The sequence below is a fragment of the Dipodomys spectabilis genome, unplaced genomic scaffold (genome assembly GCF_019054845.1).
Source record: "Dipodomys spectabilis isolate Male_0828 unplaced genomic scaffold, ASM1905484v1 ptg000095l, whole genome shotgun sequence".
NCBI lineage: Eukaryota > Metazoa > Chordata > Mammalia > Rodentia > Heteromyidae > Dipodomys > Dipodomys spectabilis.
This window is the reverse complement of record NW_024870772.1, coordinates 47139200-47282819: the sequence shown is the minus strand read 5'-3', so window position 1 is coordinate 47282819 and position 143620 is coordinate 47139200. Positions and strand designations below refer to the sequence as shown.

Below are 143620 nucleotides of genomic sequence, written 5' to 3'. Positions count from 1 at the left end.
GAGAAGCTGAGACAGCCTCAGAACAAAATCCCTGGAAGGGTCACGCAGGTCTCCTTCAGGAGCATGCGTGTAGAGACCCCAGCACGGCATGAGCAGGCCAGGGATGTGTAATGGAGGTCACAGGTCGGAGATTGTGTTTACCTGGAAACTGGTTTGGTATTAGAAATTTCCCATCAACAGACTAGTGGAGAAATATCAGTAGACAGACAATGTCATAGTTTTGTTTTGTTGGTGGTGCTGGGAATTGAGCTTAGGGTCCAGTGCTTGCATGCTCCACCACTCGAGTCATGCCCCCAGTTCTTTTGCTTTTATTATTTATTTGTCCAAGAATAAGACTTGAACTATTTTTTTTTTTTTGTCAGTCGTGGGGCTTGAACTCTGGGCCTGGGCGCTGTTCCTCAGCTCTTCGTCTCAAGGCTAGTGCTCTACCACTAGAGCCACAGTGCCACTTCTGGTTTTCTGGTGGTTCATTGGAGTCTCATGGACTTTCCTGCTTGGGCTGGCTTTGAATAGGGATCCTCAGATCTCAGCCTCCTGCACAGCTAGATGACAGGTGTGAGCCACCGGCGCCCAGCTAAGACTTGAACTCTTGGTCTGATGTTTTCTCTCATTTGGCTGAGGTTCTACCACCAGAGGCAGCCCTCTAACCCCCACTTTTGCTTTTAGTTTGCTTTCAGTTAAGAGTCTTGCTCTAATGTTGCCTATGATCTTCTAACCACCGCCTCCTGAATAATAGGTACGCATCAGACAATGTTTCTTATCAAATCATGTAAAAAAAGTTTACAAAGTTGGAAGCACAGGGAGCTTTCTAACATAATAATGAGAATTTATAGATTTGGCATAGCAAAGATCAAATGCCTTTTTGTTAAGAGTGATCCAATATTACAAAATACGTCATTTAGAAGTTTTATACAGTATTATTATATCTCATAGATAATATACTAGTCTGTTTCTTGAACACTTGCCTATGCTCATTTGTAAATCTGTGCAAGCAAGATTATTCATATACACTCAGCCATCAGTGCTGCCCGAAGTTGGGCATTTAGTCTTTTAATTTTTCTGTCATAGAAAAAAGTGCTACAGTGAATATCTTTGTGCATTCATTTTGATCTGCGTCTCTATTTCTTTTGGATATTTTTCCAGAAAAGATGAATTATTAGATCAAAACATAGGAGCTCCTTTCAAGCTGGGGTTCTCTCAAGCCAGTATCTGAGTCTTTGGAGGGTTGATTGAACCTCATTGTCCCAGCGGCTCAGAGTGATTTCAGCTCGCCATTGCTTTAAAGAAAAGAAAACACACCAGGAACTTGGGGTTTAGTAAAGTCTCCTGTGAGCCTTAAAGCTGAACAAAGTACCCTTTTATTTATTTCCCTTTGTGTCAGTTGCTGGGAGGGGCCGGGCTTTGGCGGTGCTTGAAGCTGGGGTGGAGTGGGAGGGTGGAGGGGGAGGGTGGTCCCTAGGTGGGGGTTGGGGGAGACCACAGGCTGGGTGGCCTGGGGCCCAGCATCCAGCCGGGGGCCCTGGACTGACCCAAGGCTGGGCTGCTGGGCCTGGCCAGGGGAGCTGACCCCTTCACACCCCCCCCCTCCCCCCGTAATTCTCTTGTCTTCAAATCAGTGGGGAAACCCGAGAGGCCCAACTTCTGTGAGATCTTAGCTTCCGTGTGGGGATTTCTCCATGCAGGATTCCCAAGGGTGGCTGGGAAGGAGGTGTGGGAGAGGTTCAGGCCTTTCTCTAGCCTGCCTGTTTCTCCCGGCTGATGGGTTTATGGGCCATGCCGTCAGAGGTGATTAACTTTGCCTTTCATCTCTAGTGAGGTTCCAGAGAAGAAATCAGCATTTCTCTTTGTCACTTGCGCCTGGAGAGTTCTGTTAATTATGTAGTTTTCCAGGGTTATTTGAGTTTATAATTACAGATGGACACACTGGGTCACCCACCACCCCTGCTCACGGCATGTGGGGCTATGGGGCGCTGGGGTCGGAGGGGCTTTGGGGGACCCGTGCTCCTCACCACGCCAGCTTCATGTGTGGATGAGGCACAGCTCTGAGACCATTGAGAATTAAGAGTCTACCGCCTCCTTCTTTGGGTTGACAGTGATTAGATGGGGCAAAGGAAGGAGCTGGGCACTGGTGGCTCACGCCTGTCATCCTAGCTACTCAAGAGGCTGAGATCTGAGGATCCAGGTTCAAAGCCAGCCCGGGTAGGAAAGTCCAGGAGACTCTTATCTCCAGTAAACCACCAGAAACCCAGAAGTGGTGCTGTGGCTCAAGTGGTAGAGCGCTAGCCTTGAGTAAAAATGCTCATGGGCAGCAATCAGGTCCCGAGTTCAAGCCCCAGGGTTAGCATTTTTTTTTTGAAAGGACAAAGTATCATAGCAACAAAACCACAAAATGAAGTTGTTAAGGGAAGTGAGCATACATAGAGTCAGGGATTTCTATTATAAATAATATCACTTATCTATTTATAGTTATACATATATTTGTGTGTGTGTGTGTGTCTGTCTGTCTGTCTGTGTGTCTGCCTGTCTGCCTGACTGCCCTGGCTCTCCCTGTGCTTGGAAGAAGGAATTCTTGGGGCTGGGAAGGTGGTTCAGTGGTAGAGTGCTTGCCTTGCATGCATGAAGTCCTGGGTTCGATTCCTCAGCACCACATAAGCAAAAAGAAAAAAGCTGGAAGTGGCGCTGTGGCTCAAGTGGTAGAGCACTAGCCTTGAGCTGAAGAGCTGAGGGACAGCGCCTAGGCCCAGAGTTCAGGCCCCACGACCGGACCCAAAAAAAAAAGAAAAAAGGAATTCTTTTTAAAATATAGAGGGCTCTTCACAGGAATGAGACCCACCAGAGAGGGGCATGCACTGGAGGAAGACGGGACTTCGTGAAAGAAAGAAGGCAGAATCTCTGTAGTCTGAGGCTACAAGTCTGTGTAAGCACAGGCACCGCTGGAGGCTGAGTAGAGAGGACCCAGGAATGAGGCTCATGGAAGTACTTGACTTGTATGTGTGCAGGTAGAACAGTGGCAGCAGTTGTAGTTATTTTCAGAAAGGTGAGTGAGGTTGATGGCGTGTGGTGTGCATATCTGGAAATGTCTCAATGCATCGCCTTTTGTGCAAATAATACATGCTAATAGAAACATCAGGAAGTTAATGGACATACATAGCTGTTTCTCCTCAGAGCTGGGCACTGAAGGTCATGGCTGGTGATGGCGGGGAGTACCTGAACTGGGGTCCATGTGTGGAGGTGGGGTGGTTGTATGGAACGTTGGAGTGTTTACGTGTGTAGGCATGTGTGTACATACATGTTGACATGCATGCATGGTTTGTGTGTACTTATGTGTGCACACATGTATATGTGTGTATTGTGTCAGTAGATGTATGTGGGTATGCATGTGAATATATGTGTCTACTCAGGTGCACATACATGAGCATGCACACATGGGTGTCCGTGTATACACAGGTACACATACAGGTCTCTGTGTGGATGCATGTGAACACATGTGAAGCCAGGGCTTCTGTGTGTATATATCACTGTGTGGATGTGTCTGTGTGTGTGCACATCTGGGTGTACACTTGTATGTTGCCACCCCCGCCAGGACTCTCCCGGTGCATTGGCAGTGTGGGCATGTGTGGTTGATGCACACACGTGATGTGTGCTTGCGTACATGTGTGTCACCACCTGTCGCCTCCTGGTGTGTTTTGGCAATGTGGGTCTGCGTGGGGTGCATATGCATGTGTGTGTACATGCATGTATGCATATCCACTCTACGTGTGTGGGGTGCTGTCCACACAGGCCCCTCCCAGTGTGTCTTGGCGGTGTGGGTCTGCATGTGTGCACGTACATTGTGTCCATGTGTATGGGGGCACGGCCCACACAGACCACATGCTGCACAGTCTTCACTTCTGCCTTTTCTCCCTTGGCAGGTGACCCAGCGGCCCGGCTCAGCCGTGCTGGCCGTTGTGTCACAATGGCGTCCTGGAGGCCAGAGGAGCGGAGCGGCGTGCGGTACTGCAGGCACTTCCTGGTGGACAACGGCGCGTTCCACGGTGAGCTCCGAGGGTGGATGGGCTGTGTCTTTCTTTCCTTCTGTTCATTCTGGCCTGGCGGAGGCGGCATGGTATACTGGCTGGCTTGGGAGCCTGGGCTCATGTGTGACTCATTACCCAACCAGACCCTTTGTCCCATGCCAGCCACTCAACAGTCGTGGCCCCCTGTGCCTTCCTCTTTCTGACTCTTGAATACGCCATGCTGGTGCTGGGCTGGGCTTCTAGTGAGGCAGTCTGGATCTCGTGGTGGCCTGTCTGTGCTGGTCCCCGCCAGATCATAAAGGGACGGGGCGAGGAGGGACAGGAATGAAAAGGTCGTTCCTGTGTGGACATGAATGCAAAGGACATCCCTTCGTGCGTATCACTGTCCTCTGTGCCCTCTCTGGGTATCGGGCTGCATGAGGTCCATGGCAGGGCAAAGCAGTGCTCGCTCATTAGTGCTGCAGGGAGGGACCCCCGCTAATCAAGATGGGTCGCCGTGGCCCCCGGGCTTCTGTACCCCTGCCGCCCGCCCCTGCATCTCGGAGGGTGCCACGGGGTGAGCTGTGTCAGTCTGCTGCCAGGACATCCTAGAGTGGAGCTGATGTCAAGAGTCCAGGTTTATAGGGTGGTAGAGTTCATGTATGAGCTCTTGAGTGTCACTTCATGTATGTTATTATTCTGCATGGTGGATTTTTCTTGTGTTACCTTACAACACTTGGTGAGATCAGATGTGAGTGTGTGTGTGTTTGTGTGTGTGTGTTGGTCCTGGGACTTGAACTCAGGGCCTGGGCACTGTCCCTGAGTTTCCTTTGCTCAAGGCTGGTGCTCTACCACTTGAGCCACAGGTCCTCTTCTTCTTGGGGCGTTTGGCAGGAAGACCTCACGGGGCAGAGAGACGCTATTTGTGATCCAGAATCAGTGACTGCTCCTATTGCCATAGTTGATTATGTGCCAGGCCAGAGCGAACACTTCCTGCTCCATGTTCCCGCTGGGCCCTGTGGCTGGTGCCTTTGTGGTGGGTGGGTGGTGGCACACGTGGCTCCCTTGTGGAGTGCAGACTGCGGTGGTGTGCCCGACCGTGCTTTCTCTCAGCCTTTGCCACGAGGCCCGTACCCTGTTCTCCTGTCTCACTCAATGCATGTTCTGTGTTAGAACTGCATCGTTTTCAAGAGATGGAGTCTCTCTGTATTACCCAGACTACCTTGAACTCCTGGACTCAAGTGATTTTCCTGCCTCCGCTTCCTGAAAAGCTTGGACTGTTAGGCATAGGTCACCAGTTAACTTTACTCAATTTTTTTTTTAAAAAAGAACAAATATGGTAATTAAAGAAACAGGAGCCAGGCACCAGTGGCTCACACACCTGTCTGTAATCTTAGCTAATCAGGAGCCTGAGAGCTGAGAATGGTGGTTTGAAGTCAGCTGGGACAAGGAAGTCCATGAGACTATCTCCAATTAACCACCAGAACACTGGACATAGTGCTGAGGCATAAATGGTAGATTGCTAGCCTCAAGTGAAAAAGCCAAATGAGAGTGCATGGCCCTGAGTTCAAGCTCCAGGACCAGCACAAAACAGTAACCACAACAACGAACTCCACAGGGGTTAGAAGAACTATTTTTCCCAAACTTTAATGTGTTAATTTAAAAAAAGTTCAGATTATTATTATTACTATTTTGAACTCTGCTAGGGTGCTGTTCCTGAGGTTCTTTTGCTCAAGACCACTTGAGCCAAGCTCCACTTGGCTTTTTTTTTTGGGGGGCGGGGAGGTCCGGTCGTGGGTCCTGAACTCTGGGCCTGGGCGCTGTCCCTCAGCTCTTCGGTTCAAGTCTAGCGCTGTACCACTTGAGCCACAGCGCCACTTCCGGCTTTTTTTCTTTTTGCTTATATGGTGCTGAGGAATTGAACCCAGGGCTTCATGCATGCAAGGCAAGTGCTCTACCACTGAGCCACCTTCCCAGCCCTTTTTTCTTTTTTTTGAGATAAGAGTCTCATGGATTGTTCTGCCTGGGCTGGCTTCAAACTAATCCACAGATCTCAGTCTCTGGAGTAGCTAGGATTACAGGCATAAGCCATTGGCACCTGGCTTCAGATAAGTTATTAAGAATATTTATTAATAATAATTATTAGTATTTTAAATTTATCCAGAGTTCTTCAAGGCTATAACTGAAATCAGCCTTAAAATGTTTTCATAGTTCAATGCGGTTGGCAGATTCTTCATGTGAAGGCTGGATGATTCCATTCATTGAGTCTTCGCAGTGGTTTCTCACCCCTTTTTGTGCCTAGCATTTGAGGTTTGGGGAGGTTTAACAGTGGGATTCGAATTCAGACCCTGCCCTGCCTGACTCCAGAGACCATCTGTTTCCGGTCTCCTGGGCCTGCCGGGCTGTGCTCTGCTGACAGTACATGGATGTAAACAGTCTGTGTAATCCTCTTGGAAACTTGGCTCCCTCCTGGGAGAAATAAGCACGCTTCTTTCTAGCTCCACTTTCAGATGCCTTTGAAGTATTTCTAGTCCCAGGTCCTGTATTTTGTGAGTTACTTCTTACTGACCACAAGGGGGCACTAGCACACCTACAAATAAGAACTGGTTACTGTGTGCCTTCAGGGATTATTTCTGGAAGGATTTACACATTTTAAATCCCCAAGATTAAAAGGATCAAAGCTGTTTGGAATTTCAAGTGTGTCTGTTGACAATGCAGTAGCAGCGGTAAGTATTTCTGCTGGAGTAACATGTCATGGTGGATGTGCATGTCGGAGACCAGGTGACCGAAGACCAGAGGATGCTCTGCTACCACTACAGGAGGCAAATGCTTGCTGATGTGAGCACTGGGCTGCTATTGGCAGCCCTGCCTGGATTCCTGGCTACTTGGGAGGCTCAGGGACAGCGCCAAGACCCGGAGTTCAAGCCAACACACACACACATGTGCATACATGCATGCATACACACGCACACACACACACACAGAGGAGCTTACTGAACTTGGGGACTTGTCAGAAGTATAAGAAGTGTAGCACCCCCCCCCCCCCCCGCTTGCTGTATGGTAATCTTTGATGAGGACGTGGCCCTAGTGAGAGGAGAGGGGGCACACGGCCTGCCGTGTCCCTCTTGGGGGGGTTTTGTAGCGCCCATGTGAGCATTCTGACCCCTTTCTTGTTGTGCACAACAAAGTCACCGTGAATAAGAGAAAGAAACTGTCTTCCATGTTCTCCACAGGGCCATGGGCTTTGTGTCCACAGATGTGGACACACGCTTGCATGCTCCAGCTAAGGTGCTCTGTGGCTGGGTGTGGCGAAGGCCTGGAGGGGGTCCATGGGCGTCAGAACGAACATGCCGCACTTACTTTCTGCCTCGCTGTTCGTGGCCTGTCCCCCCCTGGTTTTCTGTTGCTCCTGGTGCCGTATTCTCACTACAAACAATTTAGGATGTTATCCACAGCCCAAAGCGGAAGGGACATTACCTCAGGCAACTGTAGCTGTGTTCCATCAGTCGTTCACTCATTCATTCATTCATAAATGGGGTGCCTGGTCTGCAAATGCCTGGAAGTGTCTTTGGTCCACACAGGACGGGTGGGTCTGGCTCAGAGCTGGGGGACCCCCAGCGGCCATGGGCGTTTCTCCCTCCCTGAGTACTATGGAGGCAGAGGGCCACAGCTCCGCTTCCCTCCACCAAGCGTGCGGTCTCAAGATACGTTTGTGCAGATAGTATTTTGTGCAGTACGAATCTTGCCTTAGCGGCTTAGACGCCTCATGAATTCTTCTCATCTGAAAATCACCTACTTTTGAAGAATCCCTCTCTTGGTTGTAGCAAATCACAGCGTCATTGTTGTTCCATACACTGTCTGGCTTCATAAACTGGTGCTCAGTGCGCTTGCAGTTAATATGCAGTTTCTCATGCACACGTCACTTGGAGCTTCTGAGTAGAATAGAGCTTTCTGGCTACTTTCGGTTGTGGGTCCATCCCACTGTGGGCTTCCAACCTGAAACTCATTGAATTCCCCCTCCCAGTCCCTCAGATTCTCCCCCCCTGCTCCCCCTCCCCCCCCTCCCCCCCCTCCCGGCCAGAGATAGGCCTTAATCATGCTGAGACACCCCTGCCATCCCCCACCCCCTCCTCCTTACCACATAAAGGTATTTGGTTTTCAAAGCCTCTGTGTGTGTGTGTGTGTGTGTGTGTGTGTGTGTACTGGGACCTGATCTTGGGGCCTTGCATACTTTTGCTTGGCTTTTTCACTCAAGTCTGGTGCTCTACTAGCTTTTCCTCGTTAATTCAGACAAGAGTCTCAGATTTACCTGCCCAGGCTGGCTTTCAACCTGTGAGTCTCAGATCTCAGCCTCCTGATTGGCTAGGATTTCCGGCGTGAGGTGTGTGCACGGCTATGGCTTCAGTTTGAATGGTGTGGGCAGGCCAAGGTGTCCGCCAACCCCACCTGACTTCCCTTTCCATTCTCAGGTTCATCTTCCTAAACCTATGGTTCTTGGGGTCCAGGCACAGGAGAGGCCCCAGTTCTCACGTTACCTGGGCTGATCAATTTTCTTATTCATCAATTATCAAGAAGGAATAATGTGCTTAATGAAGTCAACTGCTCCTCACGCTCGCAGCGGTTACTTGCTGAGAATCACTTCCCTCAGACCCGAGTTACACTCCAAGCCTTTGTTCTTCGAGCCACATCTCCGTGATTGGGATTAATTTCCATCTCATTTTCCCCGTTCTCTTTCCCTCTGCACCTGAGGTATGCATGGTGATGGGCAGGAGGCAGGATATGGCCGCCACTGGACTCGGCTCTTCCCAAGCACTGTAATTATTTAATTGAGTTATTATGCAAAAGATCTAGATTTTACCTTGGGCCACAGTAATAATGATGAGTGATTGCATTTGTAATCCTGAAAGCCTCTTAGCTTCCATCTAGCAAAACAGAGACGAAATCCTGCAGCCTGCTCTTTTGTAAATGTATAACTGAAAAACCTTCCCCAATGGCCTGGGGCCTGGTGTGTGTGTGTGTGTGTGTGTGTGTGTGTGAGTCCAGGGCCTGGGTGCTGTCCTTGAGCTTTTTGACTCAAGGCTAGTACTCTACTCCTTGAGCCACACCTCCACTTCCAGCCTTTTGGTGGTTCATTGGAGGTAAGAGTCTCATGGACTTTCCTGCTTGGGCTGGCTTTGAACTTCGATCCTCAGATCTCAGCCTTGTGAGTGGCTAGGATTATAGGCATGAGCACTGGTGCCAGCACTGTGGCGTGTTTTATATGAGGGCTTGTCACACGGATGGTATGCTTGGAGTTATTACCAGATGGAGACTGGTGATTTCAAGGGAATATTCTGACTGTTCACGCCACGCCCCCCCCAGCCCACAGGGACGTCCTCACCTCTGCCCACAGCAGGCAGCCCCGCTGGATGTGTTTCTGGCCAGCCTCTTGGTGTGCCCCCTCACCCTACCGCTGCCCTCTGGGCCCTCCACTCCATCCTCTGTGGCACCCGGTGCCTCGAATCTCACCCATGGTTTCTTCCTGGTACCCAGCTCCCCTGGCCCTGGAAGTTGGTGGTTGTGTCCCATGGTGACCTCGTTTCCTCCTCTGATCCACAGAGGAGGAACAGCTTTTTGGGTTCTTTTGGGGGAGAAGCTTCCCCACTTCCCAGCCCTGGCCAGTCCCAGTCGTGACCTCTGAGGGGCTGACCGGCCCCCTGTCAGTGCCGAGATGCGCATGAGTTGTAGGATGCCCGGTCCAACCGGGAGAGTGGAGACTGTGCCCTCATCCAGTGCCAGCCAAGTAGTAGACTCTCAGCAAACCGTTGCCAAATGGATTTCCTGATTTTATGGAATTGGAGAGATAGGGGCTGTCTAGAGCTTCGTTGTTTTGGTACATGGTTGAATATGGTTTTGAACTCTTGTGCCGTGGAGCGCCTGGTCCTTTGGCACAGGCCCCTTCCCCTGGACTTGAGCTTTTGTCAGATTGAACCCAGAGAAGACCCACAAGACGTTCCTTCCTGAAGAAGAGGAAGGCTGCAAAGGAACCCTGGAACAATGATCACAACTGTGCTGGCCTGGAGCCGGGCGCCTACCGGGGCTCACACCTATAATCCTTGCTCCTCAGGAGGCTGAGATCTGGAGGGTCATAAATTGAGGCCAGCCCAGGCAGAAAAGTTAAGGAGACAATAGCAAATACAAGGTTAGAGGCACGGTTCAAGTGGCAGAATACAAGCCATGAACAAGAAAGCCCAATGGTCATTAGGCCTGAGTTCAAACCTCAGACCTGCCATAATAAAAGGGTAAACAGGTTTCTGTAAATGAGTCCCTGAGCTATGAAAACTCATTTAGTAGCATTTTCTAGATTTTTAATGTTTAACTAGGAATGTATTGCATTCCACTCTGATGGGGAGTTTTCTCTCATTAGAATAGCACCATTGGTACAAAGCTTCTCAGTTGTGGTATTTTCTTTTTTGTTGGTTGTGGGGCTTGAACTCTGGGCCTCAGCTCTTCAGCTCAAGGCTAGTCCTGAGCCACAGTACCACTTCCAGTTTTCTGGTGGTTTATTGGAGATAAGAGTCTCACGGACTTTGGACTTTGAACCATGATCCTCAGATCTCAGCCTCCTGAGTAGCTAGGATTACAGGCATGAGCCTCCGGCACTAGGCAGTTGTGGTGTTTTTTGTTTGTGTGGTTTCATTCTGTGCTGTGCGAGTGTAACGATCTTTGACTGCAGAAGTGAGCACTGTTGTGGAGCACTTCCTACCTCAGACAGCACAGGCTGGGAGCACTTCTTACTACAGATAACACAGGCCAGGCTCAGGCCCGGGCTCCCTAAGAGCCCTGGAGGCCCCAGACCTGCAGGATTAGCCGCATGGCACCAGGTGTGTTCAAGGCTAAGATGCATGAAGAGCAGTCTCAGCAGTCTCAGACCGATGCACTCATCTGAGGACCTCTGGCTGCATGAAGGCCGGGTCTCGCTGGAGGCTGTGAGTGGCTGGGAGAAGAGTCTGTGTAGGGGCTCTCCCCCCTCCACCCCCGCTGGGCTGCTCTCTTGGCTGTGGTCTTATTTTGTGCTGTTGGGATGTGCAAGAGGTTGACAGGCCCAGGGAAAAGCAGGTGTGGTGGCCAGGTTTGTTGTCCGTGTCCCACTTGGCTCCTTGCTAGGTTGAAACTGGACCCCCGTCTGCACATGGCCCCGTTCTTGGAAACAGTGCCAAGCCAGTCACAGCACTGCCCTTTCGAAGCCAGGCAGAGGCTTATCTGCAGATGTGGAGAACTGGAATGAGGGTGAGCTCTGAGCTCAAGGGTCTGAGCCAGAGCTGCCGCATGCTGGGCTCAGCGCAGGGCTCGTGGCCCCTCCCAGAGGCTCTGCTCTGATTGGTCTGAGATGTGAGCAGTGTGTTCCCGCTCTGGCAGGCCCAGACCTATGGCTTCAGTGGATCCCGCATTGCTTCCCCAGGACTTGGCAATGGTGGTCTGTGATGACTGCCTGTTTTGTACTGAGTTGTGGAGGGCGCCCTGGGGGGTGGCTGATGTTGAGTCCAGGGTGTCACGCACCACGACACCTATGGGTGGTACATTGTCCTTTGAGAGTCCCCAGCAAGGTTGTTTCACAGCCGAAAAGCAGCACAGTTGGCTGCAGTGCACATTGCTCAGTGATGATGTCCAGATCTTGGAGGGGAGCACAGGCGGGCTGGTGGTTATGAGACTACCATGAGACAGGGTGGCTGCCAAAAAGGTGGGGTGTCTGTGGAGAGACCCCAGGAGCTGGTGGCACGCAGACACCCTGTCCATGGGACCCAGGTTGGGCTGGAACTTGGGTGTGAAGAGCAGCAGCGCTAACGAGCAGCACTCAATGAGTCAGTGCTGGGAACACCCGTGGTTCTCCGCAGTGTGGATTTAGACGCAGGGCGCCCTGCGAGTGGAAGCAGCCGGACCCTGGCAGGCGGTGACGGCTGGCGGCCGGGGCTTAGCAGGGACTCGGGACTGAGCAGAGCCACAGCGGCCCAGTCAGTCCTGCAATCTGGCCTCCTCCTGCCTTTCTAAGCATTAGCACATGCAGAGTAGATTTTCCGTGGGAGAAATCTTGCCAGCCTCCGCATTCTCTGATGAACAGAGATGGCATGCTCCTTACATTACTGGGATCACGTGATAGAAAAAGAACTTCACAGGAAAGCGTTTAGAGGCCCTGGGATGGGCTGGGTGGGGCTGGGCCCTGGGCGGGAGGATGGTGGGACCGAGCTCTGTGTGGTGGCCTCTGCTGTGTCCTCCTCTCTGCTAAGTGATGGTCACCTTGAGCCATGTGCTGAACTTTCCCAGCAGAGGAGCCTCGTCCACAGCTACAGCCAGTACTGGCTTCATTCTCTTTCTAGTAACGTGTGAACCGCAGGCAGACGGCTGCGTGCCAGACACACTCACGGGGGCTTCATTTCTCAGCTTGCAGCCTGTTTCCTGGACCCTTGGGATGACATTCTCACGCCTCCCTCGGTGGTCTCCAGCCATCGCTTTGATCCTGTCCCCTCGAGCGCGTGAGTTCGTGCACACACTTCACACTTGAGGGGTAGCAGGCGCCTTGCTTCCGATAGGAGTGAAGTAGACATTTCCTGACTAGGGAACAGCTTCTGCATACATCCTCGTACAATGTGATTTCAAATTAGATTCACTTATACAAAGAGATAACACGTTATTAGCTTTCTATTTCATCACCTTTAATATTCTGGAAAAAGCAGTTCTTTCTTCTTTTCTCCAAGGTCTTTAACAAAATTAGCCTTCATAACCATTTAGGGCTCATTGGCTGTGAACGACGAAGACTAATGAAGCAGAAAATTAAAATACGTTTGATTTCTTTTCTTCCTTTTTTTTTTTTGGTCGGTTATGGGGCTTGAACTTAGGGCCTGGACGCTGTCCCTGAGCTTTTTTGTTCAAGGCTGGTGCTCTACCACATGAGCTACAGCTCTACTTCAGCCTTTCTGGTGGTTCTTCAGAGACTAGAGAGTCATGGACTTTCCTGCCGGTGAGGCTGTTCCCACAGCGTCTTCGCACCTGCTGCACCTGCCACAGTTATTCTGAGCCTGCTTCCCAAGGGGCCTAACTGTGTGTGTCCTCTGCCTCTACCTCACCACACATGTGTGCATGCGCTTTGCCGCATGCCTCCTGCACAGGCACGCATGCTGCCCTGTGAAGCTGCCTGCAGCCCCCTGGGCATTCCTGGGGTTCTGAGCTGTGGGTCAGGGTGTTATGATGGCTGTCTTATCCACCAGCAGTGCGGCGTGGGCATTGGGCCCAAGGCAGGCCCGGGTCTCCTTAGCCGGATGCTGGGCCTACTGGCACCTGTCCACTCTGGGCTCCTTAGCCAGGTACTGGCCATGCTGGAGCTAGGTTCACTCCCAGCCAGGGTGCTGAGTCATTCTAGAACTTGATTCACTCCTCAGCCAGGATGCTGGGTCATGCTAGAACTTGGTTCACTCCCCAGCCAGAGTGCTGGGCATGCTAGGACTCGGTTCACTCCCCAGCCAGGGTGCTGGGCATGCTGGAGCTCGGTTCACTCCCCAGCCAGGGTGCTGGGCATGCCGGAGCTCGGTTCACTCCCAATGAGGGTGCTGGCCATGCTGGAGCTTGGTTCACTCCCCAGCCAGAGTGCTGGGCATGCTGGAGCTCAGTTCACTCTCAGCCAGGGTGCTGGGCCTGCAGACGCCTTAAGCCCGGCTGCCCAGCCCTGGCCCAGGATGGGGAAGGCCAGCCCGCTTGGGGTTCAGCAAGTAGCTCATTCCAGCCTCAGCTCTCCGGCTGGTGCTTGTTTCAATATGCACGGCTGTGCATGGCCACGGGGGACCGAGCCCCTCATGGAGCTCACCCCGTTCATATCATCACAGCGCCAGCACCCACCAGAGCCACAAGGCTGCATGTACGGTTATCTCTTTATGCCTGGGTGTGAGTTTGTGAATGCTGACTGCCCCTCGAAGCCTGTGTTCCCAGCCCCCACCAAAAGCAGCGATGCTGTCCAGGCTGCTGCCGGTAGGCCCGGTGCTTTCTGGTTTGCTGAAGCTGAAGCCGAGCATTGAACCCATCTTGGATTTTCTCTTGAATTCTGTGGACGTTGTCATCATCGGCAGAGAGGCCCCGGCAGGCCTGTGCTAACCTGTAAAATTTGAAGGGACATGATCAATAATACTTTTAGACATTCAAAAACAAATGAAACAACTTCATTTTAAAGCCAAGAGTCTTGATGGAGAGCTGGATAAATCAGCAATGAGGACGGCTCATCTTGTTCTGTGCAGCACGGCAAGGTTAAATATGGGTAAAACTCGGTCAGTCTTGGGATGCAGATGCTCGGGCATAGGTAGCAATTACTGTCACAGATGTATGTCAGGTTTCCAATGTGGAGGAATTCCAGGCTGGTTTGTTTGACAAGGATGTGTGGTGTCCAGGGCATGTTCTGTGTCTCAGGAAGATGCAGAGCCATCGCCCCAGCAGTGATAAACGGGCTCCGGGAGCCAGCCGTCAGCCGTGCTCAGCCTTTGAGGAGTGGCGTTGGATGGAGGCCAGTGCCTGTCCAGGTCTTTGGCTCACAGTTGTGGCTGCTCAGCCTGTTTCCTTTGGGGAAAGACAGTACATCATGGTGGCAGTAGATGGTGGAAGGACCGGGGTTCTGTCCTGAGCTTTTTCACTCAAGGCTGGCCACAGCTGCAGTTCTAGCTCTGTGTGTATGTGTGTGTGTGTGTGTGTGTTTATGCACATACATAATCTTGGAGCTTGAACTCCAAGGGCCTGGGTTCTTTTACACAAAGCTGGCACTCTATCTCTTGAGTCACAGCTCTACTTGAAGCTTTTTGGTATTAATTGGAGATAAGAGTCTCACGGGCTGGCTTTGAACTGTGATCCTCAGATCTCAGCCTCCTGAGTAATTAAGGTGACAGACAGGAGCCACTGGTGCCCAGCCTGGTTCCTGACTTTTTTTTTTTGACTGTTTTTGGGCCTGAACCCTGGGCCTGGGCACTGTCCCTCAGCTCTTCAGCTCAAGGTGAGTGCTCTACCACTTGAGCCACAGGGCCACTTCCAGCTTTTTCTGCTTATGTGGTGCTGAGGAATTGAACCCAGGGCTTCACGCATGCAAGGCAAGCACTCTACCACTGAGCCACCTTCCCAGCCCAGGTTTCTGGCTCTTCACTGGTAGTTTGCTTGGCTGTGGATGTGTGTGTATATCAACTCACCCTTACAAAAGGCTATTCTGATAGTGTACACCCAGACACCATTGAAATTGAGATTTCCCAGGAGTTCTGGAGAGAACACAGCCAGGAAATTGGCTTGCCCCTGGGGCAAAGAGCTTGACACCTGGGCTGAGGGCAAACCAGATGAGAGAGGATGTAGCTGGTGTGAGCAGTGTGTGTGTGTGTGTGTGTGTGTGTGTGTGTGTGTGTGTGTGTGTGTGCTTGAACCCCAGGGGTCTCAGGTGGGGAGGTCATTGAATCTGGGGAGGAGAAAATGGCAACAGACGTCGATCATTAGAAAGAGCATTCTGGGAGTGAAGGAGTTAACGCCCTGCCAGAGAGGCCCCGCTCCCGTGTGTCCAGCAGTCAGTTGCTCTGAGATGTCTGCCTGTGTTTCTTCGTCTACCTAGCTCCTCTGAAGACAGCTCAACTCCAGATACCGCCCTGCTATTCTTGAGGGAAAGCTGTTCCTTCATTCACTAAAAACTGACTCTTCCCAGACTCATTCATGCCATTTACCTTGTCTTTGGGGATGTGATTTTTTTTTTAAGACTAGAGAAATAGCTCTCACTGTATAACTGTTTTGAAACTGACCTCATTCTCTTGGAGCTGGAAACATTCCAGGCATTTCTGTGCTCACTGCTTTGAATGCCCGTGCGTGTCCCCAGACCCGCATAGAAGTAGGAGCAGAGGAGCTCACGTCTTCATGGATGTGTCCACCTCAGATGGACTGTGTGTGTGTGTGTGTCTCTTTGTGTGTGATGCTGCGTGCGTGTGCGTGTGTGTGTGCATGTTCCTCGTCTGCATTCAGCCTGCGTCACTCGGATGGAACCAGTGTCTGTCAATGACCAGGGAGGGCGGGTTCAGGACAGATGCTTCCCAGACAGGAGCTGTGTGGGGTCCCCTGGGGCTCGGGGCTCCGCTGTCTCCTCCCCCAGCGGTGCAGCTACACCCCTTCCCCGCCTGCCCCCACCTCCCGTGGCCACACAGCCCGGCAGAGGCTGCAGGTGCCGACTGTGCTTCCCACTTTGGGATAAAGTTCTCGAATCCGATCTTGTGGATTTAGCTCCAGCACAGCCGGCTTTGGAAGCTTGCGTTGTGAGGGCCTCGTGAGTGGCAGAGGCCCCCCCCCACCCCTGCCCCGCCTTTCCTCCTTGCTTTTCGGAAATGTGTGTCAGAAAAAGGCTTTGCCTGTAGAGAGATATTTCACCGTGGTGGCGAACGATGTGCAGCAGTGTTGAATCTGATGGCAGACCTTGAAGTGTACAAAAACTTAAGTCCAGAAAAAGGTAAGACCTGCACTGCCGACCTCAGGTGAGTAGATTGTGTAAACATTTCGTGGTTTCCTTTTTTTTTTAATGTTTTTTTTTTCAAGATGTATTTAAATTCTTGGTGGTATCTGGAATATGAAATAGATTTCATCCATTTCAATATGAAATGTAAAGGTGAAATATTTCTGAGTAGATGGAAGAATTTTTTCCTTGTGAATGCATGTATTTATACTGGTAGGATTTGCATGATGCTTCATTATAATTAAGTGATTGGTGAGAAATCATGTGTGTGCCTGGCTTAGAAGTCAAGGACACACACGCACCTATAATTTATTGGTCTGACCCTTGAAAACAGTAGGCTTATTATAAATGTTGTCAGATCCTATTCACTTTAAGGATGAAGAAAGTTATGTTTCAACTTTGTTCAATCTTCTGGGAAGCATGGCTTACTGTTTGTGTCAGTTAAAGATAGTCACAGGTAGGGAAAGCAATCCATTTTATCTATACTGTGGACGAGCATCGATACCATGGAGGCAGAATCCATGTGTCATGTTGTCAGATGCTGTTTGTCTGTCAGCCCCAGGAGCCAAAATACAAGGCCAGAAGGTCAGAACTATAAAACATATGGAATCATTCTTAGACTGTGAGAAATACCTGGTCAGGCAGTGTAAATGAGACGGTGAGACACGGATTCCGAACTTCCTTCACACCCAGCTCTGCCTGTGGTTTGTGGTTAATGGTGCGCATCGACTCAGGTGCAACTTTGTCATGCCGGGCTCTGAGAGCTTGGCTTGAGAAGGCTGCATGGCCTCCATGCCCGGCTGCGCTTACAGCTGCATGCTGGCTTTGTGTTCCAACACATCAACTCCACTACGGTTGAGATCTCCTGCATGCACCTGCGTTGACTGAGCCGGGGGAGAAGCTCTGATGCAGACAAGGGGAGGGAGGACTGCTTACCGGACTGGCAGCTCAACCCGTGTAGTCTCCGCTCTTCCTGTGTTTGGGAACTGGTTTGGGGAACATAGGAGAAACCTGACCTGCCTCCCATGCTTGCAGGATTGCTTGCTCAGTCTAACATGGAAGTAATGCATGACTTCTCTCCTGTTTACCACACAACATGATCCTCAGGATGGCAGTTCAAAGACAGCTACCATTCCTAAACCTTAGGGAGACTAGAATTCACTTCTCTTGATATGGAAGTGTTTGAAGTATAGACAATGCACGATGTCTTGTTTCAAGGCAGAGGTTTTGATGTACAGATAGTGTTACTAGAATCTTCAAGAACTGAGCACGTATTTGATACCTTACATAATTGGTTTTCTCTGATGTGCTTTAATTATTCATTTTACTGAGTAAAAAAATTCCATCTTAGTTTGTAAATGATCAAATATTGCTTGGTCAGTAGCAACACTGTTTTCCACGCAGTATTTCCTCCGGATTCCAGATCACTTTGGAGAAGAACAGTGTGTGAGGAATGTGTAAAATTAATAAATTCTGAATTTTTATGAGGTCCAATTTGATTATGAGATGTCAATGTCAGTGGAAGTGGCTTCAGTAGACCAGATTGCTAGGTTGGGAGACGCTGGGGGAGGTGAAGCGAGCAGAGGAAATGGGATATCATGGCTCCTGGAGTCATGAGACTACCACGGGTGAAGTGTATTTTGCTCCTGTATTTGTGTGTATTATCGCCTCAGGAATTGATCACTAATGCTGTTGTTATTATTTGCCCTAGAATATGATGTAATACACTGAGCTAGAACTGGAGACTCATTTCAGTGATTATTGAGAGAAGTTAGGGACTTGACATTTAAAATCAGAGCAAGCCCAAAGCATACGAAGGTAGTGTGCTATAATCTCAACTGTGTCTGTGAACCTCAACTTCTGTTTTAGCAGCAAGACATGGTGCTACCTCCCTTTGCTCACAGGGTTGGGATGAGAATAATCCGTTTAGAAGATGGAGAGGGAGCATAGAAATGTAAGATGATACAGAAGTAAGGGTGGTGTATGTTTCATCTAATTTAGCTGAAAGGAGATTGTATTTGCTCTGGGTAGCAATAAAGAACACTTTGCCCCAAAACTTTGATACCATCTGTGAATCCCCTATGGCTTGTTGCACCTAAGGAAGGGCAGAGGTCACTGTGGGAGCGAGTCTTGGGTTTCTAGAGCTGGAAGAAACTAGAGAGCAATGGAAGGATTTCTACCCAAGAAGAAACCAGAATAAGCAGACAGGGAGAGGCTGCATACCTGAGCTGAAACAGAGATGCCCCTGCCCTCCCCTCACTCCCCCCCCCCAGCTCCCAGGTCCCAGGGATCTGCCCCCCCCGCCCCCCCAAACTGAGCTGGAACAGAACCATCCCTGTCCCGCCTCAGCTCCCAGTTCCTGGGGGCCTGCCTCTCCACCCCCAACTGCATGTTATTTTGCTTTCAGACAACACAACATATTCCAGCATTTGTGATTTTGCTTGTTTGATGCCACTGTAATCCCAGGTGCATGGCTGCTGGAGAGGGGGAGATGGGATATTTACGGAATTCTTTATTGCTAGTCATCGGTTGGAATCATCGATGGAGATCCAGTGTGAACTTACAAGGTTCTGGGTGAGGACATGAAGAAGAGCAAAAGCCTTTCCCTCTCTTAAGTCACTCCTGATGTAGGAAACACATGTGTGTATATTCCTGTAGTGCTGTAATAGAGGGAGTACCCACGTTTTGGGGTTCCTTGAGCGTGGAGAGGCCCATGAAGGGTTTCTAGAGGGGACATTCGAAGCAAGCTTTATGGGGTGAGGAGGGTCATACTCCCAGGTGAAGGAGCCAGGACTGGACTTGGGGCCAGTGTTGCAGTGAAGACCTGTCCACCCAGGCCGAGGGAGTTGGGCATTATTTAAAAATAAAAATAAAAAAGCCAGCAGAAGTTGTCGAGCTAGAGAGAGATGAACAGTCTCCAGTTTTAGAGAGACTTGTCTGGCTGCAGTGTGTGAACTGGGGGTAGAGCAGGGCTGGGGCAGAGGTCTGGGAGGGTGCTGGGTACTGCGTGAACAAGGGGTCTGGGAAGGGTGCTGGGTACTGAGTGAGGGAACAAGGGATGGGAGGGTGCTGGGCATGGTGCCGGTGGTGTCTGGGCTGAGGCCTCGGGCCTGCAGCGCTGCTCCAGAAGGCTGGAGCGGGCCCCCTTTCCCCTCCCCCCCCCGTCACCTCCTTGGGTTTGGGGTGCGCCCCTCCAGGGAAGGGAGCTTGTCTATGTTTGTGTCTTGTGGTCCTCCTGGCCTTCTGTGCTTTCAGGTCACTGTGTTTGTCCACAAGAACATGGGAGGGGGGAGGACCATGGTTCTCTGTTCACTGGAGGGGGAGGATTATGTTCCTCTGTTCACTGGAGGGAGGAGGATTGTGGTTCTCTGTTCACTGGAGGGAGGACCATGGTTCTCTGTTCACTGTAGGGGGCAAGACTGTGGTTCTCTGTCCACTGGAGGGGGGGAGGACTGTGGTTCTGTGCTCACTGGAGGGGGAGGACCATGGTTCTCTGTTCACTGGAGTGGGGAAGACCATGGTTCTGTGCTCACTGGAGGGAGAGGACCGTGGTTCTCTGATCACTGGAGGGGGAGGACCATGGTTCACTGGAGTGGGGAAGACCATGGTTCTGTGCTCACTGGAGGGAGAGGACCGTGGTTCTCTGATCACTGGAGGGGGAGGACCATGGTTCACTGGAGTGGGGAAGACCATGGTTCTTTGCTCACTGGAGGGAGAGGACCATGGTTCTCTGATCACTGGAGGGGGAGGACTATGATTCTCTGTTCACTGGAGGGAGAGAACTGTGGTTCTCTGTTCACTGGATGGGGAAGACTGTGGTTCTCTGTTCACTGGAGGGGGAGGACCGTGGTTCTCTGTTCACTGGAGGGGGAAGACTATGGTTCTCTGTTCACTGGAGGGGAGGACTGTGGTTCTTTGTTCACTGGAGGGAGGACTATGATTCTCTGTTCACTGGAGGGGGAAGACCGTGGTTCTCCGTTCACTGGAGGGGGAGGACCGTGGTTCTCCGTTCACTGGAAGGGGAGGACCGTGGTACTCGGTTCACTGGAGGGGAGGACCGTGGTTCTCTGCTCACTGGAGATGATAGCACCCCAAGGCTGTGTGTTCAATATGACTCTGTGGAGCCCTCAGTCCATTTGTGATCTTCCTGTGAGCGAATCCTCCTTATTCTTGAGAAACATTGGCTCAGCCAGGCACTGGTGGCTCCTGCCTGTGGTCAGGAGGCTGAGATCTGATGGTTGTGGTTCAAAACCAGCCCAGGCAGAAAAGTCTTGTGAGAGACTCTGATCTCCAATTAACCACCCAGAAACCGGAAGTGGCACTGTGACTCATAGTGGTACAGTGCTAGCCTTGAGCAAAAGAGCTGAGGAACAGCACCCAGACACAGAGTTCAAGCTCCAGGACCAGAAAAAACAAAACAAAACAAAACTGGCTCTTTGCTGGGTTCCGGAGCCTCACACCTGTAAATCTAGCTACTCAGGAGGCTGAGATCAAAGCCAGCCTGGGCAGACAAATTCAAGAGACTCTCCAAATAACCAGCAAGAAAACAAAAATGGATGTGTTCCTCGCATGGTAGAGCACCTATCTTACAAGTACAAGTTCCTGAGTCAAACTGTAAATCAAACAAACCATTTGAAAAGTCGAGGGGGAAGTGGCGCCGTGGCTCAAGTGGTAGAGTGCTTGCCTTGAGCTGAAGAGCTGAGGGCCAGAGCCCAGGCCCAGAGTTCGAGCCCCAAGACTGACCAAAAAAAAAAAAAAAAAGAATTGTTCTGCTGAAAAGTCGAGGGATTCATAATGCAAAGCAGGACTGTCTCTGAACTGTCTCCCTTCCCAGATAAATTTCAAACATTTGCACCTCCTCCGGGTTTACTTCGAGTGTCTGAGGATGCCCTGGCCTCCTTGACCTTGCAGCTCCTCTCCCCTGTGGTGGATGATGAACCAGCTTACTTTGCTCACCGCTGTCCCTTAACACTGGTTGACACCTTTTATTCTAGCGCTGGGGCTTGAACCCCTGGCCCTGGCGCCTGGTAAGCCTTGCTCTTGTCAGTGAGCCACCTCGCCACCTCAAGCTTTCATTTCCTGCTCCTCCAACTAGAACTGTCCCCGACAGTTCTTTACTAGTGTAAAGTGTTTCTTTTACTATTGTTCCTTTAAGAGTCCTTCCTTTTATCCCTCCTAACTTTTCCCACGGCCACTGTTTTTCTACTCTTTTTCTGAATTCCTCCTCCAGCATTTTGACCGTAGCCTGGTGTGAAAATTTGTATTTCTGCGACTACGTAGTTTACATGGCTGTCACGCTCATCAGGGCAAAGCTAAGTTGTTTTAATTAAGGGTACTGCAGACCTTGGAAATTCTGAGCTCTTTTTTCCTTTTCTCTTCTTTTTGAGGCAGGGTCTCATTGAGTAGCCTGAGCTGTCTTTGACTTGCCATCCTGTCTCAGCCTCCTAGGTGCTGGGATTGTAAGTGGCACCTACCATGCCTAGCAAGAGTCTGGAGATTTCCGTGGCATGGTGATAGATAAGCAAATTCATCAGAGAAAGCAGGGTACCTGGCACTCCAGCGGGCACAAGGACTGTCGTCCCAATGTGAGGCTGGTGTGGTTGTGGGTGAAGCACTTGCCCCCCATCCAGGCCCCACTACCAACTAATTAACCCTGTGGCTGATTTTGGAGCCTAGATTGCACTTGTGTCTGGTGCCGTTGTGACTTTCCTGGTGGTGGTAATTATGCAGGCAGGATTCTGGGAGGAAAGTTCTGTGCTTTCCCAACGAGGAATTTCTGTTCCCTCTGTGCATGCCTTTCCCCAGCTAAGTGGGCTTGATTGGCTTTGAATGCACATGTGGGAGCCAGTGAGTCCACACATGGCCGACCACACAGTGTTTGGGGGAGGAGAGCCATGGGTTGAGCAGGGCGGGCTCAGGAACACTGAGGGTGGCTTTGGGGCAGACAGGCAATATAAAAGCATTCCATCAGGAAGAGTCCAGAAGCACGAGGAGCAAGAGATTCAGCCGTCCAGTGTGAAAGATCCTGCGGTCCACTGGAGGAAGTGCTCCGGGCCTTCCCAGGTGGTGAACTCCGGTCAGCCAGAATTTGACAAATGATCCCTTCCTCCTCTAATTACAAGTCAACAAAACAGAAGCTAGTTCCCGGGAGCTAGAGTTCCTCTGGCTGTCTCTTTGAAGAGAAGTAAATGATTGCTTCTATCGATCTGTTTAAAGCGTAAGGCAGGGCTAGACACGGGTGGAGCAGCAGGCTTTCGTCTAATCCAGTGGCCTGTTGCTTCTTGCTTTTCTTGAAGATCAATGTATCATCCATTCTCTTGGGAGGAAAAGAGCTAAGACATGACAGAAAGTTCACACAGGACCCGGAGCCCCCTCCTCAAGCCCCTCTCCACCCCAAATGGTGGATAAAACCAGCAGAGAGAAGAGCCAAGACAAAAGCTAGCTCCCCAGGATGATTTCTTTCTCTTTCTCTTAAAATACCTTTTTTGGGGTGCATTTTTTTCTATGTCTAAGTTCATCTAACATTCTTTCTTTCTTTCTTTTTTTTTTCCAGCTCTGGGGCTTGAACTCAGGGCCTGGACGCTGTCCCTGAGCTTCTTTTGTTCAAGGCTAGCACTCTACCACTTGAGCCACAGTGCTACTTCCAGCTTTTTCTGTTTATGTGGAACTGAGGAATTGAACTCAGAGCTTCATGCATGCTAGGCAAGCACTCTACCCCCAAGCCACATTCCCAGCCCACATCATTTCTTTCTTTTATTTCTTTTTGACCACCTACGTTTATACCTGTGCCTTAAAAAAACAAAACAAAACAAAACAAGCCATATTGCTTGACATTCAGCATTGAGATTTCCCTTTAAATTTCTGCCCTCAGACACAGCCATGGCTGGTACTTCTGGCAGGGCATTGCAATTCTTGTAGGATGTATGTGCACACACGCGTGTGCATGTGTACGTGTGTGAATGCACAGGTATGCACACTCAGACACACAGAGAGGAATCCCATCATTACTGGAGATCTCACGGAGACGGAACATCACTGTGCTCCAAGCTTGAGGTGATAAACCAGAACATGGTGTAGGACCTCATGTGGGCTCAGCTGCTACCTGCCCCTCACAGTGAACATTTCCTCCAGCTTGAGACTCATGTCAATGATTTTTTTTTTTCATGCCAATGATTTGTATACCTTTGCCATCTTATTTTATTGACTTTTTTTTTTTTTTTTTGCAGTCCTGGAGCTTGAACTCTGGGCCTGGGCACTGTCCGTGAGCTTCTTTTGGTCAAGGCTAGCACTCTACCACTTGAGCCACAGTGCCACTCCAGCTTTTTCTGAGTAGTTTGTTGGAGATAGAATCTCATGGATTTTCTTGAACCACAGTCTTCAGATCTCAGCCTCCTAAGTAGCTAGAATTGTAGGTGTGAGCCCTGGTGCCTGGCAAATACCAGTTCTTCTCTTTCTCTCTCTCTGTTTTGGCAGGGAGGGGGGTCATGGAGGTTGAACTCAAGGCCTGGGCACTGTCCCTGAGCTTTTTCGCTCAAGGCTAGTGCTCTACCACTTTGAATCATAGCACCATTTTTGACTAATTTCTTTTTTCAGGTTCTTATTAACAGTTTGAGAAATAAACAAATGACCAAACACCCTCAACTGGTAAAATGGGAACAGGCAGGTCTGGGAGCAGAGTAAGCAGGAAATCTCAGGTTTAGGTGCTTAAGAAGATGGACTTGTCAAGGTTCCAGTTGAGACTAAAGTGTGAAGGCGAGACACAGTATGGCGCCAGCTGTCCTCCCTCAGCTCACTTCCCTGCCTCTCCACTTGCTTTCCTGTCTCAAGCTGATGCCTGTTTTCCCTGAGAAAGCAGCAAATGAAGGCTGAGTGCACGCAGGGGGATGGGGAAACTCTGTGAGTGAGGTTTGGGGCCCCTTCCTTTTCCTCTCCTTGGCACCTCTGGCTCTTCATGCTCCTGCATGTATAGTACTCCATTCTTTCCTTGGCAGATGCCAACTTATTTCCCCCTTATTCTCTTGCTCTGCATGATTATTATTATTTTTTTGTAGGAATAAAACTGAGGATGGGTTTGTTTTCTAAAAACACATGCGAGTCCATGGGGCTAAGACTCGTGGCTGTTAGCACAGGGTTCTGTTCTGTGAGACCCTAGATCCTCCTTGGTGCTGGCTGCAGAATGTTTCCAGGGTTTCGTTTCGTTTCATGTAAACCTAGAGAAGCATCATTAATAACACAGACAAAGCTAAGCAAGCAGCAGCAGGTGTGACAGAAACCCTGCGTTTCACAGACAGCAAGAATTTGGTGAGAATTCTGGAGTTGTTGCTTCTGAGAATTGTGTTAGCTCCCACTGGCAACCCTGGAATCACAGGGGCGGCCGGCATCATTCCTCCTCCTTCCTTTTCCTCCCTCCAGCTCCTCCCTCCCTCCCTCCTTCCCACCTCCTTCCCTTTCTTTGCAGCGCTGTAGTTGAACCCAAAGTTTCATGCATGCCAGGCCAATGCTGCACCTCCCTCTGTCACGGGCCTCTTCCTTGAAGAGAGGGGTTCCATTGGGTGATGGAATTTAGAGTGGTGAGAAGACTGTTGCTTTGTGTCCCTAAGAGAGCAGAGGAACACTTGAGGTCACTGGAGGTTCGAATCCAGGTTTTCCTCGTGCTTTGGAGGGGGGAGGAGAATCTGGGGCCTGGAATAGACTAGCCAGAGAGATACAAGTCCCAGTAGCAGCTTGGCTTTGAGCATGTGTGTGGTCAATTTCTCTGACACACATATTCCTCAGATTTTGTGTTATTTAGCACCTTAGGTCTTTTTCACAATTATACAAGTCTTCTGTTTACAATTTCTCCTGCGTGCATGCACACACACACACACACACACACACACACACACACACACACACACATCCATTCTGTGCCTCTTCCTTCCTTTCCTGGGGTTTGACGTCTGCACCAGTTTTCCACTTGTGTGTTTCCTCTAAATACCCTGGTGTATTTACCCCTCACCTAGTTACCCAGTAACCCAAGTCCAGACTAAGCTGAGCATGAGAGAAAGGATGGAGAACTCTAGGGAAGCAGGAAGTTGGGTCCTTAGCTGACAGTAATGAGCCTAACACTCATTAATTAGGGCGCATATGCAGAAGGAGAGTAGCGATTCTGTTCTGCAGGCCCAGCCTCGCTCCAGAGAATTACCTTCATGTGGTTTGTGCCATCTCCACATGTGCTTATTCCTTCAAATCCCATGTGCCCCTGCTTCCAGCCACTCAGCCAAATGGTGTCAATTTAGCACATTGGAACCTCGCTGGAGATAATACATTTCTTTGGGATCATCTGAAGACCTGATGTGTATATTAAACATACAAGAGCAGAGACTAAGAGATTCTCGTGCTTTCAAAAACTAAATAAGTGAGGGCTAAGGATGTAGATCAGTGTTAAACATTTGGGTAACATACTAACTTTCATCCCCACCACTTCATGGGTGAATGAAACAATGAACGAATGGAGATACAGGTTGTATTACCTTACCAGATTGTTAAAGCACAAAAGCAGGAAGGGAGGGAGGGAGTGGGGAGGAGGGACGTGGGTGTCAGCCAAGGTGTGGGCAAGCGATGTGTTTATACCTCACTGATGGAGTTTGAATCACTGTCACCTCTCTGTGGGGTAGACTGACAGAAGATCAATCTTCAGGTCAGTGGCCTTATCCTGGAAAATATATCTTTCCAGAAAGATATATCTATATAAGAAAGTTATGGGAAGGACTTATTATGATAGAAAGGAAAGGAAAATGACCTACGGGTATTCTGGTCCACAGCTGATTTGAAAGCATTCCCAGCCTGGGCCGGGGCTGGGTGACTCACCGCCACCGGTCCCAGGTGCCTGGAGGCTGTGGATCACAGCCCAGGCAGCTCAGACAGAAAGCTCTGGGAGACTCCATCTTAGACTTGTGGAGTGCCCACCTGTCAGCCCAGCCACAGTGGGAGGCTAACATCGGTGGACCACAGTCCAGGCATGTGCCTAGGGAAAGAAGTAAGACTTTTATCTTAAAAACACAGAAAGCCCAGATCAGCAGGAAAGCCTGGTCAGGTCTGTGTTGACTGCCATGAGAAGGAGCTGTTTGTCTCACTCAATGGACAGCGTTCCCCAGTGCTTCACAGGAGCATGAAGTCCGCGCCGAGGTTCACACCTCACCCTCTTCACACCGGTCATCGTTGGCTGTGGGATTATTTGAACATCTTTTCTCCATACTTCTTATTTGCAAGTCCTCTCTGCTGAGCACACACATAGTCCCCTGCCAGGGCCCACATGGCTGCCTCCTCTTCCACCGCTCATTCACAGTGATTTCTAGATCCTTTCTGGAAGATGCCATGTGGTGCCCGACAGGTCCTCGGTCTCACCTGTGATATCTTGGCCATGCGAACCCACCCTGTATCTCTGCTGAGTTCAGTGAGCAGCACTGATGAACCCGATGCAGGCGGTGTGAGCTACGTTGGCTGCCCTGTACCTCTGCTCCCGCCCGGTCCTACACAGGCCCAGCCGGTGGGGGCTTCTCCTCCATGCAGGGCTTTTAGAGCTGACACTGTGCAGTGGGCAGCTCAGGATGCTGTAGATGTGGACGTCCTGCCTGCCTAGCGCATGAATGGTCTGGCACTTTCCAGAAAATGCGTGCTGACTTCCCCCACTAGATCCCAAGGGTCCCGGGTTCCATTCATTAGTACAGCATCTGAGACACAGCAGGTGCTCTGTTATCCTAATCGAGGGACATAGCATCTCTTTTTAGAGCCTGAGACCTAGACCTTAGGAAGGATTTAGAAGGGGATTTCAGTAGGAAAGCAGGGAGAGGAGCTGAGGAGGTGGGAGAAGGAGAGGAGAGGAGGAGGTTGTAGTGGTTACATAATGTGAAAATCGGGGCAAAAGCCACCTCTCTGCCTGTGCCAAGGTACTCAAAGGCACTTGTCTGGACGGATTAAGGACTAGGCTCAGAAGAGCTGCCTTTGGCGCTATATTTAGTTCTCCTTTGTGTTATTTGTGTTGAGCAGTTGGGCTTCCAAAGGATGCAGAAAACTCAGTCTGTTGTTGGAAAACCTTTCTAGCATTAACCCTGAGGATGCATTATGTTCCGGTGAAGAAATGTAGAAGGGCGCAGTGCCACGGCCTGGCCTGCCACTCACAATCCACGCAGCACTCTCTGTGGGGCAGAAGTTGCTGTGTACGGATGAAACACCTGGTGCTTATAGATGGACAAAGATGGAGATCTTTTTTAGGAAGGAGAGAGGGAGGGAGGAAAAAAAGGAGGAAAGGAGGGAGGGGAAAATGAAGGAGGAAGGAAAGGAGGGAGGGAGGAAAAGAGAAGGGAAGGGAGGGAGGGAGAGAAAGAGGCAAAGATGAATGGGCAACTCAGAATTGTCCCTGGACAAGTTCACTGGGGGCAGGGCTTTTCTCTGTGACTTCTGCACCTGTGGTGTAGTCTGAAACGTAAGATAATAAAACACAACAAATCAAAAAAAGATTGGACAAATGGGATTGCATGAAATTGCAGAGCTTCTGCATGGCAAAGGACATAGCTAGCAAGATCAATAGAAAGCCCATGGATTGGGAGAAGTTCTTCACTAGCCATACAATGGATAAGGGTCTCATATCTAAAATATACCTGGAACTCAAAAAATTAAATCCCCCAACAACAAATCCTCAAAGAAACAACTGCCCAATAAATAAGTGGGCTAAAGACTTAAAGAGAAACTTCTCTGAAGAGGAAAGAAGGATGGCCAATAGACACATGAAGAAATGCTCAACCTCCCTAGCCATAAAAGAAATACAAATCAAAACAACATTGAGATACCACCTCATTCCAGTTAGAATTGCTATAATCAAGAACTCTAATAACAACAGATGCTGGAGGGGATATGCACAGAAGGGAACCTTACTGCATTGTTGGTGGGAGTGTAAACTTGTTCAACCACTTTGGAAAGCAGTATGAAGGTTTCTCAGAAGACTCCACATAGAGCTCCCCTATGACCCAGCAATCCCACTTTCGGGCATTTACCCGAATGATCACAAACAAGACCATACTAAAGCTACCAGCACAACTGTGTTTATTGCAGCATTATTTACCATAGCTAAGATATGGAACCAACCCAGATGCCTCCCAGTAGATGAATGGATCAAGAAAATATATACACAGTGGAATTCTATGCCTCCATCAGAAAGAATGACATTGCCCCATTTATTAGGAAATGGAAAGACTTGGAAAAAATTCTATTAAGTGAAGTAAGCCAGGCCCAAAGAAACATAGGTCCCCTGGTTTCCCTTATTTGCAATAACTAGTGTTATGTCTGAGACAAGCAGAAACGGTCAGATAAGGTGATGTTAGGTGAAATGAACCCCAAGATAAGTATTCAAATGTTTATTTTTTCTTGCGATTGTTTCTAGCATATTTATAAGATGATTTCTTTGTTGCTTTGTATGTCCCTCCCCCATGGTATAACCCCTGCTTTCACTGTATTTGATGTCGGTATAATTTGTGGAGGGGAAGGGAAAAAACAAATCATTTAAATAGGGATACAGGTGGACCTATCACAACGAGTTCCCTCCTTTCTCTCCCTCCTTCCCTTCCCTCCCTCCCTTTCTTCCCTTCTTTCCCTCCTTCCCTCTTTCCCTTTCTTCCCTCCCTCCTTTCCTTCCCTTCTTTCCCTCCGTCCCTGCCTTTCCTCTCTCCCTCCTTTTCTCCTTCCCTCTTTCCCTCCCTCCTTCCTTCCCTTCCCTTTCCTCCCTTCCTTCCCTTTCCCCTCTCTCCTTCCTTCCCTCCCTTATTTCTTTACCTTTCTTCCTTCCCTCCTTCCCTTTCTTCTCTACCTCTGTCTGCCTGTCTGTCTGTCTCCCACTCCTGCCCCAGTTATTGAACTGAGGGCCTTGGTTGAGCTTGAGGTGGAGTTGTGTGAGTGCTAAGGGCAATGTCCTGGGCTGCCCTGCAGGGTTGGAGGGCTGTCCCATGTGGTATGGGCTGTGCAGGGTTGGAGGGCTGTCCTGTGTGGTATGGGTTGTGTGTGTTTGGAGGGCTGCCCAGTCTGCTGTGGGCCATGCTGGCAGCCTGGGTGGGGACAATGACCCATGTTCTTCAAGATGGCATATGTCATTACAAAGCCTTGGGAGGAAGGATGCTCGGCATAGCACCTTGGACCTCTGTCTTTCATCTGTCATTCCATCAGTTTTTTCTGAACTTGTCATTAAGGAAGGCGCTGTAGGGAATCTTCATCCTACGGGAGACAGGACAAGGAAAACCATCAGTTTCTTTTCTAACAAGGGATTTTTTAAGGGGCCTATTGATTTTCATGTGACAATGTACAACCCAAGTGTACCAAAGATAAAGTAAAACTCAAAAGATGGATGCAGGTATGTGATGGGAGAACTACTTTCTGCTCTTGCAGTGGGTGACATCATTTAGCTGAAGTTGATCTGCAGCTGTGATGAGCTCCGTTTAGTACTTGAATATTCCGCGAAGTCCGCCTTTCCCATGCAGAAATGGCGCTGTCTGCCTTGGTCAACTCGTATGCTTGTCGGTACAGTGTGTGTACGAGGACTCCTGGCCCAGCCTTGTGGGGCTCCGGCCTCCCTGCCTCCCCGCGGCCTCGGGTCGTCAGCCTTTTCCCTGGGAGTCAGCTAAGCGCTGCATTAGTGCAAGTGGATTTCACTTCTGGGGACAGTTCTACCAAGAAGGATGTCTGGATGGCCTGCAGACCTGGGTGACGTGACCCTGACCATGGGACCCCAGCGATATGACCGAGGCCCAGGCACCTGTCTCTTGCCGAGGGGGGCCTCGTTACGGTCCCCATGCAAATGGGGTGTGATGGCACAGCTGTAGTCTCAGCTCTGTTTCAAAAGATTTTAAAAACTCCACCTGTTCTAGAAGATGTCTGGCACAGCCATTCAGGTAGGCAGTGAGTCTGAAGCGAGAGGGAAAACCAGCCCAGTGGGCACCCGACCTGTGTGGCCAGGCCGAAGCTTCGTGCTCCCCGCCCCCTCCAGCGATGAGAACAGAAGAGGGGCGCGGAGAGGTCTCACCACGGACGGTGGTGAGAAGCCATAAAGGAATATTCTGGAATGTTGAGGTTAGGCAGGCTCCTTGCTTTTCCTTCACAAGCCAGGAATTGGAGTGTGCCTGCCGGTGCTCACGTTCTGGTGTGCAGAGGGTTGAGAGAGACTAGGAAATCTCGGTTCGATGGGGGCTGTGTGTGTGTGTGTGTGTGTGTGTGTGTGTGTGTGTGTGTGTGTGTGTGTGTGTGTTTTAGTACTGAAGCTTGAACTCAGGGCCTTGTGGTCTCACTTGGCTTTTTCTGCTCAAGCCTGACACTCTACCATGTGAGCCCCAGCTCCACTTCCAGCTTTTTGCCGGTTCATTGGAGATAAGCAGACTTTTCTGCCTGTGCTACCTTCCAACTCCCTCCTCAGCCACCTTGTGTGTAGCTGGTAGTTGGATTACAGGCGCCCTGCTGATGGGGTATGGAAGTGTGGGGGAGGGATTATTGTCCTACACCTGTCCCAGCAGTGCTGGTGTGACAGCCAGGGAGACAGATTTGACGCCGGCCTTGAATGTGATGCTGCTTCTCCATCTTCGCATTTTCATTGAAGTCTGGGAATTAAGTTAGTTTTACAGTCTGCTGGGTAATGGTACTTTCTAAGTCCAATTAACTTCTTAATTACTTCTGAAGGGGGAGCTATAATATTGAACTGTGATTGTTTTTTTTGGCAGGCAGCCAAGAAGGAAGAGGGCCAATTAACATGAGACCATATCTTTCCCAGTGGGAAAGTGCTCTTTTAGTAGGCTTATCTGACCATTGGGGTAGGGCAGGCGCAAAGAGGAACAGAAGGGTGGACAATTACCGTCATCATACTCAACGCACATATGTAAAAATGGAACTAGGTAAATGGGGGGTTTGGGAGAGATGAGGGAGGGATGGCAGGGGTGACATTGTCAAGATGCACTCAAGCTGAAATCCCTTTGTACAACCACTCAAAGGTAACAGAATGGTAAGAAAAAGATGAATAGAGGTTGACTTCAGAAACAAACTTCTTTAAAAGCAGATTTTACTCTTTGAAGTTTTTGTTATGGATATTTTGTACTTTTCTCGCAAAGTTTAAGGACAAATAGCTTGAATTTGTCAGTTAGGTTCAGATCTTCCAGCTTAATAGATACTTGTGATATAACCATTTCTATGATGAAGTTAGACCAGAAGCTGAGAGTGTGGATTTCATGGGTGTTTTTAGCGTGGTTCTTTTCTGGCTTTGGAGAAAGGCTGTGTCTCCAGAATGTGGTGGTTTGCGGCCTGCTGTCCCCTGAACTCTGGTGGCTGTGGCCTCTCCTCAGCTCACAAAGGCCATTCGGCTCTTTCTGCTTTAGGGTCTGGAAAATCTCTCCTGGCAGAGAGCCAAGGCCACCACACCACAGGGAGATTCCATTAGATTCTCATCTTTCGAGGACCATGATTCTTTGTGGCCTGATATCCAAAGTCTTGAAGTGATTGTTTCATTTCTTTCGTTCATCATTATTAGTCTTTTCATTTCAGGAGGGTTAGAAGCAGGCATCTCTGTCCTGAGCTGTTGTTGCACACTTAATTTTCTTTGTAGTTAAGGATCAAGTCCTTTTAGCTCCATAAACTTTCCGTAAAAAGTTTTTCCTGCTGTTGTTTTTGTAGATAAATAAGGTTTTTTTTTTCTCCCATTGTATCATCTCATTGGTTACTGTGTGATTATATGAAGATTATTAGATTTTTGTGTGTTAATTTTATAACTTATATTATACTAAATTGTTTTTAATTAAAATATATATTTTTTGCCAGTCCTGAAGCTTGAACTCTGGGTTTGGATGCTGTCCTTGAGCTCCTATTTGTTCAAGGCTAGCACTCTACCACTTAAGCCACAGCGCCACTTCTGTGATTAGTTGGAGATAAGGGTCTCACAGACCTTTCTGCCCCTGCTGGCTTTCAACCGCAATCCTCAGATCTCAGCCTCTTGAGTAGCTAGGATGATGGGTGTGAGCCATCAGTGCCCAGCTCTAAATTCTCTTATTTAAATATTTTATCCTTGATTATCTTGGGTTTTCCTGGTATACTATTATATCAGCTCTATAGTTGTAATTTGATTTCTTTTCCAGTTTTTATACCTTTAGTTTTTCTTGTCTGAATACATTGGCTAATTCCCCTCTAATGCAATGTTAGAAAGAATGGCACCCTCCCTTTGTTCAACCTTAGTTAATGTCTATAATCTTCCCACTTAGATGCCGGCTTCATGTCTGAGGGACACACACATGCATGCATACATGCATGCATGCATACATGTGCATGCACATACATACACCACCACCACATACCACACATACAGTTTATTTCTTTTTTTCTTTGCATTTTCCCTGAGGATTGGGCTAAGGGCCTGTGCATGCTAGACATGCTCTCCACCTCTGAGCCACAACTCTAGTCAATTTTATTTTATTGATGTTTTTGGTAATACAGGGTTTGATCTCAGTGCCTCACTGCTTACTAGACTGGCACAGCATTCCACCATTTGGGCCATGCCCTGCACTGCTTTATTGTTAGCTCTTTTTTTTTTTTTGCCTCCCCGAGGCTTGTACTCTGGGCCTGCGTTCTGTCCCTGAGCCTCTTTGTGCTCAAGACTAGCTCTCTACCACTTGAGCCATAGCACCACTTCTGGCCTTTTTTTTTGTCGGTTGTGGGGCTTGAACTCTGGGCCTGAGCGCTGTCCCTCAGCTCTTCAGCTCAAGGCGTGTGCCCTATCCCTTGAGCTACAGTGCCACTTCCAGTTTTCTGGTGGTTTATTGGAGATAAGAGTTTCATGGACTTTCCTGCCCAGGCTGGCTTTTCACCTCAGATCTCAGCCTCCTGAGTAGCTAGGATTAGAGGCATGAGCCACCGGTGCCCGGCTAACTTCTGGCTTTTTCTGAGTAGTTTATTAGAGATGAGAATCTCATGGCATTTTCTGCCCAGGCTGGCTTTGAACCATGATCCTCAGATCCCAGCTTCCTGTGTAGCTAGGATTACAAGTGTGACCCAGCAGTGTCTGGAGCTGTTAGCTATTTTTGAGATAGGGTCTCAAGAACTTTTCTGCCTTGGCTGGCCTTGAACCATGATCCTTCTGCCTTTAGTCTCCCCAGTAACTAGGATTACATATGTGAGCCTGGCCCTAGTTGATTTAAAAAACCAACAACAAAACAAAATACAGGTGTCATGGTGTGAGGCAGAAGCTCCTCAGCTTGAGCTATCTACCAGCTGAAGTTCATTATAAACTTTAAAGGTTGTGACTGGTATTCAAGTCTGTGCATGTTGGATCAAGATGTGTAGCCTAGGGGCACCTGCTCTGTGAAGTTCCATGGGAGTCCTCCCACCATCCCATGGGGGTTCTCCCACCATCCCTCGAGAGTCCTCCCATTGTTCCACATTTTTCTGGAGCATCTGTGGCGTGGTCTTATTTGGGGAGATACTTCCTCTATCCTGTAAGAATTGAACTCTCTCAGACAACCTGTATTAGCCTCAAATAGGGAAAAATGTGTTTTTAAGGAAAACCATTGATGGAATCTAGATTCTCTTTTTTGTTGTTGTTCAGTTGGTGAAAGGTTTGTTTGGTGTTTTAAACCTATCTCCCACTCCTGTGGTTTCTTCCCTTTTACAGTTTGTACTTCTCATTTTTTTTTTCTTCATTACGTTTGCCCATTTTTTTTCACTTATTTTGTTGATCTCCCCCAACCCCCAAAGATTTCTGCACTTTAAAATTCGTTAGTGTTCTACTCTTTTTTCTTTCCAGTAATGGGGCTTGAGCTCAGGGCTGCTTGACACCTTCACTTCTAGCATTTTGTGGTTAATTGGGCTGTCTGTCCCAGTGGGCTTCAGACTACAATCCTCAGATCTCAGCCTCCTCAGTAGCGGGATTATGGTCATGAGCCATGGGCACCAGGCTTTACTCCTGTTTTGATTTTGCCTTTGGATCGGATCCTTTTGGTCGCTTTCTCGGTTTATTGGCTATCTTGGGTGAGACCCTTTCTTTCTGTGGGAGATTTTATTTTCTACCACTCTGCAGTGCCTAGCCATGTTCTGGGCTTGGCCCTGCTGTGCTGTTCTTTTTCTTATATTTTAATATTTTTTATTAGTGTTGTTTTTGGCAGTAGTGGAGTTTGAACTCAGGACCTTGCAACTTGCCAGGTAGGCATTCTACCCCATGAGCCACACATCCAGCCTCTGTGGCTGCTTAGTTTAGCTGCTCCTCTGTGTGTGCATTGGAGATTCACAGCTCTGCTCTCCTGGGGCTGAGGATGGTTTCGCTTTCTCTCCTCCAGTGGATAATGGAGTGACCTTGTCTCTGGTGTTAGTCTCGAGGATTTTGGAAGTGTGAAGCTGAAGCAGTATATGGTGGTGGCCACTTTATTCTGCAAGGCCCTTAAGATACTTAAAACGCCATTCACGGGTCTGCAGTGATTGAATTTGCTTTGGAAGAAGTTTCTAGATTTGTTGAATTTCTGGTCCTCTCCGTGGTGGCCCTGACTGGATTGGACCAAATGATTCCGGGGCCTTTGTGGCCTCCAGGTGGAATGTTTCTCACCCTGTCAAATAAACAAGTGACCGGGAGAATAGTGCCCAAAGGTGAACGGGTAGCTTCTACGCTAAGGACCGAGGACACCCTCCCAGTATAACTGGTGACCTTTGAGTGGAAGTGGGATCAGGTGAGGGGAGTGCGGGAAGGAGGACCGTTCAGGAGGAAGGGAGGGTGAGCGAGCAGAGTCTCTGCGAGGGCCAGGGTGCATGGGCCATGGTGTGCGGGCCACGGTGTGTGTATGTGGAGTGACAGCGGGGTGAAGCCCGTGACTGGAAGAGCGATCAGAGTCGGGTCAGGGAACTCACCAGGGATCAGACCACGGGGTTTAGACTTTTCTCAGGGCCCTGGAAGCCACTGTAAGATTCTTTTCCCCCAGGATTTTCTGCTAGTGTCTACTAGTTTGCTGGGGTACCATGTGTGCACAAGTGAAGTTGTGCCCGGTGTCATTTTAAGTGGTGAGCACAGATGTCTCTTCAGAGACCTGCAGGCTGCACTTTGGGCGCTGGGCTGACCGGGTGCTGACCTTGTCCAGGGACTCATTTTCTGATGTTGTGTCAGGAAGTGTGGGCAGCCGGAGTTGGTGTGCTAGAAGTGCTCACACTTAGAGTGTGTCTTGAAGGCCTGCGTGGTGTGATTTGGGATGGGCAGCCTGTCATTCCTCATGGTGTTTGCAGTCATGGGGGCAGGCACCGCCTGGGATGTGGGGTGTGTGTGGATAGATGGATGGATTGTGTCTGTAAAGATGCAGAGTCCTGTGGCATTGTCTAAGCTGGGAAGCAGTGCTGTTTTGTAGGCACATGCCCACTTTTGGTGTAGCGAGCTGCATCCTGGCCCAAGGAATCCTCATGTTTCAGTCTTCTAAGGAGCTGGGACTACAGGTATGCACTACTGCACCTTAGAGATGGAATTTTTGATTTCCTCCCCTTTTTTCTCTTTTCAGTATTGGGGTTCGTATTTAGAGTCTCACACTTGCCAGGCAGGTGCTCTGCTGTTGAGCCACACCTCCAGGGTGTGGGACTTTTGGAAGCATTTCATGACTTCTGAATAATTCAGTAGAGGGAAAACAAATGGAGGACATGGGAGGGGTGAGGAGAGTGTATGGACCGTGTTGCGGCCAGCAGGTGAGGACCCTCCCCTTCGTTCCAGTGGTGCAGTCAGAAGTGAAGTTAGGAGCCTCAAATGGGAGAGCGTTAGAAATCTGAGGAGAAATCACCAGGATGGGGGCTGGTGTGTGTGTGTGTGTGTCTGTGTGTGTGTGTGTGACAGATGTCTAAAAAGTGAGAAAGGAATACAAAATGAGCCTCCTCCTCCTCCTCTGTGTACAGACACACAGGTGGAGGGGCCTCGAGGAGCACGTAGACAATTGTAGCAGCAGCAGCAGCAGCAGCAGCTAGGGATTTAGGACCTGCGGTGGGGCCACATAGCTGGGGGACAGAGGAAGAGAGGAGAGCAGAGTCAGCACTGGGGTCATCAATCTAGCCGAAACCTGGCAACGCCCTCCTTACCAGTGTCTGTCTGGCATTTCTCATGGGGTCGCTGGCGTGGAGTGGGGGTGCAGCGTGAAGCCCCCTTCAGCTGTGGGGACAGAATTCTCCAAGGTGGAGAGGGAGTCCCCATGTGGCACAGAAGGGGTGGTGGCTGCAGACACAGGCTCAACAGTGATGCTGTGATGAGCAGGCGGGGTGCTGGTGGCCGGGGGGGGGGGGGGGGCGGGGGAGGGGGAGGCCTTGATTTTGGGGCTGAGGGGAAGGCAGCCGAGGTGAGGAAGCCAAGGAAGGGAGACAGCCCACCAGAAGTTTTTCCAGGCCGAGTACACATGCCATACACGATACACGACATCTGTACTAAATGTTCAAAAGTGAAGGGTCTCCAGAATGTTCTGCAATGCTCAGAGTGGGCTTGGGGCTGTGAGCGCGTTCACCAGGCCCCAGACCAGGTGCAGACAGACACTGTGGGGAATGCAGAGCCATGCAAGCCGTGGGCTCTGCTGCTGCTGGCTCTCCAGAACTCTCCAGATAATCAGCCCAGTCTGGCTGCCCAACTAGACCCCTTTCCTTGATGCATTAGAGAAATGATGCATTGCCAGTGTGGCTCGTTAGCAGCTCTCCTGCTCCTGTGAGGTTTAATGCGGTGCATTTTAGTCTCTGCACTGCTGCGTGTGAGCAAGGCAGGGTGTGGGTGATTACAGCATCCGGCCCCGGGGGTCACTGCTCCCCAAAGCGGGGCTGAGGTGGAAAGGCAGAGCAATGCCCAGATCTTTCCTGGATTTTGATCTGTCTTCCTGTACATGTAGGCTGATTGGATCATTACGTTCACCAAGAAAGCTGAGTTACGAAGCTTGCCCTGAAGCTTGCCCTGTGCGGCTTACCTCGAGAGAGCAGAGGCTCAGGCCTCGGCTGTGCTTGCGGGACTCCTGGAGGGAGGGGAGGAGGAGAGGCAGAGCTCAGGGCTTGGCAGCAAGAAGCAGGTCGCTGTCCCCATGCTGTCTTTCTTGTAGTTTATCTCAGAAAAGAATCCTCCGTGGCCTCACTGGTGACTTCAGAGAAATAATTGGGATGGCTAATCTGCCTATCAATAAAATTGGGAGAGGGAGGGGGCTGGGGTACCTCTCTGGGGCTGAACAGACCCCCAGGAGTGGCAGGGAAAGGTGGTGCTCACACCATGGTGGAGAGTGTTTGCTGAGTACCTTCAAGGGCTCTTTATTTTTCATGGTAAAGTATGTATACTGGTTTTAACATTGTACTATTCATCTGCGCTTATCACTGGGAAAACTTACTGGATATATCAAACAGAGTGGAAGCCCTGTGATAAATCATACTCCTCCAGACTCTGGCTGTCTCTCCTCCCACAGTTGATCACTTGCTTTCTTTCTTCCCAGTTTACCATTGGTACCAGTAAGTACACCATAATTTAGAAATAAAAATCTGCTTATTCCAAATGACCTTCGGCGAATTGGTTTTGTTTCCTTAATTAACTTTTGGCCTTACTGAGATTGGAGCTCAGGGTCTTATGCTCATTGGCTTGGGCTCTCCTGCCTGGGCCACATCTCTAGTCTTGTTTTCTTGATTTAATGAGCACACATATACATATTAATACTTTTCGTATATGTGTGAGTATCCTCATGTCATATCCAAACCTCTGTCGCTATGTTGTGTTGCATTGTCTGACATAATTTCATGAATGTCCCATAATCTGAGAAGTGAGATCTTGACTGATGGATAGTTCAGTTTTTTGCTCTATAAATAATGCCATACCAGACTTCTGTTCACATGTACCTTTAAACCCTTGCTCAAACAAGGGCTTGACAAGGGCTTGTCTGCTTGCATTCTAGCCATGCCTTCCCACTCCAGCCAGCCATGGAGCAGCATTGTTTAAATCTGCCTTTCGTTCAAAGTGAGTGTGGTGAGCGTCTTTTTAGGTTTATTGGTCATTTCCTTGATTGTGTATTGTCTGTGTTCTGTAACCTTTTTATGCTGGTATTTCCTCCTTTTCTTCTTCCTCTTCCTCTCCCCCCCTTCCTCTTCCTCCTCCTCCTCCTTCTCCTCCTCTTTTTCTTCCTCCCTCCTCCTTTGCCTATGACAGCACTTGCAGTGGACCTGTCCACCCTGTCTTTCCGAGGGATTACTCCCCTCTGCCGTTCCCTGGCTTGGCCTCAGAGCTCAGTCAGTCCTAAGACCTACTCCACAGAGACGTCCCTCCAGAGCTGTCCCTCCACAGAGACGTCCTTCCACAGAGCCGCCCCTCCACAGAAACATTCCTCCAGAACTGTCCCTTTAGAGCCATCCCTCCACAGAGATATCCCTCCAGAACTGTCCCTCCAGAGCCGTCCCTCCACAGAGATGTCCCTCATCGAGGTGCCTTCCCTGACCACCCTGGCTCTGTGGATCCTCTGTTGTTGTTCTGTCTCTGTTCCTCTGTACCTTTTCTGTCAGCTAGGACACATGCTTGACATGCTAGCTATCTCCTATGGCTCCCCTGACTGTGGAGACGGGCATTGCACCTGCCTTGCTCCCACCGAGTCACCTGGACATACGGATGCACACAGTAGGCACTGTGGCATCTGATGACAGTTCTGAGATGGTGGGAAGTTTAGTGGGCCAGGCCATCCTCTGCCGGAAGCTCGGCTTGGCTCAGGGCAGTGAAGCCCTGGCCAGGAGATGAAGGCTCTGTTGTGATTGTCTTTTGATGTGTCTGAAAGGTTCCGGGTTCACAAGGAAGGGGTTCAGAACGAGGTTTTGGCTGGGCCATCTGCAGGATGGTCAGCATGCCCTTCGTTCTGGAGCAGTGGAAGTGTGAGCAGGAGGCCTTAGATCAATGCTTATTTCTTATGATAGATGAGTTAATTTGCTTTCCTCATCAGCTCTCAGGTTAAGTATACATGCTTTTGTTGTTGTTGGTGGTGGTCATGGGGCTTGAACTGGGCCTGGGGATACTGGAAGGAGTGTGTGTGTGTGTGTGTGTGTGTGTGTGTGTGTAGTGGTACAGGCTAGCCAACACTGGAAGAAGTGTGTGGGGAACTAGGTACAGGCTAGCCCACATTGGAGAAGTATGTGGGGAACTAGGTACAGGCTAGCCCACACTGGAGGGGGTGTGGGGGGAGCTGGGTATAGGCTAGCCCACGCTGGAGTATGTGTGTGGAGCTGGGTGCAGGCTAGCCCACACTGGAGGGGGCAGTGTGTGGAGCTGGGTACAAGCTAGCTCACACTGGAGGGGGTGTGGGGGGAGCTGGGTGAAGGCTAGCCCACACTGGAGGGAGCGTGTGGAGCAGGGTACAGGCTAGCCCACGCTGGAGGGGGTGTGGGGGGAGCTGGGTACAGGCTAGCCCACACTGGAGGGGGGGGTGTGGAGCTGGGTGCAGGCTAGCCCACACTGGAGGGGGTGTGGGGGGAGCTGGGTGAAGGCTAGCCCACACTGGAGGGGGCGTGTGGAGTAGGGTGCGGGCTAGCCCATGCTGGAGAGGGGGGTGGGGGGAGCTGGACTCTCTCAGTTAAAGATGATTTCTGTGCCAGGTGCTGTTGTTCACACTGGGCAAATGCAGCACTGGGCAGAGTGGACACAACCCAGACTTTGAGAAGCTTCTGCTCTGCACCCTGCATGGGCAGCTGCAGGGGGTGTGGCAGCCATCCAGTATGAATTCTGTGGGAGCGCAGCCCCAGGTCTAGGGTGTGGGGGACCCTGCCCTGGGAACAGAACCTCACTTTGTCCTGCGGATCACTGGTCACATTTGCTGTCACGTGGTTTCTCTGGGTCAGGAGTTTGGGAATATTCTGACCCGGTGATCCTAGCTTAGGCCTGGTACTAATGATTTAATTACACAGTCTTGGAGGTTTTAGCCTACCCGTCTAAGAGCCCATTAATGCCAGGGTGACAGAAGATTTCTTGTGTAAATGTGTAGAGATATCCCATAACATATGCCCTATGAGGAGGAGGAGGAGCTGGTCTGTTTAAGTTATGCCGCTAAGCAGAGCTACGAGTCAGCAACAGCCCTTTCCAGGACTGAAGACTGTTGAATCCTCACAGAGTCCTTCCAGCTGCCACCGTGTTACTCTGACGTCATGAGTGCTGAGTTGTGTTGAGGAGCTCACGGGTAACCAGGCCTTGCTGGACGTTGGACTTGGGAGTTTGGGTGGTTCTGCTGCCCAAACCTGCTGTGAGGTCTCGCTGGCATCTGCCCGGTTCTCCCCTGCGGCCTGCCATTCTCTGCTCTGGTGAGCGTGGAAGTGGCCACTCCATGGCTGCTTTCTGTGTCCTCCATGCAAGCCGTCTGCAGACACAGACGTGCGGCTAGGATGCGACTGTGGCTTGGGTGGAGCTTCCCGGAACTCCCTGGGGCCCCGACGTGCCCACGTGTGATACTGGCCACCACATGGCACGATGCTCCCGGACAGAGCGGCCAAGTCTGTTTCCTGTACCTGACCCAGGCACTTCGTAAGGGGGTGTATTTAGTTTGTAGTTTTGGAGACAGAAGGCACGAGGCTCGGGGCTTATCATGAGGGTGGCGTGTCTGCAGGAGTCAGGGAGCGGAGGCAGGAAGGGCTACGTGGCTCTGTGACTGCCAGCCCCCCCCCCCCCCGGTGGAGCTCGCGGTGTCCCACTGACCCCCTTCACTGCCCCCGGTGAAGTGGTGATCTCCTGGGACTCCCTACTTTTGTTATCACTCTTACCAGTTGTATAAAGGGTTACGAGTCTCTAAGCGAGGTCATGAGAATACTGTGTCTCAGCGCTGTCACCCCTGGACGGTCACCACACTGGGCCAAGCTGGAATCCGATGCTTGACTCTTTGGACAACACACTGACCCCATATACAAGCTGCAGCAGGAGACCTAGATACTCACCACTATCCCCCCCACCCTCGGTTCCCTGCGTCCCTTCCTTCCCCGTGTCCCCCCCCTCTCCTCCCCCACACCCCCGGGTCCTGGACCCTGACAGATCCTGATAGACTCAGGCTGCGTCTGCTATCCACGTGGTTTATTCATGCAAAGCCAGACACAGCCAGTGCCTTTCTATCCTGATGGTCTATCTTGTGGATTTTCCTACTTTTGTTCATTCATCTGATACATGTTTATTAATTCTCTAGTTATTGAAGAATGCTATAAAGTAGAGATGTGTGGGTTAGAGTCATGTGTACTGTGGAGTGTAATTTTCTTTTTGTGAATCCTAACGTTAACAATTTAAGATACATCTCCTGGCTTGGCCAGGGTTGAAATCCTTCATTCATGAACATTTTCTCCCAGATCTTGGTCCAGTATGATGATGGGCTGTCAAGTTCTTTCATCCTTTGCCTGTGTAAACATCTGATTTTACTCAGTTTTTTAATGCTGTTTTGTTGGACTGGGGCTTGAACCCAGAGCCTTGCATTTGATCTCTTTTGTTCAAGGCTCTACTGCTTGAACCAAATCTTAGCTTCCTGCTTTTGGTGGCTCATTGGTGATCAGAGTTTCCAGGACTTCCTCCGATCTCAGCCTCCTGAGTAGTTGGGGTTATAGGTGTGAGCCACTGGTGCTTGGCTTGATTTACTCAGTTTTATTCATTTTAATTAGAACCAAGTAGGTGAATAGACATGTTGAAAAAAGTAGAAACATTCCAGCAGCAATGTTGCATGACATTATGAGTTTGACATTAATTAAATAGGAAGAGTCAGATGCCGCATAATCTGGAAAGCTAGAGGCTTTAAGATTATGAACCTGGTCACTTGCCCAAATACTTTCTGGAGCTGGAGGTTGCTCAGTGTTAGGGCTTCACAAATGAACATTTGTAGGCAAAGAAAACCCCCTGAATATGTCACAGCTGACTGCGTCAGGGAGAAGCAGGGTGATCTTGGCTGGCAGAGTCAGCTGTCAGCATGCCCAAAGCCTATGGAGCAGAGTCCGAAAGAGAGCTCTATCTCCACTTTCTGTCAGTAGGACTTGGCTGTTTGTGGGGGCTGGTCCCGGAGGAGGGGTTCTCAGCCTGGGTGAAGAAGGTACAGAGCATTGTGATTTTCAAGTTTGGCGATGGGAGCTGAGGAGGGAGGGTGTGTCTGAGGCTTTCCTGGGCTTGATGTGGTTGACAGGTAGGCCTCCTGCAGAGACACCCATGGCAGAGGGTGAGCCTGTGAACCCTGTCTCTTAACATGGATATTTAAATAATAATCACTGAGGCCTGCGCATGATAAGCAGTATTTAACAAATGTTGAAGCTCGGAATCCCTTCCCTCCTTCCCTCCCTCCCTCCCTCCCTCATTCCCTCTCTTCCTCCTCCAGCTCTCCCTCCCCATCAAGTCTGGAACTGGGAGGGGTGGGTGGGTGGGGGTGAACTTCCACTCCCCGGAGGGCTCACTCAGCACACTGGACAGTTTGCTTTAGATGCTTTTTGCATTCAGGCCGATTTCATAATATTCAGGTCACACTCTGAACATCTTAGCTTGGGTCAGGTTGTCACAGAGAACCAAGTGTCATTTACAGCGTGGGGGGGAGGGTGCGGAGGCAGGGGGTGGGTTGCGGTCTCTGGGGCCTCTGTGTCTGCTGGGCCCGGCCTGTGTTCTTCAGTCTTCTTTATTGGGATTAGTGATTGGGCTGCAATAAATAAAATGAATGCTGTGAAGATTGATGACAAAAAAGAAAAAAAACCAAAACTTAAGCAGTACCAGGTCCAAAAATTTTTAATTATACTTAACAGATAGAAAATTAGCCTCAAGGCAGGCACCGGTGGCTCACGCCTATAATCCTAGCTACTCAGGAGGCTGAGATCTGAGGATCATGGTTCAAAGCCAGCCCCAGCAGAAAAGCCATGAGACTCTTATCTCCAATAAACCACTAGAAAACCGGAAGTGGCACTATGGCTCAAGCATTAGAGTGCTTGCCTTCAGATGAAGAGCTAAGGGACAGCGCCCAAGCCCAGAGTTCAAGCCCCACGACTGACCAAAAAAAAGAAAGAAAAGAAAATTAGCCTCTCAAGTTTTTTAATAGTATGGGAATTATTTCAAATTACATTAATGGTAAGACAAATCTACTTACCTTGTTTTGGCCAGCCACACACAGGTTGCAGACTGGTTACATGCTGACGTAACATACTTTGAGACACCCATGTAATTAATTTGTTGGGGTTGAAATGTTAAATCATACTGGGGAGCCCTCCTTTAGAAAAAACTTCCCAAACTGCATCTTGGTTTGAATTTGTTACATCAATATTTTTCCTAACAACACATTCATCACACATTTCTTTTTTTTTTTCTCAGAGCCTCCAGGAGGTGTGTGTATGTGCTCAGTTCTAGCTTGTGGTGGTGTGTGGTATGGGTTGGGCCCCGGGCCCCAAGCCGGCCAGGGCCAGCGATAGGGAGGGAGGGCATGTGTGGGAATGTCTTCTTTCCTCTTCTTGAGGACATCTGCCTGGAGCTTCTTTGGCCATCTGTCAGCCTACGTGTCAAGCCGGCAGACTAGAACAATGGAGCAAAATGATGTTTTTAATGAATTTTTAATGAACTGCTAAATAGGTTGGCCAGTTTACTACTTTCCCGATTGCTTATTCTCAGGATTAAAAAATGTTGCCTTAGCAATGTGTTTATCTGTCTCTTATTTGTGGTCCGATATGACTGAAGGGTAGTTGACAAGTTGTTCAGTGTACCTGTTTTAATGAGTTCGTTTTCTAAGGACAAGCAGGAATGGATGGATGTTTAGGAATGGTGTCCCATGCGGTGTTCTCCTGGAGTGTGGGCTTTCCTTGGGACCCCCTCTGAGACCTGCAGACTCAGACTGGATTTCTTCTGTGGTCCAGGTGCTTTAGGGCTCCATGGAGTCCTGCCCCCAGCAGGACTCTTCCTGACACGGAGGGCAAGTGTACCATTTGGGGCTGGAGGAGCTTAAGTCCAATCTTTGAGTTGAGTGTTGGGGAGAGGTGGAATTCTCGCAGAGCCATGGTAGAGCTGGGGGTTATCAGAGACCCCAGGTGCCCTCTGTGAGGGAGTCGCTCGGCAAAAATGGAATTTTGTTGCTAAAGGACGATGTGAGTTCCTAGAAGGAGACCAAAGCCCAACTAGGGCAAGTGTGCAGCCCCCCTGCTCCATGTCCCGTATTGAAGGTGCACAGGGCCTCGTGAGCTCCTGGGGCCCAGGCAGACCTGCCCTGTGACCTTGCTGGCTGTGGCTCACATGACCTTGGGCTGTCTCCTGCCTTCCTCCACCACCATTTCAGTTTCCTTGCAGCTTCATCCCTCACCCTGGAAGGTGACCCACAGGGTCACACTGCCGGGTACCCTGGCTTCCTTTTGACCCCATGATGCTTGGTGTTTACAGGCCTGCCAAATCAGTGTTGTGTAGCTGGCACAGGCCTACTTCCAGCTAAGCAGGGATGAGGCCACAAGCTACTACCCCCTGGCTGTCCCTCAGCTCTTCAGCTCAAGGCAAGCACTCTACCACTTGAGCCACGGCACCATTTCCGGTTTTCTGGTGGTTAATTGGAGATAAGAGTCTCATGGACTTTCCTGCCTGAGCTGGATTTGAACCAGGGTCCTCAGATCGCAGCCTCCTGAGTAGCTAGGATTACAGACATGAGCACCAGTACCAGCTTTTATCTACAACTTGAATGTACTCCTTTGGTGGGTAGATCATTGCTGCTATTTGCTCCCTGTTTTTCTCTAGAAGCCTGGTTCAATGCAGGCAGCAGTACCTGTGCTGGTGATGGTATTCCTTGAACTTTCCTCTGCCAAATTAGCCACCTTCCACCTCGTCCTCATACGGTCTCTGGGCACGGACAAAATGTAGATTTTCCTTTTTCCTCTCTAGAGTATGTAGCATTTACGACCTCAATTCCTGGTGGCTTCTTTGCCTTTTCCATCCATGTTTCCATTGGCATGCTGGCCTTGTAATGTCTTCTGGAGTCACGCAACGGGTTCTACCTGCAGCATTCGGGCCTGCGCCCTCAGAGGCTCCAAATTTCCTCCCCCAGCTGGTCCAGAGGTTTCAGGTTGTCATAGCAACAATCCCACGTCTCTGGCACCATTGTCTGTGTTTGCTTTCTGGAGCTGTGACCGAAATACTAAAGAGAGGGATTGTATATTCTGGCTCAGAGTTTCTGGGGAGCCAGTTCACAGTAGGGGACCATGCTCTCCTCATGGTGGCTGGAACATGCTGTGGAGGAAGACCCACCCTTCCACGGTGCAGTCTGCCACACTGCCACCCCTCCCGTGGGTCCCACTGCATAGTTTTCAGAGCCCCTAAAATGGATGACGACTGAGCCTTCAGACCATGAGCCTTTGTGGGAAGGAGTCTTCATGTCCACGCCCCACCACTCCCTTGCTTTCTCACCCTGACTTGTCCCAGGTCAATTCTCCATGCTTTCCTCGAAGTGACTCACCACAGGATGGTCTCATCCCTGGCTGTCCTTGTGAGGTGGTGAGCCGGTACTGCTCCAGATGTGTGTGAAAATGTACACACCTGTGCCATGGTATGCGAGTGCTTCTGACTTCAGAGACTGATGAGAAGTCTGGTGTCTGGAGCATGGTGGTTCAAGTGCCTGTCCCTCCCCTCTTTCTAGAAGAGACTGCAGGCAGCTCCACAGCACATCTTCTCCCTTCCTAGAAGAGATTACAGGAAATTCCATAGCACATCCCTCTCTTCCCCCACTTCCTGGAAGAGACTGCAGGTAGCTCCACAGCACATCTTTTCCCTTCCAGGAAGATTACAGGAAGCTCCACAGCACATCTCCCCCTCTTCCCAGAAGAGACTGCAGGAAACTCCACAGCACATCTGCCCTGATCATATGTGCACACTTTTCTGATAAGTTTAAGTATTTCTTATCTTTCCCCCATTTTTAGACTTTTTTGATTTTTTTCAAATGATGTTAGGATCTGTAGTATTTTACAGGTTTGGGACAACAGCGTCAGAGGCTACATATAGCCTCTGGTGCCTGCTCAGCTATTCAGTGATGTTTATGTGATATCACTGAATGAATGATTCAATGTTGTAGCATGGTGATGTCACTATTGTCTTCAAATTGTACGAACTGTACCAAGGTTTCAATTTAATGTCCTTGGCTGGGCCTGATTCATCGTGCTCAGTCACTTTCTGTCTTTCCCGTCCCCATCTGTACCACCCCCATCAATCCCATTAGGTTCTCTGGTTCCATTTTCATCTGTATACGTTGGATTTTGTGATGGAATTCACCCACCATTTCTCCCTCCGTGGGTTAACCCTCCCTCCTGAGCCCTCCCTCCCTCCCTTCAGCTTCTTCATTTTGTTAACATGCCTTTCATTGTTTACAAGAGTCACACTATGCAAACCCACCTCTGTAATCTTAATATTCTAAATATCATTCCCATCTCTCCTCCCCATGAGGTAACAGTAAATAAAACCAACAAGACCCTGTTGTTGGAAATTCTTGTTAGCATTGCATTCCTTGCTTCTCATTCCCATGGCTAAAGGATATGGAACAGAAACTTGTGCTGTGTATAAAATAGGTCTTATTGGAAAGGATAAAACTTACATGGAAGGACTTAATAGAAGAAGGTTTACAGCTTTTTTTGTCAGTCGTGGGACTTGAACTCTGGGCCTGGGCTCTGTCCCTGCTCTCTTCAGCTCAAGGCCAGCACTCTACCACTTGAGCTACAGCGCCACTTCCGGTTTCCTAGTGGTTGATTGGAGTTAAGAGTCTCACGGACTTTCCTGTCTGGGCTGGCTTTGAACTGGGATCCTCAGATCTCAGCCTCCTGAATAGCTAGGATTATAGGCGTGAGCCACTGGCGCCCCGGCGAAAGTTTGCATCTTAAAATGTACTAATTAATTTGCTCCTTTCTTTGACCTAAATCTTGTCACAGGTACTTATCTGCTTTGCAGATGTGAGAGCACACACACATGCATGCACCATTGCACACAATACCAAAATGCTGCTGGCAACCAATTGGTTTCTAAGAGACTTTTGAGCAGTCTTCTCTCCTCCATAGGAGTGACTTAGGCAATGAAAAGGAAATCAGGGAGTTCCCCGGGGTCCTCCCCGCAGAGCAGAGGAGGGAGTCTTATCATAGCCAGAGTGTGCTGGGTGCCGGTGGCTCATGCCTGTAATCCTAGCTACTCAGGAAGCTGAGATCTAAGGATTGCAGTTCAAAGCCAGCCCGGGCAGGAAAGTCCGTGAGACTCTTATCTCCAATAAACCACTAGAAAACTGGAAGTGGCGCTGTGGCTCTAGTGGTAGAGCGCTCGCCTTGAGCTGAAGAGCACAGGGACAGTGCCCAACCCCAGAGTTCAAGCCCCACGACTGACCAACCCCCCCCCCCCCCCACCAAAACATAGTGAGAGTGTGTGCCTCCTGGTGCTCCTAAGCCGAGGTTTGACTTGAAGGCCCTGCGAGCTGTCTGCACAGGCCTGGGGAAGGGAAGTTATATTTTATACAAAGGTTCATTTAGAAGTTCAAGCTTGTAGTAAGACACACAGATGTTGGTTTGTTAAAAATAACACCAAATAAAAAACAGACGCTGGGCACTGGTGGCTCAAGCCTATAATCCTACCAATCCAAGAGGCTGAAATCTGAGATCTGAGGATTGCAGTTCAAAGCTAGACAGGGCAGGAAAGTTCATGAGATTCATATCTCCAATTAACCACATAAAAGCTGGAAGTGGATCTGTGGCTCAAGGGGTAGAGTGCTGGCCTTGAGCCAAGGAAGTTCAGAGACAGTGCCCAGACCCTGAGTTCAAGCCCCTGGCACACAGACACGCACACATACATACATAACACACACAATTCTAAAAGACTTTCAGAAGAGCTGGAACATTGTTTTGTGGAAAGAAAGTAACATATTTGAAGCCAAGATCAGTGTTTCTATAAAGGACAGAAATTTCCAGAAAATGCCTTTTAGGCTTTGGAAAGGAAAGTGTTGGGTGACGTAGGGAAAGCCATAGAGCAGTGAGTGACAGTGTCATCGCCAGAGCCTGTCCCTTGGGACAGCGACCCCAGACCCCCACACACCTGACCTCCCAGCACACATTGTGCACCAGGAAAGGATTTGGTTGTGTGCTAAGAATGAGGCCAATGCGCTCTTTACTTCTTTGAGGATTTCAGGGAGTCACTCCTTCCTTTTGAAGACACTCTGTTGAGAGCTTTCTCCACAGAGATGAAATGTTTCTCACTGTTAGTCTCTTTCTGTTGTTACCTCACTGACATGTGAAGCCTGAAAATACAGCAATTGATAGCAAACCAATTCAACCTGCCATTTTCAGTCTGCCTGCTGATGTTCAGTTGGGTGCCAGGGTCTCACCGTGACCTTGTATGTGAAAACCTCAAGGGCACCTTGAGAACAGATCTGACTTTTGTGTGTTGGAAAAGTCCAGAGCAGGAAAATATGTGCCTATACCTAAGCACAAACTCATAAACACACACATTCATACGTGTGTAGTCTGCTTTTTATGTTCGTGTGTGTATTTCCCTCCCTCCTTGCTCTTCTTGTTAAGGAGACAGGATTCTGAGAGAAGCTCATTTCCCTCCATCTCCTCTCTGTGAGATTCCCCCTCCCCTGAAGGAAACCAGTTCCATTGTAATCTGGTTTAATCTTTCTTGGGTGTCTTTTTGTAACCATATGTAGATAATTATAAAGGTCTCATTTTTCTTAGGCAGACAGTAGTGCATTCTCTATCTGTGTGTTTGGATGTAGTCCCCTCCTCTTGACTCCATGTCCTTCATAGAGCTGGTCTTCCTCATCTGTGTGGTAATAGAGTGCTCCATCCTGCCCATGTACTTGCTATTCTTTTCAGCCTGTGTCATTGTTACCTTAAGTTCTGGCCGGAAGAGGTTCAGTGTGGTGCGGGGGGGGGGGGGGGGGGGGGGGAGGGGGGGAAGGAGGGAGGGAGTTGGTAAGGGGGGGGGAATGAAAGAAGGGAACAAGTCACAAACATAACATCTCCCTCCTAGGAAGCTCAGAGATTGCGTGCTGAATGCGAGAAGTTGGACACAGAAGCCTGTACTTGGTGAGCTCTCCTGTGTTAAGTGCCCAGGAAAGGCCCAGGCAGAGAGGCAGAAGGCAGGACAGTGCTTGTTCTGGGCTGGGCCGAGAGCTGGACCGCTCTCCTTGCGATGTTGGGACTATTCTACGGTTAGACTGTCGCATTGTCTGTGTGGATGGTGCTGTCGAGTTGAAGATATAATTATGTATGAATCTTATCCCATGCCATGTACATCAGGAAAGCTGCTAAAAAAAGATCAGCATCAGGTAGTGTGTAGGACATTTCCTAACCATGCGTTATCTCTGATGCAGACACAGATGGAGAATCTGCCCCTCCCTCTTCAGACAACTGACATTCTTGGACCGTCCTAATGATACGTACTTTCTGCGTGTTCCTTTAAGTCAGAAGGATTTATTTATTTTTATTGTTTGTTTTTGTTTTCTTAACAGCCTCTGCTGCTTAGAGGCTTAGTGAACCGAAAATCCCTAAGGACATTGTACTTATTGTAAGCTGATTGTGCCAGGATGCCTTGATCTAATCCTTCAAAGGCCCTGCATTCGGAGGACTGGCCAGCACATTGTTATGCCTTTCCTTTCACAGATGAGGTCCCCTTAAGGCTTTTAAAACTCTAATTATGTAATAAAGTTAGGAATATAGTCCTTGACTCATCTGTTCTGCTCCTTAAATATTTATGCTCTGGTAGGCAGCCATTAAACGATAATTATTAGGACTGTGTTGAAACGTGGAAAGCTGTTTATAATACAAATGAGAAAAGCACATGGCTTGGCTATCATGATTCCAACCAGTGCAGCCCATTAGCAAACAGGTGGCTGTCTGTCTGGAGCGTGGCAGACAGAAGCACGTGTGTGCTGGGTGGTGGGTCAGCAGGTGTGGATATGCTAGGCACTGGGCGGCATGTATGTGTGTGCTAGGTCGTGGGTCGACAGGTGTGTGTGTGCTAGGCGGTGGGCAGCAGGTGTGGGCATGCTAGGTGGTGGGGCGTCAGGTGTGTGTGTGCTAGGTGGTGGGGCGGCAGGTGTGTGTGTGCTAGGCGGTGGGCGGCAGGTGTGTGTGTGCTAGGCGGTGGGTGGCAGGTGTGTGCGTGTTAGACAGTGGCTGGCAGGTGTATGTGTGTGTGTGTGTGTGTGTGTGTATGTGTGTGTGCTAGACAGTGGCCAGCAGGTGTGTGTGTGCTAGGCAGTAGACAGCAGGTGTGTGCGTGGTAGGCCATGGGCTGATAAGTATTAGTTTCTCTGTTTCATAGACATTGCTGCCTCAAATGCAAACAATTGGTTTTCTAAATATGAAAGCTGCTCTGGGGGAGGATACAGGATCACAGGGGCTGTGTGTATCTTGGTCTTCATTTGAAGCCATTTGCCGAGTGTGCCAGGCAGGAGATGTATGGGATGTATGTAGGGTCCTGAGCCACCTCTGCGGGATAGCCTGTTTGGCCTCTTTCATGCCGTCTGCTCATACAGCACAGGCGGAGCAGGGCTCTTACTGAGGTAGAAAATGCTGTTTCACATCTCCACTGGAGGTGGACCATGAAGAAACTGACTTGTGCTGACACGTAAATGATTTAGACATGGCTGGGCGAGTATTTGATCTCCACCATTGCTTCCTTTTACACAAAGAACTCTTGAGTCTGATTTATTTTTCTGGTGGTGCTGAGCGTGAGTCCGCATCCTCTTGCATGACTGACACGTGTGGACACACGCCACTGACCCAGTTTTACTTAAGGAGTATTTGTCATTCTCATCTCAACCTCAGTAGGTTGTTCGAGGGTTCCGCTTTAACACGTCCAGGTATGCATACAATAGATACAACGGCTCTGCATCAGGGTCACCCCTCTGTCATTCTTCCTCCTCCCACCCCCCTTCTCAAACCTCAATAAGCCTCAGGTTCACACAGGTACATACAATATTTTGATCACATTTGCCCTCTTCTACCCTCTCTCTTCCCTCCCTCCCATTAGAACCCACAGTGACAGGCAGGCCATGTTCCACTTCCTAATATTCCTTGTTGTTAAAGTGCTGTTAATTCTTCAAACATTTCCTTCCTTTCAGTGTCTCACATATGCATATATTATACTGCAGTCAGACTATGTTTGTGTGTGTGTGTGTGTGTGTGTGCTGGGACTGGGACTTGAACTCAGGGCCTGGGTGCTGTGTCTTAGTTTTTTTTTGTTTTTCTCTTAAGGTTGTCTCTCTTCCACTTGAGCTACAGCTCCATTTCTGGCTTTGGGGTGGTTAATTGGAGTTAAGAGTTTCACAGACATTCCTGCCCAGGCTAGCTTTGAACCAAGATTCTCAGATCTCACCTCCCGAGTACTAGGATTCCAGGTATGAGCCACCAGTGCCTAGCTATTTTATTTTATTTTTTATCTGAGTAACAGGTAATTGCATTCATCTATTCCTCAGTTATAGGACCTAGCTGTTTCCCTAGCTCAGCCATTGTGAATAGTGACAGCTTACAGTTGATAAATGCCCATGACTGGTATGTCCAGATAGTAGGCTGGTTAGTAGGGTAGTTGTTTCATTTTTAGTTCTTTGAGAAACCTTTATGCTTGTTTCCATAGTGGTTGCCCTAGTTCACACTCCCTCCCACTGTGTAATGGGGTTCTCTCTCCCCCACATCATCGCCAGCATCTGCTGTGTGTGTGTGTGTGTGTGTGTGTTTGCCAATCCTGGGGCTTGAACTCAGGGCCTGCGCTCTGTCCCTCAGCTCTTTAGCTCAAGGCTAGTGCTCTACCACTTGAGTCACAGTACCACTTCTGGCTTTTTCTATGTATGTGGTGCTGAGGAATTGAACCCAGGGCTTAATATATGCGAGGCAAGCACTCTACCACTGAGCCACCTTCTCAGCCCAGTTGTTTGTGTTCTTTATGATGGTCATTCCCTCAATGTTCTTTGGTTTACATTTCCTGTATGGCTAGGACATTGAGCCTTTCTTTGTGTATTTATTGACCATTTGGACTTCTTTGGAGAAGTGCTGGAGTTACCACAATACTGAATTTCGTATTCAACTACACAGCCATTATGAACAACAACTGCATAGCACAAAAAGAGGTCCAAAGACCAACTGATTAGAAATGAATCTTTGAAATTACAGCCATCTGATTTTTTTTTTTTTTGACAAATCATGCAAAACGTGCTTTGGAGGAAAGATAGTCTCTTCAACAAATGGTGCTGGGAAAACAGATGATCCACATGTGGAATAACTATAAATAGACCCCTGTCTCTTACCCTGTCCCAAAATCATCACACCATATCAAGGCTCTTCATCAAAGACCTAAACTTTGAGTATACTTCAGGAAGGAAGTGGGAAACACTAGAACTTGTACGCAGGCCATGGAGCTAAGTGAAGCAAGTCAGGCTCAGAGAGACAAGGGTAGCTTGTTTTCTCTTTTATGTGGAAGCTGAATTTAGCTTATAAACTTATAAGTAAATGCATTGGGTGGTATACAAGTATATACAAAGGTATGAACTGAAATATGGTAAATCCAAGGGAGATCACAAATAGTGCAATTCCTTAAAAGGCAAAATCAAAGCTCGGTGGAACCAAGCAAAACACAACACTAGAAAGTATATATGCAAGGGTAGGGTCGGGCTGAGGGGAAGGGGTAAATGAATGAAGAGGAGAAGGGAGGAGAATGCAGTGTAAACCTTACAGTTTTAGGAATGAGGGAAGGGTAGGTAGAGGAGGGATGGGTGAGAATGTTGAAAGGATTGACACTGACCAAGATATATTGTACTCATAAACTGCTTTGTTAAATCACAACTCCTGTACAACGAAGATAATAAAAAGAAAAATAATGGTAGTTACCAGGCTGACAAGATAGCCTGCAAGAAGGGGAGAAAAGGAGAGCTTCAGATACCAAACTCCCAGAGAGTCAGTAATCCAGTTAATAAATTAAGTAATAATTTCATTACTTGAGTATTTGATGGTTCAAGTTTATATGAGTAAAGGCAACCTATGTTTCACCTTCATACACTATTGGGTCCTGAAACTACACTTAATTTGATGTATTTTCTCCTTGATTTCACTTTGGTAAGAGAAGGCTCTTCACAGAATAAACAGTGCCTGTGGTGTGTGAATATTCACTCCAGTGGGTACGTAGTAGGTGTACTGTACTGCTATTGGATCAGATTTTCTTTCCTAGTAAAAAAAGAGCAAGAAACTTAGCCAAAAGAGCTGAAGTGTCACCTTGTTGAGGTTTATTTATAGTGTGTCTTCTTCTGTCCTTTTTACTGGCTTCTGCATACTGAGACTCAGAGGAAAAGATTTCCAGTGCTCTATTTCTGGCTGACATGTTAAAAATGAAAAGAGTGCTTTGAAAGGATATTGCCGAGATTTCAGAGTTGGGAGGGAAATCCGTTGTCATTCTTGAGAAGAATAAGAACGGTGACAAGGGTGGTGTCTCAGGGAAGCTTCATCAGAATACCTGTGAAGGCTTGATGGTAGAAACGTCTCCGCTCTGTCAGGCGGGGACTGGCTTGGGGTTTGTGTTCTTGGAAAGGAGATTAATTTGCTCTAAACTGAAGTCAGGTGCCTGTTCTTTACGTGGGTGATAGACAGGTCACCCAAGACGCACAGAATTGCTGAGGAGTGCTTCTAAGACACAGAAACAAGCAAAAACAGCAGACATGTTCAGCAGGATTCTTCTCAAGGCAGATGGGATTTAAATTACAGCTTTAAGTAAGACTATAACTGATTTGGACCTTATCTGAGTTCAGTCGTGGAAAAATCTCAGCAGTTTAAAACAAATGTTTTATATTAAAAAATCTGTTGTTTCCTTACTTAAACATTTAAGTGTTTACAAACAAAAAATATAATCATCTAAGACTACATGTAACTATAATCCAACTTAAACAGTTCTTGGCATTTTGCCAAATTTGTTTCTGTTGGTCGCACATTAAAATATTTTTATTGGTCTGGAGCTATGGTTCTGTGTCAGAGCAATGCTCAGTATACACAAAGCCCCGAGTTTGAGTCCCAGCACCACAAAAAAAGAAAGAAAGGAAAACAAAGCAAACAAGTCAGGAGAAGATATCATTATGTGTTGTTTTTATATCTGGCTCTATAAAAACACTCAAGATTTATAAAAAAAACTTGCTTTAAAAACCTAAGTTCAAGTGGTCATGTGTTTCAGAAAACAGAAGAAAAGATACATTCTTTACTTGGAAGCAGAATTTTATTTTTGTCAGTAAGCTTTCTTATTGCTGGTGGTGTAAGCTTGATGAATTCATTCTCTTTCCTGTTACCTCTTCCGATCGCTGCAGCCTTTGGGAAGTTTTATTTGACTCTGTGCTCTGCACAGCAGTACACGTGTACTACATAGCAGCTGATTGGCCTTGGGTCTCTTTTGCAGTTGAAAGATGCATGAGTGTCATGCAGTCCGGGACGCAGATGATCAAACTGAAGCGTGGGACCAAAGGGCTGGTCCGGCTCTTCTATCTGGACGAGCACCGGACATGCCTCCGATGGCGGCCCTCCAGGAAGAGCGAGAAGGCAAAAAGTAAATCTAACTGACAAATACTTTGCTTGGATTGCCATGGTAACACATGGATAATGCTGGTAGGCGCTAGGGAATTCAGGTCTGTGGAAGACCCATAGTTTTGCAAGTTTGGGGTCAGCAAATGATGACACTCTGTGGGGAATTCAAATCCATATAACTTATGAATGTTATAAAAGCTCATATTTTTCTTGTGTTGGAGTGTGATGTGGTTTTAAATCAGAACGTGAGGTTATAGAGTTGAGGACTTTTTATTTTCCCATAAAAGTTAAATGATATAAATCCAACAGCCTTTGAAGTATATTGTGATATTCTAAGTACGGTCAGCTATTTAATGAGTTAGCACCACTGTTGTAACTACACTCAATAAAAATGGTTAACTGATCCCTGGTTTTAACTTCTCTCTCCTACATATTGTCAGAATTCATAAAGCAGAACCATTAGGATGGATGGATGGATGGGTGAATGATGAATAGAGGAATGGATGGATAGATGGATGGATAGATAGATTGTAGTTGGCTGGCTAGGTGGATGGATGATTGATGGATGGTGGATGATGGATGATAGAGGAATAAATGGATAGATGGATAAATGATGGGTAGATGAAGGATGGGGAAATGGATGGATGGATGGGTGGAATTGGCTGACTGGGTGGATGGATGATTGATGGATGGTGGATGATGGATAATAGAAGAATGAATGGATAGAGGAATGGATGGGTAGATGATGGATGGAGGAATGGATGGATGGATGGATGGATGGATGGATGGGTGGATGATGGATGGAGGAATGGATGGATGGGTGCAGGAATGGATGGATGGGTGGCTGGTTGGCTGAATGTCCGGGTGGACAGGCAGATGGATATAAGTAGAAAGTTTACCAGTACGCTGGCTCACTTAGGGACTGAGGTGCTGCCACATTCCCTCTGTATATTGGAGAACAGGGAAGCCAGTCATTGAGGCGAAGCCTATGTCTGCAGGCTGGAAACTTAGGGGGCTGATGGTGAACTCTGAGTGGGGAGTATCTATTGGTTTTCACTGAGTTTCAATATATGTAAAAATGTTTCCTTGAAGGAAACAGGGTCAATGTTTCCCAGCGGGACTTGACAGCAGCTTGTTGATACGTACATTCAAGCAGGGTGGTTTTGCTTTTGTTTCCCAACCACTTCAAGTAATGGCCTTCACCTGTCTTCTGCCCTGGCCTCTCTTGGCTCTGACAGTTCTTATCGACTCCATTTACAAAGTCACGGAGGGCCGGCAGTCAGAAATATTCCACCGGCAGGCTGAGGGGAGCTTCGACCCCAGCTGCTGCTTCACCATCTACCACGGGAACCACATGGAATCCCTGGACCTGATCACCTCCAATCCCGAGGAGGCGCGCACATGGATCACCGGCCTCAAGTACCTGATGGCCGGCATCAGCGACGAGGACTCCCTGGCCAAAAGGCAGCGGACCCATGACCAATATCCTCCTAGCCCTCCGGTGCTGTACCTGTGTGCCTGTGCATGAACAGGGGCAGAGGAAGAGCACGCTGTGTTTAGTTTGCTCCCACAGGCCTAGGACTTAAAGTTTTTCTTCTTTCTGCCTCTTTCTTTCACTCTTTACCCCTCCTCTCCCTCCCGTGTCAGGGAATACATAAACCCGCTGATACAGGCTCCTGTGAACTCAGGAGCAGAAGTATTCTGCAGAGGCTGACATTCACTCCCGTAGGAGACAACCAGACCCGCATTGTAGAGGCATCCATTCACTGTCCCCGGGAAAGCATTGCTGACCAGGAAGGAAAGTCCTGCCTTGTCATAAAATCCATTTGCTTTAACAGACACTTTCTGGAATTCCAGCTCAGGGCCTCTGAGCTTCTTTCTGCCTTTTTATCTCCTCTCTCTTTTCAACTTACAGTGTGAACGTTGAGTTGTTTGGAACTCTAGAGGAAGTGACATTTTGCTTACTAACACTTGCCCTCCTAAAATCACGGGAGAGGCCAGACTGAGCGTCCGTTTCCCGATGAAGGCCTCCCTGAGGTCAGCTCCTCACTCGGGGCTGACCAGAGGAACGATCGCAAGCTTGGCCGACTGTGTGAGAACTCTGCCGGAAGAGGACAGTGTAGAGAGACCTTGTAAAGGAGGCAGGAGGCGGGGGGAATGGTAATTGAGGCTGCCGAGAGCTGGGCTTGAGACCCAGTGCTGCCTCTCCTGGCCACATTTCCCCCTTTCCTCTACTTTTACGTCCTTATTCGTGTGAGCTGGATGGTCTCGTGCTTTAGGCAGAGGAGTGGATGGGGGAACATTGCACAGGTAGACACAGGTTGAAAGGGCCTCTGAGAAGATAGGGGCCAGCTTCACTGTACATTGGAGGTTTTGCTAGGACGATCCTGGAACACGAGGTGTTGAAGAGCTGCGCCACTGGTCTGGTCCTGCCGCAGGCTGTGTCTGGGCCTCTTCCATGAGGACCTCTGGTGTTATGCATGCTGATACAGGCCTGTGTTCCAATTGTGCGAAGCTGGTCAGGAAATGAGGAAAAGGCATAATGTATTCAAAGTCAGATGACATGCCTTGAGTTTAGGATGCTTCCTCACAGATATATGAATTCAGTTGCCATCTTCTCAAGTGGAATTTGGGCTGGAGTGCAGGCTGCCCCCTGGCCACAGGTGAAACGGCAGATTGTGCAGCAGTGGATTTAGTATTCCTTTGGATAAGGTTGAGTGAGAATGCTTGGGTGAGAGAAGCCTTTGCGATAGTTGGCCCTGATTCCCACCCCCATGTCTGTTCTCCCGTCCTCATGGGGAGCGCCTCAGGGCCTGTGGATCCCAGGGGCTTCTCGGAAGCATTTCTTCCCAGGCTCCGTGCTCCTTTTAATGTTGTCTGGAATGTTCCATGAGAGCGGTTTTGTGTTGATTTCCTTGACTGCTGCGCCCGTGGGTGAAGCAGACCTTCGAGGAGGCAGATAAGAACGGGGACGGGCTACTGAACATCGAGGAGATCCACCAGCTGATGCACAAGCTCAACGTCAGCCTGCCCCGGAGGAAGGTCCGCCAGATGTTCCAGGTACAACCGCCCCCCCCCCCCCCCCCCCCCCCCCCCCCCGCCAACTGCCTGGCAGAGCCCTCCTGAGGTTAGGTCATTGAAAGGTTAGTATGTTTTGCTAAAAGCAAATACTGATTGTTTTGTATCATTTCATTGCTCCCTGGTGAAGAGAGATAGGCATTTAAAAAATTTTTAAAGTCAACTTTTTAAAAATTATTATCTCTAAGTAGTTGTACTGAAGGATTGCCATTCAACTTGTCAGCTTTTAACTACAGAAGTACAACACATCTTGATTGATATTACCTCCTACATCATTCCCTTACTCCTTTCCAACTCTCCTTTCCCTCCTTTTTCCTAAAGAGGTACTTTGTTTTATCAGAAAAAACTTAACATGCAGTCACAATTTCAGTGCTTCAAATACTTTCTCCTAGTTACCATTTTAGAAGTATTATAAGCAGTTTGCCTGACAGTTGACTATGGAGAAAATTTGATCCAGTTTTCCTCCCAGCCCCAGGATTGTTGCACATGCGTGCGTGCAAGAGAGAAAGAGAGACACAGAGAGAGAGAGACAGAGAGAGAGAGACAGAGAGAGAGAGAGAGAGAGAGAGAGAAGAGAAATGTACTCATTACCTAACTTATGGCATTGTGACCCCTTTGAACAATACCTTAAATGGTAACAAACTATATTAAGTAATTTTTTTTTTTTTTGAAGAGCTGGGTGCTGGTGGTTCGTCCCTGTAATGTGAGCTACTCAGTAGACTGAGATCTGGAAGACCGGGGTTTGATTATCTCCAGAGAAGCAATGATTGCAGACCTCACACAGTCTGGTTTTCCTCCCCTTTCAGGAAGCCGACACAGATGAGAACCAGGGCACGCTGACCTTTGAAGAGTTCTGTGTGTTTTACAAAATGATGTCCTTGAGAAGAGACCTCTATCTGTTACTCTTGAGCTACAGTGACAAGAAAGATCACCTCACGGTGGACGAGCTGGCTCAGTTTTTGAAGGTGGAACAAAAGGTATCATTAGATCGCCAAACTGGGTTCTTTAAAATACTGCTGAGAGGGCTGGAGGTGTGGTTCAAGCAGTAGAGCACTGACACAGCAAGTGCAGAGCCTTGAGTTCCACTATCATCATTATCACCACCACCACCAACAGCAATACCAACAACAAAAATACTGCCAAGAAATACACATTTATCTTTCAGAGACAGATGTGGGTGTACTTGAAGCCTAGAATAAAAGGTAAATACCATAGGTCCATAAAAATCTTTTTTTTTGGTCGGTTGTGGGGCCTGAACTGTGAGCCTGGGCGCTGTCCCTCAGCTCTTTAGCTCAAGGCTAGCACTCTACCACTTGAGCCACAGCGCCACTTCTGGCTTTTTGTGCTTATGTGGTGCTGAGGAATCGAACCAAGGTCTCATGAATGCAAGGCAAGCACTCTACCACTGAGCCACCTTCCCAGCCCCCCATAAAAATCTTATCTGAGAATCATGTAAAATATGTTTCTAGGAAGGGGAAGTGATCATTTGCACACTGGCTTATTCCTTTCCTCCTGAGTATACATGTATATATCCCCCACCCCCAAAAAAGAATGTTAACTAATGTATTCCATTTTTGATATATCGGCAATGATCTCCATATGCTAATAATGTGAAGTATTAGAAATAGATATAAATGATCAGGCGGCCAGTGTTTGAACATGTCCATCTTTTATTTTAATTTAATTTTATGTATTATCATTAGTGCAAATACATTGGGGGTTTGAACTTAGGGTCACAGGCTCTTGCTTGGCTTTCTTACTCAAGGTTGGTGCTCTACCACTTAAGCCCCAGCTCTGCTTCTGGCTTTTTGGTGGGCTGGCTTCAAGCCACAATCCTGAGATCCCAGCTTCCTGAGTAGCTAGGATGACAGGCGGGAGCCACCGGTATCCCAGCTGGACTTCTGTCATGGACAGAAGAAGAAGAGAGAAAGGCAAGAGGTGGAGCACCACAGAGCTGGAAAAACCTCCCTGTTAAACAAGAGCCAGGGCCCTGTCCGGTTCCCGTGAAACACACACATCAAGGGCGCTGCTAGGGGGATTTTCAAAGCTTTTCTATTCCTGGGCCAACAGGGTCCTCTCCTGACCGTAACTTACCTGACATAGATCCATCTTGTTGTGCAATGTCGCCCCATTAGCTTCTTTATTCTTCTAGCGAAACCGTTTCCCGATACTGTCTGTTACAACTACATGTGTCATCTCTGTCCTGTCCCTCCATGGAATTGGAGTGTTTCCTTAAGAATCACTGTCATTCTAATCTTCTTGCACTTGTGAGAAATAATTATAAGCTCTTTGCTGTAAATACCCTCTTTTGGTGCTAGTGTACGTTTATCTTTTTCACTTTTCCTCATGATAGATGAGTTCCTTCCCCCAGTGTCTATCGAATTGTTGTCTTAGTCACAATTAAAGCCTTGAGAGAGCTTTCAGCATAATTACATATTATACTCCTTCTGCTGCCTCAAATATAGTTCCCAAAGGACATTTTGTCTGAAAGCTTCCTCTGTCCAAATGTGAAATTAGTAGTCGGGTATTAGGATGCATTGGGTGCTGGTTTGGGGATGCACACCGTGCTCGTGGTGGCCTTCCTTCCTGCAAGTGGAATGATTTTTTTCATCCAGAAACCACCCAAAAATACAGGAGGGATGCTTTCCCCACTGTGTAAGACAATAGAGGCAGAGAGAGGAGCAGCAATGTCCCGCAACTTGTCTGACCTAAAGTTAGACCCCGGAACACTGAGATTTAAGCCCAGGCAAGGAGAGGCCCCAGAACCACCCACTGTCCGGAGGAGCCACAGACAGCTCCCGGAGTGAGGTGAACAAGTTTCATAAGGCAGGAAACCTGTGTAGTGGTTGGAGGTTGGCAGGCTTCTGTCCCCAGGGTACAGAAGAGTTGCTCTCCCTCCTTCACCTTGGTATAAAACTGAGAGCATGTGCTAGAGGTAGATGGACCAGAAAGATCCAGACTGAAATACCTCCTCAGGGTGGGGGTGGGAGTGGGGGAGGGTGCTAGGCGAGCTCTGAACTCCTGGTGAAGATGGCTCCAAGAACTCTGGGATTTGTGTCTGTGGCCTTTTGCAATGTGACTTTGTAAGGTGGTTCTGGAGGCTGGGCTGGCTTAGAAACCACAACACAGGTGATGTGTAGGTTCTGGGGCTTCAGCCAGGGAGCCTTGAGGAGTCAACATTCACCATGTCAGAAGTGTAGGAAATCAGGCTAGCCTTGCTAAGACCACACAGTAATGTGGAGGCCCAGCCAGCCCCCAGTGGACAGCAGTGAGGCCGTGCAAGACCATCTGGCGGAGGTCCCCTGACAGCTGCCCGTGGCCCCATGAATAACCTTAGGTTGGAATGGCCGGGGAACTGTCCAGGGCAGCCCAGCACTTGCTATTTTGGTCAAGTGCACAGTTGTGTATATATCTAGACTTGAGGATTTTTTTTTTTTCCTCCACAGAAACTGAGAAGGAAAGCAAAAATCAAATGAATACCTGTCCACAGAGAACTGTAGCCCTTGCCCTGAGTTTGGAAAGAATAAAGTTCCATTGTTTTAAGCCACCATTTGTTGGTAACCCGCCTTCAGCACATGGAGATCTAGCAGTGATGTCAGCCCAAGCCCCACGTTTCTCCTCAGCAGGTTAAAAATTGGAGAAAGGTCCTCTGGGAACTATGTCCTGCTGTAGTGATTGAATAGGGACCCCAGGTGTGCCCAGGCAAACCCCCAGATCCTGTGAACCCTTGTGCCAAATATTTACATGTTCATAGATGTGATTAGGTTGAGATATCATCTTCCATTCATAGTAAGACCTACATCCAGTGGTAGAAGAGAAGAGATAGAAGAGAGAAGAATGAGGAAATAAACCCACATAGAAAGCATTGCATTTAAAAGGGCTATTAGAAAGACTGCTTAAGGGCTGGGAAGGTGGCTCAGTGGTAGAGCGCTTGCCTTGCATGTCTGAGGCCCTGGGTTTGATTCCTCAGCAGCACATAGCAAAAAGAAAAAAGCCAGAAGTGGCGCTGTGGCTCAAGTGGTAGAGCGCTAGCCTTGAGCTGAAGAGCTAAGGGACAGCGCCCAGGCCCAGAGTTCAGGCCCTCCCCCCCAAAAAAGAAAGACTGCTTAATATTATATACGGAAAACCTTGATTTCACTTTAACGGTATATAAATGGAAAAGCCATTATTACAGTATGTCAAATTTGAACTAGTAAGTAATCTTCTGCTCACCCACTCCCTCCAGGGTTGTTTAGAGATTCTTTAGATCTCAAGGGCTGAGTCCAGTTCTTGTCCCCAAATCTGTGCACCAATGGCCTTCAGCACTGAATATTGCAAGGCGAACTCAGTCTTCCATGGCATGCGAGCAGTGATGTATCTTTAAGAGCACATGTGCAAACAGATCTCTCTGGCACGCAGCAGACAGGCTATGGGGCTGCTGGGAGCCGGTGCTGCCCAGTCAGTAGAGTGCCTGGGGGGTTCTGGAGTCTCATTGATCTACGGTGTTCCCAGTCAGTGGCTGGTACATAGGAAAGACGAGAAACTCACTAGTGGGGATGGGAGGGGTATCAACAATGATGTACCTGGCTTGGAAAAGAAGTACTTTATACAGCAGCTTCAGCTTCATTCCATTGCAGAAAAAAAGAAAAGGAAATGTTGTTAAATGGACTTTTGAGGAAACAAAAACAGATGTCACTAAAACACCAGTCTTGAACCTGAGCAATAGTGAAAGCTTTGAGGAGTATAATTGAAATATGAAATCGTATTCTCCCTATTGTCATTCATTCGTGATTTTTAAATGTCAGTGTTAGATTGTGAGGTTGAATTGATTCGGAACCAAAATATCAGCTGTTTCATTTCCTCTCTGGGGATCAGACCCAGAGATTCATGGCTGTCAGAGGCTGAGAAGTGGGTACTTCAGCCGATGTGGGTGCTGGATGGTATGAGCACAAGCAGTCCCTGGCTTTTTGTCTACTGTTGTTTTTTTGCTAGCTGTTGTGCTCCGGAGTCCCAGAGCTGAACTGCTCGGTGGAGGGTCCCATCAATGCACACCTGGTATGGGGCATTTACCTGCAGGCACCAAAGAGTTTCACTTGTATAACAGCGAGTCTTTTGCATGGACCGATGGCTAGCCACCTGTCGTTTTAGGGAAGGGACATTTTATTCTGCAGATAGTTTCTATGCAGTGAGTGGATTTAGAGCAATGGATTTTTCATTGATCCCTGGTTTTATTTTGTTATTCTGGGCAGAGCATTTTGTGCCATCACTGAAGGAGGTGTTCTCTGATGGGAAAGATGAGTAGGGGGCGGGGTTAAGATTCGCCTCTCTCTCTACAGGTATATGTCAGTGTGTGGCACTGATCCCTCCACACTCTGCACCATCTCAAGAGTGTCTCACCTCCTGTGTGGAGGAGTGTATCTTACTAGGTTGTGTGCACTTTATTAATGTCCTCTTTTGCCTAGATGAGCAATGTGACGGTGGACTATTGTCTTGACATCATCAAGAAATTCGAAGTTTCAGAAGAAAATAAGGCGAAGAATGTTCTTGGCATAGAAGGTAAAATAACCACAGGCTTTCACGTCCCTTTCCTTGATTCAGTTGGCTAAATTAAATTCCAGCCAAATCAAAGATAGTCGTGGAATTTGAGATAATTCTAATAAAGCCAAAAAAATTATATTTTCCTACAAAGGAAATGCCATGGTTTTTCTCTTACTTTTATTTATTTATTTGTTTATTACTTATTTTTGTGCCGGTACTAGGGCTTGACTCAGATCCTTGAAGTCTTTGCTTTGCTCTTGTCTGGTGCTCAACCACTTGAGCCTCACCTCCAGTGTCACTTTTGTCTCTTGTTTTTGCCATACTCAGGTGTTACTGCAGTGTATGATAGATTCCAAGAAGTGTTGGGCTTTTCTCACATGGAAAGAGCTCATCCTGGTGCTTTAGGAGAGGAGATTTGGTCCTAGACTCAGTAACCTAGGAATCTTGTGGCTTGAAATAGACATATTTCTTTACCAAATGAGAGTGACTGTCTTGGTTTTTCCTGATAGGTAGCTTTATAGAAGCTGTTAGAACCACAAATCTCATTACTATAGTTACCTTGAGGCAATGGGACCCTAAGAAATTAAGTAACCTACCCACACTGAAACGCACTCAGAAGCTAGCTCTTAGCACCTTATACATAAGTAAAATTGTATAAATACAGCATCATGTTTGTTTAAAACCGATGCATTTAAAAGAGGCAGAGAAATTAATTGTAGGGAATAAACCACGAGGAAGAGATGGTATCTATCAGGGACTACAGTGTCCCAAATGTCTGGAATATCTCCCAAGGCTGGAGCTGGGCTTCTCTCATTGGATGGTTGGTCTCCTGTCTTCCAGTGCTCCCAGTGACTGTGGGAAAAAGGTGTTGAACTCTATGTGTGTGTGTGTGTGTGGGGCGGGGGGGGGGGTTGTGGGGCTTGAACTGTGGGCCTGGGCATTATCTCTCAGCTCTTCAGCTCAAGGCTAGTGCTCTACCACTTGAGCCACAGCACCACTTCCGTTTTTCTGGTGGTTTATTGGAGATAAGAGTCTCACAGACTTTGCTGCCCAGGCTGGCTTCGAACTATGATCCTCAGATCTCAGCCTCCTGAGTAGCCAGGCTTATAGGTGTGAGCCACCTGCATCTGGCAGGGTTTACTTTTTTGCTGCTGCTACTGTTGTTCTTTTGTCTTTGTGTTTTTATGAGCCAGGGGCTATGTTGTCCAGGCTGGCCCTGGACTCCTGGATTTGGGCATCGGGCACAGAACACAACTCCTGCCTTGACAGGAGGCTTTGGTTCCGTGAATTTATTCTTGGATAAGAGGGTATTTAAAATGAAGAGGAACAACTTTAAATTGTATATCCTTAAAACAAGTTTAAAGACAGAAAGGGTAAACTAACGTAGGCCTTTCCTGTACTAGGGAGTGATGGCTTCCCCTGGTGGGCACCCAAAAGATGGCAAAAGTGTGGCTGCTAAGTTTCATTCCAACATGTCCGTTGACATACAGTGGCTCTTGATCAGTGACCCTTCCATCACTCTCTCCCCTCCGGCTTCAGCTTGCTGATGCTCTATTTGATGCCAAGCAAATGTCCCAGCTGTCATAAACATCACTTTGGATCTTCTTGGACCTTGTTGTCTGAATCAGAGAGTTTAAGAGGCACGCGTGGAAAGTTACACTACTCTGTTCTGTCTCCCGCAGGCTTCACGAACTTCATGCGCAGCCCTGCGTGTGACATCTTTAACCCCGTGCACCAGGAGGTGTGCCAGGACATGGACCAGCCGCTCTGCAACTACTATATTGCGTCCTCGCACAACACCTACCTGACTGGGGACCAGCTCCTCTCGCAGTCCCGAGTGGACATGTATGCCCGCGTGCTCCAGGAGGGCTGCCGCTGCCTGGAAGGTGCGTGGGCTCCCCCTGCCCGCTAACGGGGCTCACATTTGCGTTGGTATTGGTAGGATTCCAAGATGCCCATAGGGAGCTGGTGTTAATGTGTAACCACTGTGCCGTTCACGATGAGGGAAGGAATCTGGTGGAAACCTAACGGGTTTAAGTGGACAGTCAGGGAGAGCCTCATTAGTGACATGAGGAGCATTGGCTGAAGGAGCCGTGAGCTCAAAGACGTCCACTAAGAAATATCACACTGGTGGGCATGTTTGGTTAGACTTAGATCAACTTCCAATAGAATTTCTGGTAAATTCCAGGCTACTTCTGAGCATAGACCTCTGTAAAACTATACGCATTTCAAAAACAAAGCATTTTTAAAAATCTTCATAAACTACAACATTTAAAGAAGTTAAGTTATTAGCTCCAATTGTTTCTATTAAGTATGCCAGAAGACCTTTGTCTTCATCTGACAGCTTCAGCAGAGTTTAGTAGGTATAATCTCCCGTGGCAAATTTAGACCAAAAGAGTGCCTGCTGTGTCCAGCCTGCTGTGCCGATAGACACAGCCCTGCAGGCTGTTGATGTGGAGATCTGATTTTTGGCAGTTGACTGCTGGGATGGGCCAGATGGAGAGCCAGTAGTTCACCACGGCTACACGCTCACGTCTAAGATTCTCTTCAGAGACGTGGTGGAGACCATCAACAAGCACGCCTTTGTGAAGAATGAGTGAGTACCTCCGGAGCTCCGCCTGGCCTCGAGGCCAAGCCATCCCCGCATTCCTGCTCTCCATTCCTGCTATTCCTGCCTCTCCATCCTCCTCTGCCTAGTCAGCAAGGCCTGCGGGCAAATGCCCTGGGACCCCGCTCCTCTCTCTCATCCTCTGCTCCCTCCTCTCCTGTCCCCTCTCAGCCTGCCTCCTACACCTTGTCCTCGAACAGGATGACCTCGAAATCTTTAGCTCCAGGGCACAGAACTTCCACACAAAGCTGGGACACACAGATTGCAATGTGCACATTACCAGGCAGTATGAAAACCCAATGGCATCCACTGTTCTGGCTGCCCTGTGCTGCAGCAGCCGACATCCTAGGATCACCTGATCATTTTCATTGGTATTGGAAAAGCTTAACTATTTGCTCCCCAACACCTGCATTTTGGGGCTCCATTATTACATTCTCTTCTCCTTGGCTGCCATTGCTTCTTTCTTTCTGTTTTCCCTGTGAATTTCCAGTCCATCTCCCTCACTTCCTTAATTGTAACTGTTTCGTAATCGATTGCATTTTTGGTCCACCCTTTGGATACTTCACTAATTACACCCCCAGAACTCTTCCTCTAAGTTCAAGATCTCTGTAGAAACATCCTCCTCAGTATTGTCATGACAGTTTCGGCTCGGCGTGGCCAGCCCCGCACTGGCCCTCACAGCTTCGCATCCAGGGGGAGCCCGTGGTCTCCTTCTGCCAACCCTCCTCTTGCTTCTCGCTCTTTCCTCTTAGCTGGGGCAGCCTTGTCTGTCTACCAGCAGCCACTCCCTCCTGGGGTCTCTCTGGCATCCATGACTTCTCTCATCCTTATGGACCTTTTGGTTGGTGCCATGCTTTCTTTCTGAAATCCATGCCCGTGTTGTCAGTCTTGTCTTGGCGTCTTCCAAGACTCCCTGTTCCACACAAGCGAATCCTTGTGTCCTTGCAGGCGTCCCACTCTTTCCTGCCCTTTTCTCCAGTGCTCCACAGAGACATCATATTCAGTGACCAGCAGACTATACTGGCCAATGCTGTTCTCCACCTGGGGCGCCCCTCCCCCGCCCCACCCACCTGTCCTACAGGAAGAGTGGATTCAAACTCTGTGTGTGTGTGTGTGTGTGTGTGTGCATCAGTACTGGAGTTTGAACTCAGGGTCTCAAAGGTCCTACTTGTTTGGTGCTTTATCACTTGAGCTACTCTATAAGTCCTTTGTGTGTTGGTTATTTTTTGAGATTGGGTCTTACTTGAGATTGGGTCACTTGAGATTTTTGAGATTGGGTCTCTGCTTGGCTTTTGCATCCTCTAAACCACGATCCTCCAGACTCTGCCTCCTGAGCTAGGATTAGAGGCCTCCAAACCTGCCTAAGCATCTGGAATATAACTCTGTCCTGTCCTGTGGTGCCTTGTTACCACTGTTGACAACTGGACTTGTTTTAACTCTACAGGACAGACTGGTGCTGGTAGCTTACACCTGTAATCCTAGCTAGTTATGAGGCTGAGATCTGAGGATCATAGTTCAAAGCCAGCCCAGGCAGAAAAGTCCAAGCGCCTTGAGCAAAAGAAACTCAGGGACAGCGCCTAGGCCCTGAATTCAAGCCCCAGTACTGCCCCACCCCCCAGACACAAAAAATAAATAAAGCTACAGAATAGCTAACTCACCAAAAGTACAAGACTATGCCTTAGACATTTGTAATTCATTCTTTGTGACCTAGCGGGTCCCTGCCGCCTATCAGGCATGCAAGAAAGAATTTTGAATTAAAGAAGCAAATTAAAAATTACAGTTGCAGAAAATTAATATTCTAGACGTTAGTAGCCTTTCACATTTTTTAATATGTGGCCTTATTAATTAAGCATGCGGTAAAACTGCTGCTGTACAAAGAGACCCTTGGTGCAGAACAGGTTAGTGTGTGGCGTTTTTGAGTGCCCGGCTTCGGGTTGCTTTTCACAACCCTGATTTTGACGCCTTGGGGCGGAGTTGGTGGTGATCTTCCTCCACGCCCAGTGTGTGTGAGGTGGTGTGTGGACTCCGCTGCCTCTCTGCGCTCCAAGGACCTCCCGACTTAACTCTTCATCTCCTGTGTGGAGGTCTCTACAGGAACACCATGCCTGTTTACTACATTTTCCACGGGTGCCCTTTGGGGGCAGGTGGTACTAGGCTTTGAACTCAGAGTGCTGAGCTTGAGAGGCAGGCACGTTACCACTTCAACCATGCATCAAGCATCCGACTTTCAGCTTACTTCTTCCCTTCTTGAGCTCGGGTCCTTCTCCTTGCCCGGGCTGACCTGGGGTTGCGGTTCTTCTCCCTAGGACTCCTGGGCAGCTGGGCAGACAGTCATGTGCCGGCACACCAGGCTCCCTGCTGAGATGATAGCTTGTTCCAGCTGTCATTGAACTTTGATCCTCCTAACCTCTGCTGCCCTAGCAGCTGGGATTACACCTGTAAGCTATCATGCCTGTTGGCATGCTGGCTTTTCTTCCCAGCACTCTAGGGTCCCAAGGCAGGTTGGTCAGGACCCAGCTGGCTTCATTGTCCAGGTTTACCTCGCTCTCTGTCACCTGCAGCACCAGGTTTTGCTGACAGGGACAGAAAGTCATTCCAGGAGCTCAGTGGCTGTCACTGGGAGTTTGTACCTCTCTGAAAGGTCCGGAGAAACAGTTTTTAATGCAGTTTAAATGTTGGTTATATATTCTTGAAAAAGAATGCCTTGTATGTGATGGAAAATGGGAGAAACTACGAATAAATCTGAGTTGGAAGTAATTTCTCATTCTGAAGAAAAAAGTTGAGGAGCAAGCCTGACTTTCTCAGCTCCCCACCCTCTGGGGCTGTGGACCGATCTGGCTCTCAGTGAGTTTCTGGGCAGTCAGTTACCTTACAGGGACCTGCAGCTTCTGCACAGACTCCTGCATGCTGGCGAAGCATGAACGCTTGGCTTCTTTTATTGTAAAACTAAAGACGAGTGTATAACCCTGCCTGAAATCATTTTGAGATGTCCAACACGTGATGCCACAACATACAAAGTCCATTGTGTTATTTTATCCTCAGTAGCAATTTCCAAGTTGAGAATGTATATCTTGATCTATACCTATATCTGTATATCACTATCTGTATCTGTATCTGTAGCAATATTCATCTATATCTCTATATCTCTATCTATGTATCATCTCTATATACCTATCTCTATATCCATCTCAATATATCTATATCTGTCTGTAACAATGTCTATTTGTCTATCTATCTCTATATCCAGATCAATACATCTGTCTATATCTGTATCAGTATATCTTGATCTCTATCTATCTCTACGTATCTGCATGTATCTCTATTTTTATCTATGTATGTTTTCATGTGTGTGTGCACACACTTTTAGAGTGTGTTTCATGATATGCAATGGTCCCAGATATACCTGGACTTTTGAACACACAAGAGGAAAATACATTTCATAAATTTCCTCCCCCGTTAAGCGTTCATTCCTTTAATTCTTTTTAACACATACGTACTGTGCTCCCTCTCCTCACCTTTTTGCCTGATGCCAGCTCCTGGCCTTCATCATTTCACACGGTGAGCACAGTTCAGTCATTCCACCTAGCAGAGTTCACTGGCTTAGCGGTGTATTTCTAATGTACCTCTAATCTTCCTTGTAGAATCAGTGTGTCCCCCGCACGGCCGCAGCTCCTGTCGTGAGATTGCAGGGCTGCAGTGGGCGCTGACTTGGGGGTCTGGGCCTCTGGTGCTGCCCCTGGCTCACGCCGCCGCCCTCCCACTCTCACATAGGTTCCCCGTGATCCTGTCCATTGAGAACCACTGCAGCATCCAGCAGCAACGGAAGATCGCCCAGTACCTGAAGGGGATATTCGGGGACAAGCTGGACCTGTCAGGTGTGGATGCCGGGGACGGCAGGCAGCTCCCAAGCCCTCAGAGCTTGAAAGGCAAAGTTCTGGTGAAGGTAATGGCCCAGGCGGCGCGGGCATCCAGGCCAGCTGGGCCTCTCCCCTCTCCCTCCCCCATCCCCACTCAGGTGGCATGGGCATGGAAGCCAGCTGGGCCTCCACCCTGGGAGAACCCTGCACACTCTCAAGAGCAGTGGTTGGCCTGCAGGCACACAGGTTTTCTAGACCTGTGTGTGCATCAGGAGAGGCAGTTCTGATGCAGTGCATCAGTTCTGGGGCTGCGTCACTGTGGTGTTGCTACGTATTATGAGCGTTGCTTTACGACGTGAAGGGAGAGGTGTAACACTTGAGTCTGTGCTGTCAGTGCGGACGGCAGCATCCGGGGCAGGAGCCAGACAGCTCCCCACATCCCCAGCCAAGGCCTTTTGTTCACATCCCTTCCTTCCATTTCAAGCTCCAATAACTGTCTGTCAAAAAAGATATATTGTCACGGTTGATCAGCCCCTGCGTGTATCCGTGAGAAGCGCTGTTCCAGAGACGGCACGTGGTGGGCGAGAGGCAGGTGAGGGATGGCATCACAGAGGCTCTCTTTCCAGGGACAGCGGACACTGCAGGTGCAGACGCAGTCAGGAAGACAGCCCCTTGGGCTTTCTGACTGCCGACTCTGTGATTTTTCTTAGTTTTGGTGAATTGTATGTATGGACCCAAACCAGTTTTTGATGGCTGCATTCTTTTGAGGTGAAAGACAAAGGAAAACCAGGTGCCAGTGATTCACCCCTGTAATCCGAGCTACTCAGGAGGCAGATCCCAGGATAGAGATTCTAAGCCAGCCCCTGCTGCTTATCTTCAGTTAATCACCAGAAACTCAGAAGTGGTGCTGTGGCTCAAGTGGTAGAGAACTAATTGAGCAAAATAGTTAAGGGACAGCTCATAGACCCTGAGTTTGGGTCCTACTACTGGCACCAAAAACCCAAAACAACAACAATGAAGAATAGTTGGCTGGGTTGTATTTTACCAAATGTACAGGAGAATGAGACCTTAGAGGAAACAAGCGATTCCATGCCAGGACTTCAATGAGAAAGGAGACGTGGGCACACTGCTCAGGCGTATTCATCTTTAGAACCTACCAGAACTTGATTTTCTGTCAATTAAATGAAAACGACAGATTCTGAAACTGCGAAGAAGTGTCCTGGATAAAAGTTGTAGATAATACAACAACTAACGCTCACCAGCAACACGAAAAGCTTGCCCAGTCTTGTGGAAGCTGACCCCTGTGTTCAAAACCATTTTCTGGGTTAGACGGTAGACAGGTTAGACAGGCTCCCCATCCTGTAATCATTTCGTGGGCAGTTGGCATGAGAAGGTAGGTAGTATGGGCTGCGTCCTCCAGGGGCAGCCTGCATTGCTGAGGACCAGGTGCGGGCCCCTTTGGGCACAGCCATGGTGTCAGGACCTGTGCACACCAGTCTGGCTCAGAGTCTGAGGTCAGAGGCCATCACTGGGCTCTGGGATCTGACGGCTGAGAAGCTGTATTTTCTGTGTCTGCACACTGGTCCATCTTGGGCTTTGCCACTGGACCCAAGACAACGCTGACTCAGAAGAAATGGTTGGTGAATGGTAAGAAGAGCTGGAGGCATGGCTCACCAGTAGAACACCTGCCTGGTGAGGCATGGCGCAAACCCACTGCCATGGCCTAGACATGTGTGCTTGCTGTTGTTCTAATGTAGGTGCCGGGGACCCCATCTAGACCCAGAGGCCAGCTGGCCCCCGGCCCCTCGGCGTCAGAAGCCCCGAGTCCCCATGCAGCCTTTCTGCCAGCACTTCCTGACCACCATTCTGTGGGCCACGAGGTTCAGAGCCGTGGGCTCTGTGGCCAGGTGTGTGGATGCCCGAGCGGTGTCTTCACTGGGTTTGTCTTGGTTTGGATTGTGTTCAGTGTCATAAACATCCCCCCAGTGAGCAGTCTTGAACAACAAACACTTCATTCCACTGTCCCGTGTCCCTGTAGGAACCTAGGTGTGGTTTAGCTAGATCCTCTGTTCAAGGCCTCTGGAGAGAGAGAAAGAGAGAGGGAAGAAGAGGAGAGGGAGGGAGGGAGGGCACTTACCCATCAGCCTTGGCCACTCAGCTTCAGCACCTCCATGCCTGCCTGCAGAGTTTCTTAGCATTTCCTTCTGCTCCAGAAGCAGCCAGCCATTCGGGCAGCAGCCCCAGCGACCCAGAGCCTCTGGTCTAGTCCCTGCGGCCCCACCCTCTACTGCATTCTAAAATTGCGGTCCTTTTTCTGAATGCAAATTGATGTAAATTGAGGAACATAGAAAGGGAGAAAACACTGCTCAAGACACTCTGATTTAGAGATAATTGCGCTTTGAACAATGAAATCATATTTCTTTCCAGTCTTTCCCCTGTGTTTTTATAGTTCACCAAGATTGTAAGAACATTATTGTACAGTCAGCTCTCCTATATTGGCAGATTTAACCACCCACATATCAAAAATACTTGTTTTTTGTGGTCAAGGCTTTGTGTTTGCTAGACAGTCATTTCACCTTAACTTGTGCCAGGCCTCTGGCTCCTTTTGCTCAATTTCTTTTGAGATAGTGGCTCACTTTTTCCCTGTTTGGGCCAGTCTGGATCACAGTTCTCCTATTTGTGCATACTATACAGCTGAGATGACAGCCATGTGCCACTGTGCCAGCTGGCTGCTGGCTGAGATAGGGGTCTCTTGTGGATTGGCTGCTGCCTGAGATGGGGATATCTCGTGAACTTGCTGACCGGCCCCGACTGTGGTTCTCCTGAGCTCTGCCTTCTGGCTAGGACTTCAGGTCTGAGTCTGGTGGCTGGCATGTGCAGACTCTCCTCCTCTCATTAGGAATAGCGTGTGAAGTATTTTAGAGCATCCGGAGACAATTTAAGCAGGGGGATGTGTAGGTGGTGTGAGAATAACACACCATTTTCTGTAAAAGACTTGTACAGTGTTTTTAGATGTTGGTACCTGAGATAGGTTCCGGAAGCATTTTCCATGGTTACTGATGGATGGGTGTAATGCTATCTGTCTCTCAGGTGTCTTAAATCTTACTGTAGGAATTTTCCTTTGCTTAAGCCCCTACTCTGATTTCTGGCGTGTATTTTGGTGAGGTGTCAGAAGTAGTTTGAGACTGCAGGCTATGCAGGAGAAACTTGGCTTGTTGAGTGTGAAGGGTGAAGGTGTGCAGATGTGAAGCTGCACAAGTGTAGGTGTGCGGGTATGCAAGTTTGCAGGCATTCAGATGTAGGTGTGCAGGCATTCAGGTATGGGTGTGCAGGTATGCAGGCATGCAGGTATGGCTGTGCAGATGTGCAGGAATGCAAGTGTGGCTGTGGAGGTGCAGGCATGCAGTTGTGTGGGTATAGGTCTGCAGGCATGCAGGCATGCAGTGTGAGTATGCAGGTATGCAGGCATGCAGGTGTGGGTGTGCAGGTGTGCATGTGTGCAGGTGTAGGTGTGCAGGCATGCAAGTATGCAGATGTGGGTATGCAGGCATTCAGGTATGGGTATGCAGGCATGCAGGTGTGGCTGTGCAGGCATGCAGTTGTGGCTGTGTAGGTATTCAAGTGTGGGTGTCCAAGTATGTAGGCATGCAGGTGTGGGTGTGCAGGTGTTCAGGCATGCAAGTGTGGGTGTGCAGGCATGCCGGTGTGTGGGTGTAGGTGTGCAAGTGTGCAGGTGTGGGTGTGGAGGCCCAGGCATGCAGGTGTGCGGGTGTAGGTATGCAGGTATGCAGGTGTGGTGGTCCAGGCATGCAGGTGTGCCGGTGCACATGTGTAGGTGCGGGCATGCAGGTGCAGGTGCCTTGACCTGCTTAGAACCAGCAGCTTGTGGTGGGCCTTGTCTTGATGGCTGGAGTCTTGACCTGTTGGGCTGCTGTAACAAAATGCCTGACAGCGGGAATTGTCCCTGCACCAAAAGTGGCTCTGGTGGCTCCGGGGTCTGTGGGGCCAGGGCGGAGCATGGGACAGGGGAGTGACTCAACCACAGCCAGTGGCCCAACCTCAAAACACCATCACCTCAGTACCACAGGATTGGGTTCCACCAAGGACCCTGGGCAACCTTACACCTCCAGTGGGTCTAGATGATGGAGTACGGTCACGTGTACGCTTACTCACATAATGAAAGAAACTTGTCTGAATTTTCATAAAATAAGTGTCCTTCATTAATTACACTTAGTGGAACGTAGTAAGACTGCCTTTCCTTAAAAGTCCTTTCTCTCTTTTATTTTTTTATTATTTTATTTTTTATTTTTAGTTGGTCATGGGTCTTGAACTCAGGGCCTGGGCAATGTTCCTGAACTCTTTAGCTCAAGGCTAGCATTCTATCACTTGAGCCATAGAGCCACTTCCGGTTTTCTAGTAGTTTATTGGAGATAAGAGTCTCAGGGACTTTCATGCCCAGGCTGGCTTTGAACTGAGATCCTCAGATCTCAGCCTCCTGAGTAGCTAGGATTACAGGTGTGAGCCACTAGCGCCCGGCCTTTCTCTGTTTTAATTACTCCTAATTTAAGCTGTGTACCTTCTAGTCAGGCTGAAGTAATGATCAACCATAGGCTAGCTCATTGGACCTCAAGTTTTCACTTTTAAAAATTGTGGTCAATTATATATAACAAAATCTACCTACTGCCCTAATTGTTTTCAAGTGCTTTAGTCCTATTTAAAAGCATTCGCACTGCAGGGTGTGCCCAGTGGCTCAGTCCTGTAATCCGTGCTACTCAGGAGGCTGAGATCTGAGGATTGCTGTTTGAAACCAGCCTGGACAGAACAATCTGAGAGCCTCTTATCTCCAGTTTACCAGCAAAAAGCTGGAAGTGGAGGTGTGGCTCAAGTGGAAGAAGGCCAGTCTTAAGTGAAAAAGCCAATAAGCAAGAGGGTAAGGCCCTGAGCTCCAGCCCTGGAACTGGTGCCCTCACCAAAAAATAAGCAAAAATAAAAATAAAATCCTGTGTGGCTCACCTCCATTTTATTTTCTCCTCTGTGAACTCAGCTGTTCCAGGTCCCCTGTGGGCATGGAATCATGGATTCTGTCTTTTGTTTCTGGCTATGTCATCTGTCTTAGTGTCTGCAAGGCTCATCCGTCCGTGCTTTAATGTGTACCGGAATTTCATTCTTCTTAAAACATGAGTACTCCCTCGCATCCGTTCACCTGTCCTTGGGTGTGCTGCTTCTTGTGTCTGGCTCTTGTGAGTTTTCAGTTTAGATGCATTGCTTTGATTCCTTTCAGGGCAAGAAGTTGCCTTACCACCTTGGGGATGATGCAGAGGAAGGAGAGGTGTCGGATGAGGACAGCGCCGACGAGATTGAAGATGAGTGCAAGTTTAAGCTGCACTGCGTGAGTCACACAGGCGGGGGCTGGAGGGGCGGGGGTGGGGCCCCTCTGGGCACCTGGCAATCAGCACAGGTTCCAGGCCGCGCCGGCCTCCTCCTCCCTCACAGGAGGCTCTGGGCTATAAGGAAATTTAAAGGAAATCGCTGCGCACCTGCACACAGCTGCTCGTTTACTCAGTCTGTGAGTCCAGGTTTCGTGTGCCTTAGAAATGGAAGGAATGTTCTCGATGCCCCATCTGACCCCATCCCCACAGACAAGTCCCCTCCTATCTTGACTCAGCTAAACTTCAAACTGTGGTCGCAAAAGTAAGTGTCTTTCAACGCTAGCCTGGTCTTAACTCCTGCCTCACGCTCGTGTCCAAACACACTCCACGACAGGGCCGGTCAGAGCTCCCGCGGTCCTGCCCGCTCCTAGGTGACCCCAGTGCCTGTCAAGGCACAAGTGTCCACATGGTGATTCATTTGTGATGTTGTCAGCAACACAGCATAGAATGGTTATTTCCCTTCGTGGGTTTCCTGGCTGGAGACCCGCCCTGCAGAAAAGCACCCTTTCCCCACGTCCCCTGGGGCTTCCACAAACCTGGGGGAGCGCAGGCTTGGGGACAAGGGTGAGTCCCAGCTCACCCTGGCTCCAGTGAGGCCAGAGCCTCAGGACGCCTCAGGGGATGAGCCAGAGGCCTGGGACTCCATTGCTGCCACTGCCTGCTGGGTGGAATTCTTTTGGACATCAGGGCTGTTATTCTACCCTCTAAAACCAGATCCATTTTGAATAAATTCCCCTGATTGATATCACTGCCCTGAGCTCAGCGGTCGTTGAACTCAGCGGTGTATTGTTAACAATCTTCTCTTCACTAAATTGTGCTGTGATTGCCCGTAAGAGACTGGTAAGAGACTGTTTCCGGAAAGAACAAGAGATAAGTGACAGCCAAGTCCGGCCAATGCTTCTGTCCTGGGTTTCATTTATTGTAAAGTAGTGAAATGGAGAAGACTGAGTTGAAGTGAGGTGGGGGGGAAAGGGGGGGTGGGCGGGCGCTGCCGTCTGCATTAACCTCTTCACTTCTTTTTTTTTTTGTCAATCATGGGGCTTGGGCATTGTCCCTCAGCTCTTCAGATCAAGGTGAACGCTCTACCACTTGAGCCACAGCACCACTTCCAGTTTTCTAGTGGTTTATTGGAGATAAACATCTCACGGAGTTTTCTGCCCAGGCTGGCTTTGAACCACGATCGTCAGCTCTCAGCCTCCTGAGTAACTAGGATTATAAGATTATAGCCGGCGCCTGGCTAACCTCTTCACTTCTGATAGCTTCTCTTAAGTCAGTTAAATACCCCCAATTGGGTGACAGTTACAGAAAAATTAAATAGGTTTTACACAGCTGAAATGGTTAACATTTCAGTTTCTTTTGTTGTTGGTGGTGGTGACCGTGTGGCCTGGGCACTGTCCCTGAGCTCATTTTGCTCAAGGCTAGTACTCTAACACTGTGAGCCACAGCACTACTTCTGTTTTTCTGGTGGTTAATTGAAGATAAGATTCTCACACTTTGAACTGTGAGCTTCAGATCTCAGCCTCCTGAGTAGCTAGGATTTCAGGCGGGAGCAACCAGCTCTGGACATACTTCAGTTTCTTATTTACTCTTCTAGATATTTGCTATTTTTGTAACTAGTGACTTGAAGTATTGGATAATTAACCTTTTTATTTTTACTTTTCACTTGTTCATTTTGTTCTTGTTTTGAGACCTTTTTTTTTCTTTTTAATGTAGCCTGGGTTGGCTTTGAGTTTGCAATCCTCCTGCCTCAGCCTCCTGAGTATTAGGAGTGCAGGAGTTCATTGCGATGCCTGGCTAGCTGTATTTTGTAAGCTTGACTTTTCATTACTGTACACCTTGATTCCCAGCTCTCTTGGCTGCCAACTCAGAGTGACTTATCATTCAGAGGCGGGAAGCACAGAGATGCTACTATGTTAATGTTTAAGGAGTGCTGTTTTAGTGAAAATGAGGGCTAGGCTTTAACTATCATCCCAGTGTGTCCATTTGTTCCTCTGAGTCGAGATCAAGCTCTACTTTGAAGCTCCTCTGGTTTCGAATGTGGTAAACCTTAGACCTTCCTCAGGTGGATAATCTGATTATGAAATTCCTTTGAGAGTCAGCTGTGGTTTTCTAGGAAGGAGCTGGAGTCCTGCCTGCTGGCTGCCTCAGGCAGCACAAAAAGCCTTCTGTTAGTTTCTAGGCACCTGTAGCTAAATAGACACTGGCTACAGCCCTAGCAAGGCTACATGAGATTCTCTGTGCATTCAACAATTTTTTACTGAGCACCTGCTGTAGGAGATGTGTTGTTAACATTATAGGTTTTAGGAAGAGAGATCTTTGTCAGCAGCATGGACAAAAGCTATGACTTCCATGAAGTGGTCCACTGATCCATTATGGGGCAGGAAGAAGGTAGATAAGAAATGAGCCAGATTAATACAAGATATACTGATTAGATCATTGTAGGTGGTGAGCTATGTGCCGCTGTTCATGTATGTGTGATTGCATCTTGAGTCTGTGTGTACATACATGTGAAAGGTTTATTCGCTTTGGATGGATGCTCCAGGAAAAGTGTCAAGAGCAGATCTGGAAGCAGCGAGTCCGGGAGGCGATTCCTCTCCTCGCTGAGAGGCCGGGTTTTGTGGTTGCCAGGCATTCCCCAGCCTGGGAAGCAGAGCAGGAGGCGGGATTCCTTGCAGCCCTCCATTCCTCCACCGCAGCCTCAGGCTGTGCTAACGCAGTGCAATCCCACTGTGTCTGGAGTTGTTGCAACCTTTAAGCTTTTCCTGCCTTGGATTGTTTTGTGGCTTTAGCCATAATGCAAATCTGGCTCATGCTATGGAGCAAGTCCAGCGTGTTCAGGAACCCAAGAATCCCACAGCTCCCGGGCATGGCAGACAACGTCCTTTCACTCACAGTACAATGGACCTGGCAGCTTGGTCCAGGGTGCCAGTGGGCAGCCACTCTCCTATGCATGGGTCATCAGACGCCGGTGTGCCTCACAGCCTGTCCACCCTACATCCCACTCGAATTGCATTTTTCCTCTTCTGATGTTTTTCTGTTTTTTTTTTTTTTTGTCTTGTATTCCCTGAACATATTAGGGACAAACATCAGCTATATCCCCCTCCCCCCATTACATGGAGGTTACCCACAAACACCAGGCCTCAACCTACACCACATGCACCTGTCACAGTAGTGCACTGCACTACTGTGCACTGATACTCTGCACTGATACTCTGAAAGCCGGCACCCATCTCTCTTTACACCTGTCTACCGTTCCCTTCCCTTCCCACTCCTTAGCTCCGAGCTCATCTTCCTTTCTAGGCCACTCACTGGATGCTTTGGACCCTTCTAAGGTGATGAATCTTGACACTCAGCCTCAGAGCCCTCATGAGCAGCCGGTGATGCGTGACCTCTCAAGGCAGGGAGGGCTTCTCCCGAACATGCTTGTGTGGGGCGGCAGGTCATGGCCTCGCAGGGGAGTGGGGAAGTGGGGAGGTGGACTGGAAGAGTCCGGCTGTTTCTTACCATGATGATTGGTCCTGGATCAGAAGAGAGTGAGCTGAGGGGGCTGAAGTAGTGGGCTGGAGTGAGGGGAGAGGGTGCAGGGGTGCAGGGGGAAATGGCTAGCAGCAGCAGCCCACAGGTCAGGAAGATGGGCTGGAGAATGGTGGGGGAGGCGCTGCAGAGGGAGGGAGAGTAAGATGCAGCCCTGGCTGCCGGATGGATGCCCCCAGAGGGCAATGGCGCAGGAGCTGCTGGGATTTCCCCACCATTTTCCTTGCTTTGTTTTGAAAGCAAAATGCCTCAGCTTTGACTGCTTTAAAAAGCGGGGGCTTTCCAACCCCCCCCAAGGCCAGGGTCTCAGCCCAGAGACGATGAGGTCATTTGCCCAGGAACTTTGCTCACATATCTGGTGACCTCCGTGTGCAAGGACACACTTGTGTCCTCTAACCTCTGACCGCAGACTCAGGTAGGGTGGCGCTCTGCTTCCGGAAGGATGCTGGAGACCAAATAAGGGTGTGTGTGTGTGTGTGTGTGACTGGCAGCGGAGGGAGCGATGGGTGAGAGGTGATGCCTCAGAACAGTGGCGTGTGTCCTCCGACAAAGCCCTCCTGACCTGTCCAATTGCATTCCTGCCCCCCTCTCCCACTGGCCCTGGGCACAAAAGGATAAAAAAACGTAAGGCTCCCAGCAGCACAGCGCCGCCAGGCCCTGGGGTCAGACTTGAGCCTCAGCTTTGCTTCAGTACTGCGATTGGATGAACTCCTGGACTGAATGATATTATAGTAATAAACCACAGCCACACGTGTATTTGTTCTTCTGGGCTGTACATTTGCCTATGTGTGTGTGTGTATGTGCACATGCTTGCGCGCATGCTGGCACTCATGCACATGCGTGAGCATGCAGGCATATGCTGTGAATCGCAGAGAAGAAAAGAGATGAGCAGGCAGGAGCATGGGTCTTCGGGCAGCCCCAGCGCAGGAGGCATGAAGGGGAGGTGCACAGCGCCTGTGCGGTGCTGCTGTCCTCATGTGTGACCGGCGCTGGCCGCCCTCACTTGGCGCAGTCTCATCCTGCCTCTGTTGATGGTGACAGTCTGTTTGCCCAGCTCCTCCCTTTCTGCGAGGCTGCTAGGTAGGGAAGGAAGGAGGCTATTTGTGGCTATTTGGAGCACTCTATGTGACCCCAGGCTCTCTTAAATTCATTTCTGGCCATGTGTGAAACCCACTGACTCTTCTCCATGGAGGGCCTGTGGGATGTGTTGTGGGCTTCACAGTAGGAATAATGCTTGTTGGACATGGAGTCCACTCGGGCTGTACTTCCCCCAAGAGTTCCTCTCTTCCTACAGTGAGAGAAGGCAGATGGCTGCAGGGTTGTACCAGACAGGAAGTGCCCCGTGCTGTTCCCAGTCCAGCAGTTGCCAGGTGTGTGTGTGTATGTGCATGACACGCTGAGAGTCTGTCTCTTCCTGTGAGGAACAGGTTCAGTTGCTGTGTCCTGCTATGGGGTAGGAGCTGGTAATGGCTGGGGTACAGGGCGTGGGGTGTGGGGTGGCTCAGTTGCTGTGTGAGGGGCAGCACAGGCCTATCTCAGTTTCTCAGACTGTGATTTCTTGTCCTTCATTGTACCATATTTGTTATAAATGGCACGTTTGTGGCACTTCTATGTCTAGCAAATCCACCAGCCCGTTTTCTAACAGCATGTGGATAGGTTATGCCCCTAAAGCATGCTTTGGCAGAGACAAGATGTTTCAGAATTTTCCTTATTACATCTGATATAGTTACCAGTGATTTTTTTTTTTGGTTGTGGGGCTTGAACTCTGGGCCTGGGTACTGTCCCTCAGCTCTTCAGCTCAAGGCTAGTACTCTACTTGAGCCATAGTGCCACTTCTAGCTTTTTTTTTTTTTTTGGGGGTCCGGTCATGGGGCCTGAACTTTGGGCCTGGGCGCTGTCCCTCAGCTCTTCAGCTCAAGGCTAGCGCTCTACCACTTGAGCCACAGCGCCACTTCCGGCTTTTTCCTTTTTTTGCTTATGTGGTGCTGGGGAATCGAACCCAGGGCCTCAGGCATGCAAGGCAAGCGCTCTACCACTGAGCCACCTTCCCAGCCCGACTTCTAGCTTTTTCTGTTTATGTGGTGCTGAGGAATCGAACCCAGGGCCTTAGGTATGCAAGGCAAGCACTCTATCACTGAGCCACCTTCACAGCCCACCAGTGATCTTTAAGATAACTGTCATCTTTACTTTGGGGTTCTATGTAAGATGCTGACATCCAGCTGTGGATGTGTGTGTTTTCACTGCTGCACCAACCAGCTATTCCCTGCTCTCTTCTCTCCCATGGAGACCCAGTAATACTGAAATTAGATTAATTAATAACCCTAGAGCTGCCCCTAAGTGTCTAGATGAAGGGAAGAATCACAGGACTGCCCCTCCTCTAGGAAACCTCGGGTGCATCCAGGCTCACAGGACAAACTCTGCTCACCTGAAGTCAGAAGCCAGACGTGGCAGTTTACTAAGCAAAACATAGGGATGCCGAGATAGGCTGGGCACAGGCCTCTTGTGCAAAATTGTGGGCTCAGCTGCCACCACAAAGGGAGGCATGGAGGACATTCAATGTGCTGCTCCCTGAGCACCAGGATGTACGAAGAGGAAGTAGCCTGGCTGCGGAACTGGCCAGAGCCTTGATGGCCCAGAGAGAAGATCAGTGTGAATCAATCAATGTGAATTTGATTTATGCAGATAAGCTTGGCTTCCAAAGTCTGCCATCCTCAGCAGTCCCCAGCTCCCTAGCTCGGGTGCTTAGTTCCAGCTGATGGGCTGGTACGCCCGGCTTTCCTCATAGCCACCCTTCCTCCTGTGCCACGCGTCTGGTGGGTGTCCTTTCCTGAAGAGCCACAGAGAACTTGCTATCCGACCCTCAGAGGCCCCACCCCCTGCTTCCAAGTCCCCCCGAGACCAGAGGTTCCACGAAACTGCTTGGCTGGTGGACATCCTTTGCTGGACCGTCTTCAGGGAAGCTGCGGGCAGGGCTGGCAGTGCTGCCCCTTGGCCTGAGGCTGCAGGCCTTGGTGGGCTTGTGTGCTGACCTTAGTGGGGTCTCTGCCCCATCCACATGTGAGGTGGGACCCCACTAACTCCCCCCCTCCCACTGCTGTGAGTAGTACAGTGTGAGGACATACAGCGTGGTCTTGTAAAGCCCAATTCGGAAATCCTTACCCAAAAGACCTCCAGAGACTGTCACCAATGTAAAAGCAAAGGAATCTTTATTTCAAACTCAAGTTTGGTCCTCCACACACCAGGTAACTGGTGACGTTGAGAGGCCCCGAGCCCAGGGTTATAACACTTTCTATACACTTTTTAGGGAAGGCAGGGACTTTGCATACATCATAGCATCTTATAACAAATGACTATACATTGCAGGGAAAATCATAAAACAATTCTATAGTATGATTGGCGTACTACAAAGCAGGAAAGGACCAGAAACAGGTTGTTGGTTAGATCAGAGGGCTGACATACTTTAAACTGGTTGGCTTGCACCACAGGGGAGTCTCAAGGAGATGGGTGCTGAACTGCAGGGTTCCTTTCTCAAACAGACACCTTCTGTGGTCTGACTACTGGGTTACCATGGCCTCCAGCACCTGCCTGCCTGCGGTATTCCCAAGGATTTTTTATGTTCCTAGTCGGCCAGAAATTGCTTCTTCTGTTCATTCCCAGGTTGGGCTCCTGGTCAGCTGCATAACTCATACCTCAGAAGATGATCCCTAGCTCAAGATGGAGTCACCCAGGCCTCAGGCTCCTCATTCCCCCATTTCTGATATGCACCTAAGGGCCAATTATGGTCCTTATGGGTACATATCATATTCTCCATTGGGAACCAGTTGATATTGAACCTTTAAGACCATCAGTTGTACAGTGTTAATGCAAACATCACTAGCTGGTTTACAACACAGGACCTACTGTGAGTAACAAAATTAACAGTACCAAAGGCCCTTACATTTTCTTCCACCAGTCCTGACTCCATGTATCACAGCTAGCTTAATTTTATACAGGCTGTACTCAAGAAGCTCCAATTTTAAGACATACTCATACCATTTGCTACATACTTAAACTTTCTGAGGTTTGTCTTCTTTGACTCTATGTTTTAAGACAATCCTTACTTTTCAAATCCTTTCTTATCCAAAGGGGATACCAGTTTTTCCCCAATTCCTTTCCCAAGGCTTGCTTTACTACCCTCCTCTTTTTTTTTTTTTACAATCTTTGAGCTTCTTTGTGGCTAGAGTTTAAAACTGCCCATTTTTCCTTTGGCTTGTAGAACCAAGTTATCTCAGAACAGCCTCAAGACACCACTGGGGTGCAGAAGCTTGCTAGATTTTAAGGCTAAGAGCAGGGCTGGGTCTCATTACTACCTGCATTTATAACACACTCAGGTTATTACCATACCAGAGCCAAACTAGGCTGTGACCCTGAAGTGCCTAAGGCAAGCCAGTGATATCCTAACCCCCAATATCCACTGTGGGAGTAGAGAGGGTTATTGGCTATTACCCAAAAGAATGTTCCACAAGATCTTAGTTTTAGCAGCTTTTAACCAGGAATGCAGTCTCAGGTGATGGAATCAGGCAGTTCAGTCTACTTTTTCCACGGTGGAGGTGGTCAGGGTAACGATGTAGATTTCCTCCAGGTGACTGTCAGGCTGTAGCAGCAGCAGCAGCAGGGTCTCTCAGTGGCTTCAAGGGACTGTCACACCTCATGCTAGGCTGCAAATTCCTATACAGACTCATTAAGGATACATTCCATAGGCTTGGCAGGCTGTCACCCCACTAGTTTTTGAGACTATTTAGACAATAGCCCAGGACAATTTACCAAAATGACCACTTTTTAAACTAGATAGTTCTTTTAATAAGGCTGATTTTCTTGGCAGATATAGAGGGCTCAGGCCTGTACTATTTCCCATGCCTTTTTCGCCACATTTTTTTTTAAGTGACTGGTCCCTTGTTCTTTTTTTTTTTTTTTTTGGTCCGGTCATGGGGCCTGTACTCTGGGCCTGGGCACTGTCCCTCAGCTTTTCAGCTCAAGGCTAGCGCTCTACCACTTGAGCCACAGCACCACTTCTGGCTTTTTTCTTTTTGCTTATGTGGTGCTGAGGAATCAAACCCAGGGCCTCTGGCATGCAAGGCAAGCGCTCTACCACTGAGCCATCTTCCCAGCCCTGGTTCCTTGTTCTTAGAAGGGGATGATGGGCAAAGATTCATCTTCTGTAACTTCTTCAAGCTGACTCAGGGGTGTTGCTCCTACCTAGCCAGGCACCTATAACCTTAGCCTATTTTACACAGAGGTTACCAGGGTTAGATGTCATTAAGAACAATATTTTAACTTTTGACAAATGCACAGAACTTTTCTCTGGCTATAGCAGTGTAGCTTATTTAGCTTTCTGGTTTGCAAAAGCATCTTTCTGGATGACTTAGGAATGTGATCTCTAGTGATCCTAACAATGCCTAAGTTACTATGCAGACCTTCAGACAGATACCAATAGAAACACTCTCAGGTTTACAAACTTTTTCCTGAGCAGATGAATTTCATGTAGTTGGTGTCAGCTCAAAAATTACTGCCAATTAGGGCTTTTGGCACATACAGGGTTGGGATTTAAATTATCCCCCACATTTTATAACTTTAGCTTTTTACTACTATCACAGAGGATAGCAAGTTCCAGTCCCTTACAAGGTAGTTAGTCATGGACCTTAAGCATGCTTACAAACTATCCACTCATGACCTCCTGGCTCTGACCAATTTTTGAAGGGCCACGCAAAACGATTCTAGGATCTGACATTATTTCTGCCATCCAAGTGTGGCTTACTGCCTCTGGATGCTCCACCGTTGGTTTGTCCAAGGAGTGTCTTCTCCACACTCGAAAAATGCCTCATTGACATTTCTCTTAGTTGGTCGCTGGACTTGAACTCGGGGCCTGAGTGCTGTCCCTCAGCTCTACAGCTCAAAGCTAACACTCTTTGAGTCCTAAAGCAACTTTGCTTGCTCTTTTAGCACTCTGCTGGCTGAGTAGAGGTGACAGTCTCACAGAGATCTTTTTCTGCCTGGGCTGGCTTTAAACCAGTTTGCAGATCAATGAGTCTTATAAAAGGCCACTTTACTCCAATTAAAAGCAACAAGGTGGTCAACATAGAAGTAGCTTTTAAGCATACTCTTACCTGAAAATTATTAAGAGCCAGAGTTACATCTGACAAACTTGTAAGAATCCTCTGTGCTTTGCTCTGGGCTTGCTGGAAACTGTTAAAAAAAAAAAAAACAAAACCTAAAAGAGCAAACTGGAATAGCAATTATTTTGGTAATCCTAATTTTTTCCTTTGTGCACTTTGAGGCAAGTATTAAGAACAATTTTATTTTTAAGCTTTATATCCAGAAATCCATTCCTAATTTTTAAGCCTCTTTTTAATCTCTTTTAATACTTTATACTTTAGTTTTCATTTATGTTTTGAAAAGATCCCTTGAAATCTTGAGGCCAAGTGTCACTCATTGTCTCTTGGCTGCTTGTTTTAAAACAGATACACAATAAAACTTTAAACTCAAATGACAATTTTTCTTTAATGCAAGAATTACAATCACCATCACTGTATGAAGAAGCTAGACTTAACACCTTTATGACTTTTAAAAACATATCCTAATTGTAGAATATCTTTCACTGAAAGCAAGTCATATTATACAAATAAACTTTTTAATCCTCTTTTTAAGGCCTTCTTAATTTTAATTTTAACACCTCCACAGGGCAGTTTTAGCAATACTAATCAGATCATCACACCACTCACTTTAACCATCATGTTTCCAGTGTCTATCTGCAGGGAAAAGGGACAGAACAAGATGGGCCACTCAGCCCCTCCTATGGAATGGACACACACCCAATCCCACTCTTTAGTGTTAGATGAACTATGTTTGTGCCAACTTGCCCTCTTTCACCATGCGTGGACTCCTCCCAGGGTCTGTCCCACCATCTGTGAGCTCCCCCCAGGGCCTGTTCCACCATGCATGACCAGCTGAACTGCATTTCTGCCTGTTCATCCCTCACCCATAAAGATAGGTCTTCTGTTGGCTTCTAAGTTTTCCTAAGTTTTCCCCCTGTCTTTTCTCTTGGTTCTTGAATGAAATACACAGTTTTAGACAGACAGACAGTGCTAAACTAACCTTTACATTTGAATTTCTAATATTTATCCCCAAATTTTAGCCAAGGGAATTAAATCCCAAACTGTCAATGCATTTTTGTTATGCCAGATATCTTGATTACAGTGTAAACAGCCTTATGTATTTTAAAATTAGATTTTAAAATACCAGATTTTTAAATTTTCAAGTTAAAGAATCCTTAAAAAGCCTTTTAAAACAATGTGAAGATTCTTTAAATTTTTTGGTAATGTCCAAACCTCATAACCTTTTGAATTTTAAACTTAAACTCACCCAATTGTTACAGCATGCTGACAATTCTTATCTTGAACATGTTTACATGTACACAAAACATACACACAGATCTTAAAGCGTGTAAAAATTAAAATCAGTTGTGCATATATTTTCTAAAGTTTTTAAACAAAAAATTTAAGACAATATTTCTTTTAAACGAAGTACCTTTGTTGAGCTTCATTTTCCCAAGGCTTGCTTGTTTAGCAAGGCATTTTACCAATCAGTCTTTTGAATCCCTTCTGTTGGAGGAAGGCTGGGCGTGGGAGTGGGGGTCACCTGAAACTAAACTGGCCTGATTTTTACCCAATTTTGACAAGAGCACTTTACAAATTGTTAAGCTGTCTGGAGCAGCTGAAAGTCCAGACCAGGCTCACTGCTATCTACACCCTCGCCTCTCCTCCAGCAGCCTCCACTGGGAGAAGGTGCAGCCTGAGGCTTGTCCATGCCCCGCCTCTTGGCTGCTGTAACACAAGGCGGGGACTTAGCAGGTCTGTGACCAAGCCCAGCGGGAGGCTGGGACTTTTATTCCCCCAGAAATGTTCAAATAGATAACAAAAACACAGATAAACACAAAAACCAATGATTCACATTTAAAACTTGTACCAATTCTAAAACAGAACTAGACAAGACAACAACCAAAGGCTGAGTTGGGGACTAATGGGCCCCCAGAACTCTGTGCCGTTTTCAAGCTGAATCCAGAGTTTGCTGAGTAAGCCTGCCGCTCTCACCCAGGCCTTCCCTACCTCAGAAAACATAGAACAGAAAATACACTGAAGTAAACAAGACAGACAAGTGGCCACAAAGACAAAATTAGGTCTCAGTGAATGGGGCGACATCTCACCATCAGTCACTTACCAGGGGACTCGAATCCCCTCTACTCACCTCCAGAGGATTTTTCTTTTAGATTCCTGCAAACGTTGACCCAGGGGCCTTCCAAGGCAGAGGAGAATTCCCGGTCATCTTGGGGCAAGGGAAAGAAGTCCTTGGTGGCTGTCCCCTCAGACTGACAGGTCCTCCTCCATGCTCAGACCCCCTGGACCAAGGCCCGAGGCTAAGATCTTGCAGGTGGTCAGTGGCAGTTTCATTAAAAAAAAAAAGGAGCTAGAGAGAAACAGGTATTAAGGGGGTGTCGGCCAGTCTCCTCCGAACCCTCGCATCAAGATGAATCTGGGAGGAGAAACATTCTAAGAATTCCAAAAGACACACACACACAACACTGAACACTGAGACAAGACACATTCACAGCGTGCACATTGTAGATTGTCAGTCAGGAAGTGCCAGACTACAGACGGGCCCAAATGTCTGCACTAGTGGACAGTCTACCCCGTAAGCTATCAGTCAGAAAGTGCCGGACTCCAACGTCTGCACTAGTGGATAGTTTACCCCGAGAGGGCCCGGGGAACGTCTCCCACCGTCCCTGTTGGCTATAGCGCATCTGCCAAGACCTCTTGCCAACCTCAATAGAGAACCTGTAGGCAACTCAGATACCAGATAATTACAGAGCGGCAATGCCTCAACTTACCGGCCGGGTTTCTCAGTTTCTGGGTGGCCTTGGAGCGGGGACGGTGGGGGGTCGGGGGGAGATTCCCAGCCAATGCACCAAGTGTAAAGCCAAATTCGGAAATCCTTACCCAAAAGACCACCAGAAACTGTCACCAATGTAAAAGCAAAGGAGTCTTTATTGCAAGCTCGAGCTTGGTCCTCCACACACCAGGTAACTGGTGACGTTGAGAGGCCCTGAGCCCAGGGTTATAGCACTTTTTATACACTTTTTAGGGAAGGCAGGGACTTTGCATACATCATAGCATCTTATAACAAATGACTATACATCTTGGGAAAATCATAAAACAATTCTATAGTATGATTGGCGCACTACAAAACAGGAATGGACCAGAAACAGGTTGTTGGTTAGATCAGAGGTCTGACGTACTTTAAACTGATTGGCTTGCACCACAGGGGAGTCTCAAGGAGATAGGCACTGAACTGCAGGGTTCCTTTCTCAAACAGACACCACCTGTGGTCTGACTACTAGGTCACCATGGCCTCCAACACCTGCCTGCCTGCGGTATTCCCAAGGATTTTTTATGTTCCTAGTTGGCGGGGAATTGCTTCTTCTGTTCATTCCCAGGTCGGGCTCCTGGTCAGCTGCATAACTCATACTTCAGAAGATGATCGCTAGCTCAAGATGGAGTCACCCAGGCCTCAGACTCCTCAGTCTCATTATCCGTCTCACCCCACAGATACAGGGAAGCCTTGGCCACGTGTGGTTATATCCTGTATCTGAATAAAAGCAAACAGAGACGGGCAAAGAAATCTAGTTGAGAAGTGCAGAGATAAAACTGAACTCCCAGTAGCAGTAGTCCAGGAAAACAACACATTGTTGAAGCTCCTGCTCTGGGGGACCTGTGGCTGGGAGCTGGTGCCACAGAGAGGGCCTGCGAGGGCTCTGCCCTGCCTGGCATGGACTCCCTACCTGCCCGGGCCCAGCTGCCCCAGCTCCTTAGCCCCAGGCCTTGCTTGTTTCTTCTGCTGACTTACTGTTTCTTATCTTAAAACTAACTATAGGTGGCAATTAGTTGTATTTGCAGAAGAACAAACAAAAATGCTTTATTCAGACAGCTTGAGGCAGTTTAGACTAGTCCTACAGCTCACTTTGAAGTAATTATAAAATAACAGAACTAGCAAACACATATACAACAAGAACAGTAAGGAGTGAGGAGGGATTGAGCTGGAGGCCCAGGCTAGCCTGGGAGTCCTGAGCAACCTGGACTGTGTGGATGGAAAGGGAGAAAGAGAGAGAGGAAGAGGGGGGGGGAAGAAAGGAAGAGAAGAAGGAAGGAAGGAAAGAAGGAAGGAAGGAAGGAAGGAAGAAGGAAGGAAGGAAAGGAAGAAAGGAAAGGAAAGAAGGAAAGGAAGAGAAAGAAGGAGAGAGAGAAAGAGGAGGAAGTTAGGGAAAGGGAAGGGAGAAAGGGAAGGAAAGAGGGAAGGAGAAAGGGCAGACAACTAGTGGAATAAATCTGTAGTGCTCTTAAGCTTGTTGGTTTGACTGTAATTTATTTCATGGGAGCTCAGTGGATTTGCTGCTGTTTGAAGCACTTTGCTTCTGAAATTTGTACATGAAGAAGGAAGCTTGTGTGCAGTTTTTCTCTGGTCAGCAGAGCAGTATGCCTGTTTTCTGTGCACACACAGTCCAGGTGTAAATTGGCTTATGTTTGTAAAACTTGGGGAGTCCTGTCATGTGAGCAAGTATACTCCCATCAGCATTTGCAAATCACCACAAAGAGGTTGGTTACTGTCAGATAGCTGGTCTGAAATTCATAAGACTATATGGCAGAAAGAGAAGATGGTTTCCCAAAGAAACTGAGGAGTTAGAAAATTATAACCAAGGGGCTGGGAAGGTGGCTCAGTGGTAGAGCGCTTGCCTTGCATGCCAGAGGCCCTGAGTTCGATTCCTCAGCACCACATAAGCAAAAAGAAAAAAGCCGGAAGTGGCACTGTAGCTCAAGTGGTAAAGCGCTAGCCTAGAGCTGAGGGACAGTGCCGAGGCCCAGAGTTCAGGCCCCACGACTGGACCACCCCTCAAAAAAAGAAAATTATAACCAAGATATAAATCTTGCCAGCCTGCTTTGTTATGGACAAATGAAAAACATTTAGAAAAACGCAGTTGCCATTAATTGTGATCTTAAAATAATCATAGTGTCAGATTAGAGAAGTCAGAATTGTGTCCCCCATGTTACACAGTGGGGCAGGATGGAAGGAAATCTTGTCTCAGAGCAGTCTTCAGCCCCAAACACTTTTATCACCTGCTTTACCCTTCTGTGAGAGAAGCAATTTTGAAATACAATGTTTTTACTCAGATTGAACTAAGTAGGCTTAGAAAACATCGTCTCCAGAACCTTCCTGATCTTCACCATCATTGAAAACAGGAAGCGGTGCAATGGTACAGTCTTGAGTTTGGGAGTTACTTACTAACCCTGTGAGGCTTGAGCAACTTGATTTATGTAAGCATCAGACATGGGAGCAGAAAACAGTAAGACTGGAGCTGATGCAGATTGAGTGCAGGGCTGAATACAATTACATGGAGAGTAGCTGGCAGGGGGAGCTCTTGATGCCAGTGATGGTGGTAGGGTTTGCTGGTGAACAGAACTGAGATGGCACCCTGAGGATGTCAGCTTCTCCAGGAATGGAGGGTGGATGTCACACAGGCATGTGATAGCACCCATCCCACAAGGACAGTCACAGTTTATTGCCAGCAGTTTATTGCCAGCAGAGGCTGGCAGTTTATTGCCAGCAGAGGCTGACAAGGCCACCTCCACCATGGGAGAGGGAGAAATGGCACCTGTCTGTTTCCCAGGGAGCATCTGGGTCCTGTCGGGTCTAGAAGTGGGGGGTACTCTGCATGTGCAGCTGGTCACTGGAAACAGCGCATATGCAGATGGGTGTAGGTCTGGGCAGAGAGCAGGAATGCTATGGATCCTGGAGAAACTGGCAGGGGCCCTAGAGAGAGTTCTCCTCTCTTTGTGAAGGGCAGGGTGGTCTCAGGTCTGGCAGCTGGGCCTCGAGATACATGCTGAGGACCTGGCAAGCCCCAAATGGAAGAGGACCTACTATCACTGTTGACTTGGTCAGAGAGTGCAGCAAGAAATGCTTGCCCCTTTCTTCTGCTCTTAAGGGAATCCTGAGCACTGCTTCCTCTTCACAGAATAATGGGACCACAGAACATCAAGTAGAGTCTTTCATAAGGAAAAAACTGGAGTCCCTGTTAAAGGAGTCTCAGATCCGAGACAAAGAAGACCCTGACAGCTTCACAGTGAGGGCGCTGCTGAAGGCCACACACGAGGGCCTGCATGCTCACCTGAGACAGGTACGCCGTCCACACACCAGGGCCTGCACGCTCACCTGAGGCAGGTACACTCTCCACCCACCAGGGCCTGCACGCTCACCTGAGGCAGGTACACTCTCCACCCACCAGGGCCTGCACGCTCACCTGAGACAGGTACACTCTCCACACACCAGGGCCTGCACGCTCACCTGAGGTAGGTACACTCTCCACCCACCAGGGCCTGCACGCTCACCTGAGGCAGGTACACTCTCCACCCACCAAGGCCTGCACGCTCACCTAAGACAGGTACGCCGTCCACACACCAGGGCCTGCACGCTCACCTGAGGCAGGTACACTCTCCACCCACCAGGGCCTGCACGCTCACCTGAGGCAGGTACACTCTCCACCCACCAGGGCCTGCACGCTCACCTGAGACAGGTACGCCATCCACCTACCAGGGCCTGCACGCTCACCTAAGACAGGTACGCTGCCCACACACCAGGGCCTGCACACTAGTGTCTCAGCCCACTGCAGGCTGGCAAAGAGCTTCCACTCAAGACACAGAGCAGGGCATGGAGCAGGGCACCACTGGGGACACCTTAGAGGTCACCATGCCCCTTATAGTCCTCCTTACCAAGGACGTCATTCAAAGCACAGACAGGTGTTGCTGTGGCTCACTTAAATAAGCTCGCGCACACACACACACACACACACACACACACACACACACACACACACACACACACACACACACACACACACACACACACTACCTCATAGATATCCCAGGATCTCATTTGTAAGTAGCACTGCTGCATGTGATTGTTTTCTTTATTCCACAGGCTGTTGACTAAGTCTGGTCATTGTCTAAAATTAAATCTCTTCTTAATCGAAAGTAATTTGTCCTCACTCAGGACACATTCTACACAGCCTGAGAGACAGGCAGTGAGGGCAGTGGAGCTGGGCACTTCTGTCCGGCTGGAGGCAGTAGGCAGAGTCTCGGTGCTGGCTGACATCCAAGCTCACCCTCTCTTGGGCAGACCCACACCCAGCAGTCAGAGGTGGAGACTGAGCAGAAGGGCACAGATGGGACTAATGAGAGAGAGGGTCTCGATCTTCTGATCTACCTGAGCCCCCAAAAAACAGAAGAAGAAAAATATTTCTGTATACCTTTATCTACTCAGAACCCCGATGGGAAGGAAAGTGGGAAGAAATCACAGGCACGGGCCCTCATGACCAACTTTGGAAAGCACAAGGTATGAATTCAAACTTGTGAGCACGTGGTATAAAAATAAAGAAATGTGTATACTTGTTTCATTTAATGGAAAGATTCTAAAGGGAGAGAAGAATTTCAGTGATGACCGTAGAATGATTAGAGGTTTATTTTAATTTTTAAAAAGAATTATCTTTAAGTGGCTATATAGAGAGATTTCATTTGGACAAGTCAGTTTCTGAGTACAATGCTTCTTTCTCAACATCACCCCATCCCTCGTTCCCCCCCATCTCCCAACCCACCCATCCCCTTGGATTTCCTAGTTCCATTTGCACATATACACATGGATGAAGATTTCTTAACCAGGACCCCAGGAATGTATCAGAAAGCACGATCCACACTGAGAGAGAATATTTTGAATATTCCCACCCTTGACATGCCCCAACCACAGTGTGTGAGAAGTTTTTCTAAAAGCTGAGTTTTATGTGCCTTAGAAATCAGTTTCTGAGCACAAAAGTCTAGATTTTGCATAAATATTTTAGTATAAGGTTGATGATTAATGTTTTAATATAAAGATCCCAATTAATATTTTAATATAAGTAAACAACACATTTGTTGTTTAATGCTGAAATTAGAGGCTATATTTGGTCTTTTTTCTCTCTCAGTTACTATTTGTCTCCTGTCTCTCTGTGTCTGTTTCTCTGCGTAGCTCTCTGTCTTCGTGTCTCTGTCTCCCCTCTGTCTCTGTGTCTCTGTCTTTGTCTGTGTTGGTTTCACCAAGCCAGTCTGTCTGTCTGTGTACATGATGTGTTTAAACCCAGTCCATTCTCCATAGGATGTAGGATTTCCCCCATGTTACATTTACTATGATTTTTGCTGCAGAAAGCCACAAAGTCTCGGTCAAAGTCGTACAGTACGGAGGAAGAGGAGGACTTGCAGCAGAACCCGGGCAGGGAGGGCGGCCAGATGTGCAGGTGAGTGAGCTGTGTGCTTCTGGCCCAGGGGGCAGAGACTCTGGCTCTGAAAGATGGACTTGCCCTGAGATCACAACAGTGGTGGGGGAGAGTCGGCACACCACCAGGCACTCAACAGACTTAGTCTCCCAAAGGAAGGTGTATTCCATGACGGATAGACGGACAGACCGACGGACAGCTATGGACACATACACATGTGTACACACACCTGTAAGAGTGTTGTGTGTGGAGTCACACTGACTGTGGGAGTGATGTACACTGATTTTTATACATGTGTGTGTTCCATTCTGACTTTTCTTGGCGAAGTGAACTATTGGAACTTTTTGTCCTGTGCTCTTTCATTGAATGTATTCCAGCACTATTAAGGTGGGAATTTTTTTTTTTCAAATTTTTTTATTGTGATTAAGTGGTTACATAATTTCCCAAATTTCACAGTATTGTGGGATAGTGAAGCTTAGCTAAAGTCACAAACACATTCTAACTTTCATAGGACAAATTGTCTATCATGGTCTATAACATTTATAAGTTCTATGAGCTTTGCGATACAGTTATTTCTTCCACATTGGGTGATCTGTACATTTCTCTTGTTTTGCATAGCATCAGCTGTTCCCTCTTTCCCACTTGTTCCCTCCCTCCCATCACTGCCATTAAGTTGCTTAGTTCATTTTGGTCAATGTCCAGTGCAGCTGATGGGTCCCGCTGTTGTATGCTTTTCCCTGATTCCCTCTAGTTCTGTGTCGTCCTCCTGGTTTCCCTCTGGTGTGTACATATATACCATACACGTGATCAGCAGCATGGGGTTATTTAGTAGTGATTTGACCAGATGAGCGGAAGTCCTTTGTTTCTTAAGTCCTGTTAATTTTGTCATATCACCTAACATATTGGATTTAACATCCACTTATCAAGGAGACCATGTGCCATTTGTCTCTTTGAACTTGGCTTATCTCACTCAACATGATTTCTTCTAGCTCCATCCATTTCCCTGCAAATGCCATTATTTTGCCCTTTCTAATGCCTGCATAATATTCCATTGTGTATAGATACCACAATTTTTGGATCCATTCATCTGTGGTGGGACATCTGGGTTGTTTCCATATCCTGGCTATTGTGAACAGTGCTGCAATAAACATGGAGGTGCACGTGTCCTTGTATATTGGTTCCTGTTGTTCAGGGTAGATGCCCAGAAGTGGTATGACTGAGTCATAAGGGAGGTCAATATTTAGCTTTCTGAGGATCCTCCAGACTGCTTTCCAAAGTGGTTGTATAAGTGTACATTCCCACCAGCAGTCTAATAGGGTTCCTCTTTCTCCGCATCCCCTTAAGGTGGGAGTTTTTGTTGCCGTACGTTCACTGTTTTCTCTCCAAAGAGTACTCAAATGTTTATTGGGTGAATAAATCTATTTCACCACTATCCAATTCCAGAATATTTTCCTTGGAAAGACCCGTAGCCCTAACCAGCCTCCCGCCATTCATCTGTTCCTCAGGTGCTGACGAGCCGTCATTAAGTCCTTTGTCTCCATTGGTTTGCTAAGATGCGGGGCTCTGAGGACTGGCTTCTGTGTGTTTAGTTTGCATCTTCAGCACTCATCCACGTTGTAACAGGCTCCATTCCTCCACCCACACTTATTTCTCAGCCTACTCCCTTGTGCCCGTCTCCAGCATTTTGTACTCGTCCATTACTTGAAAGACACCTTGCTGTTTTCTGCTGCCTGGCAGTTAGGAACACTGCCGTGCACATTCAGGTCTAAACATTTTTTAACATGTGCATGCAGGCTTTTATTTCTCTTGGGTGTATAAATGGAAGCAAAGTTCTGGGTAACAAAGTAACTCCATTTTACCAAGGGACTGCCAAGCCAGTTTTCAAATGTTGCTATCACTTCTATCCCGCAGTAAGATGTGGTTCCTTTCTCTGAACCCTTGTGGCATCTGCCTCCCGGTCTGGCTGCCCTTTGTAGGCATGACATGGTTCTGATTTGTACTTCCCCAGTGTCTGACAGTATCAAACATCTGCTTACGTGCTTATTGGCTGTCATGACGGGGCTCTCGGTCAGGGGTAGGACTTTCCACAGACATTGAGTGGGCTTCCCTGGGGCAGAGAGTCCTGTGGAATTTGTTGGCTATGCAGGGCAGATCCAGAATGTTCTGTGGGAGAGCAAGGATAGGAAAACACCTCAGGAGAAGCAGCACTAATTGAGCAAGGTGAAGAATACGCGTGTGTGTGTGTGGTGGTGGGGGCGGGGGGTGTTAGTATAAAACCTGACTTGCAATTGTATCTCTAAAAGAATCATGGTGGAAACTCCATTTCTTGGAAGGGATGTGCTCTGGCCACTCTCCCTTCAGTCCAGTTCTCCGCTGCTCCCCCTGCCCAGGTTTCAGTGGGAAGAAAACCCTCCCTCCTCATGGAGAGGAGGCTGTGGACCCAGCAGAGCCGAGGCTGCATCAGCCATCATGGGTGAAGGAGGAGGCACTGAGCTTGGGGTCCTGGCCTGGCTCCACTGAGGCCTGGCGCTGGCTGTGCGTCCATCTGTCATTCCCTCTGAGGCGGAAGGTGAGGAGCCCGGAGCCCCAGGTACCCCCCAGGCTAACAGCATGACTCTTGGTGTGCACTTCGCAGGCTGGGCCGCCGGAGGAAGACCATGAAGCTGTGTCGAGAGCTGTCTGACCTGGTCATCTACACGAATTCCGTGGCCGCCCAGGACATCGTGGATGACGGTAAGGCCTGGGCTCTCTCCTCTCCCTTTCCCCCCTCCTTCCCTCCCTCCCCTCTGCACCCCCCCCCACCCCCAATGTCTGGCTCATCAGGTTGTTTCTGGGGCTGTGTAGGATCCCATTGGAGAATGAGGGGAATGGAGGCGGATAGGATTCTGCACTCTGTGAAGGCACTGGTGCTCGCCTGGTTGCTCGAGGGCAGTTGCTTCCAGCAGGGCTGAGGACCGGGCTAATCAACACCTTAGGCAGCACTGGGCAAGCAGGAGGCCTGGCTCCATGGCTGAGTCTCCCATTGCCATTCCAAGTGTGACAGGCCAGAGGGAAATGAGTGTGTTGCGAACGCAAGGCCCTGCAGGGCTCCGTACTTTCAGGCTATGGCTTTGGTGAAAGTATTTGAGTTGGTAGATTGGAACTCTCACGGAAAGAACGGGTGTTTCAGTGTCTGACGGTGCTGACCAGCAGTGAGCTGCCACACTGTGCTGATAAGTTCTAGCAAGCCAGACCCCCCCCCCCCCAAGCTGGGCTCTTTTCGATTGTCCTCCCTTTCATCTAGCTCCTGGATGCTTTGAAATAACCACTGTCACATGCAGCAGCTTCAGTCTCATTTAATTTTAGTTCAAGTGACACAAAAATCAGGACCTCTGGTTTTCTCAGCACACATCATGGGGGCACGGAGATGGCTTTGTGAGGGCTTCCGTTCCTGTGAAATCTAGGCTGCTTTCCTGGGGCCTTCATCCTGTCTCACTCGCTATCTGCCTCTTCTGCAGATTTCCTGCCCTCTGCCCCCTCCTCCTTCCCCTACTCTCTCCCCCCCTCCTCCTCCTCATTCTCCTCTTACTCCTCCTTCCCCTCCTCCCTCTCCTCTTCCTCCCTCCCCCTTCCTCCTCTCCTTCCCCTCCTCTCTCCCCTCTTTCCCCTTCTCCTTTCCCTCCTTCCTCCTCCTTTCCCTCCTTTCTCCTCCCTCCCCTCCTTTTCCTCCCCTCCTCCCCCTCATTCCTCCCCTCCTCCTCTTCTCCCCCTCCTTCCTGTTGATTCCTTCTTCATTGGGAAAGATATTCTGCTTGAGTCATGGCCTAGATCAAAGTTTTCTCTCCTCATGCCGAGCAGATTGCTAGAATTTGTGGTGTGGGTGTATTCTGGGTAGAGCATAGGACATCCGGAATGCACAGGGACATTAGCAGATGCACGCTTCTGCCTGGGCAACAGATGGCCAATAACAAAAATAAAAACAAGGGAAGTCCTAAAATTGGAATTTGTGGCACTAGTTCTGTCAGGAAAGGCCTCTGTGGCAGTTGGCTGCATTGAATTTAGATTTTTTTCGCAGCTGCTTTTGTACATGTTAGTTTTGGGCTAAAGGCTTCTCTGCATAGCATGAAGTGTGGGTAAACTGAGTCAACCTACTGTCTGTCTGCACAAGGCGCTGGGTCTGTCTCAGCCTGTCCCAGACATGCACAGACAGTGCAGACTTGTGCTTTATCCCTGGGACCACGATGCTGCCTCCTTTTACCTTCCCTTTGTCCCTGGATGCTGTGAATGTAATCTGTGTGTGTGGGGTCACCCGATTCTGGGGGTGCTCCGGAGAGTTCGGTAGGTGTGAGGGCGGTGGGTTTGGGAGGATCTGTGTGCTCCGCTTGTGGCTTTCAGCCTGTCTCCCCGTCCACTCCAGGCTGTGATTCTCAGCCCCCTCTGCCCTCCCTCCGCGCCCCCCCCCCCGTCATACCTGCCAGGCACCACGGGCAACGTGCTATCCTTCAGCGAAACCAGGGCACACCAGGTCGTCCAGCAGAAGCCAGAGCAGTTCATGGTCTACAACCAGAAGCAGCTGACTAGGGTTTACCCCTCGGCCTACCGCATTGACTCCAGCAACTTCAACCCCCTGCCCTACTGGAACACGGGCTGCCAGCTCGGTGGGTGGGGTGGGGTGTGGTGGAGGAGAGGGGGGGGCTGCCAGCCTGTGGAGGGAGGGGCTCCGCCCGGTCCTCCGGCCTCTCCCCCCCACCCTGCCCAACTTTCTCCCACTCCTCGCCACAGTGGCCCTGAACTACCAGTCCGAAGGGCGAATGATGCAGCTCAACCGCGCCAAGTTCAAGGCCAACGGCAACTGTGGCTACGTGCTGAAGCCTCAGCAAATGTGCAAAGGTGGGCAGCCTTTGGGCTCACTCCCGGCACCCAGAGGCCCAGGGACACGGCGGTAACCACCATGGGGCAGGACACTAGCCCATGCACCGTGTGTGATCCTGACCAGGGTCAGAAGGGTGCTGCCACCTCAGGTGCTAGAAAAATTCCAAGTGGTTTCCATGGGCCACATTGGAATGTCCACGTACTCGTTGTCCACCATGGTTGTGGCACCAGAAGTTAGTCCTTCGGGGTTGGAGGTGTGGTCCAAGGGAGAATGCCCGCCTCGCACATGCGGGGTCCAGAGGTGACGCCCCAGTACTGCCACAAAGAAAAACTATTTCAACTACACTCTAGAACCCATGTGCCAGGTACTAGCACTCTGACATCCTGTCTCCATCTACAGGTTCTGAGAACCATAATTCCATTAGTCCATGATCTGTATGACTGAGAATATGTAGCATTTGGGTTTTTTGTTATGTGTGCCAGAATTATCCCACTTCCTGGAAAATCCTCCTTTTAAATCCATGGTGCTCCAAACACCACAATTTAATATTTTTCGTGGATGAATACTATTCCACTTTGGATGCACACCACATTTCCTTAGGGGAGGCGTAGGGTCCACAGAGGCCGTGTGGGAAATTCATCGGCAGAGGGTATAATGGTTGTTTCTTGTGTTGCTTGAAGTTTGTGCACTTTGTGTGTAGTGTGTGTGTACAGTGTCTGCATGTACAATGGATGTGTGTGTTCCACCAATCTCTGCTGTCTTGGCCTAGGTACTTTCAACCCTTTTTCTGGTGATCCACTTCCGGCCAACCCTAAAAAGCAGCTCATCCTGAAAGTGATCAGTGGACAGCAGCTTCCCAAACCTCCAGACTCCATGTTCGGGGACCGGGGCGAGGTGAGTACCCCAAGCCTCCGGACTCCATGTTCAGGGACCAGGGTGAGATGAGTGTCCCAAACCTCCTCCTCTTTATTTCTGTAGATCATCGATCCTTTTGTGGAAGTAGAGATCATTGGATTGCCAGTAGACTGCTGTAAAGACCAAACACGAGTGGTGGATGACAATGGTAAGATGATGCTCTGTGTTTGTGCTTGGTGCTTGTGCTTGATGCTCACGCGTGGTGCTCGACAATGGTAAGATGATGTTCAGTGCTCGTGCTTGGCGGGTGTACTGAGTGCTCATGCTCGGTGCTCAAGCACTGGCTTGGTGAGGAAGAGCCAGAAGGAGACTCTGAGGGAGGCCCAAGGAAGGAAATCACATCTGTTGAGATGAGCAGTGTCCTAGTGTCCAGCATGGTGGGCTCAGCCTTGGTGAAGGTTTTTCAGCCTCTGAGCCTGAGCTCTGGGATGGATGCTGGAATATGCTGGTGCACTCAAGATGGCCGATTCTCCACAATGGGAAGTGTGAACTGTATTTTCAAGATCTGGGCTGTAACACTCACTTGGGAAACACCCTGGAATATTTTTTATCATGTTCTTAGGACGTACATCTCCCAAAGCTCTCCTAGAGAAGCCACATGTCTGGTTCACATCTCATTCTCTTTTAAACTTTTTTTTTTGGTTGGTCGTGGGGCTTGAACTTCTGGGCTTGGGTACTGCCCCTCAGCTACTCAGCTCAAGGCGAGCACTCTACCACTTGAGCCACAGTGCCACTCTGGTCTTTTGGTGGTTTATTGGAGATAAGAGTGTCACAGACTTTCCTGCCCAGACTGGCATTGAACCATGATCCTCAGATCTCAGCCTCCTGAATAGCTAGGGTAACAGGCGTGTGAGCCACTGGTGCCTGGCTATTTTTTTTTTTTTTTTGAGCATGTCAAACTAAAGATAAGCACAGAATATTCTAGCAGGTTTGCTTCTTGAATATTTCTTATACTGGAACAAAACAAAAAAATGAATAAGCAATGAAGGTTTTAAAAATACATGTATTTTTTTTTCTTTTTTGTAAGGTTTAGGACTTGATCTCAGGTGTTCTACCACTTGAGCTACAGCTCCACTTCCAGCTTTTGGTAGTTAATTGGAAATTAGAGTTTCAGATTTTTTTTTTTGCCCAGGCTGGCTTTAAACTGCAATCCTCAGATCTCAGCCTCCAGAGTTTGTGGAGCATGGTTAAGGTTATATATTTTTGAAAGTCAGCAATAGGTATTTTTTTCTTAATTAGACAAAAAAAAAAAAAAACAACTAACATTGCTTATTTTTCTTTCTCACTGAGGACTGAGCTCAGGGCCTTGGGTTTGTCAGGGTGGTTCTCTACCATGGGACCACTCCCAGTCCTTATAGCTTGTTCTTCAGAGAGCATCACACACTCTGTCCAGGCTGGTCTGGAACCCCCAACCCTCTGCCTCTGCCTCCTGTTTACTGTAAGAATTAAGAGATGGTAAATGTACAGCCTTCCTAGTCCCGCACAGCACCTTGGCAGATGGTTGGTAGTTACTGGAGACGCAGCATCTTTGGCAGGTGGAAAGCCAGTCTTGGAGGTGGCCCTCTGGTTTGTTCTACTCCATTTCTTTTGCACTGGTGAGAACTGACCTCGGGGCTGTTAAACTCTTCTTACATCTTTGCTATAGACTTACTGACACATTCTGACGGCCGAGGTGCATCCTCCTGCCGGAACAGGTCGTCCACCGCTAATGACCATCTACAGAAACCCCTCACCCCATTTTCCAGCAGTGGGGTGAGCCCTGAGGTGTGTTCTCAGGATGGCGTCTGAGTAGCCGGGTCATCTCTGAGAGCTCAGTACCCACCACTGCAACTTTCCCTGTCCTCTTTGCACCCGGACACCACTGTTATGATTTTCCCTTTCCTGTTTCTCTAAGGATTTAACCCTGTGTGGGAAGAAACACTGACATTTACCGTCCACATGCCAGAAATCGCCCTGGTGCGGTTCCTCGTGTGGGATCACGACCCGATAGGACGAGACTTTGTGGGGCAGAGGACCGTGACCTTCACCAGCTTAGTGCCCGGTAGGCGAGAGCTGGTGGGTATGAACTGGTGGGTGTGAGCTGACAGGTGTGAGCTGGAGGGTGTGAGCTGGGGGGGTGAGAGCTGACAGGGGTGAGCTGTCGGGTGTGACATGGTGAGTGTGAGTTGGTGGGTGTGAACTGGCTGGTGAGAGCTGACAGGTGTGAGCTGGTGGGTGTGAGTTGGTAGGTGTGAACTGGCGGGTGAGAACTGATGGGGAGAGCTGACAGGTGTGAGCTGGTGGGTGTGAGCTGACGGGTGTGAGCTGGCAGGTGTGACATGGCGAGTGTGAGTTAGAGGGTGTGAGCTGGTGAGTGTGAGTTGGCAGGTGTGAACTGGCGGGTGAGAACTGCTGGGGAGAGCTGATGGGTGTGAGCTGGAGGGTGTGAGCTGGGGGGGTGAGAGCTGACAGGGGTGAGCTGCCGGGTGTGACATGGTGAGTGTGAGTTGGTGGGTGTGAACTGGCTGGTGAGAGCTGACAGGTGTGAGCTGGTGGGTGTGAGTTGGCAGGTGTGAACTGGCGGGTGAGAACTGATGGGGAGAGCTGACGGGTGTGAGCTGGCGGGTGTGAACTGGGGGGTGAGAGCTGACAGGGGTGAGCTGCTGGGTGTGACATGGTGAGTGTGAGTTGGTGGGTGTGAACTGGCTGGTGAGAGCTGACAGGTGTGAGCTGGTGGGTGTGAGTTGGCAGGTGTGAACTGGCGGGTGAGAACAGATGGGGAGAGCTGACGGGTGTGAGCTGGCGGGTGTGACATGGCGTGTTAGAGGGTGTGAGCTGGTGGGGGTGAACTAGGGGGTGAGAGCTTACAGGTGTGAACTGGCATGTGTGAGCTGACCCCTGTGCATGACCACGCTTTTGTTCTGGTTTTACATGGAGCTAGGGACAACCCAGGGCCTTACCGTGGTTGGCTGTTCCTCTACCTTTGTAAGATCTATGTGTGTCCTGTGTGCTGCACAGTTACATGCAGCACGATCTATGTGGTGGTGGTGTGCTCAGAGAACAGGAAAGCCAAGGTCCAGTCACACGCCCCACCGTCTGCCCCAAGCAAGGCCACACCAGAGCAGGTTCCAACGCCATCTTTGCTTCCCAGGCTACCGGCATGTCTACCTGGAAGGACTCACAGAAGCCTCCATTTTTGTCCACATCACAATCAACGACATCTACGGGAAGGTGAGAAGGACAGAGGGTGGAAGTCCACACGGCCCAGCACAGCCCTGGCCCACGTCGCTGCTGACTGGTGACAGCAGAGAAACGTGAAGTTTAGCAAACTGGTGTTCAATGGCAATGTGACGGTGGCTTGGCGGCCACGGCTCCACTCAGCAGGATCCTCTCCTCTCTTATCTTACCCAGGGGTCTTAAGAGAACCAGAAGATGATTGGCCTCCCAGGAAAACACCGATAGGACATAACCATGTTGATCGATGGGGTTAGACACTGAGTTTTACTGCAGTCCTGAAAAGGACTCACTTCTTTGCCGTGGGAAATGCAGGCTGGAGTTTTACCTACCCCAATGCTTTATACAAGCCAGTTCAGATGGGTGCATCCACTGCTGTTCACCACGTCACCTGTGGATTGTGAATGGGTTTAAAACCACCCACAGGACTTGAGAGAGAGGTGGGGGGGGGGAGAAGAGTAGAGGAGAGGGAGGGATCACAGGGCTCCCTTCATTGTTGGTCTGATGGAGGTCGATATGCCTGTAGACAGTTCTCCTGCTCTGAGTGATCAGGACTTGGTCTGGTTGCACATTTCAGAATGGATGGTGCAGGTCGGGCTGGGGCAGGAATGTCCAGGGCTCCCTCCTGGCCTCCAGAGCCATCCTGGTGATGTGCCCCTTGATGTGCGGTAAAAACAGAACCACCTCATAGATAAGTACACAAGTTTGTCTGCAAATGTTGCCTGGTATGTAGTAAACGCCCAAACAAGTTGGCCAATACTAATGTTGTTGTGACGGTAGCCACCAGAGGTTGAGTTGGGGAGTCTCTGTCTGTTCCTGCATTTCAGATGAAGGGAATTAAGGATCTTTGCTTCTTTCCCATGACTTTCTATGTCTAATCCCAGGTTTTTGTGTATGCTGCCTGTTGGATCTTTCTACTGGCCTAATGAGTCACACCTAGAGAGACTTAAAAGTGATCCTAGGAATCCCAAGTTGAATCTACACTATTCCTTGCACTCATCATGCCAGAGGGAAAATAATACATTTGAAAATTTATTTCTAGAATTCTAGAAATACTTGGAAATGTGATAGAGGAAGTGTCTTGTGGGGCTTGTGTGTGTAAGTAGACGTCCATCCTTCAGTCACCTGTGTCCTCACGGTGTGCTGGGTCGGTGCCCATGGCCCAGTGCTGAGTGGACGCCGGGTGGGTTTGGAACTGGAGGGCAGGCCAACGCAGGGCAGGCAGTGTTTTCTGTGTGTCCTATCACTTCCCTTATCCAATGGGTACAAATGGCCCTGTGTCCTCTTCTCTCCTCTGCAGTGGAGTCCATTAATCCTCAACCCCAGTTACACCATCTTGCACTTCCTAGGGGCTTCAAAGGTAGCTGCCTGGCGCAGCGCTCTGTTCTTGTGGCCTGGTCATTGTCGGTGTTCATGGCGGCATGCTCGCTCATCTGCTCCAAACACATCTGTGGCTTCAGGGGCGCTGATGTTTGTGACAGCCCATCTCCCATTCCCACGCCTTGTCTGTGGGGAGGGGCCGTGGGGAAAGGCTGGTCCTGAACGTGGAAGGTCGGTGCTAAGAGGTGCATGCTGCTGTGCAGAGATATGGAGCACGGCCTCCTCCGGGTCTGGCTGCCCCTGGATGGCTGCGTGCTCTCATTGTGCGCTCACATCCCGTGCAGCCATCATCACATGGGGGCTGGAACTGCATGGTGTCAACGGTTGTTGGTCTTTTTGTGTCTTCAGAACAGGCAGCTCCAAGGCCTGAAGGGGTTGTTCACCAAGAGCCCCAGGCCCAGCGCTTCAGAAAACAGTTCCCACTACGTTCGGAAACGGTCCATCGGAGACAGAATTCTGCGCCGGACAGCCAGCGCCCCAGCCAAAGGCAGGAAAAAGAGCAAAATGGGCTTCCAAGAAATGGTAGAGATCAAGGATTCCGTGTCTGAAGCCACAAGGGATCAGGACGGAGTCCTGCGAAGAACCACTCGGAGTCTGCAAGTGCGCCCAGTCTCCATGCCCGTGGACCGGGGTCTCCTGGGGGCCTTGGCACTCCCACTCCCCATGTCCGTGGCCCCTACTGCCACGGGGGCAAAGGAGAGCTCTCCGGGTAAGAGGCATGAGGTTTCACGAAGCTGCCTTCACCCCTGTGGAGGATGGTAAAAGATACTGGAAACAGAAGGAGCTGTTTATTATTTATTTATTTATTGTTGTTCCTGGGGCTTGAACTCAGAGCCTGGGCGCTGTCCCCGAGCTTCTTTTGCTCAAGGCTAGCACTCTACCACTTGAGCCACAGCACCACTTCTGGCTTTCTCTGAGTAGTTTATTGGAGATAAGAGTCCCAAGGACTTTTCTGACCTGGCTGGCTTCAAACCGTGATCCTCAGATCTCAGCCTCCTAGGTAGCGAGGATGACAGGTATGAACCTCTGGCTCCTGGCAAAGGAGCAGCTTCAATGCTACCTGCTTGCCCAGGACGATTTCAGACTTCAGAGGGGAGAGTGCAAACGGATCTACTTGCTTCAGACACAGAGTCTTTCTGTCTGATATTGGGGGTGAGGTCAGAGAGCATGGAGCAACACCATGGTGTGTGCCTGTCGCCAGGCTGCATAGAGAGGGGAGAAAATTGCCAAGTAGGAGGAGACATGCTAGTTTTCTAGCTGGCTTTCTGCGGTTGAATCAAATGTGTTGACTTTTCTGAGGCTGAGTATTGTAACACTTTTCTCCACACATTTCCATGGGGATAGAAAACCAAATGTGGAGAGCAAACTGTCACTTGTAAACTCTCTGCTTTCTTGACACATGGCAGATACCATGTCTTCCTGTGACCTGGGCCCCCTGGTCTGTGGCTCCTGCCTGGTCCAAGGCCCCAAGCATGGTAGTCAGGTACTGCTCACACTTCCTTCACCTCAGTGCCTTGCTGACTCTTATCAGGAATGCCTAAAGAAGAACAAAGAGGAATGACCATTTTGCAAGGAAACATAGCTCTCAACTTTTATCTACGACCCTCCCCCCCATTCTGTCATAGTCTTTTAAGTTCCGAAATTCTGCCCATATCACCTCTCTGGAACAAATGTTTTTTTTTTTTTGGGTCCAGTCATGAGGCCTGAACTCTGGGCCTGGGTGCTGTCCCTCAGCTCTTCAGCTCAAGGCTAGCACTCTACCACTTGAGTCACACCGCCACTTCCGGCTTTTTTCTTTTTGCTTATGTGGTGCTGAGGAATGGAACCCAGGGCCTCAGGCATGCAAGGCAAGCGCTCTACCACTGAGCCACCTTCCCAGCCCTGGAACAAATATGTTTTAACTGAATCTGAATTATGTCAGAGAAGTTGAATGTGGTAAGCAATCCCCTTATCAAAATTATTCTCTATGCATCAATCTCATTTCTAAAATCTAGTTTCCTACAAAAGCCATTTCGATCTTTGTTAAGATGGTCCGGGTAGAAACAGCAATTCCTAGCTGGGTAAAGGAGAAAGGGGAGTTTAAAAGTCTGAAATTTCACTAACCACACTATCATAGAAGACAGGAAATATACTTCAAAGTTTACTTTATAACCCCATAATTTGGAAGATAAAGCTATGTTTTATAAAAATTGATGATAATTAACCCTGTTAATGATGCGGCTAAGATGAGGTTAATGCCGTTAGGATGAATTAGAAAGCCATCTCAAAGACCTATTTTCATTATTCTTACCTCTGAAAACAGTTCTGTGAATCTATCAGCTGTGTTTACCTGTTAGCCAGGTGCCAGTAATCACCTAGCTACTCAAGAGGCTGAGATCTGAGGATTTCGATTTGAAGCCAGCCCAGGCAGGAAAGTCCATGAGATTCTTACCTGCAATTAACCACTGAAAAGCAGGAAGTAGAGCTGTGGCCTTAGTGGTAGAGCACTAGTCTTGTGCAAAAGAAGCTCAAGAACAGTGCCCCTCCCCACCCCAAAGATGAGTTACTTTGGGCAAGTATGGAACAATTCACAATCACGCAATACTTCGTGTTGAGAAGACATACGGAGAAAAAGTAGAACATAAAATTCTAAACTTTATTCCATACTTCTGTCAAAGTGACTGTCTCTGGTTGGTGACATAAAGGATATTGAATTGTTTTTTTCTTTATGTTTTGCTCTTAAGCTTTAAAAATTACTATGCAGGATTTTTTTCTCACTTTATGTTTTGCTCTTAAGCTTTAAAAATTATTATGCAGGATTTTTTTCTCGGTTAAATGCTTAGTGAGACAAATCTTTTTCTTATACGACTCTGAAAGCATTAGAAGATTATTCAACTAATTATCAAGAATAATTCAAGAATAATTGAACATTTAATGTTATATTAGTACATTTTAGTCAGCCATGAACCTGAGTTACTGGAAGTTGTGTGTTTTTATACTTTCCCTTACTGGTCTGACGGCATACTTCCAATTCAGGGGGGCAATTCAACATAGAACTTGTTTACTAAAAACAAAAACAGCATTGAACACATTATTAGTAGCATGGACTTAAAATCGGTAGCTAATTCTTTACATCTTTAAGTCAGTAGATACTGATTTTGTGATTCACCCTCTAGTTGTTTTAGTTGGTTAAATTTAATCTCTTGCCAAAATGTCTTTTTAAGTGATATCATTTGCGATTTTTCTTTTTGCTAATAGATGTCTAACTGTAAAGCTTACAGTCTCTTGCTTCCAGGAACTGCAATGCTGTGTTTAACAGAGCTGTCTTGTTCTGTTTTTTATTACCACGCTTCTGTGTAGTACAAATCTGAATAGGACGCCACCGCAGGTAATCCTCACTGTGAAACTATGGTGACTCATTGGCATTTTCTTTTGGACAATGAATATTAATTACATCCTTAGCCGATGTAATGCCATTCACAGGGAGCTCCGGTGACGTCCCCATAAACATACTGTACTATTTACTCATCACACATGCACTCTTCTTTGCAAACCTGTGCGACCCATAATTCTCTTCTGCACGGTGTAACAGCTTCACATTCTCCATTTGTCCGTCTCAAGACAAACGTGAGTGTTTGCAGGTAAGGTGATATGCCACGCCTAAAGTGTTGTTTGTTTCATTCAGCAGAAGGTAAAGATGGCAGAAGAACAGGACAGGCCAGTAGAAAAGGCCCACCTTTTCCAGATTTCAACCAAGAGCTGTCTTCACCCTCCTCTTCTGCCCTCCTCCATAAAGACGCCAGCCCGGGGGCCACCCATGTCCTCTCCACCATGGTCCCCACCCAGCCACAAGCCACCAGTGACAACGGCCAGGAGGGCCCCGGCCCTAGCCCGTCTCCGGGGCTCCAGTCCACCCTCCTCCCCCACTCTTACCCAACACAAAACCTGCGAGATAAGCAAGCCAAAGAAGGGGGAAAAGCGGAGGGCGGGCACAGCACCCTCTCCACAGGCGGCCTGTGGGGCGGCCGGGCCGGGGCGCGAGCATCCTTGTCTCTGTCAGACATGTCCGCGCTCTGCTCTGCCGCTCCTGACCTGCACTCCACAGCCATCCTGCAGGACACAGACGTCTCCCTCCTCCTGGACAACGCCACCTTCACGGGCGACACGGAGCCAGGCAGCTCCATCTCAGCACTGATCGCACGCTTTGAGGAGCCTCACGTCCAGGCTGGCTATCCTCCCCTGGCCTCCCAGCGTGGAGGCTCTGGGGACGAGGCTGTCCCGTCCTTCCTGTCGTCCCTGGAGCTCAGCCCACTCCTCAATCCTGAGAGCTTCGCCACCCCCACTGGGACCACCCGCCCTCCCCACTCCAAATCCACGCCCGAGGAGGCCCCTTGTGCTACAAGCCTACGGGAGTCCCCTGATGCTCCTCGTGGTAGGTTCCCCCAAACTCCCACCCGTGGGAAGCACTGGGAGCTGCTAAGCAGCATTAGCCCTGCCCCGTCCACCGAACTGACCCTGAGCTATGACATCATGGCGGGCCCCGTGCGCTGCTTGGATTCTGGAGAGAGCAGCCTGGTAGAAATGGACGGCGCGTCAGGAGATCTGTCTCTGACCACCTGCCACGAAGGAGGCTTGGGTGCCACTCCACTCGCCTGTCCAGTCAGGCTGGAATACGGCCAGAATGTGCTGGAACCCTGCCCGAGAGACTGGAGGAATGGCTGTTGTGCGGAGACGCTCCGGTCTCACCACTGGGAAATTCTCCCCAACGGTGAGAGGCCTCCACACCCGGCCTCCCAGGGTGCTGGTGCTGAGCACCACGTCCCGGCCTCACAGAGAGGAGGGCGCCAGGCCAGTGAGCCCCAGCAGGCCACTGTCCAGGGTGTGCAGGCCGCCGGGCCGGCCCCAAGGCCACCTGCTGCCCTGTCCAGTCCCTGCAAATCCAAAAGCCTGGGGGACTTGACCTCGGAGGACATCGCCTGCAACTTCGAGAGCAAGTACCAGTGCATCAGCCGCAGCTTCGTGCCCACGGGTGGGGCGGGCAGGCCGGGGGCGGCCGCAAGGACGTCCGGCCTGGGGCCTCTGGACGCCCTGACCCAGCAGCTGCGGCAGCTGGTGAACTTAGAGCAGGAGGATGGCTGTCAGGTGCGGGACTCCAGGCAGGAGGCCGGCCAGCTGCCGCGGGCGCTGGTGCGGAAGCTGTCCTCCAGGAGTCAGAGCCGAGTTCGGAACATCGCCAGCCGTGCCAGGGAGAAGCAGGAAGCCAGCAGGCCGAAGGGGGGTGACGCTGGCCCGGGGGGCGGCGTGGTTCTCAGGAAGAGGCCGCCGGCGCCTGGGCTGGCTGTGAACCGCCACTCCACAGGCTCCTACATCGCGGGGTACCTGAGGCCCTCAAAGGGGGGTGCCCTGGAGGGCCGGGGCATCCCCGAGGGGGCCTGCGCGGTGCTGCGCGGCCGCTGTGCCGACCAGTGCCGTTCAGAGGGCCCAGTTCTGCAGACTGAGCCGGGCCTGGACGAGAAACCGGAGATTTATTTTCTTCTGAGGCTGTGATGCGTATGAAGCGGAAGCTTCAGCGATGTTTACAAGGTCCTGTGTGGAATGTCCTGTTTTTTGTTTTGTCCACAAAGAGGAGCCCGGCTTTGAAATGCTTAGCAAATATGATTTTAAAGCTGGGGTGTCACTCTCCCTTTGACCTCCCGTGTCCCCCGTGTGTGGATTTGTGACACTGCCTCTGTACCCCCAACCCCTCCCCCTGAGGTGCTGTGTGACCTGGATTAAATGCATGCCCTGGGTGTGAAACTGCCCGGCCGCCTGGCTACAGGCATCAGTGTCTGTCCCTGCCCTCACATCCCAGTCACAGGTAGCATCATTTCTTCCATAAATGTTGAGTCCATCAAGCGACTTCACGAAGGACTAAAGGACAAATCCTTCATTTGAAGCTGTGGTCAGTTTTTCCTTCTAAATTGAGAAACCCAGATGCAGAGTGTGTGTGTGTGTGTGTGTGTGTGTGTGTGTGTGTGTGTGTGTGTGTGTGTGTGTGTATGGTTAATTAGGGATAAAAGTCTCAAGAATTCCCTGCTCGGGCCGGCTTCACACCACGATCCTCAGATCTCAGCCTCCTGAGTAGCTAGGATTACAGGTGTGAGCCACTGGTGCCCGGCCTAGGTGCATTTTTGTAATTCAGTTAAAAGATATTTAAAAAAGTAACTCTACCTAAAGATTTCCCCTGCTCCACCCAGAATGGGCTGTGAGGAAGAAGGCGATCTTCTCTATTTAAGGACAAACTGATTGTTTTACATGGATTTTGTTACATATTTTTGCTAATGGCTTTGTATGTAACAAGGGCTGAGTTACCAGGCTATTTGCTGTCATACTTATTAATTTTCTGACGATAACTTACAGAGTTCAAAGGAAGATTTTCAGTGTAACAGACTGCTATCAGAATAGACAGTATAGCACCACAAGTCATTAACTTCTCCCAAAGGGGAAAAAAAAATATTTTCTCACAATCAGAGCTGAGTGGCTAATTAGAAGAAAGCTCCCCCTTTCAGGCAGGGAACTATATTTTGGTACCGACATACATCTGTCTCGCTGTGAATCCACTTTTCAATCGCATGTTCAGATGTCCCGCTTGCTTTTTGTAACAGTAAATGTAATGATGTTCTTCCTGGAATTCACAGAAATAGAATTAAAGCAGATTTTTGGACACCTGGTGACTGTTTCTTTCATTGTCATTATAAAGATGATGTACGGGGGGTGGGGGCCATGATTGCAGTTTGTGTGGTGATAGTAGTTGGAGGGATTGAATATATTATCCATTTCCTAAGAAGAATGGGAAATGTCCTCTACAGAAGGTAGTTTCAGGCATGTCTGAGTGTTTCCATTATGTCTTAATGGTATGTTGGGAAGGTAACTTGAGAAGACGGCATGTGGAAGCTAGCCACAGTGGCACACACCTGTAATCCCAGTGCCTGGTTAGCTGAGTCAGGACAGATCTTGAGTTGAGGCCAGTTTGGGTGACCTAATGAGACTCTGTGTTGAAAACAAAGCAAATGAACAAAAACATCCTATGGAATGAGTTTCTTTCCATTTGGTATTGATAATGCAAGATTAAAAAAAAAACAAAAAAACCTTTGCCTGTCAGGCAGGGTGAAGCACGCCTGCCTGTAACCAGTTCCTTGAGAGACTGTCACGTTTGAAGCTAGCCCGGGCAAGGTTCACAAGACCCCATCTCAACAAACAAAATACAAAAAAACCCAAAGTGGCTGAGGGCATGGCTTGCTTAGCAAGCTCAACATCCTGGACTGTGTCCCTACTGTGCAAATCAGTCGATTGATCAATCAATCATCCATCAAAATAATCAGCAACGGGCCTGATGGGCAGTGGGTGGTGGTGGTGGTGGTGGATTGTCACTGCTTCCCAGGATCCCTGAGTAGGAATGGTCTTTGTGCACGGGCCCTTGAAGGCTGGGAGGGGCAGGAATGTCTCAATCATGGACACAGGGACTGGTCTTTGCCCTTAGTGACCTTTGCCTTCTTGGGCTCTGAGCCGCTAGTGTTCAGGACAAGGCTACTTTAAAAACTAACCAAGGCCCAGTACCCTTGTGTTGGGCAGGATTGACATAATGTAAAGACGACATTAAACAGCAAATGAGTAGCCGTTAGCTATTTTTTGTGACCTGATAGAATCTCTGTTTTCAAAAAAGCAAGAGGGAAGAAAAAGAAGAGTGTCCTGGTGGTAAAAGCCGTGCAGCCCGGTCGTCGATGGCCGAGGAGGAGGCTGATGATGGAACCGCTGCCCTAGTGTCCACACACACCTGTTCCCCGCCCCCCCACTGACACACACACACACACACACACACACACACACACACACACACACACATTGTGGAGGAAAGCAAGGGAAAGCAATTTCACGACAATCATTCGGGATTTCCTAATAAGCAGGAGGAGGCAATAAAGCCTCCATTTTAATATCCAAGCTTAAAATTTAATATAGAAACTTAAATCGTAATAAAAATGCTTGATGCTCAGCTCAGACCCCGTGGGATTTCTTTGGTTTGTTCAGAGGATGGATGGGAGGCTGCCTGAACCCATGGAATTCACACCACAGGGGGGATTTGCACCACAAAGGGATTCACACCACGGGAAGGGGGGTAGGTTTATAGGGGGGGATTCCCACCACAGGGATTCGCACCATGGGTGGGCAGGTGGGGGATCTCTGAACGAGCTTTCTGATAAGGAGATTTCTTGTTGAGAGCTACACTTCCCGGAGCTGCTGGTGTCTGCGGATCTGAGGAGTCTCGGTTTCCTCTGCGGACTCCTCTCTGAGGCGGGGTGTTGAGGGAGAGCCAGTGGCCGTGCTGGAGGTGTGTCTTCAGAGGACAGAAGCCTGGGGTGATGCGAAGATGCCACTGTGCACTTGTTTGGGCTGAGACACCCCGAGGTGCTCAGTGCAGCCCCTCTGGGCGCGTCTCCCTGGACAGAGTGCGAGGCGAGGGCTGTGCCCTAATCAATAGATTGATCATGTGGTGGATTCATAATATGGGGGCATGATTGGGGGGTTGGTGACAAAAAGGTGGGGGGACTCTGGAGGAGCAGCCCACAAGAAATGTCCTGGGGCCTCTACCTTGTCCCCGCCCCTTCCTGTACCTCTCCTCTGCTTCCTGTTCTCAGCACTGCCCAGCCCCGTTGCCCTCAGCATTGCCCAAGCTGCAGCAGCTGCAGCGTGCTTGACACGGTCTCCTGTCTCCAGTAGGTGCACACCTTGCTGTGCTTTGGCTCTAGAATGTTCCCTGTGTGTTGAAGGCTTGGATACCTTTAGGAGGTGGTAGGAATGTCCAGGAGGCGGAGCCTGTCAGGTCATGTGGGGTGCCTTTGAGGGGACTGTGGGACCCCCGCCCTTCACTGATTACCAACAAAGTGGACGGGCCTCAGTGGCCACACACGCCTGACGTGGTGCGCCTGCCCTGTGGCCCCGGCTGGCCTCACATGCAGGATCTCCTGGTTTGGGTCTCCACATTGCTGGGATTACAGGCATGCACCAACGTTCTTGGCCCTCCTCTGGTTCATTACCTGTCTGGTGTCTGTAGATGTTCTAATAAACCCTTTGCTAAAGTAATTTGCAAAACTGGCTTCAGAACAAACACTTCTTGCTCCTTTTCCTGTGTAATCAACCTGAGCGGGTCCTGAGGGCCGGCCACCACACTGGCTGAGCACAGAATTTATGCAGTGAGGACCTTTCTCGCCTCTCGACCTCCACTGAGCCTCTCCCCACTGCTCATCGGCAAGGTGCTGGTTCATAAAGACCATTGTGTGCCAGGGGCAGGCTGAGTCTGTGACAGACATCCCTTCCTGTGTCTCCAGGAGCCGTGGCCTGCCAGGCAGGGGTCAGTAGGGAACAGGCCCAGTGACAGTGCCCGGGCCCCATGTCTGGAGTCTGCTCTTCTCCACATGCCCCCATGCTGCCTGCTGCACATTCCCATCTCCTGCAAAAGGGAGGCCCCCCCCAACCACGTTCACCTTGAGGATAGCACGGGTTCACAGGGATGGACAAGCTGGGAGGCAATGTTCACGCAGTCCCGGCTCACACTGTGGCTTTGCGCTGTTTGGCTCGAGATGACATCTCCTCTCCATTTAGATACTAGGCTGGACTGCTATACGCACAAGACAGTCTTCCTCTCCTGCCCTGAACTCCTGGCCTCTCAGGGGTGTCTCCAGTCTCCCCCTCTCCTCCTATGCCTGAGGCTACATGGGGGTGTGCCTACTTCCTTCCCTTTGGAATATAATTTCAATTTTTTTTCTACATGCTTTTGTGCCTTCTGCACAATTCCATGTGTGCAGCTTTTCTTCCCGTGGAGACAGAAATTCCTATTTATGCTTTACAGGCAGATGCATGGTTATTAGAAGAAACAGTGTCCCCATCGGTCTATAAGAGAAACGCACATTCAATGGTTTTGATCAGAAGTTGATGAGGGAAAGAAATCACTCATTTGTGGAAATCCTTCACTTCTTCCCATTCCCATTTGTCTTAAAATTGCTAACTTCTTTTTCAATCAGTCCTTTATTTTGGGTCCCTTTAATATTTCTGTGTTGAGGAGGTAGTGATTTTATGGTGTAACTTGTGCTTCTCGATTTTTTTTTTACATATAGTTTATAATTCTCATTTTATTTTTATGGCGGGCCTGCAGCTTGCCCTGATGCACTACAGATTCTGACTGAATCAACATCCTGAAGACTTTCACACTGATTTCCACTGTGTCTTCCACTTCTAGTTGGCATTTCAGTACAAGCTTGCTCTCTGTGACTTTACTTCTTTGAAGCAAGTTCCTGCTCTAACCCATGTTGCCAAGGCTGGCTTCAGCCTCTGGGGAAGCTGCCTGGCCTTTGCAGTTTGCTTTAAATAATGATTTGAACAACTTTAAAAAAAAACAAACTTTATGTTTTGAAGTAAATTAAGGCTTGCAAAAATAGTTTCAAATTTAGTATTAATGATTCCCTAATCCATCCTTCCTGAATATCAGTCTTATACAACTGAAGCCAGTGATGGGAAACAGAACTCGGACCTCTGAAAGCAGGGATTTCTTCGGTGGACACTCTTGTCATGGAAGGAGAAATGCAGCATTTGCTGTTTGACAATCTCAGCCCATTGTAAGGTCACTGGCAACACTCGAAGTGGGAGTTTGGACCATACATGGCTGCTCCCTGTCCTCCTTTGCTTAGCCTAGTGACATGAAAAACAGCCAGACAGCTTCCTTGTGTTCATGATAGTTCCCAAACATCCCCAAAAAGTGTCATACATAGAGTTGTTCAGCTCCCTTCCATGGCCAGAATACGCCACGTACAACTAGTGAGAGAGAGTGACAGAGAGAGAGAGAGAGAGAGAGAGAGAGAGAGAATAACAACAAAGGCTGAGCAGATCAGGACAGGAGAGCTAACAGTGAGCCTCAAGCCCTGAGCGCCAGGAGAGTCAATAGTATAAGAAAGAATTCTTGTACTATAAGAAAGAATTATAAGAAAGAATTCACCTGGCCTTTGCTTCTCGCCAGGCTTTCGGTGTCCTGGAAGAGGCTTACCACACTGGAAGAGCCATGTGCTTTTTTAAGTCTCCCAATTCCAGTGTCAACTTCTCTAGAATGTGATCCTGGACACACCGACAATAATGTGTACCCAATTATTTGGGGACACTTCACCAATAAAGTTGATAAGGACATCACCTCTTCTCGGAAGCTCACACCGTTCTGTCTCATAACTGGTCACGTTGGTTCAGTTGCCCTCTGGAGAAAGCTGTTTCCTTGGCTTCACCGCTAGCAATTTCTTCACATTAGTCATTTCCTCTGTGCATTGGATAAATGTCTGTGTAAGATCCTGGAAACAGTATTTAATATTAAGTTCTCTGTCTCTTATCATACTCACATCTACTAATTTTGGGCACTAATTGATGATTGTTGACTGAGTTCATTATTCTCTAATGTTGTCACATGACGAGTTAGCAGTTCCTTTACTACTTCTATGCTGATTATTTGGGTTGTTTATTTACAGGTGGGGTCTGGCTGTGTAGCCCAGGCTCACCTCCACTTGGAGATCTTCCTCCCTGGCTCTGGGGTGCTGGGATCACAGGTGTCTCTTATCAGTATAATGTATATAGATTGATTGATATCTGCATGCACTCATGAATAGTCATGGGTAGTCATTAGTTTTCTTGGTTATAACCCATTAGTATATAAGTTATTCCAATCGTGCTGGGTTCTGGGATCAGGAGGCCTTCTTTAAACCCTGTTTGAGTAGCTTTGTTTCATGACTTTTCCTGAGCAAGCTCTAAGGTGAGGGTGTAGACAGGCTACTTCCTGGGTGACCACAGCATCTGCACAGGAATCTCCTGAGAAACTTCCAGGAGTCCTTAGCTCCCACTTCCTGCCTGGGAGCCGGAAGCGTTCCTCTTCTTCTATTTCTTTCTATTTTAACTCTATTATACTAAAACAAATGCTTGCTAAAACCTAAAAAAATTATTCACTCCATAAACATGCTTAGAGACACTATATTGTACAATGAGAACTTAATAACAAGAGAGAGAAACACAAAACAGGCCTAGCAACACACCAGTCCCTTCTCAGTACCCCAAGTTATTTCACTCTTCTAGATCAATAGCTGTTTGGATCTTTTGGCATTGTGTCAAAATGTTACAAAGACATTTTCACAGCCAGAGACACTATTTCAAAATGAAATGTGAGGAGCTTGAGAACACTGACATTTTAAAGTGATTTCTACGGGCTTGATTTTATGAATAATAAATTCTTAGCATTCAATGCTTGTATATTTTTCAAACTTACTTTTCTCACAAAGTCTTAGTCGCTGAAGGAAACATAATGTATCATTTATATTCATTGCTTTCTGTTACTTCAAATCACAGAAAGCAATTTTAGCTATCTTATTCTAAAATGACTTTATTGAACGAATGTGTGGGAAACTCAAAGGCCGGACGAGAGTCTGGCTCAACCAGCTACCCGCGGCTCTCCCTGTCATCCTAGATATTCAGGAGGCTTAGATGTTGAGAACTGAGTTAAAAAGCCAGCCCAGGAAGAAAGGTTCCCAAGACTCTATCTCCAATTAGCCAGCAACCAAACCAAACCAAAGAGCCTGACTAGAGGTGTGGCTCAACTAGAAAGGCAAAAGCCAGGCAATTGAGCAAACGGAGAAAGTACAAGGCCCTGAGTTCAAGCCCCAGTACTGGAAAAGAAAAGAGTAGACAGGTGTGAAGAGAGGCCCCAGGGAAGAATGGAAGTAGCAGCAGACCCTCTGAAGGATGCTGAAGACGGTGTCTGTGACATTTTATTCAAGAGCCAAAGACCACAGGCAGAGAGAGCAGCATGCTTTGACTGCCCATTGTCCAAAGGCTGGGCGCAGGTGTGGGGCATGGTGGTGTAGCACTCAGGAGGCTGAGGCAGGGGCATCGCAGTGTGAGGCCGCCCTGGCTACACAGTGAGGTCTGGTTTCCAAGGTCAAAAGAGTGGGTCCTCCTGAAGACAAGCCTGTCTGGCTTCATCCTCCCCTGCATCCATCCCCCAGAGCACACCCTGAAGCAGGTACTGAAGGGTGGGCATTGTGTTTGGGAGATGACCCCAGGTGAGGGGGAGGAGACATAAGTTAGGGCTGAGTTCTCTAAACCACCTCTGCTCTGCCCTGAAGGTTCCCAGGTGCTCAGGCTGGAGCTCATCTCAGCCCAGGCAGAAGCTGGCCCTCCCCTGCCGCACCCCTTCCCCTCCCCCCAAGCCAGGGCCAGGCTCCCCGGCATCCACTCTGGGGCAGGTTTAGCTCACCTGGTGTGAGAGATGGTGTGCCATGACAGCCAGACACAGGGGCTCTGAGACCAGGCCCTGTGCCCAGACAGCAAGCAGGAAACCCAGGCAGGGCTGCTGGGCTGGGCCTGAGCACACAGGAGAGGCTGTGCCTAGAAGGGAGGCTGGGTTGGCAAAAATGATAGCTCATTCATTTCATCAAAGTGCACCTCTCACCTTAGAAAAACAAATCTGACATCCCCACAGTATCTCGTAAGGTCGTCCTCTTCAGAACATGGGAGCAGCCTGGGTATTGGGAGTTCCACACATGCTGCACGGTGCATCCTCGTGGGCCCCCACACTCAGGCCGTTCTACTATAGTCCAGAGAAACAAGGAAAATTTAAAACAAACTGCAGACATAGCAAAGCAATCCTGGGCACCTGGTGTCTTTTAAGTAAGCCAGTTCCTTGTACGTGCCTTTAAGAGAGCACAGGGGTCAAGATGACCTTTGAGCTTTACAGTCAGCTCCCAATAGCTCCCAACATCTTCCCAGTCTTTGTTTAAAGAAGCGAACCCTCCTGTCTTAGGTTGGGTGGATTGCCTTGTCTGCCTTACCCGTCATCGGGAACTTCTTCAGAGCGAAGCTGAAGGCCCTGTCTTAGTTTGGTCAGACTGACACCCTCTCTTACTGGTCTCTGGCTGCGATTCCTCTCGGAGGGAAATTCATTCATTTGGAGCTTGATAACTGTCTGGCTAAGCTCATAAGTGTTTTGCAGTGCACGTATAATGCAAGGAAGGCATGGAAAAACCATCAGCAAAAGCATTACCAGGCCAGGAAATGTCATTAGCAGTCCTTTAACATTAGTCAAGGATGGGATAGCAGTCTTTGCCACTTCAGAGTCCAGAGGTGGGGCTTGTTCTAATCCGGCTATTTGCCTGTGGGGTTGGAAAAGATCTAAACTGGAAGCATAACAAAAGGTGGTTGTTTAACAATAAGTATGGATTCAATAATGCTGCTATACAAGCAATTAGTGAGGTAACTGGACAGGCTCTTGGATCATGCATAAGGGCCCTCTCTATCCTTGTCTGGTGAATCTTGACCCCCAGACTTGTCTCGAACACCCTGCGTAGCCAATGCTATCCTTAACAGTGTAATCCTGTTAAAACAACCTCTACAGAGGAGAGAAAAGGATAACTAACTGGGAGGTGGGTCTGCCATTAAAACAAAAAAAACGGGGGAATCTGCAGAGCACATGGGCAGCAAAGATGGCGCTGAGAGGGAGTTGAGTGGGCAGAGCCCAACTTGCCGTACGTTCAGTGTGTAACCAGCCCATGGAAGCTTAGGTGCATGATAGGGTGTGACCTTGACAGTGATTGGTTCCTCCCCTGCCATGCCACCCACTCTTTTTTGCTTTAAAAAGGGCTGCTCTGTGTTAATAAACAAGTTTCTTCCTGCTTGAAAAAAGAAAAACAAATCTGTTTGTCAAAGCGCCACAGCCCTTTGGGTGATTTCAGGCTCAGGTAGGAGCTCACAGTGGCTTCTGGACAGGTGGAATAGGGCGTGGACCACATCACCAGAGAGGACACACGTCATCACAGAGGACACGTGTCATCACAGAGGACACGCATTGCCACAGAAGACATGCATCGCCACAGAGGACACGCATCACCACAGAGGACACGCATCGCCACAGAGGACACGCATCACCACAGAGGACGTGTCACCACAGAGGACACACATCGCCACAGAGGACATGCATCACCACAGAGGACATGCATCATGACAGAGGACACACATCACCATAGAGGACACGCATCACCACAGAGGACACGCATGGCCACAGAGGACACGCATCATCACAGAGGACACGTGTCATCACAGAGGACATGCATCACCACAGAGGACACGTGTCATCACAGAGGACACTCATCACCACAGAGGACATGCATCGCCACAGAGGACACGTGTCACCATAGAGGACCTGCATCGTCACAGAGGACACGCATCGCCACAGAGGACACGTGTCACCATAGAGGACACACATCGCCACAGAGGACACGTGTCATCACAGAGGACATGCATCACCACAGAGGACACGTGTCATCACAGAGGACACTCATCGCCACAGAGGACACACATCGCCACAGAGGACACGTATCGCCACAGAGGACATGCATCACCACAGAGGACACGCATCGCCACAGAGGACATGCATCGCCACAGAGGACACGTGTCATCACAGAGGACACGCATCACCACAGAGGACATGCATCGCCACAGAGGACACGCATCGCCACAGAGGACATGCATCACCACAGAGGACATGCATCATCACAGAGGACATGCATCATCACAGAGGACACGCGTCGCCACAGAGGACACATATCACCACAGAGGACACACATCGCCACAGAGGACATGTGTCACCACAGAGGACACGCATTGCCACAGAGGACACGCATCACCACAGAAGACATGCATCGTCACAGAGGACACACATCGCCACAGAGGACACGTGTCATCACAGAGGACACTCATCGCCACAGAAGACACGCATCATCACAGAGGACACGCATCACCACAGAGGACATGCATCACCACAGAGGACACGTGTCATCACAGAGGACACTCATCACCACAGAGGACACACATCGCCACAGAGGACACGCATCGCCACAGAGGACACGCATCACCACAGAGGACACGCATCGCCACAGAGGACATGCATCATCACAGAGGACACGTGTCATCACAGAGGACATGCATCACCACAGAGGACACGTGTCATCACAGAGGACACTCATCGCCACAGAGGACACACATCGCCACAGAGGACACGCATCGCCACAGAGGACACGCATCACCACAGAGGACATGCATCGCCACAGAGGACACACATTGCCACAGAGGACACACATCGCCACAGAGGACATGCGTCGCCACAGAGGACATGCGTCGCCACAGAGGACACACATTGCCACAGAGGACACACATCGCCACAGAGGACATGTGTCACCACAGAGGACACGCATTGCCACAGAGGACACGCATCGCCACAGAGGACACACATTGCCACAGAGGACATGCATCGCCACAGAGGACACACATTGCCACAGAGGACACGCATCGCCACAGAGGACACACATTGCCACAGAGGACACGCATCGCCACAGAGGACACACATTGCCACAGAGGACACGCATCGCCACAGAGGACACACATTGTCACAGAGGACACACATCATCACAGAGGACACACATCGTCACAGAGGACACGTGTCACCATAGAGGACACGCATCATCACAGAGGACACGTGTCACCACAGAGGACACGCATCTTCACAGAGGACACGCATCACCACAGAGGACACGCATCATCACAGAGGGCGCACATCATCACAGAGGACGCACATCATCACAGAGGACACACATCGTCACAGAGGACACGTGTCACCATAGAGGACACGCATCATCACAGAGGACACGTGTCACCACAGAGGACACGCATCTTCACAGAGGACATGCATCATCACAGAGGACACGCATCACCACAGAGGACGCGCATCATCACAGAGGACACGCATCATCACAGAGGACGCGCATCATCACAGAGGACACGCATCACCACAGAGGACACGCATCACCACAGAGGACACGCGTCACCACAGAGGACACGCATCTTCACAGAGGACACGTGTCACCACAGAGGACACGCATCTTCACAGAGGACACGCATCATCACAGAGGACACACATCATCACAGAGGACGCGCATCATCACAGAGGACGCACATCACCACAGAGGACGCACATCACCACAGAAGACACTCATCACCACAGAGGACATGCATTGTCACAGAGGACACTCATCACCACAGAGGACCCGCATCGTCACAGAGGACCTGCATCGTCACAGAGGACACACATCGCCACAGAGGACACGTGTCACCATAGAGGATACTCATCACCACAGAGGACATGCATTGTCACAGAGGACACACATCACCACAGAGGACCTGCATCATCACAGAGGACACACATCACCACAGAGGACACGTGTCACCGCAGAGGACACACATCGTCACAGAGGACCCGGATCGCCACACCTGCCATAATGCCCATGAGAGAAGCATCAGATCTGCAGTTTCCAGAACAAAGTGGGCCGCCATCTCCCAGAGCTCACACACTGTGCCCAGAAGAGAAGCCAGGTGTCCTTGGTGATCATAAAGGGAAAACACTGCACAGAGAAAGCAGAGCTGAGCACAGACAGAGATGACAGCAGACATGGTCTGAAGTGACCAGGTTCTCAAGCCATCGGGAATAACGCTCTCTGCGCATCAAGGAACAGTGTGCAGATGAACTATCTCAATGAAGCAGAGTAACTGTTGCTCCTAGTAATTGTTTCTTTTTCGGTGCAGAAACTTTTGATTTGATGTAATCCCTTTGGTCAATTCTTGCTCTTGCCAATTCCGGGCAATTGGAGTCCTATTCAAAGAACTTCCCCTGTGTTTTCCTGCGGTAGATCTAAAGTTTTGGGTGTTCTATTGAGTTCTTTGATCTATTTGGAGTTGATTTCTGCCCAGGGTTTGCCAACCATTCGTTGAAGAGGCTATCTTTTTTCCAGTGTGTTTTGGCTTCTTTATCAAAGATCAAATGTCTGTAGCTGTCTGGTTTTATTTCTGGTTTCATTTATTCATTTACCCTGTGCTATTGGTCTTCATATCTGTTTTCTGCCAGTACAAGCTGTGTTTGTTACTATGACTCTGTAGTTTGAAGTCTGGTATTGTGATACCTCTAGCATTGCCCTTTTTATTGAGAATTGCTTTTGCTGCTAGGAGTCTTTCGTGTCTCTGGATTGATTTTTCTATTTCTGGGAAGAATGACACTGAGACTTTGGTATACATAGCATTTGAATCTGTAGGTTGCCTTTGGTAATGTGGCCATTTCATATTAACTGGGCCAATCCATAAAGATGGGAAGTCTTCCCAACTTCTAGTGTCTTCTTCAATTTCTTTCCTCAAGGTGTTACAGTTTTTGTTGTAGAGGTATTTCCCTTCCTTGGTTAAGTTAATCCCTAGATTGTTTATTGTTTTTGAGGCTATTGTAAGTAGATTTAAAAAATTTCTTCCTAAACTGTTATTTATATAGAAAATGATTTTTTGAGAGTTAATTCAATATCTTGTTACATTGTCAAAGGTGCTTATCTTATCTCAAAAATTTTGGTGTGATATTTAGGGTCTGTTATGTGTAGGTTCATATCTGCAAATGGGGAAAAATTTACAATTGATGAACATTGCAGGATTGCTGTAAGGAAGAATCTATGTACACCTATTTTTGTTTGTTTAAAAAACGAGGAGGGTCAAATCTAGGTTACAAGTGTGAACTGTGTAACAAAACATTCATTGATCAATCAGCTAACTTGCCACAGTGGGAGGGGGCGGGAACAGCTAGCTCCTACTTCACCTTTTAAATCTGAATTAATTTCAGATCGATTACAGATAACTATTTTAAACCCCCCAAAACTGCAGGAGAAAATAGGTGAATGTTTATATGGTGTTCCTACAAACACCAAAGGTGGAAACAGTAAGGCTGTGGAGAAATAGCTTTGCTGTTGAATTGGTCAGCTTGGTGTCGAGGTAGCAATAGTCCTGAGGTAAGCAACTTGTTTTGGCTTTTGGCTTTGGAAGTTTGGGTTCCTGACCGATTGGCCGGTTGCTTTGGGGCCTGTGGCTAGGCAGAGCATCAAGGTAGGGAGCAGCTGGTGGTGCAAAGCTGGGGCCCCATGGCTTCCAGGAAGGGGTGGGGGAAGAGACACAAACGCACACATCCAATAAGGCCTTCATGGACATGTCCCCTGTGACATCACTGTGACATCACTTCCTCCAACTATGCCCCGCCCGCCACAGCTAGTGACTGAGCCTTCAGTGCAGGGAGTTGTGCTGGGAATCCTAGATCCAAACCATGGGCGCCGTGAAAATTCAGATCTCCGGATCCTAAAAATACCCTAAGTATGTAAAGACTCATGACACATTAAGAAAAAAGAGACAGCCCATCATGTGCATCAAAGCCACAGGGATATAGTGAATATTTAAAGACATACCACGTGTCATACAAAGAAGCAAACATTCATAGTGAACGCACAGAGGCAGACAGCTACCACCTCAGCAACCCAGTGTCCAACTGTAATGCAAGACATTGAGATGAAACAGGATGGGTGAGTCTCCCTCTTTCTTTTCTTTTCTTTTTCTCTTTTCTCTGTTCTCTCCCTTCCTTCCTTCCTTCCTTCCTTCCTTCCTTCCTTCCTTCCTTCCTTCCTTCCTTCCTTCCTTCCTTCCTTCCTTCCTCTCTCTCTCTCTCTCTTTCTTTCTTTCTTTTTCTTTCTCCTTCCTTCCTTCCCCTTTCTTCCTTCTTTCCCCTCCCTTCCTCCTTCCCTCCCTCCCTCTTTCTCTCCTTCCCTCCCTCCCTTGCTTCCTTCCTTCCTTCTTGTCCTGGGGCTTGATCAGGGCCTGAGTACTACTCTCCCTGAGATTTTTTGCTCAAGAATAGCGTTCTATTTGAGTGCTCTACTTGAGCCACAGCTCCACTTCCAGCTTTTTTGGTGGTTAATCAGAGATAAGAGTCTCATGGACTTTCCTGCCCAGGCTGGTTTCAAACTGTGATCTTCAGATCTTAGCTAGGATTACAGATGTAAGCCACTAGTGCCTGGCTAAAGAGATACTTCTTTTAATTTTTATGTTGACAAAGAAAATATATTTTTGAAATGAAAGTCATTAGGGAAAAAAATGTTTTTCATTTACAGCTGGTAGAAGTAGAGATAAACCTTTGTATAAATCAACTTAAATTTGCTTTTTCCAAGGTTATAAGAAAAAAATCACATTATTTAGCTAAAGGAAAAGCCACTATGACATGATTTATGTGATAAGACTATTTTTTGATGGGATGATTTTACTTGAAAATTACTCATAATTAAGCAAAATGTTTTACAGTTAATACAAATTACCATTTAATGAGAAAGTAGCTACACTTTTAGTAGTACTACATGACTGTATTTAATGTGGTCTTTTCCCTATAAAAATAACTCATCAGAATTCCTTTAGAGTGTTCATGATTTAATTCCTGTTTATGATTTCCCTCAGTTTGGAGCATCCCTGTGAGAGGCAGAGTGTGATTTATACTCTATCCTGGTAGCAGTGAGCGTTTCCTCTCCACAGAGGAAAACATGCAGGAATGCTGCACTCGGCACGGAGGACCGGGCAGTCTCTCCTCTTTTCTGGAGGTGGATAGCTGTTGGGCGAGCCTTCCGTGTTAGGTGTGTCACGGAGTGGGAGATTTCACATGTGATTGTGGAAGGTGGTCGTCCTTTGGCTCCTCACTTCCTTTTTGTTATTCTTATGTTTCCTCTTCATTTCTTTTTCTTAACAAAACTCTAGACCAAGCAAATGTCAATGTACAGAAAAGTCTTGAGGTTTTTTGTTTTTGTTTTTGTTTTAGGGTCCTGGGGCTTGAACTCAGGGCCTGGGTGGTGTCCCTGAACTCTTTTGCTCGAGGCTAGCACTTTATCACTTTGAGCCACAGCACTGCTTCCGGTTTTCTGGTGGTTAATTGGAGGGAGATAAGAGTCTCGTGGACTTTCCTACCTGGACTGGCTTGGAACTTCAATCCTCAGATCTTAGCCTTCTGAGTACTTCAGATTTCAGGCATGAGCCACTGCACCTGGCTTGTCTTGGGGTTTTATGTGGTTATCTTCCCTTAGAGGCTGACAGCCAGAATTATGTACTGCACACTCCAATTAAAGACAGAAGAAGAATCGGGACAGAGCAGGATTGGCCTACTGTACACATGGTACGGGTCCCCAGTGTGATAAAGTATACACCAGCTGCTGCCCACCGGGACATAAAGTTCCATTTTCATGTCGTGAAAGGGAGCAAGTCAAAGAGAAAACAGCTGCAGAGGAAGAACCAGAAGTGAACAGAACCTGGTTGCAGACTCCAGGCAACCTGTGCACGTGGGAGTAGCTGTGGGACGGTGGCTTTCTTCTCAGCTGCCACTACACCAGACCCGGAATCGGAAGAAACCCTGTGAGGGCTTCTTTCCCAGGAGGAAAGCCTGGAAGACCAGCTAGGAGAAGGCCTGCTCAGCAGCTCACACCCCCAGAGGACAAAACTGTTGGTGGTGTAACTGCTGGATACTGAGCCAGTGTTGAGATCCTCCCAGAATGGAGCCAAGTAAAGTAGTCCACAGATTTCACACCCTGGAGTCCGATCCAGAATTTATCTCGTGATTGTTCCTGGTAGGTTAACCAGAAAACCGGGAGCTGCCCTCCGGGGAGGTGGACTGCGCGGGTTGAGATGTAGGGGAGGAGGTGGGAGAGCCGACGGTCACCGTGGCAGATTCAGATTCATCACTGGCAAACCAGGCCCAGGTACAGAGCAGTTAGCTTCCTGCACACTCAGACCCCAGGGCCTGGGTGGAAGGGGACTCACACACAGACCTGACCAAAACAGATCCTGCATCCACAGGTTTGCCCCGTGCTCTGACAGGCAGGATAGCACCAGCTGCCTTAGCTGCTTCAGGCCATATCAGGGTTCTTCACTGAGGAGCAGGTCTTCAACCTTCCAGAAACCACAAGTCACTAACTGCTGCAGGCCCACCCCTCCCACCCTAAATCCAAGAGCCGCTGATGTCCGACCACTAAGTCTTCCCACAGGCAATCTCTCTACTAGGGTTTGTGTTTACATAGTACCACGTGCCTTCCCAGGACCTCAGTCTGTAAGTATTTGCTTTGGGTGTGACTGTGGTTAGGATTTAGATTTTATCTAGCCTTTGAAAACTGAGAGTGGTAGGCGGCTGTGGTTTCTGAATTGACCCTGGGGGTAAGGGGTTGGTGCTGAGTCTGAAATTTCAAACTTGTATCCAACCCACACTTCCTCCAGAAACCTCAAGGCTTGATTTAGCTGATGATGCCCTTTGCTCAAAGGGTAATACAGGAAAGTTCCTGTTCTGGTTTGGTTTGTTTTCCTGAAGAATAAACTTGTAAATCAGGCGGAAAAAAAACTTGGACTTTTATTAAATATAACTTCCAAGTTTACTACTGTAACATCCCTCTCGCATGACTGATCATTTCTCGGTCTTGCTTGACTACAAAAGCAAGCTGTTAACTGCCTGGGTGAAGTAAAATAGAAAAATCCTGGCAAGTATGTAGGAGTCATTATCTGTGCAAGTTACCCAGCCTGGCAGCTTGCTCATCACAGACTGCTCATGCATTACAGTTAATGAATTTCAAAAATGCTTTCATAATTTCACACAATATTACGAACCATATTATTGAAAAGCACAGGGAATGCCTACTTTGAAAAGTTAGATAAGGCTTAAGGCTGGGAATGTCTTGTGGAAATATTTTATTAACTATATCAAGCGAGACACTTTCTACAAGCATTATTTCTCTCCATATACCCACACACGGAACATTGAGTGAATTCTTCGGGAGGCTGAATGGATTTGCCAGCCTTTGCCAAAAAATGTTGGTTTATATGCACATTCCTTTGCCAAGGGAGACTGTAAATTAGAATATTTTACTCAATTCATTTCTTCTTCGTCATGCGAGACATTCTGGAAGCAACTGATTTCATTCGGTGGGCGAATGGAGAAGGAGCTTTGGGAGGCAGAGTCCTGGCTCTGTTGTGGGGTGGGGTAAGCAGCCAGTGAAATAACCTTTCTTGAAAATCGAAATTCAAATGGCCACAGGTAATGACGTTGTCAGTGGCCTTTGAGCTTGTGTAACAACCCCCCTTCTCAGGCAGTCAGTAGTGATGAACAACACTCTGAATGAAAAAGTTTCTTGCTGAGAAGCCTTCCTGTGGGAGGAGGAAAAAAGAAAATCTGAATCTATCCATGTTGTGCTAAAATGCCTGTGCTTACTTAGGAATATATTGTTTGAGTTTCTCCAAGTAATCTTCCATCTTTCTCGTAATGGCCGTGGCCATACATTGATGGAGTGGCTGGAGACGCTGCATTCTTTAGGGTTTGTGAGGGCTGCTTAGCCTGTCCTCACTTGGATGTGTCCTGCTTTGCCCTCACACGGCACTGGGATGGCTGGAGGGTGCAGTGCTCGTTTCTGTGTTGGGCCTCGTGTGCTCGATGGACCGACAGAACGGACTGTGTCAGACAGCCAGAAATGATCAACAAGTCAACAATTTCCTCTTAATTTTTCATCTCTAATCTGAGAAGATGCTGCTTATGTTCAGGGGCTAGTGTGACACTTTCAGAAATATGGACAACTTTGTTCTACTCCCTGTGAGTGTTGTACAATCAACAGTTGTATTCCACATTCCCACACCAGGATTTGTTTGCTGTGCATCTGGGAGGGAGAAGATTATTGTGGGTGATGGGAGAATTGTACTCAATTCCTCTGGGTAGCGTTTCGATCCATTTCCTACTCCTGAGCCGAACACCTAATCCTCAAGGCAGAAATCTGGTTCTTCCTCAGTCCCCTGCGTTCTCCCAGGCTAGGCTAGGACTGAAAACGATGCTGGGTGAGACACTGGGCCAGAGGGAGGAGGGCAGGAAGTCCAGTTCACAGTGGCGTCCACTCTGGTGGTCAAGCTGTGGAATTCCTTAGCCTGGGCTTCCTGCTCTGCGGTCCCCGGCCAGCGTAGTTTCTCCTCACTGTCTCTTCCCAGTTGTGCTTTCCCTAAGGGAGAAGAAGTGCTTAAATAAGCGTGGGGACGTGTGTGGCTGCATTCTCGAGTTTATTGGCCTAGTTTTATTTAGAATATCAATAACCAAATGTGCACTCTTCCAGAGCTATCTGGGAACAAGAGAGAAGAGCAGGAGAACATCTATGGAAAGTTCTACCTTGCCTGTGGAAGATGGGGAAATGTGATACACAGAGGAGATTGTTGGTTGAATCCTGGTCATGAGGGAGGAGGCAAATCTTTAGTTTTCTCCTTTAAAATGGAGAATGGCTCTGGCCATTTGGAACAGAGTCTTGGCCTGGACAGATGCCGGGTGGGGTAGGGAGAGCTCAGGGAAAACATTTGAGATTTCCCCTGCCCAGCCTCCTCCATACGCACTGCTATCGAGGTAGACAGACCAGCCTCTGAGAGCCAGACTCCATGTGTCATTCTGGTGAACTGGGAGGAGACATGGCGGGAAGGAAGGCTGGAGAAATGCCGGGAAGATGGGTGCTCTGGCTGCGCTGAGGTGGACCTGGTTTTAGCTTTCAGCGGTACGTTTCAGAATGTCACACGAGTGCTACCCTGAAATAACCAAATGGCAGGGGTTACCTCACCACAGAAGGATAAGATGGATCATGCCAGCTTTGCAAATCACATTCCTCATTTTCCTCAGAGTTGAAATGAATCCTTGCCAAGAGCAAAGAAAGGTTGTGGGAGCATTGAATTTTATTTTTTTCCTGATGCCTGCCACTCAGAATTCTTGGACTGGATTTTACTATGATTTCATTTTGAGTGCTTTCTCTTTAGGAACCAAAAGCAAAATAAGAAAGAGAGAACATAGCAACCGATTGAAGGAAAATACTACTTTACTGTGAATCTCTGGAAGGAAAATCACCCTTTCTCTTCTTCAGTGACATTTCTAATCTTGGAAGAGAAGTTTCTGGAAATGGAGTGGTTTCATATAGAGTGAGCTGGAAGGTCTCCTTTATTAGCAGCTGATATACTCACACATACACACACACACACACATATATATATATATATGTATATATATATATACATATACTGTTGATCTCTCAGCAGACACAATATGCCACATGACAGATATTAGAAGCATATTTTTTGTCAGATGTGAGGCTTGAACTCAGGGCCTAGGCACTATTTGTGCTTGAGACTAGTATTCTACCACTTTGAGTTACAGCTCTACTTGTAGTTTTCTGGTAGTTTATTGGAGATAAAGAGTCTCATGGACTTTCCTGCCTGGGCTGGTTTTGAACTACAATCCTCAGATCTCAGTCTCCTGAGTAGCTAGGATTATAGGTGTGAGCCACCAGTGCCTGGCTAGAAGATTTTTTAATTGAAGAATAAAAATATTCTCAGCATACCACTTCAATTGAGATTCCTTTGTTAACTAGCGTGTCTGCTTAGCTTATTGACTTGTTCTGAGAATCCCTTAGGTAGTTCAGGGAATGGTTAGCTGAGCTAGCTTGTACTGGGTGGGCAACCTGAGAGACAGCTCAGGATGTATGTGGTATGGTCTGGAGTGGTGGGTGGTCTTGGTGCCTTGGGCTCTATGCTTCTTCTTCCCATAATGCTCTGGGAACCCACTCAATAAACAAGAAGAGCTGGGGTGGTGCATGCATGAGCCACGGAGCCTAGAGGAGGAGCTGTGGGAGGAGTCCCATGCTGGGAACACTGTCCTCACCCTACCCCAGGGTGTGACGGTATCGGCCGGTGCAGGGTTCGCTTTTTGCTTCGCTGTCTGATTAGCGGCTGGCTCTTGGGTTGCGATGGACACTGAGGACCAGATCAGTGGATCCTCTGTCTCCTGAGGCGGGCAGGACTGGGTGCATGTCGACAGCTCACATGGGTGGCATGCCTGCTTTTCTGCCAGTCAGGCACTGATCTTCCAGTGCTGGGGGAAAGAGGCTTTGTCCCTATTGAATCTTGCCACACAACCACCGCCCACCTCACCAGTGGCAGCCTTTGTTTGCAGGATGCCAGGTAGAATTTTCTAGACAAGGCCTTCCTAGGTAGGCACTCAGGGGACAGAATGTGAGAGATCTACAACTGAGGGGAAAGGAAGGTATTAGGATCCCCTTCTTTTAAAAGTGGGCAACTTTAGGGGCCATTGACCAAATTATCTATCTTTTCTAGGAAATCAAGTCCATTCTACCAAGAAGTGAGTAAAAGGCCAGATTTGGGGGTTTACTGGTTTGGGGGGAAAATGTCATAGTGCATGCATATAACTTTACTGCAGACAGGTTTGTTCACTGTGTTCCTCAATATGCCCCATTTCTCAGACTCACCAGCCCACCAGCCCACCTGCCCATTTGCCCATTTGTCATCCTTTCTCTTTTTAGGGCAACTGATAGGGCTGGAGCAAGCAGGAAACTTGACAGAGAAAGCTGGTGAAGTGCTCGCTAAGGCCTCCTCCTCGCCTCCGGAGAACCATGAACAATCCAAACTCCAGAGACCCATGAACAACCCTAGCTCCAGAGAACCATGAACAACCCCAGCTTGATGAGGTTTCTGTCTTGCCAAAAGGGAGATCTGGAAGATGGGAAGTATTTTTCTTTTCCTGGAAAGGATTTCAAAGATGATCACTTCTTCTGTTTACCTGACGGTTTTAACCCATGTGAGACTGTGGGTGGGGGAAGGCCCCACTTTGGGCCCCCACTGGGCTGCTTCTTTCTGATCTGGCTAGGACTCCAAGTGGACCACATGGACCACATGGACCACATAAGCCTGTGGAAATGAGAAGCCAGGGAAGAACACTGAGGGGGTGGAGTCAGGTCACAAATCTTATGAACTCAGCCACAAGAAGGGTTAAGTCATGGTTCTCTTCAGAGTTTTGAGGAACACCTTTGTCTGGCAGTAGACTAAGAGGAGAAAAATTGCACAGAAGTTACTCCACACCTAAGCAGCAAGCCACATACCAGGGAGGGGCCACAGAAAAGACAGCGGGGCTGAAGTGGGTGCATGGTTGCATGTTATGGAAGGGAACAGGGTTGTGTTTTTTTGGAGGGAGCTCATGGTCAGTGGTGCAAAGGAAGGAATTCAAGGTGAAGAGCTTTTCTACTCTGCAGAAAAGCTTCCCAGGGAATCATTCCACTCTCTTTCCCAGATAGAACTCAGAGCTCCGGATTCTGTCCGACTTCAGCCACACTTTTGCTCAGGTTATTTTTGAGACAGGTCTCACTGTTTGCCTAAGCGGACCAGGACCATAATCCTCCTATTTATGCTTCCTGCTGTAGCTGACCAGGACCATAATCCTCCTATTTACGCTTCCTGCTGTAGCTGGGATGACAGGGCAAACCTGGGCACAGAGCTGGGCACAGGCCTGTGGAGGCTGATACAGGGCTGTGATAAGCTGCAGGGGCGAGGGGCAGCTGTGCCCCAGGAAAGGGCGGGCTGCAACACCATACTGCAGTTTCTAAGCCTAAGTGGTAGTGTGAATTTGCAGGAAAATATTTCCTTGGAGAAAAATGATCTGAGGTTCAAATCCCAGGGCTTCCATTTGTGTTCCAAACCTCCCTGAACAAGGCATGCATGCTGGATGTCATAGCTCACCTTTTTTCTTCTCCTCCTCCTCTTCCTCCTCCTCCTCCTCCTGTTCCTCGTCCTCGTCCTCCTCCTCCTCCTGCTCTTTTTGCACCAGTCCTGGAGCTTGAACTGAGGACTTGGATGCTGTTCCTGAGTGGTTTGTGCCTAAGGCTAGCATTCTACCACTGAAGCCACAGCTCTACTTTCAGCTTTTTTTTTTTTTTTTTGTCGGTCGTGGGGCTTGAACTCTGGGCCTGGGCGCTGTCCCTCAGCTCTTCAGCTCAAGGCGAGCGCTCTACCACTTGAGCTACAGCGCCACTTCCGGTTTTCTGGTGGTTTATTGGAGATAGGAGTCTCACGGTCTTTCCTGCCCGGGCTGGCTTTGAACCGCGATCCTCAGATCTCAGCCTCCTGAGTAGCTAGGATTACAGGCGTGAGCCACCAGCGCCCGGCTCAGCTTTTTTTGGTGGTTAAGTGGAAATAAGAGTCTCACAGACTTTCTTGTCTAAGCTGTGATCCTTAGATCTCAGCCTCCTGAGTAGCTGGGATTACAGGTGTGCACCACTGTCACCAAGCTTTTTTTTTTTTAAACTTGTGCAACAAAGATAATGCTAAGGACCACAGAAGGCCATCGTGTTGGCTCTAACATGAGGTTTGTGAAAAGCAGGCCATGGCTGGAGTCATCTGACTGTTTTTCCTGCTCTTCTCAGAGAGCTCTAAAGAAAGATGCCATGTGGTCGTTGTCTAAATCCAAACACTGATTATTTCCATGCCAAATCCCCTCCTCATCTCTTATTTGAATATCACCATGGAGACCTGGCTCTCCTAGGAAGCCACGGGGAGAGACTGAACGGATAAGCTGTCATGCTCTCCCCTGTGAGTTTTGTGGCTATGTGAATGTAAACTTGACAAATCAGAGAAGTGTCTGCCCACGGGGTGGTTTTAGCAACCCCCTTTCTCTAAAAGCTTATCATCAAAAATTTAAGAGATAGCTGGGTTTCAGGTGGCACACACTTGTCATCCTAGCTACTCAGATGGCTGAGATCTGAGGACTGCAGCTCAAAGCCAGCCCAGGCAGGAAAGTGAGACTCTTATCTCCAATTAACCACCAGAAAACTGGAAGTGGTGCTGTGGCTCAAGTGGCAGAGAACTTGCTTTGAGCTGAAGAGCTCAGGGACAGCACCCAGGCCCAGAGTTCAAGCCCCACACCTGATAAAAATAAATAAATAAATAAATAAATAAATAAAATGAATCTATGGGAAAACGTTGGATTTGAAGCAAAAGGTGCACCTGGAGACTGCAGGGAGCATGGGGTTGACGATTCCTCCTTTGGAATCTTAACCGGGCACAGGAATCAAACATGCATTTATCTGCACCTTGTGATGTGTTCACCAGCTCCAAAGGGAGTGGTCCATCCTACTCGTTATGGCTCTTAGGGGTTCAAAGATAAATCACCACACCAAGTCCTCTCCAAATGAGCCCTGGGGTTTGTTAGTACACAGATGGCTGGGTCAAGGCCTGTGGTCCCTGGCTGGGCGGCCCCTGTGTGGGCCTGGAGTGCTCATTCCTGCTCCACCCTAGGGGCAGCTCTTGTTCCTGAGTTCAGGCTGGGGGAACAACATGCTGCAGATCAGGTGTGGGCTTAAAGGTGTAATGTCCCCGCAGCTCCCAGGGTGGTGGTGCTGTGGAACATTCCAGAACAGGGGTGGAGGAAAGTCTTTTGTGTTATGCTGGGCTCTACAGAACACAGGATCCGAATCTGCCTGATCTTCTGTCCGCCCCGTGCCCCCCCCCATCCTCCCCACGTGCAGGAACGGCTATTCTCAGCTCCAAAAATCAGTGATGCTGCTCCTTGCTGTCCTGCTCTGAGCTGGCCACAAGGAGATGATCACAGGGTCCATCCAAGGGCCCGGCGCCAAGGCCTCTATTGACTTTTATTCAAATATATTCAGACTAATTGGGTAAAAAGGACTGATTTCCACTTACAAAGAAATCGTGAGACAGTAGCTTTCCTGTCTGTGGGATCAGGATGAGCGCAACTCCGGTCATCTATCTGGTCATCTTTGAGCTGACCTTCTAGCTCCCCCCAGGCCAGCAGAGGCTGAGCAGCCAGGGCGGCCAGGCAGATGAAGGATACTTTCAAGGGTGTTGGACTTGTGTCAGAAATAGCCACAGCCCCAGAGCCTCCAGGCCGGCTGCCCCGGAACTCTTCCTTTAGAACATTGTTTTAGAACATGGGATCACTGTTCTGAGCCCGTGGTGGTGCTGGCTGCAGGTGGACGGGGCGGGGGGTTGGGGGAGCGCTCTGGGTTGGTGAGAACTCGGGTGTGCGGGGCTCTTCCTGCCCCCCTACAAAGCAGCAGTGGGGCTCGTAGGCAGCCCCCACCCCTGAGTTTCAGCCCAGCCATTTCCAGAATGCAGATGCCAGCATTCTGCCGACTGCGCAGGGGACAGATGGCTCCCTGGCCTTCTGACTGCACAGCTGCAGCCTCCGGGGCCTCAGGCGCCTGTGTCCTTTGTTGCCGTCCCATCACATGGTGAAGCAGTTTCATCCTCAGCTCCCCAAAGCTGCAGGCCAGGGCCCAGTGGCTTTCCTTCACCCCAGTGCTCCGTGGGGCTGTCCTACTCAGCAGGGCTGGGCCGGGGGTGGGGGGCAGTGAGCAGGACGGATGTCTTGCCGGCACTAACATGGAATTACGGGGTGGGTGGGAAGGGAGCACAGAGTGGAGAGATGTAGACATTGAGCCAGGGGTCAGCTGCAAATGGCAGGGCATCCCCTTTGGCCTGGGCATCAGCGAGACATGGGGTACCAGCCCCGCCTCGCTCTTCCCTCTTGCTGTCTTCCTCTGTGCCTGTCTAAGGAGCAGGGCTGATCAGAGCTGTGGGGTGAGAGGTGCGGCTCTTCCCCCTGTGAGGCTGGTGTGGGGCTCTGCATGGGAACTTGGTTTTTAGGATCTATCTGGAGCCCTTTGATGGGAAACATTTCTTTCCATTTTTTTTCTTAAAAACAAAAGAAGCAAGGGGGGACCAAGATGGCGACAGGACAGTAGGGAAACACCACAGCTCTCTCCAACCAAAAAGAGAGTTCGAGTTCCAATGCTTAATTTCTCCAAGAGACTGACAACAACAAAAAGATGAACACTCAGAGAAAAACAGGAGGCAGAAAAAAACAAAAAAGGAAGAATTTCAGAACAGAGAAGTGTGAAGACCCCTCCCCCAACCTTTACTGGTGCGCAGCAACGCACCAAGCTGTGGCCATCCCGGCCCAGCCAGGGCTGCCCAAACCCCCGGAGACACAGGGAGTCGTCTGCAGATCACCCGCACAGAAGACACCTGAAGTACCCCACTGATCATGACAAACAGAGAAACCTCCGAGCTGGGAGCCTGCACAAAGATCCCACCCCCACCCCTCACTCTCTGAGCAGAGGGGCTCCATCCCGCCAAAGCCACTCGGCCCCACAGTGGGAACCCCAGAACTACATGGGTCGCCCACAGAACGCCAGAGCGGAAGACCTGCAAGGTACTGGTGCTGATCCAGAGAGCGCAGAGACAAACCCCAGCGCTCAGAACCTGCATGGAGACCCCTCTCCCACCCCTCGGCCAGAGGCCCATCCCGAAGTGCCAACCAGAACGGCATCAACAGAGGCAGAGACAGAGGAGAAACACGCAGAGCCACTACCTCCTGGCCCAGCCCACAAGCATCTCAACTGAACTCTGATTGCAGTGGCAACCAGTGACCTACATCACACAGAAACAACAACTAGCTCCAGGGTGAGTACCCCACAGGGGACAGTGTATCCCTCAAGGGAGACCTGAGCTGGTGGGAATCCCCAAGACCCTGACCCAGACCCCCTACCCCAACACCTGGACTACAGGACTCACTAAAACTGGGAACTGTTCGAGAGCTCCACCAGACAGTGGAGCACATCCAGCTGGCCAGGCTAGATCAAGAGCGCCCCTGGAAGGAAGCTTAAATACTCAAGCCAGGAACAGCACCCCTGGGTCACAACAGCCAACAGCGGAAGAAACTTGAACAGTGTACTCCAGGCTGCATAACCCAGGCAGGATACACAGCAGCACAGGTCCAACTGGCATGCCCCAGGTCAGGGAGCAGGAGCCAAGACCAGGCCTGGGGATCCAGTGCCTGAGCAATACAACCAACTCCTCCTGATTGAAGTCAGAAGCTGAGCATACACCTCAGCAGAGGAGGGAAAACAGGGAACTGCACCTCCTGGGAATCACCCCCATGACAGCAAAAGACCTAGGTGTCTAGGGCAAGAGAATCAGAAGTCCAAACCCCACCAGAACCCAACCCATATATCCCAGGCCGAGAATTGGACAAGTCAGGCCCCCAGCACCTGATAATAGTCAGGAGCTCAGGCTGGTAAGGTGGCTCAGCAGTAGAGTGCTTGCCTTGTGTGCATGAGGCTCTGGATCTGATTCCTCAGCACCACAGAAGCAGAAAGGGCCAGAAGTGGTGCTGTGGCTCAAATGGTAGGGCACCAGCCTTGAGCTGAAGAGCTAGGAACAGCACCTAGGCCCAGAGTTCAGGCCCACAACCGGCCAAAAAAACAAAAACAAAAACCAAAAACCAAAAAACAAAACATCAGGAGCCCATAGCAAACTCCAGCAACTGGGAGAGTACATCCACCCAGCACATTTGATCTCTCCAAGAGCACCTGTAGGAGTAAACAGGAGCAGTCTAGGCCACTCAGTCCTTCTAAAGGTGGGAACTGCCAGTGCTCTACAGCAGAGAGCCGAGAGCCCTACATGGGTCAGACCAGCAGCTGGAGGTCAGCCCCCAATAAAACTGAGACCAGGTACAAACTCTCTCCGCCAGCCCAGAAACAGCAACCATGCAAAGACAGACACCTATTGACCAAAACAAAATTTCAGATTAGTCTTCAATAATCCCTGAATCCCCATGCAAAAATCACAGAGAAAAATTACAAGGTTTATCAAAACCCAAGATAGCAAGCAGCTACCCAGGGGAGAGCCCCAGTGGGAGCAAAGCAGGAATGGAAGACAAAAGCTACATCCCAGAGATGCTGGAGGCAATGACTCAAGAATTAAAGCGAGAAATAGACCAGGAATTTAAAGAACACAGGGACGAACTATTGAAAGAGATGCAGGGTCTCAAACAAGAGGTGCAGCAAAAATAGAAGCAATACACATCTCACTAAGAGGTGATATTAATACAAAAATAAAAGCAGTACACACCTTACTAAGAGGTGAGATTCGTACTTTGAGAACCAACATCGAATCCATTTCCTCCATGCAAACCACAATGGAAGCCATAGTTAACAGAGTGAAAGAAATGGAATTTAGATACAGAAGATAGAATACACCAACTGGACCAAAAAGTCATAGATATGGAAAAATCAAATTATACCAAAGGGAAATCTAAGAGCAAGCGGATAGTACCAAGAAATTTAACCTTCGTATAATTGGAGTAGACGAAGGTGAGTAATATCAAAGTGAGGGAATGCTACACTTATTCAACAAGATAATCAGTGAAAATTTCCCCCATCTTAAAAAATAACATCTTACCTATATAACAGAAACATATAGAACACCTAACAAGCAGGATCCCAGGGTAAACACTTCTAGATACATTATAGTAAAAATGATAGATCTGAATAATAAGGAAACAATCTTGCATGCAGCAAAAACGAAGAAGGAGCTATACTACAATGGGCAAAAAATTAGAATCACTGCAGATCTCTCCACACAGACACTGAATGCAAGAAAGGCCTGGGAAAGTACCATCCGAACCCTGAGAACCAATAACTGCCAGCCCAGACTGATATACCTGACAAAGTTAGCATTCACATTCAATGGGGAAATGAAAATTTTTAATAATAAAGAAAATGAATTCATAAACAATAAGCCAGCATTACAAAGAATACTAAGAGGGGGAACACAATCTGAAGAAAGCAACCAGGAATGGGGACCTGCACCAGATAGGTATTAATAGAAGTCTAACTTAGTAAGCACAAGAAGAAAGGAAAGAAGAAAAACTGAGGAAAACAGGGAATGACAGGGACCACAATGCATCTCTCTACAATAACCTTAAATATTAATGAACTTTATTCATCAATCAAAAGAAAAAGAACTGCAGATTGGATAAAATAAACATGACCCATTCATTTGTTGCCTTCAGGAGACCCACCTCTCAGCCAAACATACAAACAAACTCAGAGTGAAGGGTTGGAAAAGGATCTACCAATCAAATGCCCCCAGTAAGAAAGCAGGTGTAGCTATCCTGATATCTGACAAAATAAACTTTTCATTAAAATCAATACAAAAAGACAAGGAAGGACACTACATATTAATACAGGGAATAATCCAAGAGGAAGATATTACCATTATCAACTTATACTCCCCAAACATTGGCCCAAATATGTTAAGCAAATACTCTCAAACTTACAGAATAAAATAGATCCCAATACGATAATACTAGGAGACTTTAACACACCACTCTCACCAAAGGACAGGTCTACCAACCAGAGGATTGGCAAAGAAGCTACCGAATTAAGTGAGGCCATACTTCAAGCGGAACTGACAACTACTGAGTATTTCACCCTAAAACAACATGGTACACATTCTTCTCAGCAGCTCACGAAACTTTCTCCAAAAGAGACCATATCATAGTTCATGTAAAGAACTTAAGCAAATACAAGGGGATTGACATAATCCCCTGGATCCTATCTGAACACAGTGGAATCAAGCTAGTTCTCAATAACAAAGCATACTGCAGAAATTACTCAAATACATGGAAATTGAACAGCACACTTCTAAGCAACATTTGGGTAACAGAAGAAATTAGAGAAGAAATTACAAAGTTCCTACAATTCAATGAAAATGAATATACATTACAAAAAAACCTGTGGGACACAGCAAAAGCAGTCCTGAGGGGCAAATTTATGGCCCTCAGTGCCCACATCAAGAAAATAGAGACAGGCCAAGTAAATAATCTCATGTTGCAATTAAAACAGCTAGAAAAACATGAAAAAATGGAACCTAAAGTTACTAGACAGAGCCAGATAATCAAATTAAGAGTGGAAATTAATGAGATAGAGAATAGGAAAATTATAAATAAAATTAATAAAACAAAAAGCTGGTTCATTGAAAAAATAAATAAAATGATAGACCTTTGGCAAGATCAGGGATCTTGCCGGAAAAACAAAACAAATACCCAAGATATCCAAACAATTATGAAGAACTATTTTCAAAAGTTATACTCTCTAAAGAAAGAGAACCTAGGGCTGGGAAGGTGGCTCAGTGGTAGAGCGCTTGCCTTGCATGCCTGAGGCCCTGGGTTCCATTCCTCAGCACCACATAAGCAAAAAGAAAAAAGCCAGAAGTGGTGCTGTGGCTCAAGTGGTAGAGCGCTAGCCTTGAGCTGAAGAGCTGAGGGACAGCACCCAGGCCCAGAGTTGAGGCCCCACGAAGGACCTCCCCCCCCCAAAAAAAGAAAGAGTACGTAGCAGAAATGGATGCATTTTTAGAGAAGTACAAATTGACCAAACTGAGCAAAGAAGAAGTAAATCAATTAAATAAGCCAATATCTTACAATGAGATACAGGAAGCAATCAGAAGTTTTCCAACAAGGAGAATCTCAGGACCAGATAGATTCACAACAGAATTCTATAAGACCTTTAAAGAAGAACTAATGCTCATACTCCTCAAGCTCTTCAGAGAAGCAGAGAAGGAGGAGCTATGCGAAACTCATTTACGGTGCCAATATCACACTCATCCCCAAACCAGGCAAAGACCCAACCAAAAAAGAACTACAGACCAATCTCCTTGATGAACAGATGCAAAGATCCTTAACAAAATTCTAACTAAGAGAATCCAGAAACACATTAAAAAAAAAAATACACTACGACCAGGTAGGCTTCATCGCAGAGATGCAGGGATGGTTTAACATATGTAAATTAAAATAAATGTAATCCAACACATCAACAGAGCCAAGGTCAAGAATCACATGCTTATCTCCACTGATGCAGAAAAAGCTTTTGATAAAATACAACATTCATTCATGTTAAAAGCTCTGGAGAAAATAGGAATACAAGGAACATTCCTTAAAACAATATATGACAGACCAATAACCAATATTATACTTAATGGGGAAAAGCTACAACCAATTCTCCTAAAATCAGGAACAAGGCAAAGATGCCCACTGTCTCCACTCCTCTTCAATGTAGTCCTGGAACCCTTAGCCAAGGCAAGAAAAAGACATTAAAGCGATCCACATAGGGAAGGAAGAAATTAAACTATCCCTTTTTGCAGATGACATGATACTATATCTTCATGATCCCAAAAACTCCATCCCCAAACTCCTAGAAATTATAAATCACTTTGGCGAAGTAGCAGGATACAAAATCAACCCACAAAAATCAGCCGCCTTCCTGTACACTGACAATGTACAAGCAGAGAGGGAAATAAAGGAAGCAACCCCATTCACAATACCCCCCCCCCAAAAAAAATAAAATAGGAATTAACCTAACCAAAGATGTAAAAGAACTATTTAACGAAAACTATAGAAACGTAAAGAAAGAAATTACAGAAGACACCAGAAAATGGAAAGACCTTCCATGCTCTTGGATAGTAGACTTAATATAGTGAAAATGGCAATACTGCCAAAATTAATATATAAATTCAATGCAATTCCTATTAAAATCCCAATGATGTACATTTCTGAAATACAGAAAACAATCCAAAAATTCATATGGAACAACAAAAGATCAAGAATAGCCAAAACAATCCTAGGTGAAAAAGACAACATGGGAGGGATCTCGATGCTGAACTTCACACTCTACTATAAAGCCATAATAACAAAGACAGCATGGAGTGTCCTCAGAAAGCTAAATATTGACCTCCCTTATGACTCAGTCATACCACTTCTGGGCATCTATCCTGAGCAACAGGAACCAGTATACAAGTACATATGCACCTCCATGTTTATTGTAGCAGTGTTCACAATAGCCAGGATATGGAAACAACAACCCAGATATCCCACCACAGATGAATGGATCCAAAAATTGGAATATTATGCAGCCATTAGAAACGACAAAATAATGGCATTTACAGGGAAATAGATGGAGCTAAAAGAAATCATGTTGAGCGAGGTAAGCCAAGTGCAAAGAGACAAATGGCACATGGTCTCCCTGATAAGTGGATGTTAAATCCAAAATGTAAGGTGATATAAGAAAATTAACAGGACTTAAGAAACAGAGGACTTCCACTCATCTGGTCGAATCACTACTAAATTACCCAATGCTGCTGATCACATATATGGTATATATGGGCACACCGGAGGGAAACCAGGAAGATGACACAGAACTAGAGGGAATCAGGGAAAAACATACAACAGCAGGACCCATCAGCTGCACTGGACATTGATCAAAATGAACTAAGCAACTCAATGGCAGCGATGGGAGGGAGGGAACAAGTAGAAAAGAGGGAACAGCTGATGCTATGCAAAACAAAAGAAATGTACAGATCACCCAATGTGGAAGAAATAACTGTATTGCAAAGCTCATAGAACTCATAAATTGTATAGACCATGATAGACAATTTGTTCCATGAAAGTTAGAATGTGTTTGTGACTTTAACTGAGCATCACTATCCCACAATACTGTGAAATTTGGGAAATTATGTAACCACTTACTCACAATAAAGAATTTGAAAAGAAAAAAAAAAACAAAAAAAGCAAAGAAGTTAAAAGAAAGAAGCAAACATTTTTGACAACTGTTTTTCTAGTACTTTCAGTGCCAATGGAAACCTAACCCTTGGTATGAATGTGCTGTGAGTCTCACTGTGTCTCAGAGCCATTGCTGGCTGACCCCCCCCCCCCCCAGATCTAAATGTGCTAACAAGGCGCCACAGTTGGGCTCAAGTGAAAAATATCTTTGAATCCACTGAAGAACTTCAAAGAACAAGCAAATAAGTGTGTGAGTCTTTAACTGCCCTATTGATTTTGAAGATCTCCTGAAAGAAACTGTGGTACAGGTAAGTGGTGGAGTATTGTTCACCCATTAAAAAAAAATAAAATAAAGTGGTGTCATTTCCAGGAAAGCGGATGGAACTGGAAGCCAGCATGTTGAGTAAAAGAAACCAGACAAACATCAGGTGTTCTCTTCCATGCGGAGAAACTAGACCTAAAGTGAAAAAGAAAAGACCTGTGTTTCAAATGTGAATGAGTTGGAGGAGGAAAGCAGAGGGTGAGGGGAGATGGATGAAGTAATTCCTCTGCAGTATGGAAATGGAGTGTGGAAAGCCGCCCACACTGTGTGCCCCATAAGCCACAACCAGAGCCTCACAGAGGAGGGCGGTGACTTCAAGGACGGATGACTGGAAGCTTCTGTATAGAACTCATTATTTGTAGATGGTGCTCACACCACATAACTAAAGCTTTCCCAGAGAGTGACCTTGGAGACGGCACAAGTTGAACATAAAATCAAGAAAACACGCAGCATCTTGACATAATGAAAAGCACATATATTTGGATGTTTATTCCCAGCTGTGATCAGACCTCACACTTGTGTGTGCTGAGTGGCAGGTGTCCTCTCGTCTAGTATTTGTTCTTGGACCTGGTCCCTGAGTACAGAGTTCCCTTGTCCTTGAGGATTTTCTAGGTGTCAGGAGCATCGTTTTCTGAGTGAAGTCTCTCTTTTTCTTCTTTCACAGTACTGGGGTTTGAACTCAGGGCCTCATGGGTTCAATCTCTTAATTCACGACCCTAGTCCTTTTATCGTTGGCTATTTTTCGGATAGGCTCTCTCTGAGCCCTCCATGACATCATGCCAAGGGCTTTGTGGGACATGGCCTCAGACCTGCTACTTGTGATGGACAAGTGACATGGGTGAGTGTGTGGTGTAGGAGCAGGGCGTGTGGCGTGGGAGCAGAGTACGTGGCGTGGTCCTGTGGCCTTGGCTCTGATCTACCTCTGGTGATGGTCAGGGCTGAAGTGAGTGGAGCTGAACTGCAGGGCACTTCACAGCCAGAGTTCTCTTGAGGCAGAATCAATAGCCACACATATGCTAGAACACAGATGTGGAGCTCTATATGCCACAATATACACATATAAATCTACACGTACCACAAAATGAAAAGGAGGGAGACACATGGCATTTACAGCTCAACGTTATAAATCCAAATCTCTTGGGCATATCTTTGTCAGGACATATGCAGGTCCGAAGACACAAATGAAATACATCAGAATGAATGCCTACGGGGCCGGGCCGGGGAAGTCAGCCCCTGGCTCAATTATGGTGAAAAATACAGGCATAAAACAAAGGCAGGGCCTTGTCGGGGTGATGACAGATTCTCAAGATTGTGGTACTCAAGGTACTCCCTAAACCATGTTAGGAGTGAGCTTGGCCTCTGGCCAGCATGGGTTGGAGTGCAGGAGCGGGTGCTGTACAGAGTCCTCGAGTGCTTGGGAAAGTCATCCTGGCCGGGCCTGGAGGGTGCATGAGAGGACACTTAGAAGGACTGACCAGCTGAGCAGATTACGGTGGTACCTCGGCTCATCGTGATGGATGAGGTCACCTGAGAGGGAGAACTAGAATTGCTTCCTGCCCCCTCCACCTGGCCTGGCATAAGGACAGGTAATAGGCTCTGACCTGTCCATTTCCACAAGACTTGGTACCCTGTCCTAAATGACCCAAGGGGACATGAGCAGATCCCGGTTATCTGTTCTGACGGAAGCTGGATCGGACATTTCCAGGTCACTGGGTACATGGCCGAGGCTCAATTAAAAGCAGCTGACCCCGCAGGCATCGGGGTGGTTATTTTCGGAGCAGGCCGGAGTGATAAGGGAGAGGTCACAGGACAGTTCTGTGGGCTGGGAGACAGGAAATGCCAGGTTCCTTGCTCCTCTGGCTTTAGGACAAGTTTCATTTCTGTACCATTGGATAGAGGTATTTACTAGGCTTTCTTAGGCTCCTACTTACCAATCTCTGCATCCCATAGATTTGCTTATTTTTCTTTTTAATGTCACTTTAAAGTGCCATTGTTTGGAACATTTCTATCAAACATGTCACATGTTGCCTTAATTTCAGAACTCCAATTTGCATTGTCTCTGCTATTTAATTTTCAAAGGCTTTTGTAGAATTCCTCACACAGCAAATGTGACTTATTGCGTTTCTTAGAATTTCCTTTGTCGGGATAAGCCTTAATGGATTGCATAAACAAACATCACACCTGCTCAACAGCAAGTGAAATGTTTTCATCACTTAAATAGGGAATCTTGGCCTGCTGCCTTTCTTTTAACTTTTGTTTTGCTTTTAAGCGAGAGGCTTCATTAGTTCTCCTCTTAAAACAACTTCTTTAGGGTCAAAGACTGTTTTCTCCTATGTTGTTCGTTTCAAACTGGTCTTTTATTTCTTGAAACATTTCTGGCTGAGATGGATAT

At 48.5% G+C, this 143620-nt stretch overlaps 1 protein-coding gene across 1 annotated transcript; it reads left to right on the top strand.

Annotated features, from left to right (window-relative positions):
- Positions 1-54837: 54837 nt before the first annotated feature.
- Positions 54838-109267, top strand: Plch1 (phospholipase C eta 1). The gene is made up of 21 exons (XM_042685568.1): positions 54838-54979; positions 56196-56439; positions 57888-58017; positions 58842-59012; positions 63477-63570; positions 65235-65438; positions 66028-66148; positions 69932-70103; positions 75299-75406; positions 91081-91242; positions 92385-92456; positions 93296-93387; positions 96002-96099; positions 97824-98003; positions 98128-98235; positions 98988-99112; positions 99197-99281; positions 101028-101174; positions 102264-102343; positions 104075-104435; positions 107391-109267. Exons 1-21 carry the CDS (start codon positions 54844-54846, stop codon positions 109250-109252), a joined length of 4752 nt encoding a protein of 1583 aa, XP_042541502.1. The 5' UTR covers positions 54838-54843; the 3' UTR covers positions 109253-109267.
- The last annotated feature ends 34353 nt before the right edge of the window (positions 109268-143620 follow it).

Coding starts and splice junctions, on each gene's coding strand:
- Plch1 (XM_042685568.1), top strand. CDS start 54,844: ATGAGTGTCATGCAGTCCGGGACGCAGATGATCAAACTGAAGCGTGGG. Junction 92,457..93,295: donor CCAACTTTGGAAAGCACAAG/GTATGAATTCAA, acceptor TTTTTGCTGCAG/AAAGCCACAAAGTCTCGGTC. Junction 98,236..98,987: donor GCCTCAGCAAATGTGCAAAG/GTGGGCAGCCTT, acceptor GTCTTGGCCTAG/GTACTTTCAACCCTTTTTCT.